General features: G+C 35.5%; 1 long non-coding RNA gene across 1 annotated transcript; it reads right to left on the reverse strand.

Annotated features, from left to right (window-relative positions):
- Positions 1-12,933: 12,933 nt before the first annotated feature.
- LOC129530149 (uncharacterized) lies at positions 12,934-92,064 on the reverse strand. The gene is made up of 3 exons (XR_008675694.1): positions 91,983-92,064; positions 19,474-19,564; positions 12,934-13,051 (listed from the first exon to the last, which is right to left on the reverse strand). It is a non-coding gene; the product is annotated as an uncharacterized lncRNA (long non-coding RNA).
- Positions 92,065-144,179: the final 52,115 nt, after the last annotated feature.

Here is a 144,179-nt window from a genome sequence, read left to right on the forward strand (position 1 = left end):
TTTGAAGTCAGGTAATGTGATGCCCTGGGTTTGTTTTTTGTTCAGGATTTCTCTGGCTATTGTGGGTCTTTGTGTGGTTTTATGTAAATTTAAAAATTGCATTTTCTGTTCCTGTGAAGAATGTTATTAATTTTTTATAGGTATTACTTTGAGTCTGTAGATTGCTTTGGCTAGTATGTACAGTTTAACAATATTGATTCTTCCAATTCATGTTTGCTGTTTACACATAGAAATGCTATTGATTTTCCTTTATTTTAGCTATACTAGAATGAGGCTAAAGAGAAACATTATTTGCACAGGAAAATGTTGAATTATGTTTTAAATTCAATATAAATTAATATTTTGTTTTGTAATATATTTTTTGCATTTCTTCATTGTAAAGGAATAATTCATTTATATGTTTTTATAAATTTTAACACTATTCATAACTCATAATTATGCATAATGCCATAAATACATTTTCTCCATTTTAGTATAGTTAAAAAAACAAAGAATACTTGGTTTTGATTGGTTGCTATTATGCAGAGGAGGGGCCTTTACACGTGTAGCTGATTCAATTGGTATCTCAAAGACTCTTCGCTAAGACACGCCCTGATTCTCTCACCTTATGTTTATGTCTGGCTTCTGCCATTAGGAACCTATTTCTTGCTGGATTCTAGATAGTCCCACTGGTTGGAAGTGTCTAGGGCTACAGTGAATTCTAATCGTTTTTTCATCTTTCCAGAAATAAAACTTTTATTTAAATAACAAACAAACAAGTATTTATGAGTTGCTACTAAACACTTAGCATTGTTCTCGTTATAAGACATAAAAAAAACGTTTTAAAATAAGGTCCTTGCTTTCAGAGGTCTTATAATCTACTTATTGAGGAAAAGATACACATATATGAAATAATAAGTTGACAACAAAGGAGGATAGGAAGTGCTTAAGTGTATGTAACGACTAAGAGCATTTACCCACAGTAATTACTTGATCTAGGCCAGAGTTCCTGTGGAGAAAGGAAGGTTTGATAACTGAAAGAATAGCAGGAAAGGTGTAGGTAGACAAAGAAAAGGAGACTGGCTTTATATCTCCCTCAACATTGAAGACCTAGAGGCTGTAGCATTTTCTGCCTGCTTCTTCCTTTTGCCTTCCACAATAATTTGTTTCAAGCTTCAATGTCATTAGACACTGCAGAGCTTCTGATTCAAATTAACTACTTTAAGTGATTAGGACAACTTGTAAGCAGGTACTCATTAAATCTTCTGGAAACTTGCCATAAAGCACTTAATTTTTTAAAATCTTCTGTATATGTGGAGTTTTTTTTATCTACATCCACCTTCCAGGACTGTCAGCTCCTGAAAGACAGTGACAATGACTTCTGTATGTCTCTATTTTACTCAGTAACTAGCATAAAATAGACAACAAATATTTATTGAAGATCTATTTTATTTATTAATTCATTTATCATTAGTATTAATTGTCTTATGTGTGCCTTTTAGAGAAAAGTTAGACTGGTAAAATATTTTGGGGGCTGGTGGGAATATTATTATTTGATAGCTTGATTAAAAATGCCTAGTAGCCCAAATTAAAGTACGAGGTACTATCCTAAAAAAATACAGAGGTACCACTCTTTTTTCATTATGAGAGCTTCGTTATACTTCAACACATTATATAGTAATGGGTGAAAGCAAAAAAAAATGATCTTTTGATGGTTGAATAATGGTCTAAATAGAAAGCTGTTCTCACTTTCTTTAACATCTTTGTTGTAATATCTTTTTTAAAACCTTCACTTTTATTATTTGGTTCTTAAGTGGCTTTCCTTAAAAAAATCACATTTATCTACTATAAAAATAGTTTTGTTAAAACAAAGCTTTTGAATTTCACAGTGAAAAGACAAAGGACTACAAATGAAAAAGGTCAACCAAAGGTGAGGGTCTGATGAATAAAAATACTCTGTTGTATATGACAAGCGTGGGGCACCATCTGATAGTGGAGGGAAAAGTAATGAAAAAGGTAGGAACAGCAGGTCTCATAAAGCATATGAGAATTATTACCAAATTAGAACACAGAACGTGCCAAATTATAAGAAGCAACATTTAACGTGGGCAGGCTTCATTTGTTTTGCGTGGAGAGCTACAGGAACCATGTCTGATTATCACTGGGGATTGACACAGACCTTTCTGACAAGTATTCTAAATAATAGATTCTAGTTCTAGCCATTACCAAGAAAGGTGAATAGTTATAACTTGATTTCAAAGCAATTTACTGTTGCACCATATAGAGTTTGTTGTATAAAGGGAAATCATAAGATACACAGACTGCATAAAATAGAACATGTGTCTTATATTTCATCATAGATTTTGTTGTGTTTTAGATATTTGTTTTTTCTTATAAAGTACAAACTTAGGGGGCTTAAGCAACTCTTGTTGTTAGACGGATATTAACAATTTATTTTTAATATGGAAAATAAACATATCTATATAGAATAATTTTTGTCCATTTTAATGAAGTGGCATTGTGTAATGGAAAGGCCATGAGCTCTGGAATCAGTCAGAGCTCAGTTCAAATCTCTGTTCTGCAACATACTAGTTGATTAATTTAGGCCCAGTTAGTATTTGCACTTCATTTATTATCATGAGGTTATAGTGAGGATTAAATGGAATAATATAAAAGTAATTTTAATATAGTAAACATTCAAATATCAGCAATTTCAAATGTTTTATTAGGAACATGCTATATTTAATAGTTAATAAATCAAAATACATTTTAATCTTGCTTTATCCCTAAATTTTACTTGAATATCTTTTCTTTACCTGACCTTGCCACTTTGACTAGCTGTTATTTCCCTAGCTAAAAGAAATGAATTAACCATATCTCTGGTTTTGCACAATTGATATTTCATCTTCACCTCTCTTAAACCTTTTTAAGGTGACATTTCTGCAAAAGAATTAGAGAATACTTGAGCTGTGGGAGACTTAAAACCACATGTACTTCATTTATCTTTCATCTGACAATTGTTATGAGACAGAAAATGTGTATGTCTGTACTTAAAAAAATAGAAAAATTACAATTGAATTTTAAAAATACATGCAAATTGTATTTCTAACTTCATATATATGATGTATATATCAAGTTAGAAATACAATATATATATCATATATATGACTATATATGATATATATAGTCATATATGGTATATATATAGTCATATATATCACACTGTCATCATATATCATATATATATATATATACTGTCAAGATGATGTCATGTCACCTTAGATCATAAAGTGATTGAGAACAGGAATCATGTCATGAGGGGAAATCATATAGGACCATAGTGATCAGTGATTAAAAACTGCAAACAAAGAACTATCCTGTGCTGAAAAACACCAGGCAACATGTAGTATTTCAGGAATTTCAGCAGTTGCTCAATGTGAAGCTTGCTCTCTGAGGATTTTATTATTCCATTTCTCTCAAACAATCACAAATTTACCCAAGAGAATGGATATTAGTAGTTGCTGAAATGCTTTATTCTTTCTGTTTGTTTTACAGAAGAGAAAATAAAAAATGAAGCCTGTATGATAACAGGTGGGAAAACAAGAAATTGATGGTAATTGTCAAGTCACCAAATGCCATTTATTAGAAGAGATTATTGAACATCATTAAACAATAAGGAAATGAATTCTCTGGAGATTAATTAGCACTTGACAATTCACTTAAGGCTTTTTATGCCCACATTATTTTTTGAATATTTTAATATTTTCCAGAAACTTTAAAAAATAAAAATAAATACATAAAATTTCACTGGCCAAATAAAAACATTATTTATGTGACACATTTGTAACAGGAACTCAGATTCCTTCTTCAAAATTTGCACACAGAACTACAACTGAACTCAAAAAATCTGTAACAGATTGAGAGCAGATTGTTGACTATCACATTTTTGGAAGACTGGTTGCTTACTAGTAGACCAAGCCTATCTACTTAAAGTAGTTGAGGCTAAAATGAAAATACTGCAATTAAAAACATTTTAAAAATATAGTCCTGGAACACTATCATCATGAAACTCTTCTAGCTTCTGGAAGAGATTCTAAACTATTTAGAGAACAAAGAAGCAACATCATAGTTGCTTGACAGGAGAGGCAGTACTTTAGGACTAAACTGATAAGAGAGAAAATGCAATTTAACAGATAAAATGACATACATTGGTAACAATGCCTGACTCTGAGTGTAACAAATACTTTGAAATAATATCTTCAAAAATTGAAACAATAACCAGAAAAAATCATTTTATAAACTGCTGTGAAACAAAAAGCTTCTTATATTGTCCTCTTGCTTCCAAAGAGAAATAGCCATAAATGTTTCTTAAAATAGTGGGAGGTAGGTTATACTGGACTGATGCCGAATGTCAGAAAATTTATGCACCCAGCTAATGAAAGAAAACATAAAACAGCAAGTCAGTAAGAAAATGTGACTCTAACTTTCAAGAAATGGAAAAGCAAAACATCATGTTGACTGAACATGTTATACTTGAAAAACATTAAACCATCATTCACACAAATGAAATACTTTGTGTTTATTTGAATTATATAAGTGTAACCACCCAGTGGGTTCACCTTGCCTGCTGCCTAGACAGAGCCGATTTATCAAGACAGCAGAATCGCAATAGAGAAAGAGTAATTCACGCAGAGCCGGCTGTGCGGGAGATGAGAGTTTTATTATTACTCAAATCAGTCTCTCCGAGCATTGGATCAGAGTTTTTAAGGACAGCTTGGTGGGTTGGGGGAAGCCAGCAAACCAGGAGTGCTGATTGGTTTGGTAGGCGATTAAATCATGGGGAATTGATGCTGTCCTCTTGTGCTGAGTCAGTTCCTGGGTGGGGGCCACAAGATCAGATGAGCCAGTTAATCGATCTGGGTGATGCCAGTTGATCTATCAAGTGCGGAGTCTGCAAAATAACTCAAGCACTGATTTAGAAGCAGTTTAGGGAGGGTCAGAATCTTGTACCCTCTAGCTGTATGACCCCTAAACAATAATTTCTAACCTTATGGCTAATTTGTTAGTCCTACAAAAGCATTCTAGTTCCCAGGCAAGAAGGAGGTTTGTTTTGGAAAAGGACTGTTACCATCTTTGTTTTATACTATGAACTATAAACTAAGTTTCTCCCAAAGTTACTTCAGCTTACACGCAGGAATGAAAAAGGACAGCTTAAAGTTTAGAAAGCAAGATGGAGCCAGCTAGGTTAGATCTTTTTCACTGGCTCAGTCATAATTTTGCAAAGGCAGTTTCATAAGCATGTGGGCCCTGGAGACAGCTCTTCTACTTCCTAGCCTTGTGACTTCAGCAAGTTATTTAATTTCCATGCCTTACTCATATGTAGCATGGAGGTAGTTAGATTGTCTATTACATAAAGGTGGATCTGAGATTTAATTGAAATAAAATAGATGAAACACTTAGAAAATATACTCATCAAAAAATAAGCACTTAACAAATTTAGCCATAATTTTATATAAATATGAATATGTATATTTTTTCCTCACCAGTCGGTTAAAAAAGAACAAGGACTAAGCTTATCAAATAGCGTTTTCAAATAATTGGCTGTCTCAAGTAAGTTTGCTTCTAACTGATTCCATGGGTTTAATTGGAGTGGAGCAATCCCAGACAGCCTACAGTAACTTTAGGGAAAAATGTCAACAGGTTATTACTGATATTAAAAAAGTTGAAGAGGAGTAATTTATTCCAAGAGACCCTTTGTGAGTCTGGGTTTAGCTAGAGCTAAAACTGGAAACTGTGTTTTTACTGATCACCGCTTTACCTTCTGCTTTGGGGTTTATGTATGGTAATTTTCTGGCCATTTTCAGGATATATTTCCAGGGTAGATTAGTTTAAGCTAAAGGTTAGCAACCTGGTTTTTATGTTCTGAGTGCCACATTCCAAGATTTAAAGTTGTTTGTTTATCCTGGGTTGGCTCTGGGCAAAACTGAGGATTAGACAACCCTGACTTATATCTTTAGTTTATACCTCAGATTCCTAGTTTAACATTCTTATCCTTCTGGCTTTTAATATGAGTCATTTTCTGGGAATTTCTCATTTTTAAAGGGTTATACTAGAGGTGGAAGAATATTTGTCTTTACTGTAGCTTCTGAAATGAGCGCAGTGAGGTGAGTTGCTATCACCCTTCCTCGCATCTTCAGTAGAGAATAATTTAAAAATAATTCAGTGTAAGAGGTGACAAATTGTTGCTCATCCCATGTACAGTATTCTCCCCATCTGTGCCTCTTTCTGCCCACCCACCGGAAATTAGAAAAATGTCTAAATATCTGAACCCTAAATGAATAAGAGCAGGAAGAAACCCTTGTAGACCAAAAGCCATTTTGGTGGATTGAAAGGTGCATTGAAATGTTATTAAGGGACTTTGGAAGGATTATTAGGAGGATAAAAACACAATTTTGAAAGTGTAGCAAATAGAATAAAACAGTAAAATTTCCCTGAACATGAAATATTACTTTTATTAATAATACTACAGTGCTTTAGAGGCAACAAGAATGTATTTCTCCTTCTTAGCACCTACCTCTTATTGATTTGCTGCCAACAAATGATTACAGTCTGTCGATGCAACCTTATTTAAGGTGGACAGATAAAACAAAGCAGACAAGTAATTCTCAGCCCACAAAAGGATGTAGAAACTGTCATTCACTTAGAAAACTAAACATTTAATAATCTTGAAAGTGTTATTGTATAAATTCTTGGAAAATGGCATGTTTTACATATGGAACAAAGTAAGGCACCATGAGTACCAGAAATCCAATTTAATCTTCAAGAATGTTAGTGTGATCACTTTTCCTTAAAGTTAAATGCAAATATTACTCTCACACATTCTTTTTTCTTCAGAATTATTACTTGTGCTATGAGCATGAAATGCTATGTGGAAGCTAACTTTTCTCAGAAGTACCATACTAATATCAAGTACTTTGTGAAGATGTGGATCAGTATTTGTTAGTCACATTCCTATTTTCATCTTCCTTGGTGTTTCTAGCACTGGAAATAACCATGAATGGAATTGACCTTACATTTGTTTCACTGTCATTTTTTGTCTTTTTTGAAGAGCATTAGGTATGGCAAATACTGTTGTTTGTGTAAAAATATGCCAGCTAAACTTAGGATTGCATCAGAAGCAAATAAATTAAAATTGCAATATACTATGTTTGCTTTACTTTTCATAGGCAGACTATGTTATGTTTCCATTTACGTAGGGAGTGTGTAATAGTAAGGTTAAGAAGCAGTCTCTGGAAACTGACTACCTAAATTCAAATCCTAGCTTCCCTTTTTAGCCTTATGGCTCTGAGAAAGTTACAGAATCACTCTAGGCCTTAGATTCCTCAACTGTAAAAGGAGAGTGGTAATAATCTTTCGAGAGTGGTAATCTGTAAAACAGATTCTTCTGCCAGCTATTGTGAGAATTACATGCAGATAATACAAACAGCTTAACACAGAGCCTGGTACATAGTAAGCTCAAAGTAAATGTTAGGTTTTTTGTTTGTTTGTTTGTTTGTGTTTTATTTCTACTACTGCTACTATTGCCACGACTTCTGCTGCTGCTGCTACTGTGACTACTACTACAAATACCAAAACTATTATAGTATAATAGAACAAATATATGGATGCTCCTAGTACTACTACCAAGAGTATCCAATACCACCATTATTGCTAAAATGAGAACTGAGCGGTTCCTGTCATTCTTCTTTTTCTGAGGCTTACATCTTCCCACTTCACCCTGACTTAGAAGGAGTAAAAATTACCACTGCCTTCAACACTATTGTTTCAACTTCCCATCCTAACACATACATGTATGCACCTTGATAATGTCTGCATGAGTGCTGTTGAAGTACTGACTGTATCTTGGGGAATGCTGACCCCAGCAGGAAAATACATACTGTCTGTGTCTTTTCTTCAAATCCTGCCCCAGGCTGAGTGACATATGGTGCCCCCAAACCAACCCTGCGATAAGACTTTATTGTTGGCTGCAGCTAAACCCTCTTCTCAGTCCAACCCGTACATTGAAAAAATGCCATTCATAATGAGGTGATATACACATATGTAGCACCTTTTTCATCCTGAAAGCATAACGGCTTCATTGCTAGTTAAATTGAGCTGTCTTTTTAATCTCACATTTTATAGGCTGAATAGGAATTCAGTTTATAGTTTATAATCTTTTCTTGACATTTACATTCTATTTCCCTCCTCCTTCACAAATGAACAGAGTCATTGCAGATTTTTCCTGGGAGACTATGAAACTTACTCTAGCAATACTGAGAGGCACATTAGAAAAAATACTTAGGATTTTACGAATGAATAATAAGGCAGTCCAGGGTATGCTTTATTATCCATTAACATGTGTTTAGGTTGGCCATTTATAGTAAAACCACCAGCTGAATGTCATACAAGTTCATAGAAGGCTGTATCTAGTTTATTCTGAGCCACTGGAAACTCTAAGCAGGATTGTAAAATGTTCTTTTTTCCTAAATACCGTTTAAAATAAAATCGGACAAAAAAATCTACTTTGTGTCTATATGCTATTATAGCTGACAGATAAGAAAAATGCCAGGGATAATTGAGGAGGTTTCTGTATAAAATGTTAACACCTAACAAGAGCAAGCTTTCAACATAAAGGCAAAGATTTCTATAGATTTATGTATAGGTTTATGTGAAAACTTAGGAGATAAAACAGATCCTGTTTCTAATGCCATTTTATTTCTAAACGGTAATGTGTAGATATTCACTGCCTGTGGCGTAAGGAGAGAAGAGGAAGAAATACCTATCATAATATAGTCCAGGGGTGCCTGCAACTTCATAAACCTGGCATTACAATTTAGCTTAATGCTGTGCCTAGATATGGTGGGGGGGTGGGGAGGGAGAGGTGAGCTGAGTACAGGCTGTACGAGGCCATGGTATTTTTTCCCTTTGGACTGGAGCCATATTAAATTATATTTTTGCAATTCTATTAAATTAGAAGGGTAGAGTCATTGGTGCATCAGAATATTCTCAATCCTTTTGGTTTGGAGACCTACATGGAATCAGCAGTAAGCAAAAATGAAAGGTCAGAATCCTGTCAATATTTGACTGGCTGAAACAAGACATACACCTAAGCTGACTAAATGTAACTTGATCAAAAGTGTGATGGCTGACTTGTCTGTTTAGCCCAAATTGTAATTTGGTCCCAAATTACAATTGTCACTAGCACTGAGTTCTGGTCATTTCAATACAGAATAAGGGTGATTGGAAATGTTATGTGTAGGCATTTGTTGGAACAACTTAAATGTTCAGAAATAGAGGAGTACTTAAAACAAACTACTAAAAATAATAATATAAACACAACAATATTTGGCTTTGGAAGGTTTTGTTCCAAAGTGTTAGCAATAGTTTTCTCCAGATGGACAGGACTGTGGGTGTTATGTTCTTCCATTGCATATTTGTATTTTTCTCTGAGAGAGCCCTCTGCTTTCCTCTACTTTTGTAGTAACAAAAAAGAGAATTAAAAGAGCTAAGGAGACCAAATGAATTTTTTTAAAAGGAAATGTAAAAATCTGGAATTTTGGGTGAATTTAGCTTATATTTGTTTTAAGACAGTTATACCTGTTAGAATAGTTTGACTATGTTTTCATTTTCTGGCACCATGCCAAATATTTAAATTGAATTAAAATGTTTTGAAAAATAGACACAAATTCTTAATCATCCACAAAGGGCTTCAGGACTATTCCTATGGCATTCCAAATGGACACATACTCAAAGAAAGAAAATATGTAATTTTACTCCACCCAAATAAAATTTTGGCTAAATTGTCTTTTGGACAGCTTACTTCAGTTCAAATTTTGTGTAAAGATTTCTATTTTCAGTCCACCCGTCAAGGGACCTTGCTTGATTTTTCTGGTCTTTAAGTAAATCATGTGATAAACATTCTCAATAAAATGTGCAAAACGTGATGCATATTGAAAGGAGAGAAAAAAGGAGTAGTGTATACTTCAAGTAGTATATAACTCATGACTAGGAGTGAGATCTGTGGGACAATGATTTAACTGGTGCCCTTCAAATTATATTGGTACATAACCAAATACTTCTATCTGGTTAAGGCCAGATTTTGAGATCATAGAAAACTGTGAGCAATAAAAAGCTTTAACAGAGACTTGGGTCTCAGAACTCTGGACCCTGGATGGCAAGAGAAAAAATCACTTTTCTTCCAAGCTTTGAAATATCTGGAAGTCTGAAAATCAACACAGGTCACATTACGTAGCTTTTAGTTCACTAGCTTGGGTCATCTTAGTGGTATTTATAAGACTGAAGAGAAATGCTACCTTTCGTTTGTGGAGATTGCTTTTGCAGAATATTCCATATTCCAGAGAATCCACATGAGACTAAAGAAGGGAATTACGCCGTTTTCATTCTTTTTTTTTTTTTTTTTTTTTTTTTTTTTTTTTTTTTGGAGATAGAGTCTCGCTCTGTCGCCCAGGATGGAGTGCAGTGACGCGATCTCGGCTCACTGCAACCTCCGCCTCCCAGATTCAAGCGATTCTCCTGCCTCAGCGTTTTCGTTCTTTAAAAAAGCCTGATAACAGAGGCAAACTCTTCCACCTCATACTCTGAGGACTCATAGCCCTTGCCTGACTCACAGTGTAGGCTGAAGCCTCCTGCTTCCTTCAAAGGCTCTGTAGATTCCTTCAGATTTCCTGTTCTGATACTGCATTGGTTCTTTTTATTTATTATTATCTTTTTCTTTGAGACGGAGTCTAGCTCTGTCGCTCAGGCTGGAGTGCAGTGGCACAATCTGGGCTGACTGCAACCTCCGCCTCCCGGGTTCACGGGATTCTCTTGGCTCAGCTTCCCGAGTAGCTGGGATTACAGGCGTGTGCCACCACACCCCGCTAATTTTTGTATTTTTTTTTTTTTTTAGTAGAGACGGGGTTCACCATGTTGATCAGGCTGGTCTCGAACTCCTGACCTCGTGATGCGCCCGCCTCGGCCTCCCAAAATGCTGGGATCACAGGCGTGAGCCACCGGGCCCGGCCTGCATCGGTTCTTGAAAAAAAGTTCACAATGTGAATCTTTACATACTATTTTGTCCTTCCAAGTGGGAAAGGTATGCTAGCAATGCTTCTAATCCCCATCTTGGGGGGGGGGGGGTGGGAAACCGGGAAAAAAATGATAACAATAAGAAGCAAAACTCAAAACACCACTAAAAAAACACAGCTATTTAAAGAAAACTCCTTGAAGGTAATTTTATGAATAAACTTTTAAAGGTTTAATTGGTTTAGGTTTTTAAATTATCACAAATCCTTAGAATTACAATCTAGTTTAATACTAATTTATTACAACACATTTATAATGCTTTTCCTTCTGTTGATTAATTACTAAGATCCTCTTCTTATTGGAAAATGTAGGCATTCTTGTGCTGACTTTCTTAATTAACAAATGTGATGTGAATTCAATCACCAGAAAGGACCCATTTATTATAGCCTATAGGGTACTGGGGGGAGCAATTTGCTTCTCCCTTGTTTTCCTGCTACCAGAGTTTTCCAGAAAGAAGCTCTTCATTGCAGCAAACATAGTCATAATCCTCTTTACTATTTTTTTTGTTTTAACAGATAAAGAAACTATTAAATAGTGAAATTTGAAATCTTCCACTTAGATGGAAACAAATGGGCCAACATTCTTTTTCAAGACCTTGAGATGGAGGTAGCTTAGTTTTAAGAGAGACAATCATAGTATCTGAAATAGCTTCTGCCATAACTCAAACTGGACATTTACAAAAGCTGAGATAGGATTTCCTTTTAAATCAATAGGCGAATAGGAGGAGGTGCCATTTACTCAAGTGGTTGACACCAATAGCTTCACAACAAATACTATATTTTAGCTACTTGAAAAGAAGGTTGGGATTGGAGGCAGAAGGGGATATAAATAAAATGCTTTTGGACTTTAATTGTAAGCCATTTATTCTCTTGGATTATTTCTTTGGCCTTTGCACGTTAACACTTGTCTTGAATTGTCAGATCCCTGCACCTCAGTTCTGTAAAGCTAGTTGACAGAATCTTGGAAAAAATTTCTAAAGATGTTGGGTAACTGAATGAGATGGTATTTGATATTTTGGCTGTAAATTTTAACTAGAATAATGGTGGATATTTGTGTGTGTGTGTGTGTGTGTGTGTGTGTGTGTGTGTGTCTGTGTGTGTGTGGTAGGGTAAGGCAAGTCAGGAGATATAAGTCTGGCAGACTTCCCTTAAAGCAAAATAATTATATCTCTAAATTGGATAATTTTTAGCTACTTTATTTTTTATTGTTTTTTTGTTAATGATTCTGATTAAGATTCGACATATATTTTTATTTCTTTTTAAAATGAGTGAATTATATTAAACCAGCCCAACATCAGTTTTTTTAAGTAAACATTAACTGACTTCACTTTAACGTATGTAAATTCAAAGTCATTTTGAAGTAATACTTTACTTAACTTACAATTCTCACGTCTTTTAAATTTTTATTGTCTCAGAAGATAATTTATCAATAACACTCATATCTTCTTTAATTTTATATATTGTCCAAGTATTCAAGTGTATTTTACTCCTAGAAACTTCATTATTTCACATTTAGATTTCTCCAGTTGTTTCACATGATGCTGTTATCCATTATAAGAGTTTGATCAGGCAGTTTAGGTGGGGCTTAGATGTTTCGGGTAGGTGGTGTGGGAGTTTTCGGATGATTTCAATCGAAGACAAATTGTACAAAAGGACCTCTTGTGTCATTCCAACACCATCTAGTGGTTAAAATATTTGCAGAAATTTTTGTTTTGTTTAAGACTGAAGACACACTGGCAAAAGGGTAAAATGTTGTGTTCTATTTATTGGAGATTGATTATCACGATGTGCTTCAGGCGGATGAGTGCCTGGCCCAGCATCAGTAGAACATGTCTTTCAAATTGTGTGTGTGTGTGTGATTCTGAAACTTAATCTTCTGAATTATTTTCTGTGATATAGCAGAGATCGCTTTGTAATAATTTAGCCATTCCTGGTTCCCTCGGTTCTTCCTAAGGAAGAAAGAGGACTGGAGTTGAAATCAGAAGACCTGGATTTTAATCACAACTTTATTCCTAACTATCTTTCTAACCTACATACGTCAACAATTATTCAGGGTCCTTATTTGTAGAAAAAGCATACAGACCTGTATTTCAGAGTTGTTTTGTTATAAAGATTAAACAGTAATATAAATTTTAAAGCACTTTATATCTGTATGGTGTTATTGTTACTGTTATTGTGAGTGAGTGCACTCAAGGAATTTATCTTCACGTTATCTTGACTTCTTTTCTACTTAACTACAGTCTAAATTCTGCCCTCACTGTTCCACCAAAACTATCCTTTGCTGAAGTATCTACTGTCTTTCATATTGACAAGTTAGGACACTTTCTTTTGGGGTCTTTTGGAGTTCCACAGGAATTTTAAGATTGATTTTTTTTGTATTTCTGTAAAAAATACCATATGTATTTTGATAGGTTTTGCATTCAACCATAGATTGCTTTCAGGTAGTATGGACGTTACAACATTTTTAATACTTCAAATCTATGAACACAGAAAATTTTTTTCGCTGATTTATGTATTCTTTTATTTCCTTAATCAATGTTATGTAGTTTTAAGTCTCAGATAATATATAACCTCTTCAGAGAAGCTTTCCCAGATCATTATATGTAAGTAAATTTCCACCTGCTTGTTTTTCCGTATCACTCTACCCTAGGTTGTTTATTTCCTTCATAGCATGTATCACTCCATCTCTCTCCTTCTCCCTCAATTATTCTTTACCTATTTTCTTCTCCACTTGTGTGATGTCTGTCTCTTGAATATAGGCCATATACATGGCTTATCCACCACTATATACTCAGTGTCTAATACAGTGTCTAGCTTCTATAAAATGTGTAATGAACATCTGTGAAATAAGCAAATAAATAATTAAATATTTAATATGATTAATATGCAATAAGGATATAAATTATGGACATACATAATAGTAGAGCCACAAAATACATATATATGTGTGTATATATCATACATATTATACATAACATGTTATGTATAATATTGTAATATTGTAATACAATATTATACATAACATATTATGTATAATATTATAATATTGTAATACAATATTATACATAACATGTTATGTATAATATGTAGATATACATTAAACTGTGGCTTTAATGTATACTTCATTTAACTAGATATGCTAGTTACCACATAGATTTGTTCATATGGAATAAACTTTTGTGTCTTGACGCCATTTTACATCATTAAATGGGCAGTGTATAATAGCACCAAAGGCATAAAGGGAATTGTATGAGATGTCACTGAGTCTTGTTGGTTTGACATCTTTGTGTTTAGAAGCATTAATTTTGACCTATCGTTCGTAGACTGAGTGAAATGAATTAAGGGAAGTAAAGATGGAAAGTAAAGTGAATTGGTTTAAAAATGGAAATAAGGAGTCAGCCTTTTAAAAGACCAGGTCATTAGCAGACCTCCTTGCAGTGGGAAGCTTTTTGCCCATGATAAGCATGGTTAAAAGGATGTGCTTCTATCACATGAAAGAATTGTATGATAATTTTTCAAATGTCAGAATGAATTTAGCAAAATCTCACAACTCAAATGTCACCTAAAAAGCAAGAATTATACAAAATTACTTACGGAAACCAAGTGAATAGGATGATCCCCTGACTGGGCAATTCAAATGCATTTACAAAAAATTGCATAGTTCCAAATTGGAAAGAAAGCTCTTGGGGCAAGATGCTCTTTTGGTGCATTTAAGAAAAAAAAATGGAGTCACAGTAAAACATTTCTGTCATTTCAGAGAATTGAAGAGCTGATTACGGGCTAGGGTGCCCTTAGTTTCTTTTTAAATTTCAAACTTAACAATGAAAGTTATTAGCTGCTTCCTTCCACATTTCTGAAACAAACTGAAAATAGCAGCTTTATAAGGACGCATTTTCTAAATGCTTTGAAAGCAGTTGGTTTTGTTGTCTATTTGCAGACATTTTTTTTTCATATAACACCTCAGGTTTTTTACCTAGACTGATAGATTTCCTCCTTAAAGCCCTTGTTCCCACATGTAAAGTCTAGGGCAAATTTCAACTCCTTCAATTAATTTTAATTCAATCATACTTTGATTTAGAAACCCAAAACAAAACAATATTTTGGACAATTTATAATTTTCCATTTTCTCTCTCTCTTCCTTTTCTCTCTTAAGCCCTTTCTTACTTTCTCTTCTCTCTGTCTACAGAAGATGAAGCAGCAAACATCACTCACCACTCATCCTTGCTGATAGTTTATTTAATGGTATTGTTAAGCATGCATTTAAAGTCTGCACAACTTGTATTCCACTTACTGTATAGCTACCTAAGTATACTCATGTATCCCTAAAATTAGGTATGAAATGAATTCAGACTATGTAGTCAGTTAATCTCTTTAATTAAGGATTTAAGAATAAATGTAAATTACATTGGGACTCTCAAAATGACATACAATGGTAGTCAAATTTCTTTAATAGTGAATTATGTTATATATAGAATGTATTACCCCTATCCTTCTCCTTGCTTTGAATTGAGAGCCTCTTCCCAAAAGAAAAGTCAGAGTCTGTGGATCAAGTCCGGTAGAAATAGCAGTTGTTTGGTAGACAGGAGCTGTTTGTACAACTTTTTCTCTCTCTCTTCTGATCTTATAAGGATAAGTGTAATTCAAATGAGCCTTTGAAACTGTGAACTAAGAGCCAGATTAGAAGATAAGTTTTACCTAGACTACGTAATTGCATGACACTGTGCTAAGATGCTTTCACATCTATTATTTCACTTTATTATTATGTTACTTAACATTGATGTATTCTATAAATATTTATTGAGCAACAACTATTTTCTGAGTAGCATGCATAGTGCTTGAAATATAGAAGTAGACAGAATAAACATTGACTTTGGTTTCTATAAGCTTATGACCTAATCAGTATAATTATTATAAAAATGTTAATGTTAAATGTAAGACTTCTGATACTTTGAATTTATCTCCTATCATTATTAATAGCAGACTAGGCAACATGCTCATTTTTGTAGATAATCAGGGAATTGGATAATCACATTTAAAAATATAGTAAAGGTGCCTCTCAGCACAAAAATTTGAGAAGACAATTTAAAATGCTATCCTCTCCCATTCCCAGAGAACACTAAAAATATAAAATATAGGATTTCTCCATATGTTAAGATGTTTTATTTTGACTTTGACTACTTTAGGAACATTTTTTGAATTTCACATATCATCTCATTTTTGAGTAGCTGTTATGATATAGTAGAAGAGCATGGATTTAGAATTAGACAATCTGAACTTGAGTCATCATTCTGTAAAACTTACTTCACTGGCATTAGAAAATTTCTTGTTTTTGGTTTTCTGATCCTCAGAATGAGGGGTGTTTAACGTTGTTTTGTGTTAGCACTGAGACTAGGTAATTTATAGACAATAGAAGTTTTTATTCAGCTTATAATTCTGACGGCAGGGAAGTCCAATAGCATGGCACTGGCATCCACTGAGGGCCTTTAGGCTGCATAATCTCATGGCAGAAGGCAGAAAAGAAAGTAAGAGTGAGAGAGATAGAGGTTCAAACTCAATTTACAAAACTTCACTCTTCTGATAGCAAACCCACTCCCACAATAATGACATTAGTTCATTCATAAGGGCAGAGCCCTCATGACCTAATCACCTCTTAATGGTTCTACCTCTTAATATCATCACAAGGGCAAATAAGTTTCAACATAACTTTTGGAGGAGACATTGAGACCATAGCAAGGGGCTTCTTAATGGGGTCAATATTGGCTTTCTGGGCAGGACAATTCTTTGTTGTTTAGCATTCCTGACCCCTGCCCACATTTAGTGGGCAGTAGTAGGCGCCATTGTGACAACACAAAAATGCCTCCCACCTAGTATTGCTCTCAGCAGCATTTCACATGAATCAGCCTCCTACCTTCTAGAAATATTATCTTTATTTGACAACCCACTTTCTTATTTTCCTCTTACCTCTCTGCTTCCTCTTTTGCTGTCTCTTTTGAAAGCTTATTCTCATTACTATATCACTAAATGTTGGAGTTCCTCAAGAATTAGCTCTAGATCCCTTCCTCTTTTCAATTTTTCCTCCCCCTGAAGACCTCACCCATATCCATACACAACTTTATTTACTGACTGTACACATATGACTTATAAATATATATCTCCAGGCCAAATATCTCCTCTGAGTTCTAGCATATATAGATAACCATTTCTTTGACATACTCACTTGTATATACCATAGGCATCTTACAGTTTTTATTTCTGAAAATGAAGTTTTGATTTTCCGTGCCAACTTGGTTCCTACCCTGAGTCTACCTCAGCTAGGTTAGTTTTACCACCTCCTACTCATTTGCTGAAATATGAAATCTTAGCATCATCTTTATACCTCTATCTCTGTCACACTGTCTTCCTCTATGTCAATTTGGTCACTAAGTCAATTTCTTCTATATCTCCTCCGCCATTATTCAGGCCCAATGTGTCACCATCTCTTACCTGGAATACTAAAATGGCCTCCTAAATATTTTTCTCATATTCATTATGGCTTATTTTCAACATATTTTAAAAACACTGCAGCTAGGGTGATCTTTTTGAAACAAATCTGATCAAGCCATTTCAGTTTTATTTTTTTGTATATTTCTGTTGGAGATAGTTGAATTTATTCATCCACATGTCATTAAAAAGTCAACAACTAAAAACAAAGGCTAAAATATGTACTTTCTTTACTGTTTACTAAGCATTAGTCTTAGTAAAAAGTAAATAAAAAAATAACATGACCTGTTAAGCTTTGTGCAGTCTAACCAGCCTATCTCTTCAGTTCTGTTAATAATATAATCCCCACGTACTCTACAACCTAGCCACAAAGGGATTTTAGTTGCTCTAATGTGTCATGCCTTCTCCTACCATAAAGCCTTACCAATCCTACTCCATCAGCCTAAAATGGTTTATTCCCCTTCATGTACTTAATGTCACTCATCCTTCAGATCTTAGCTCAAGTGTCACTTCCTTAGAGAAAACTTTACTTAAACTTCAATTTAAAATATATTGCTTTCTCATAAAATTGCTTTATTTCCTTCAGAACTCTTTTCTCAGTTTGTATTTATTTGCTTATTAATGTAATTATTTCACCAATAGCTACCTCCCCGAAACATTACACTGCACTGTAAGACTTATAAGCCTATGGACCCATTCGACTTTAGTTCCCCATTGTAACCCCAGTGCGTAATATAGAATCTGGCACGTAATACATGTTCAATAAATCTTGTGCCAAAACTTAATGAATGGCTATTAATATTGAATGTTTGCTTCTTTTGTCATCCTCCTTAAGACAAATTTAAAGTAACATACCAATAGGAGTGTAATCCCATTTTGATATATAATGAGTAATAAGGACAAAATGATGTGCCTGAGGAAATTGGAAGACATTAAAATGAAAATCCGTTATAGCACTTTGGCTCTGTGATTTAATTACTTCTGTTTTGAAACATAGTGGTAGACTTTTATCACCGATTTTATGTGACCTGGTGTTTTCATTTTATATATATGGTTTTTTTCCCACTGATCTGTGTGAGAAAAAAAATCACAGCACTTTCCTTTGGCATTAGTTTATGCTGAACAATCCCTTTGAATTTTAAGATAATTCTCATGGGTAGCGACTATCTGAGACGGGTGATGTGGGTGGTAAAGGAATTTACCCATACAGTTGTAGGTAAAGAAAGGGAGATTTATTAGAGAAAGTAGGAAAATATGTTGCAAGAAAGCAATGGGAAGACCATAAAGAAAGGAGCTGACTGCAAAGAGACAAAAGCTTGCTGGAGATTTTATAGAATGGTACTTGTGCCAGAGAGGGCTACATGCAGTAATGATAACGCCAAGGTGACAGTGAGCTAACTTGCATTTTTCTATCAGCCAAGGTGTCTGGTGATAGCTGGGTGCAGACAAATTGTGAATTATTTGTTCAGGAGGGCTGTGTGTCCTGGACCACGAAGAAAACCAGACTTACAGCTGATCTACTTTCTCTTTTTTCTGTCCTCTGCTCCCACCAGCCTGACTCCTTTTCCCTTATTAGGACTTCACAATAATGCTCTAAGTTCCATTCTGATCATTTCCAGATTAAAACACACAATACACACACACACACACACACACACACACACACACACACACCCCACACCAGGGACATATTTAAGTACTAATTTAGTAAGAAAGAGATGTGGTTTTTTGCTTTGTCATTTTGTATGGAATGACCGCCCATCCTCTCGTTCACTTACTAGATGTGAGAAGAAGAAGAGAGACCTCTCCAGCTGTTAGTGAACACATTCTCATTAGGGTAAGCTGTCTGTATATTATGTAGGTGATCTCATTGGCTAGAACTAATCCTTACCTGTTTGGTCGTACTATACTTGGGTTTTTCTCCTAATAAAAGGAGGCATAACTATGCAACTTCCAATAGGTATTTGTTATTTTGCATCCATCTGCAATTTGAAAAATTGAGAAACAAGTTTAGATCATGAGGGAGTAAGAACACCAAGAACCCGTATTCTAGCCTTTGCTCTATTACTATACAGCTTCCCATATTATCCTGGGGAAAACTTTTAACTTTTTTGTGGCTTTGATTTCCTAATCAGTAAATTAAAATGGTTGTTTACATGATCTCCAAGGGCCTATCTAGGTTGAACAGTCATGAATTATGAATGTTTTCACTTCAAATTTTTATTACAAATACTTTTGGTTTCTTTACTAATTCATAATTCTAGGTTACATTATTTCAGTAACTAAGTTTATTTTCCATTTGCTATTATAAAGCAATTGCTTATAAACTGACCTATGTGGCCAATATGTAATTGGAAATTTTTCTTGGGATATTTTAGTTCTTGGTGGAGCTTTTAATACCATCTCAGTCACTGAGGATTTATAAAGATTTCAACAGTTAAATTACAAAATATGCTCTTTGAAATAGGGTTTCAGAAGTACCCAGAATTGAAAGGAAAATGCCTTCTTTCTACATTAGAAACAAGGAGGGGCCATAGAAATTTGAAAGTAAAATTTATATCAGTTATTTTATCTTTTTATATAAATAGAATTTAAAATGTTGATTATAATATGTGGACTATTATTGAATATAACAACAAAATGTTAAACATAAACTATTAAGAGTGATTTTGACTCACTGATATTGGAAAAAAGTTGGGTATTTTAATCAAAGAATAGATGAGCACTCAAAGACTATTCTGCTTCTAACATCATTTTGGCACAGTCCATAATTTTCTGGGACACATTTTCAGTGCATATACTGGCTTTCTATTTGTAAAACATGTAAGTTTTAGTAATAATAATTTGTCTAAGACTGTGTACATATAAGCATGGCTAATGCAACTCTTTATATCCTTTTCCTCAAATATTAATATTTGATTGCTCAATTTGTAAAAAGAAATCTGTTGTTTTTATTATAATTGAATCACATCTTTAGGTTAATTAGAGGGAAATTCAGTTTTACTGTCCTATTGCTGCCATATGAAAACTGACTTTAATGATTGCATAATATATATAATATAATGCGTATATATAAATTATAAGAAATAATTTATTGAACAAATTTTTAGAACCAAATCAAACTTTATTTTTTCCAACATATTATTTTTTAAAATATCAAGCCTATAGAATTTCAAAAACAAGCTGGGCACTGTGGCTCATGCCTGTAATTCCAGCACTTTGGGAGGCTGAGATGAATGGATTACTCGAGGCCAGGAATTCGAGACCAGCATGACCAACATGGCGAAAACCCTCCTCTGTTAAAATACAAAAATTAGCCTGGCGTGGTGGTGCATGCCTGTAACACCAGCTACTCGGGAGGCTGAAGCAGGAGAGTCGCTTGAACCTGGGAGATGGAGGTTGCAGTGAGCCAAGATCGCATCACTGCACTCCAGCCTGGGTAACAGAGCGAGAGTCTTGTATATATGTATATATTATTGTCATTTGCTGAATTATTTGAGACTGAATTGCAGATATCCTGACTATTCACCCCTTAATATTTCTTAATCCATTAATATTTTCTAAAAAAAAGGCCATTCTAGTACATAATCACAATCTATCAAATGCACAAAGGTTAAATTGATAAAATGGTGTTAGCTAACATATTTTCATATTTTAAATTTTGCCAAATGTCCCCCAATTTTTAATAGTATTTTTCTCCTTATCCATGATCATGCAGTACATCCAGTTGTCATATTTTTAAATTACCTTTAATATAAAACTATTTTTCAGTTTTCATTGCCTTTTATGACACTGGCATTTTTGAAGAGTACATGCAAGTTGTTTTGGAGAAAATAACTCAAGTTGGATTTATTGATTGTTTCTTCATGAGTAGGTAAGTTATGCATCTTTTGTGATGTTATAACACATTAAAGTTTTAATGTTAATATTTGAAGCCCTTTGTCAATTTTTCCCTTTTCCCCACCCTTGGCCCGTATCTATCCAACCTTCTTTTGCATAAATCTCTTCTAAATTCCTTATTTTCTACCATACATTTTACTCATGCTCTTCATATTACACAAAATGACTTATTTTTACCATACATAACCCCATTTCATCAGGGCCTGCCTCACAGTGCACATTTTAATATTAGCCTTCTCTTACTCTACCTTTTCCTGCTTCTTTGCTAAATTTGCCTTTTCTTGTTGCACTTGTACATATACACGTGCCAAGTTTGAACTTGGTCTGTATCTACTTTTTGTCTTGCCTCTCCAGTTTGGTTCAAAGACAGAGAGCATGCCGTTTAATTGTTTTGTTTCTTCCATGGTACCAAGCCCAGATCTTCAGTAGATGAATAAATCCATCACATGATTCTGATTAATATGTACATTTGTAATTTTATATTTATCTATTTACTTTTGAGAAAGGGTCTGTTGCCCAGGCTGGAGTGCCGTGGTGCTATCACTACTCACTGCAGCCTCAAACTCCTGGGCTCATGCAATCCTCCCACCTCAGATTCCCCTGTAGCTGAGACTACAGGCATGCACCACCATTCTCAGCTAATTTTGTGAAAATTTTTTGTAGACACGGGGGTCTCATCATGTTGCCCAGGCTGGTCTCGAACTCCTGGGTTCAAGCCATCCTCCTGTCTCAGCCTTCCAAAGTGCTGGGATTATAGAAGTAAGCCACCATGCCAAGCCATTTTCAATTTTAAATAAAGCATTTCAAATGCTTATACTAGAGATACTGCAAATATCCTTACATACAGATGTAGATGCCTCTTCTTATGCCTACCCTGAAAAAAGCTTAAGATTAAAAAATAAGCAAGTCAGATGAAATCAACAATGTTGAAGATGCCGTCGATGGATCTTTTTATTTTATAGTAACTGACCAAGTTCCTCATATATGCTATATATTTAGACACATGTTTTGTTCTGTTGCAGTTCTTTGATCATTTGCTGGCTGGGATAGAAGATATATCAGGACACTGGGGACAATATTACTGGAAAGACAAGTGAGGATTTGCCAAAAGTATACCTGTGTATATGTATAGAAAAAAAATGAGTCTGTTTATTTTTCTGTATGTTTCTGTTGGCAATAGTTGAGCTTTATTCGTCCACATGACATTAAAAAGATGACAGCTAAAAACAAAGGCAGAAATCTTTCTTTTTCTTTCCCTCACCAGGAGAGACATGATTGATATAAAATCCAGACTCTAAAACTAAAACAGTGTGCCATAAAATTTCTGGCCATCCCTTTCTCTTGAGAATATTATGCACAGATACAGAGAAAGGGGGTTTACATCAAATCATATTGCTATCCTATGTAAACCTTCTAATATTTTGCCACTTAAAAATATCCAAACTTTTACCTTGGTTTAGAAAGCACTGCACCAACTGGCTATTACGCTTTCTTGCCTCATCTCATACTATTCTCCCTGTCATTTACTACACTTCAGCCATATTGGCATTCTGTCTGTTTCTTCAACACATTGAATACAGCCCATTTCTACCTTAAAGCCTTTGCATAATGTTCTCTTTGCCTGGGATGTTCTACATGATCCTTTAATGCCCAGAATTTTCTTGTCATTCAAGTTTTAGTTTAATTTTGTCTCCTCAGAGAGTTTTCCCCTCACTACTCAATCATTCTCTATATTAGTGGACTGTAATTCTCTGAAGAACACATAACTCTGATATTTTAATACTTAATCTTGCTTATTAAATAATATTTTTTATTTTTAATTTAAAAAACATTATAAAAATATATTGTTATTTTTATTGTATGTTTCTCTCCTACTAAAATATAAACTGCATGAAGTTAGAGATCTTTTTTTTTTTTTTTTTTTTCTTTTTTGAGGCGGAGTCTCGCTCTGTCGCCCAGGCTGGAGTGCAGTGGCGCGATCTCGGCTCACTGCAAGCTCCGCCTCCTGGGTTCACGCCATTCTCCTGCCTCAGCCTCCCGAGTAGCTGGGACTACAGGCGCCCGCCACCACGCCCGGCTAATTTTTAGTATTTTTAGTAGAGACGGGGTTTCACCGTGTTAGCCAGGATGGTCTCGATCTCCTGACCTCGTGATCCACCCGCCTCGGCCTCCCAAAGTGCTGGGATTACAGGCGTGAGCCACCGCGCCCGGCCTAGAGATCTTGTTTATCTTGTTAAATTACAGAGCAGGTACCTAATAAATATTTTTGAATGAATAAATGAGTGATGATAAATTATAAAAAGGGCATTTTTGTGTGCTGATACTAAATTCAGTCCTGTATTTAAATTCAAATGTTTAATTTATATTAAATTATAATTTATTTCTAAGTGCCCTGATAGCAATACATATCAAAATCTGCTGCTTCTGCCTACATTCCTGACAGGAACTGTACAAAATAAAAGATCTGGTTTTAGCAGCAAACATGAGGAACAAGTGCTAGGCTTGATAATTTGCAGGCATCCTTTCATGTCACCTTCTAGGAGAGGTGTCTTATAAGGTGAATTATAAAGTCAGAAAACCGAGAGAAATTAAGGTAATTGTCTTTCCCAAAGCAATTTTATTGTAAACTCTGATAAAGAATAGATTCCTCTACCCTAATTATGAATGCAAATAATCTAACAAAATAGACCTTTTCCAAGTGTGTGATTTTGATGCATATTTTTCATTATAAGGAAAGTATACACATCAAGAATGGGAGTATCTATAAGCATTATTTTGTCTTTCTTAAGTCAAACAGCAAAACGATTTTTAAAAATTTATCATACAGATTTTGGGCTAATGACTTCACTTTCTGTTTGAGTATGTTCCATGGGGTTTTATATGGTAAGACTTTTATTTGTGGTTAGCCACACAACCTTTGAAAACTTCATTGTTATACAACTTTGGGTTATCTCCTTTCCTTCCTCTTCCCCTTGCTCTCATTTTTCTACATAAATATGCTCCTCCCTTAAAATATAACCTCTATTAAGCCCTATAAATTTCTAGGTCCAGTGTGTTTTTTCCTCCACAGGTACAAATTGCTATGGTAATGTTCTACGCTGTTTTTTCATTTTTGTTTGTGTGTGTGTGTGTGTGTGTGTGTGTGTGTGTGTGTGTTTTCTGAGCCTAATGCTGTCACCTATTATCTTCCTAGCATATTTCAGGTTGACAGCTTGAGCTTAGAGTCTAAAAGTCATCAGATCTTTAGAGTATCAGAATATACCTTTTAATATGTAAAAATTTACAAAAGAAGTAAACCTCAATAAGGTCTTTTATATTACAGAGCATTCTTTTTTTAAAAAAAAAGAAAATATAAGTTATGGGTCATAAATCTATATTTAGTTGAACATTTTCACTCAAGTGTTATGAAGCTGTGCATTAACATGATTTCTCTTTAATTTTTTGAGTTTATTATGTAGTTTTAATTCAGGTTCCTTAAGGAAACCTTTAACAAAGGTATGCCATTTTCCCCCTATTCTTTGAAAGTAAATGTATGAAGTGCTCTCTTCTTTCATAGCTTTCTCTGAAATGTAGACCCTGCTTGGCCAATATTTCTGTCTTTGGTGCAAAGGTTTCTTCTCCATGGTCTGCTTTCTCTTCATCTGATTGGCTCTAGTGGGATAAACATAAATATTTAATTTCTTCTTAAGCACGTATTTGAAATTAAATTGGAATTTACTATGTGTATTTTCTCTCCCCACCGTAGATTAAATTTCAACGAAGTAAATTAGGAATAGGCAGCCTATGAACCAGGTCTGGGACCATCTGACTAGAATGTAAAAGTTCTAAAGATGGCAGTCAGTTGGTGGAATTTGTACTTTATTTGCTTCTTGAACAGATTGGAGTATTTCAACAGCAGATATCTGCAGATTTTGCTCAGAGAATATGACCATCCCACATCAAACATCAAAGAAGCACTGTGCTTGTTTGTGAAAAGCTTGAGAGAAAACATACCACTGAGTTGGCAGAAGCAGACCAGTTAATACACACACCGTCTAGTACATCTTTCCTGTAAGTGTGTGTGTGTGTGTGTGTGTGCATGTATGTGTTGTTTCAATCTGTCTAAAGAAGTATCACAGAAACATTGAAGAATAAAGTCCATTCCCTTTAAAGGGTAGTTTTCTTTCCCTTGCATTACCTCTTAGAAAAACATAAAAGAACTAAAATAAAACTGAAGTTATTTGTGTGAGTGCCACAGGCTGCATTGTTTAATATGGACTAGTGAACAGAGCTTAATGAAATAAATTTTGTCTATGAAACTATTAGCTTCTAAAAGTTTTTAAAATGTTATCTCTCAGGAAGTACATGTTTGCATTTTTATTTTCTTTAAAGACTCATGTTAAGTGCAATAATTTATCATTGGCTATTTATTGTTTATCAAGAACTGAATTTAGTGTTAAAAGGTATTTAGTTGGTTTTTGCTGGAGAGACTCAATAGAGAAAATAAATATAAATTGGGGGTTTGCTGGCTGTAAGTCTGTAAACAATTGTTAAAAGAGAGTAGAGAGATCTTGAAAAGGGAAAACATATAAAAGGAAAACTAATAGAGGAAGAAAATAATATTGTTATAAATAATTATTTACTATGTATTGTGTCTGAGTAGGAATTTTGTGTTTATCTGCATCATGAGTTTTTTTGGGGGAGGTTCCTTTTGATTAAATTTTACAGAATTTTAAATAAATTCTTCAAGCTTTGCTTATTTTAACTGGTATGAAGTAATTGTAGTTGCATATTTTGCCCAGGACAAAAGAATTAACTACAGTAACTGGTCATCTTTGTCAATCATTCAGTCCTTGATTTGACAGGAATAATACATTTCATCGATAGATTGCTCATTTCTCTGTTCAACATCCAGGAATCGAGGCCTAAAAGTTTAACTTTTCTTTAATAGTTCGTAATTGGCTAGAGTATTATAGTCCTTAAAGTCATGCAGATATGTGCAGTATATATAGATATGAAACTATATCTGTGGTACATTGTTGGGTGGGTTAAGTAGCTTGAATAATAGAACATATAGCTTGATCATTTTTGTAGAAAATATAATTTCAATACCTGTATCGGCATCTGTGCGTAGAAAATTCTGGCAACGCATACACCAAGAGTTAATTGCAGTTTTATCTAGGTGATAAGATTATTTGTCTTTTGTATTATTCTTCATAGTTTTCTATATTTTTAGTAGCATGTATGTGTTAATTTCATAGGCAGAAAAAATTATGAAGGCATTTAGAAAATGAAATGAAAGAGTTGAAAGTCAAACAGATTGTAAGTTTAAAATGAACAAATGAACAAAATATATCCCAAATACAAGATTGGGCATCTTTTGAAAGTTATAATTGATTGAATGTAAGAGATGCCTTTTCAAGAATAAGTTGTCAAATAAACTCTGAAGAAGGATATCAAAATATATTATAAAATTTTAAAGTGATTTTTAACTATAATAGAACTTTTAATTGTTGGGTTTTGACTTGCCTTTTAAAAGTGAACCGCACCTGAATTACTGAAGTGTTCTGCTATTAATTGTCTCAGCTGAATCTCCTACATTGGGGTGGGGGTGGGGCTAGCTATAGAGAAGAAAAGATAGGTGGATAATGTTTATAGGCTGTCTACTGTAAATCCTTGAATTGATTAGTCTGTGGATGTATTTAGTAAGGGTATCATCATTGATATATTTTATTTTTCCATCCAAACATATCCAATTAAAATGAATGCAAAGCTCAATATGAATTTGATGTATTTGAGAAGTATATATAGTAAACCTTATTAATCAACACTGTGAATGTGAATTTCCTTTTTTCTAAATTACACACATTGGCTCTCATTGTTGTCTGAAATGACAATATAATTATTATTTTCTTTTTATAATAATATAAATCTGGCATTAATATTATAAGAAATATATTAAATATTTAAGATTTGATATGCCTTTATTAATAATATCTTTCAAAATTTGCATGGGGAATTAAGCATTAGTTGCATGGTTATCATAAAAATATTGTTGTAAGTATATAGAAGAAAGGTCAATTCAATTAGAATTGCATGGTAGCACACTTAAGAAAAATCTCAAAGATCATTTGAAATACCAGTATGAAACAACATAAATCTGATGCCTGGTCTCAGTTTTCATAGTTAACTTGTTTGCCATTTTCCCTACACAATGAGCAAGTGATTTAAGTTAAATTTCAATAGTCATCCCTTCTATATCCTTATTAAAGCTATTTTTTGGAATATATTATCAAAACTATATATACTTTTTTGATTGTATACAGAGTATGCAGTAGTATGGATTATATATTTTTAGCATTCACAAATAGAATTATCCTCTGCAATATTTTTGCTTAGATATCCACTGGCCTGTATATATAAGTAAAATATTGAGATAACTGAGTTTTTAAGTAGAACTTTCCTGAATGTGTATATTACCTTAAAGCTCTGCTTTTCAATGTGCCTTTCCACACTCCTCACCTGATGCACTCACTTCGCTTTTCAAAGCATCTTGGGAATGGATTTCTTTATTGATACTTTAGCCTTCATGTATGTGTTTTTTAGCTTGTATATTTATGTATTGAACACCTATAAAGAGTTCAGATATTTTATTTGCAGCCACAGCCATGAAACAACCATCCCCAGTATCTCCAAATCAAGACCTTATGGATAATGTTCAAGTAATATTGACCAAAAACCTTTATAAAATCAGAAGAGTGGTTTGATTTTTTTCAGTATATGTCACTTTATTAGTCACATAAATGGAATAAATTTACTTTTCTTTTTATACTTCCAAACAAACCTTGGCTCCTACATATGTCAAAGGAATATCAGTAGAGTATAGGAAATGATGAATCAATGTTTAATTCGCATTCAGACTTGCTACACATAGGAAAGTGCTTTAACAATTTCCATTTAACTGCCAGTGCAGTGTCTTACACGATGCCCAAAGGTCTTGAAAAACTGTGGCATTTTCTTAAGTATGCATTTTTCTATGGTAAGCTCTATTCTATTTAGCATATTACAAAATTGACTGTTTTAGATGTTAAAATATATTTATGTTACTAGAGAGCTGCCAAATTCCAAAGTTTTAAATATTTAGACTATGATAAAATATACCTAATATAGATTGAACAATGGTAACATTTCTTTGATAATTCAGAAATCTGTAAATTCTTATGCACATCAGGATCCTATTATTGTTTCTTCTTCACCGAAAAAAAAATCTTGTCTGCGAGTAGGTGCACTCACATTTCTAAATTAAAAGGTTTTATGTTAGAAATAGATTGATTTAAACGTATCGTTTTTAGGTGATTGCTGTCAAGACAATTTTTGTGCATTTTGTAACTCTAGGTGCATTTTTGTGCATTTTGTAACTCTAGGTATTAATAAATATAATGGAAGTGGCATTTAACATAAATGTCAAAGAACACTGGTAGTGTGCTGGATAACAGAGGTACTGTGCAATGAAGAGGCTTAGAAAGGCTTAGAGAGTAGAGTTCAATAGATTTGAAAAGCATTTCGAGCTCATGAGAGAAAACCTGGAACATAATTACAGTAATAGATGCTTAACAATAATAAATGACTATTATTTTAATGATTTGTACATAATTGAAGTTACTTTCTCAAATTGGTGTAACAATGTAATATGTTTATTCCCTAAGTTTCTTACTTATAAATACTACTTCTTGCAGTAGGGTGTGAAGTAATTATAATGTACAAAGTATAAAGAAATACGTCTATATTCTGCACTGTCAGACCATTTTAAAATAATTGTGTATAGTTTTGTTTTATAAACTTAAATAATACGTGAGTTAGGGGAAGGCAGGGTCCAGAGGGAGAAACAGAGAAATTATCCAAGAGAGGTAAAATAGGTCCTATGGCATCTCTATAGTCTCTATTCCATGTGAATAATATAGTCTCTATTCCATGTGAATAATATAGTCTCTATTCCATTCCTCTTTCTGGAAACTTCACCTTTAAATTGTCTGAGGATACAAGATGATTTCTGAAGACTATATCCAGCTTGGAATTCTATGTATTAAAAGTGGTAATTTCAATAGTTTTCTCCTCTTTTAAAGTGGAGCCTGAGACTACAGATTAATAAAAGCAATTAACCTTTATTAGACATTTATTATGGTCATGCACCATGCTAACACTTCACATGGGTTATTTGTTATACCTCATAGTGCCTCTATGAAGTCAATACTTTCATTAAAAGTCATTATTTTCATTAAAATGCTAAGAAAATTGAGGTTTAGAAAGGTTATACAACCTTTTCAAGGTTGTACAGTTAGCAAGCAGGAAAGCCGGAATTTATACCTAGGTAACCTGAATCCACAGACGTTGTATTATGGCTTGCAAATTAATTCTCAACCAAGTTATTTTTCTACAGTTAAAATATTTCCATAGGCATATTATAGGTACTAGGCAATATGGCTTTCTATATTCTAAATAGGCTTATTAACCCAATGATTTATTAAAATTTATTATTTTAATTTTCAAACATAAAAGAACAGAATATATTATAATGAATCTTTACTTATCTATCACCTAGGTTAAAAATTATCAACACTTTGCAATTTTAGCTTCATCTATTCCCCATCCACACTTACTTTTTCTTCTAGAGTAATTAGAAAGCAAGTTCCAAACGTATTATTTCACCCAAAAATACTTCAGTGTGTTAACAGAAAAAAGATAAGCATAATTTTATTATTACATCCCCAAATTAACTATAATTCATTAATATCATCCAGTAAGCAGTACATGTTCAGTTTCTTCATTGTGTCTCAAAAAGTATAGTTTTACATTTGCTTTGTTTGAAGCAGAACTCAATAAAGTCACATATTTGTGTTAGGTTAAGATATCATTTCTAATCTCTGATAGGTTCACTTTACCCCTTTAAGAAGCCACATATTTGTTAAAGAATGTGGATAATTTATCCCGTAGAATTTCCCAGTCTCTAAATTTAGCTGATTGCATCCTTGTGGTGCAGTTTAACATGCTCCTTTAATTTCCCAGTTTATGTTGTCAATATATTTTTAGGTTTAATTAGATTCAATTTTGCTTATTTTAGCTAGAGTCCTTCATAGGTAGTGCTGTTTACTTCATATAGCGTCAAATCAGAGGAAATGTAATTTCCTAAAATTGATCATAGTTGTCAGCCTCGTACACTCATCATAAAGTTCCTCCAGCAACTGTGATGATTATTGCCGAGGTCTTTTATTTTGCTAGAGGTTGCAAGATGGTCATTTTGTAATTGTTATCAATCTGTCTGAATTTATTAGATTTAATTCTGTGAAGAGCTACTCATCAACTATTTGATAACCTTGAAGCTGTTTCCTTACAAAAAAGGCAGGATACATGCTTTATTTATTCACCTTATTTATACATTTTGGAGTAATGAGTTGTAGTACTGGCAACCTGCAAAGGTGACTAGTGCGTTATAAGTATCTTTATAAATGACTAGATTTTTTTGCATTTGAAGTATTTTTATATTTCATGTCTATTTAATGTGTTGCAGTTTTCAATATATTGATGCTCAAATAGTCCTAACTTTGCCCAGTGAGTGCTAGTCAAAATAGGCCTCTTTGTGTTTTTAACATTACCCCAGAAGTCCTAGATACCTTGCCAGCTGTCTGATATAATAAGGTGTACACAGATTATCTTACATGTTCCTTATTCAGACTTCAAAACAGCCATTTCTCCAAGGTTCTGGTTTCGTTTATTGGAAAAGGTCATTTACAGATCATAATCTGAACATTGTCGCCACTAGTATGACATTACTTCTAAAGGTTTTTAGTAGGCAGATCTAGGAAATTATACATAGGTGACACACACAGAGAGGAAAAAAATTCCTGAGATCATATAGATATTTCCAATTAATGTAAAATATTTCAGGAATTATATCTAGTTGTTTGATTTTATATTTGTATCTCTACAATATGATATTTTGAAGTTAAAGGTGAATAGTGTTACTTTCAATAAGACAACTAAATGCAATTCAATATTTCTTTATAATGTTTTAGTCTTTGTGATATATCCATTAGATACACACAATGAAACACTGTTTTCAAGTCACTTGAGATAATTTTTTTCTGCTGGTTATGTCCTTGACTTGATAAATACTTAGGATTTTTTCAGTTTGTTTTTTAAAACAAATTTATTAAAGTATAAATGACATACAATAAACCGCACATAAAGTGTACAATTTAATAAGATTTGACATACAGATACATTCAAGTAAGTACAGCACAGTTAAGATAATGAACACATCCTCCACTCCCTGGAATTTCATTGATCCCCTTTGTAATCCTTTCCTTTTGCTCCTCTCCACCCACCCTATCCAATGGCAACAAAATGATTTGACTTCTATTACTGTGCAATTCTACTTGTCATATAATTCTATGTAAAGGAAGTCACATTGTATATATCCTTTTATTGCCTGGCTTCTTTCACTCAGAATAATTGTTTTGAGATTCATTCACATTGTAGAATATGTGGATAGTTCATTTTTATGGTTACAATATTTTATTATATGTATATACCACAATTCACTTATTCGTTCATCTATTCGTGGACATTTGAGTTGTCTCCAGTTGTTAGCTATTACAAATAAAGCTGGTATAACATTAGAGTACAAGTATTTGTATGGATACAAGCATTTATTTCTCTTTGATAAATATCTCAGAGTGGAATTATATGGTAGGTATATGTTTCAGTTATTAAGAAACTGCTGAACTGTTTCTCAAAGTGGTTGTACCATATAACATTCCCACCAACTGTGTATTAAGCTTCCAGATAGTCTGTATCCTTGCCAGTGCTTGGTATGGTCAGTTCTTCAAAATTCTACCTCTTTTAATAGATGTTGAGTGATATCTCACTGTTGATTGAATTTGCATTTTCCTGATGACTAAAGAGATTGAGTGTCCTTTTTTTTTAACTTTTTTTCTTTTTCTGCTTATACTTTAGGTTCTGGAGGTACATGTGTAAGTTTCTTAGGTAGGTAAACTGCATGTTGCTAAGGCTTGATGTAGTGAGCATAGTACCCTATAAGTAGCCTTCCAACCCAAGCCCCCTTCCCCACCTCCGCTTTCAAGCAGTCCCCAGTGTCTAGTTTTCCCATTTTCGTGTCCACGTGTATTCAGTGTTTAGCTCCCACTTATAATTGACAACATGCAGTATTTGTTTTTCTCTTCCTACATTAGTTTGCTTAGGATAATGGCTTCTAGCTCAATCTATCTTCCTGCAAAGGACATAATTGTGTTTCTGTTATGGCTGCATAGTATGCCACGATGTGTATGTACCACATCTTCTTTATCTAATCCACTATTGATGGACATTTTGGCCAATTCCATGTCTTTAATATTGTGAATAGTGCTGCTATAAACATATGAATGCATGCATCTTTTTGGTAGAATGATGTATTTTCCTATGGGTATGTACCCAGTAATGGAATTCCTAGGAATGGTAGCTCTATTTTAAGTTCTTTGAGAAATCTCCACATTGCTTTCCACAGTTACTGAATTAATTTACATTCACACAAGGAGTGCATAAGCGCTTCCTTCTCTCCACAGCCTTGAAAGCATCTGTTGTTTTTTGACTTTTTAGTAATAGACATTCTGACTGGTGGATGGTAGTATTTCACTGTGGTTTTGATTTTCATTTATCTAGAGATTAGCAATGACAAGCGTTTTTTATGTATTGGTTGGCTCCTTGTGTGTCACCTTTTGAGAAGTGCTGTTCGTGTCTTCTGCTCATTTTTTAATGGTGTGATTTGATTTTTGTTTTTTGAATTCTTTAAGTTTCTTGTAGATTCTATTAGATCTTTGTCAGGTGTATAGTTTGTGAACATTTTCTCCCATTCTGTACGTTGTCTGCTTACTCAGTTAATAGTTTCTTTTGCTGTGCAAAGCTCTTTAATTATGTCCCATTTTAATTTTTGTTTTTGTAGCAATTGTTTTCAGGGACTTAGTCATAATTTCTTTGCTATGGCCAATGTCCAGAGAATGGTATTTTCTACTTTTTCTTCTAGGGTTTTTAATATTTAAAATCTTAAATTTAAATCTTTAATTCATCTTGAGTTGATTTTTGTATATGGTGAAAGGAAGAGATCCAGCTTCAATCTTCTGCATATGGCTAGCTAGATATACCTGCACCATTTATTGAATAGAAAGTCTGCTCCCCATTGTTTTTTATTGTTACCTTTGTTGAAGATTATGTGGTTGTAGGTGCGTGGCTTCATTTCTGGGTTCTCTATTCTGTTCCACTGGTCTATGTGTCTGTTTTTGTACCAGTATTATGCTGTTTGGGTTGCTATAGACTTGTAGTGTAGTTTGAAGTCGGGTAGTGTGATGCCTCTGGCTTTGTTCTTAATACTTAGGTTTGTTTTGGTGATTCAGACTCTTTTTTGGTTCCATAATAAATTTTAGATTTTTTTTCTAATTCTGTGGAAAATGACCTTGGTAGATTGATTGGAAAGGCATTAAATCTGTAAATTGTTTTGCACAGTATGGCCATTTTACCAATATTGATTTTTCCTCTTCATTAGCATGGAATGTTTTTCCATTTCTTTGTGTTGTCTTTGATTTCTTTCACCACTGTTTTGTAATTATTGTTATAGAAATCTTTCACCCTCTTGGTAAGCTATATTCCTAGGTATTTTATTCTTTTTGTGACTATCATAAATATGACTTCATTGTTGATTTACCTCTTAGCATGCAAGCTATTGGTAGAAACTGCTGATTTTTGTACATTAATTATCAGAACTAGAAGCCTTCTGGTAGAGTCTGTGAAGTTTTTAGGTATAGAATTATATTGTCTGTGAAGACAGATAGTTTGACTTCCTCTCTTCCTATTAGGATACTTTTTATTTCTTTATCTTGCTTGATTGCTCTGACTGAGATTTCTAGTACTATGTTGAATATGGGTAGTGAAAGTGGGCATCCTTGTCTTGTTCCACTTCTCAAGGGGAATACTTTCAGCTTTTGACTATTTAGTATGATGTTGGTTGTGGGTTTGTAATAGATGCCTCTTATTATTTTAAAGTATGTTTCTTCATAGCCTAATTTGCTAAGGGTTTTGAAACATTAAAGGATGTTGAATTTCATCAAAAGCCTTTTTTGTTTCTATTGAGATGATCATGAGCTCTTGTTCTTAATTCTGTTTTGTGATGAATCAAATTTATTGATTTGCATATATTCAAACAACCTTGCATCCCAATAATTAAACTTACTTGACTGTGGTGAATTAACTTTTTGATGTGCTGCTGGATTCAGTTTTCTAGTATTTTGTTGAGGGTATTTGCATGTATGTTAACCAGGGATATTGGCCTTAGGTTTTCTGTTTTGGTTGTGCCTTTGCTCGTTTTCTTTTTTTAAATCAAAATGATACTGATGTTATAAAACGTGTTAGGGAGGAGTCCCCCCTTCTTGATTTTTTTAAAAATAATTTTACTAGGATTTGCACTAGCTCTTCTTTGTATATCTGGAAGAATTTGGATTTTCTGTCTATGTTTCTTTATTAGTCTAGCTAGCAGTTTATGAATCTTGGTTAATCATTTGAAGCACCAGCTTTTGGTTTTGTTAATCTTTTTTATTGATTTCTGCATCTCAATTTCATTTAGTTCAGATCTGATTTTGATGATCTCTTTTCTTCTTTAGTTTTAGGGTTGTTTTGTTTTTGTTTTTCTTGTTTCTGTAGGTGTGAAATTACATTGTTAATCTGAGATTGTTATTCTCTGATTTATAATTCAAATTAGTCTTTGGTCCATTCGACCTAGAAGTTTTCTCCTTATATAAATTAAGTAGGAATGAAGTAGGCTTCCTAACAATTTCACTTCTAGGAACACCATGATTAATTAGCCAATTCCAGAGCTCTACACAAATGAGACTGTTCTGTTTGCTGCTTTGTCTTTGCTGTCCATTACGGTAGCTATGCCCACCTTGCCTTTGATGGTTGAGTGTGGTCACTTGGCCCCTGCCACCTTGAGATCCAATTACTCCCATTGTATTTAAATTTTTTTGTTGAATGACTGCAGTTCCCACTGTTAGATATAAGAGAAGAGCAATTACAGGGCTCTTCAAAGATGCAGGTGCTGCCCTCAGAAATCTATCTTGCAGAGCATTGTCAAGGGTATATTTTTTGGACTCTCCCAGCTGGGATGAGTAGGTCTAAAGTGACTAATCCATTCCAGTATCCCATTCTTCCTAAGCTTTTAGATCCCTTCCTCTACATTAAACTTAAGGAGATCAGGCATTTCCAGCTTGCTCACAGTGGAACATCATTTAATGCATATTTCAGATAACCAAGCAAATAAACGATTAGAACCTTTTTTTAAGTTCTCAAGCTGCAACACTAAAAGCAGAGTCCCTACTTATTGGTCCCAAATCAATAAATTCAGCCTGATCCAACTCTGTGTTCCTTCCACCAGTATCCCATGCCCTTAATATCCATTCATATTCCTGTCCTCCAAATTTCTGTTTATATAAATTAGAGAACTCAAAAAGGTCTTTTAGAGTGTAGTGTGCCTCCTCATGGGTCACACTCTCAACCTCACCTCTAGGGGCCTGCTGGGACTTTGGTCTAGTTACAAGTGTAGAAGCAAAAAAGGGTGTTCAGGTGGTTCCCCAGGAGAATCAACATTATTTTTCTTGGCAACTGCCACAGGGGAGGCCATCACTGTTACCGCAGGCAGCAGCACAGGATTTATCTCCTCAGACAAAGGAAGGAAGGCTGATGGCAGCATGGGTCAGGGAGGGGATGTTGCCACTACTGGTGATGGGTAAGCTGTTCCTTATGGCAAAAAAGATTCATCAGAGTTTAAAAAGTCAGGGTCCCCACCTTCACCCGGGTCCTCCCACACATCCCCATTCCAAGTTGCAGGGTCCCGTTCTTTTCCAATCAATGTCCTCACTTTAACAGTAGACACCTGGCAAGGCTGTGCGTGGATCTTTCATTGCAGTTCAGCCACTCACACGATAAGAGGTTGTGTCTGTTTTTCCACAGTTGCAGCTCTTTCTCTACAGGAGATAAGACTCTCACTCAGGGCAATCTTAGCATATTAGAGGCTCAGTATCTGCTTTTGAAGCCGAGAGACAGAATCCCTGAGTTCATTATTTTCTTTCATCACTTTGTCCACTGAACTTAGAAGCAACCAACCAGCTTCATTATGCTCCTTGGTTCTCTACATATGGTCAAATGTATTATGTATAGAGTCACTAAACTCCTTGCCTCTCATGAGCAGTGAATCAGGAGTGTCAAATGCATTTATTTTGCATAACTCTCTAAACAGTTCAGACCAAAAACTATCAGTGTTCTTCATACTAAAAGAAGTAGAGTCCTCAGCATTTCTGGATCTAATCATATTAAGCAGCCAAGTCCAGAAACTCCAAAACAAACAAAAGAACTCCATCCTTAATATTCTATTCCTCTAGAACCATGCCTGATACCAAAATCTCTATTAGTTAGGGTTCTCTAGAGAGACAGAACACACACACACACACACACACACACACACACACACACGGTAGTTTATTAAGTATTAACTTTTGTGATCACAGTGTCTCACAGTAGGCTGTCTACAAGCTTGAGGAGTAAGGAGAGCCAGTCCGAGTCTCAAAACTGAAGAACCTGGAGTCTGATGTTCGAGGGCAGGAAGCATCCAGCATGGGAGAAAGATGTAGGCTGGAAGGCTAGGCCACTCTCCCCTTTCACGTTTTTCTGCCTGCTTTATATTTGCTGGCTGCTGATTAGATTGTACCCACCAGATGCAGGGTGGGTCTGCCTTCCCCAGCCCACTGACTCAAGTATTAATCTCCTTTGGCAACACCCTCACAGACACACCCAGAATTAATACTTTGTATCCTTCAATCCAATCAAGTTGACACTCAGTATTAACCATCACACAAGGATTGCATTGAATCTGTAGATTTCTTTGGATAATATTGCCATCTTAACAACATTAAGTCTTCCTACCAATTAACATGGGATGGTTTTCCATTTATTTAGGTCTTTTAAAACATATTTCAACAATATTTTATAGATCAGTGTACAAATACTTCAGCTCCTTGATTACATTTAGTCCTAGGCATTTTATTATTTTAATTGCTATTGAAAATATATTCACTCTTTAAATTTTCTGTCCAGATGATTTATTGCTTGTGTGTAGAAACATAGCTGTAACATAGTGCCTTGTAACTTTATTAAATGTGCTTAAGTTCTAGTAGCTTCTTTTGTGGATCTATCAGGATTGTCTATACATTGTATGTCATCTGTGACCAGAGATTGTTTTCATTCTGCTTTTCTAATTTGAATGCCTTTGTTTATATTTCTTGCCTAATTGCTCTGATTAGAACGTTCAGTACAATTTTGAACAATAGTGATGAAAATAGGCAGCCTTGTCTTATTCTTTACCTTAGGAGAAAAGCTTTCAGTTTTCCCCATCGGCTATGATATTAGCTGTAGATTTTTCTTAAATGCTCTTTATCAAGTTGAGAAAGTTTTCTGAGTGTTTTTATCATGAAAAAAAACGGTTTCATTTTGTCAAAATCTTTTTATGCATCAATTGACATTATTATTTACAGTTTTCCTTTCTTCTACTATTGTGGTGTATTATATTGATTGATTTTCTTATGTTGACCTAGGCTTGCACTTCTGAAATAAGTCCCACTTAGTTATAATATATAACACTTTTAATGCATTCTTGGATTGGGTTTTCTATTTTTTGTTGAGGATTTTGACATCTGTGTTTATAGGAGTTATTGTTCTGTAGTTTTTTTTTTTCTCCTGATTTCTGTGTCTAGGTTTGGTATTAGGGTGATGCTGGCCTCACAGAATGAGTTAGCAAGTGTTTTCTCATCTTCCATTTTTTGGAAGAGTTTGAAATGATTGACTTTAAGTGTTCTTTAAGTGTTTGTAAAATTCACCAGTGAAGCCATGTGGCCTTGGACTCTTCTTTGATGAAAGATTTTTGATTATTGATTCATTCTGTTTACTTGTAAATTTGTATAAATTTTCTATTTCTTCTTGAGTCAGTTTTGGTAATTTTGTGTTTCTAGGAACTTTCCATTTCATTTAGATTATCCAAATTTTGAAGTATACTTACTCATATTATTCTCTCATAATCATTTTTTATTCTGTAAGGTTGTTAGTAACATCCACTTTTTAAATAGTTTCAATATTTATTTTAGATTCAGGGGGTACTTGTGAAGATTGTTTTATTGGGTATATTGCGTGATGCCATGGTTCAGTTTATGAATGATCTCATCAACCAGGTAGTGAGCACAGTACCCAACAGGGAGTTTTTCAACCCCTGCATCTTTCCTTCTCTTCTCACTCAGTAGTCTTCACTGTCTGATGTTCCCATCTTTGCGTTCATGTGTACCCAATGCTTAGTTCTCACTCGTAACTAAGAACATGTGGCATTTGGTTTTCTCTTCCTGCATTAACTCACTTGGGATAATATCCTCCGGCTGCATCCATGTTATTGCAAATAACATGATTTCATTATTTTTTATGGCTGTGTATTCCATGGTGTATATGTACCATATTTTCTTTACCCAATCCACTCTTGATGGGCACCTATTTTGATTCTATGTCTTTGATACTATAAACTGTGCTGTGAAACCTACTAGTGCATGTGTCTTTTTGGCTAACTGATTTGTTTTTCTTTGTGTATGTAACCAGTAATGGGATTCCTAGGTCAAATAGTAGTTCTATTTTAAGTTCCTTGAAAAATCTCCATATTGCTTTTCACAGTGGCTGAATTACTTTACATTCACACCAAAAATGTATAAGCATTTTTTTTTGTCCACAGCCTTGCCAGCAGCCTTTTTTTTTTTTTTACTTTTTACTTTTTAATAATAGTCATTGTGACTGGTATGAGGTGGTATCTCATTATGGTTTTGATTTGAATTTCTCTGATCATTAATTATGAGGTGCATTTGCTCATATGTGTTTTAGCTGCTTGTATGTCTTTTGAGAAGTGGCTGTTCATGTCCTTTGCCCACTTTTTAATGGGATTATTTGTGCTTTTGCTTGCTGAATTATTTAAGTTCCTTATTGATTCTGGATATTAGATCTTTGTTGGACTCATAGTTTGTGAATATTTTCCCCATTCTGTAGGTTGTATGTTTACTCTGCTGATAGTTTCTTTTGCTGTGTGGAAGATCTTTAGTTTAATTAGCTGTTACTTGTCAATTTTTGTTTTTGTTGCCACTGATTTTGAGGACTTAGTCATAAATTATTTGCCATGGCCAATGGTCAGAATGGTGTTTTCAAAGTTTCATTCTAGGATATTTGTAGTTCGAGGTCTTACATTTAAATCTATAATCTATCTTGAGGTAATTTTTGTACATGGTGCAATGTAGGAGTCTAGTTTCAATCTTCTGTATATGGGTAGCCAGCAATCCCAGCATCATTTATTTAATAGGGGGTCTTTTCCTATTGCAAATTTTTCTTTGCTTTGACAAATATCTGATGGTAGTAGGTGTATGGCTTTATTTCTGGTTCTCTAATCTGTTCCATTGCTGTATGTGTTTTTTTTTTGTAACTGTACGATGTTGTTTTGGTTACTGTAGCCTTATAGTACGGTTTGAAGTCAAGTAAAGTCATGCCTCTGGCTTTCTTCTTGTTGCTTAGGATTGTTTTGGCTATTCAGGGCCTTTTGGGGTTCTATATACATTTTAGAGTAGTTTTTTTCTACTCCTGTAAAAAATATCATTGGCAGTTTGATAAGTATAGTACTGAATCTGTAGATTGCTTTGGGTAGCATGGCCATTTTAATGATATTTGTTCTTTGTAACCAAGAATGTGAAATGTTTTTTCATTTGTTTGTGTCATCTGTGCTTTTCTTTCTTTCTTTCTTTTCTTTCATTCTTTCTTTCTTTCTCTCTTTCTTCTTTCTTTCCTTTTTTTTCTTTTTTTTTGATGGGGTCTCACTTTGTCTCCTAGGCTGGAGTGCAGTGGTGTAGTCATGGCTCAACACAGCCTTGACCATCTGGGCTCAAGCAATTCTTCCACCACAGCCCCCCAAGTCACTGGGACCACAAGTATGTGCCACCACACCTAGTTAATTTTTTAATTATTTGTAGAGATGGAATTGCTCTATGTTGCCCAGGCTGATCTTGAACTCCTGGGCTCAAACAATCCTCCTGTCTTGGCCTCCCAAAGTTCTGGGATTACAGGCATGAGCCACCATGCCTGGCCTTCTGATTTTTTTCATTAGTGTTTTGTAGTTCTCCTTATAGACATCTTTCACTTCCTTGGTTAGATATATTTCCAGGTATTTTATGTTATTTTTATGGCAACTGTAAATGGGATTGCATCATTGATTTTGCTCTCAGCTTGAATGTTATTGGTATGTATAAATGCTACTGACTTTTTACATTGATTTTGTATCCTGAAACTTTAATGAAGTTGTTTATCAGTTCTAGAGCCTTTTGATGGAGTCTTTATGTTTTTCTAAATATAAAATTATATTGTCAGTTAAGAGAGATAATTTGACATCTTGTTTTTCTATTTGGATGCCTTTTGTTTCTTTCTCATGCCTGATTGCTCTGGCTAGGACTGCCAGTACTATGTTGGACAGGAGAGGTGAGACCTTTCTGAAATTAGTTCTTTATATCTTCTTTTCTTTTCTAAGTCACTGTATCTAAATATTTGTCAAGTTTGCTCATTTAATAAAGCAACTTTTGAGTTCTATTTTTTCTATTTTCTCTTTCATTTTTTCTCCATTCTAATCTTCATTGTTTCCTTTCTTCTGTAGTTTTGTGTTTAGTTTGCTCTTTTTTTATTTTCTCAGATAAAAAGTTATATTATTAATTTGAGTTTTTTTATTTTTAATATAGATGTTTACAGCTCAAAATGTCTCTTAGCACTTTTTTCTCTGCATGCTGTAAATTTGTGTATTTTTCTATTTTTGTTATTTTTTCAAATTATTTTCTAATTTTTATTGTGATTTCTTTTTTTGATCCATTTGCTGTCTAATAATGTGTTGTTTAATTCCATTTTTGGATTTTCCAGTTTTTTTCAGTTATTGTTACCTTCATTCCATTATTGTCAGAAAATATTTTTATATGATTTCAATATTTTAAAATTTATTGAGACGTTTTTAGTGCCTAATATATAGTCTCTTATGGAAAATATTTTATTTTGTGCTCAGAAACATTGGCTGGAGCATTTTATATATGTCTCGTAGTTCTAATTTTTTAATAGTCATGTTCATGTCTAATTTTTTTACTGGTGTTCTGTGTGGATTTTCTATGCATTGTTGAAAGTGGAGTATTGAAATATCCATCTGTTATAGGATATCACCCTTTTTCATTTTAATTCTGTCAATGTTTGCTTCTTATACTTTGAAACTCTTTTGTTTGGTGCATATATGTTTATAATTTTATATCTTCTAGATGAATTGATTATTGATGGTAACAATTTTTGACACGAAGATCACTTTGATATTTAGTTACTATTTGAACAACATTATCTTTTTTTCGGAGTCTCGCTCTGTCGCCCAGGCTGGAGTGCAGTGGCGTAATCTCAGCTCACTGCAACCTCCGCCTCCTGGGTTAAAGTGATTCTCCTGCCTCAGCCTCCTGAGTAGCTGGGACTACAGGCGCCTGCCACCATGCCCGGCTAATGTTTTTTGTATTTTTAGTAGAGATGGGGTTTCACCGTGTTAGCCAGGATGGCCTCGATCTCCTGACCTCGTGATCCACCCGTCTCGGCCTCCCAAAGTGCTGGGATTACAGGCGTGAGCCACCGTGCCTGGCCGGTATTATCATTTTTAATACTTTCGTTTTCAATCTGTTTGTGTCTTCAGATCTAAAGTGAGTCACTCATAGACAGCATTATACAGTAATCCTTCAGTATCCACAGTGAATCGGTCCTAGGACATTTCACAATACTAAATTCAGTAGATGCTCAACCATCATATATAAAATAGCATAGTATTTGCACATAACCTACACATATATTTGCATATACTTGAAATCATCTATAGGTTACTTATAATACCTAATCAAAGATATGCTATGTAAATAGTGGTTATATTATATTTTTATTTCTTTTAAAATTTATTGTTACTTTTATTATACATTTTAAAAATATTTTCAATCTGCAGCTGGTTGAATCTGTAGATGCAGAACTAACAGAACCAAAGGGCTGACTACAGTAGGGTCAAGTGTGTTTATTTATTTTGCCTATGTATGCCTTTTGATTTGTGTACTTAATTTATTTACATTTAAATACTGACAAGAAAGGATTTATTCCATTTTATTATTTTTTAAATAGAGCTTAAACTTTTTTGAAATTTATTTTATCCATTACCACCTTCTTTTGTGTTTTTTTTTTCTTTTGGTAGTCTTTTTATTCGCTTTTAAAAATGCAGTTCAAAGATCTTTTCTCATTAATTAAATGGGGTTTACAATTAGCATCCTAAATTTATAACAGTCTATGTTGAATGGATAGCAAGTTAGCTTAAATAGTATACAAAATCTCCACTCTTATACCTCTCCACCGGCTTTATATTTTTATTTTTACGCACTAAATATTTATGCATGTATATTATATAAGATATTTATTAACATTGATTTATAATTATTGCTTTATGCCTTTGTCTTTTAAATCAAATAGAAAACAGAAAGAAGTGTTGTAAACCAAAAGTGTAATAATCCTTGCTTTATATTTACCTATGTAATTACCTTTACTGGAATTCTTGAATTCTTTCTTTCCTTCTTTGATTCAAGTTACTTTCTGATTTAAAAAAAAAATTAGTCTGAAACGCTCTCTTTACCATTTCTTGTAGGGCAGATCTACTAGCAATGAATTTTCTTTGTTTTTGTTTATCAGAGAATCTCTTAATTTTTCCTTCATTTTTGAAGAATAGTTTTTCTGGATGGATCTAGAAATTTTGCTTAATGTTGTTTTACTTTCAGCAGTTTAAATATGCCATTCCACTGACTCTTGCCTCCATGGTTTCTGATGATAAATCAATCAGCTGTTTCTCTTATTGAGGCTCTCTTTTACATGATGAGTCACCTCTCTCATGCTGCTTTATTTTTTTAAATTACATTTTTTTAATTTTTTACCTTTTATTTTTAAAAACTGTATACTTAAGGATAAAAAATGCAGATTTCTTAAATGCATATATTGCATATTGGTGAAGCCTGGGCTTTTAGTGTACCAATCACCTGAACAGTCAACACTGTACCCAATAGGTAATTTTTCAGACCTCACCTCCCTCCAATGCTCCCACCTTTTGTAGTCTGCAATGTCTATTATTCTACTTCATATGTCCATATATACCCATTGTTTAGCTCCCACTTATGAGTGAGAACAGGTGGTATTTCACTTTCTGAATTATTTCACTTAAGATTGTGACCTCCAGTTCCATCTGTGTTGCTGCAAAATACATGATTTTATTTTTTTATGACTGAGTAGTATTCCATGGTATATGTATACTACATTTTCTTTATCCAATCATCCATTGATAGACATTTAGGTTAATTCTATATCTTTGTTATTGTTAAGAGTACTGTGATATAACACAGGAATGCAGGTATCTTCTTCATATAATAATCTTGCAAAAGGTTTATTGATTTCACTGACTTCATAGAGCAAGGTTTTGGTTTTATTGATTTTCTTTACTACTTTTCTGTTTTCTACCTCATTGATTTCTACTCTGATCTTTATTTTTCTTTCTTGTACTGGTGATTTCAATTGATCATTATTTCTCTTTCTTTTAGGCAAAGGTTGAGGTTATTAATTTTTTACTATTTTTCTGGTAGAGGTGCATAGTGCCAGAAATTTCTTCCTAAATATAGATTTGTTAGCATCCCTAGAATTTTGATATGCTATGATTTAATTTTCATTCAGTTCAATGTAATTTCTAATTTTCCTTTGAATATATTCTTTGATCCATGTATTATTCAGAATTTGTTATTACATTTTCTAAATATTTGGTAATATTTCATATCTTTCTGTTTCTTATTTTGAGTTTAATTCTGTTACCTTCAGAAAACACACTGCGTGACTTGAATACATTTAATTTATTAATAGTTTGTTTATAGCTTATAGCTTATAATATAATGTATCTTGATAATTGTTCCCTGTGCCCTCTTAAAGAAAGTGTATTTTGCTTTTGTTGGATGAAGTAGCTTATATATGTCAATTCGATCAAGTTCACTCATAGTGCTACTCCAGTCTTCTCTATTTTTATTTATTTATTTATTTATTTATTTATTTATTTATTTATTTATTTATTGAGACGGATTCTCGCTCTGTCGCCCAGGCTGGAGTGCAGTGGCGCGATCTCGGCTCACTGCAAGCTCCACCTCCCGAGTTCACGCCATTCTCTTGCTTCAGTTTCCCTAGTAGCTGGGACTACAGGCGCCCGCCACCATGCACAGCTAATTTTTTTTTTGTATTATTAGTAAAGACGGGTTTTCACCGTGTTAGACAGGATGGTCTCCATCTCCTGACCTCGTGATCCACTCGTCTCGGCCTCCCAAAGTCCTGGGATTACTACAGGCGTGAGCACCGCACCCGGCCTGGTCTTCTCTATTTTTTATGAGTTTCTCTTTACTCATTCTATTAGATATTGAGAGAGGTTATTGCAATCTCTGACAGTATTTTGGATTTGTCTATTATTCCTTATAGATCTTTCGGTTTTTTACTTCATACACTTTGAGGCTTTGTTTTTAGATCCATAAATCTACTAAACTATTCTCATGTTATCTTAACTAATGTACCTTTTTTAATTCTAAAATGACCCATTCTTCCTCTGGCTTCTACTCTTTGCACCTCCATATGGGAACTCTCTCAAGTCAGTAAGGTGGGACAATTGAAGGTCTTACCTCCTTTGTTTCTCATTTTTCTGAGTTCACTCTCCTATCTTGCTTTTCAGATTTCTACAAACCATTGTTTTGTACATTTTGTTCATATTTTGGTTGTTTCAGGAGGGATATTAAATCTGTTCTATTACTGAGTCTTTGCTGGAACTCAGTTTGCTTTCAATTTTTTTCTTATTTTTAAGTCTTTTTTTATTATGTGAAACATTTATTTGGTTCCATAGTTAAAAGCATAGTACAAAATAATTAAAATAAGTCTAAATGCATTCCTATGTTCTCCCACCCTGTTTCTTTCTTCCACCTAAAGGTAATAAACTTTTAGTGTGTGGTTCATATTTTCATTTTTTTCTTTCTGAAAAGATAATCAAAACGATTTTTTTTTAGCAGGGATATAATTGGCCAACAAAATGTGTTTGTATACATAGTTTCAAAAGTATCAACCAAGACATTAAAGATACTATGTGCTTATAAAATAAAAATGATATATTTTAAATGTAGCTATTTTTTTCTGTTACATTTTAATAAATTCTTTAAACTGTAGAATATTAAATACTCGTGGCTTGAGAAATACGCATTATTTTTTACCCAAGTAGAGACATATAAAAGATAACATATCTATACATTTTTGAACATTTGAAGTATTCTTAATACCTTTCATCTGTTAATAGTTTATATCAATTTTACTTATGTTTAGGTGGATTTTAGATAATAATTATTTCAATGAATTGCCAATCAGAAAATCTTTGAATACGCCTATGTCCTGAAAGCCCCTTCTTCCAGTTGTCCCACCTTTCCAGACCAAAACAATGTATAGCTTACATGTATTGATTGATGTTTTATGTCTCCCTAAAATATATAAAACCAAGTTGTAGCCTGACCTCCTTGGACACATGTTTTCAGCATATTTTGAAGACTCTATTACCAGCCATTGGTCACTCATATTTGGCTCACAATAATTCTCTTCAACCATACTAAAGTTTGACTCTTTTTTGTCAACAAAAAATTAAGGATCCCTCTAAATTCTTAGTCCAAGAATAAAGAGTGGCATTGGCCATGATGGATGTAATGTTTTGAAAGATTAATCTAGTCTAAATGTGCAAGATGGATAGAGTAGGGGAATATTCTGGTGGCAGAAAAATCAATTTAGATGCTATCGAAACTGCCTTTGCAAAATTACGACCGAGACAGTGAACGAGATCTATCCTAACTGACATCATCTTGCTTCTAACCTTTAAGTCGTCCTCATTTATTCATGGGTATAGGCTGTGAACTAACTTTGGGAGGAACTTGGTTTATAGCTTATAGTTTAAAACAAAGATGATAACGGCTCTTTCCCAAAGCAAACCTCCCTCTTACCTGGGGACTAGACTGAATTTGTAGGACTAACAAATTACCCACCAGACTAAAAATTATGGTTTAGGAGTCATGCAGCTGGAGGCTACATGATTCTAACCCTTCCTAAACTGCTCCAAAGATCAGTGCTTGAGATATTTTGCAGACCCTGCACTTGATGAACCATGTGGCACCACCCAGATCAATTAACTGGCTCATGTGATCTTGTGGCCCCCACTCAGGAACTGATTTAGTGCAAGAAGACAGCTTCAACTTCTAATGATTTCATCTCTGACCTGACCTATCAGTACTCTCAACTCACTGGCCTTCCCCCACCCACCAAATTATCCCTAAAAACTCTGATCCCTTAATGCTCATGATCTGGGAGACTGATTTGAGTAATAATAAAACTCCCATCTCCTGCACAGCCAGCTGTGAGTGAATTACTCTTTCTTTATTGAAATTCCCCTGTCTTGATAAATTGGCTCTGTCTAGGTAGCAGGAAAGGTAAACCCACTGGATGGTTACACTGTTGTAGTGATCCTTTTATTGCCTTCAAATATTGAGAATTGCCAATTTTCTTTTCCGTATATAAGTATTAAAGTTTAAGTTGGTTGAAGTATTGCTTTCATTCTTCAGGAGATATTTGGATACAGAGTAATGCCATTTTTGAGACTTTGCTTTCATTTTTCAGGAGATGTTGAGATATAGAGTAATACCATTTTGAAGAGTTTAATCAAAGTTAGGAAAGAAAAAGTTGGTGTAATGGGAATATAGTTTAAAGCCATTTAGTCGTGGAGAAAGTAATGCCCTTTGGCTTTCAGGATGTGATATAATTCTGATTAGGATTCCTTTTAACATGAACAATTGAAATAGAATAGTAAATATTAAAGAGAATAATCCCTATTGTTTAGATATTTCCATTTTTAAGATTGTCAGTACCTAAAGAACAGATGCAAGATATGCATTGTTCATGTCAAATTAATGGTTTTAAAAATAAAATCATATAAAAATGGCAGTATTTATCATTAATAGATGTAATCTCTTCAGAATTGACATATACATTTTATATTTGCAAAATCGATGTCAACAGACAACTGGCAATATATTACAATTTTTGTGTTTTATTCTCTTCAAATCAAGAAGTTTCTCTGGAAATAAATGCTGAAAACCTTAATCACATTTTTAGAATTTAACACAAAAATACAGATGTAAGGGAAATTTTATCTGTACCTTAAATGAATGAGATTTACAGATATACAAAGTCATCTTCAAGAAGTCTGAAAGTAATCGTTGCATAATAGTTTTTTATTCCATGACATAACGCCTTATCAGATCTCTTTAGAAGATATGTCTAATAGTATCTACATTACAATTACTCTTCTGGGGAATATAATACCTGCTTACCTGGAAATGTAAAAGGAACAGTTTTTAATACACTTAAAAATTGCAGTATGGATAATTTATATCATCAGTATATTTACTGATTTTCTTGCTACATTTAAAGTTTGGAAAGTTATACTGTTGAACATAACATTTCAAAATTGTGTCTCAAAACAGAGAAGAAAATTGAGCTGGATTTGGAATAATAATTCTATTATTTTCTCAGCTCATCCAAATTGTCAGTGTAGGGGAACATTAGTACTATATCTTAGAAATAAAGTAAGGCATACTACAAATGTTCAAAATAGAGTGATGTTTCATCAATATAGTTTTAGTAGGAATAAAACTGAAATTGGCCATCTTTTTAAACATGAAGGTCTATTGAAGTATTTTTATAAGAAAACAATACACGTTTTGTCTTCACTCAGTTCTTTTGAACTATCCTAAAAGGGAACATTTCTTCCCTTATAGGGCTACTATTTTCAATGCCACTGACATTGATGGAAGAATTATTCTTCCGTGTCTTTTTCTTGTTATTTTTGGTGCTTAGAAAGTTGTGCAACTTTATTTTGCTAAATATAGTTTTTGTCCTTTAAAAAATACTGTGATATATATTTAAATAAGAAAGTGTGTTTGAAGAATAATAGTAAAAGGAGTAAGAAAATACCAACTATCTCACTTAAGAAATAGAATATTCTGCCAACAAGATGGCTGAATAGGAACAGCTTTAGTCTGCAGCTCCCAGCGAGATTGACGCAGAAGGTGGGTGGTTTCTACATTTCCAACTGAGATACCCAGTTCATCTCATTGGGACTGGTTGGACAGTGGGTGCAGCCCACAGAGGGCAAGCCAAAGCAAGGTGGGGCATTGCCTCAGCTGGGAAGCGTGAGGGGTAGGGGATTTCCCTCCCCTAGCCAAGGGAAGCTGTGAGGGGTGGTGCCATGAGGAACCGTGCACTCCAGCCTAGGTGCTGCGCTTTTCCCACAGTCTTTGGAACCTGCAGGCCAGGCTATTCCCTCTGGTGCCTACGCCACCAGGGTCCTGGGTTTCAAGCACAAAACTTAGCAGCTGTTTGGACAGACACCGACCTAGCTGCAGGAGTTTTTTCATACCCCAGTGGCACCTGCAATGCCAGTGAGACAGAATCTTTCACTCCCCTGGAAAGGGGGCTAAGCCCAAGGAGCCAAGTGGTCTGGCTCAGTGGGCCCCAACCCCACAGAGCCCAGCAAGCTAAGATCCACTGGCTTAAATCCTTGCTGCCAGCACAGCAGTCTGAAGTCAACCTGGGACACTTGAGCTTGGTGAGGGGAGGGGCATCCACCAATGCTGAGGCTTGAGTAGGCAGTTTTGTCCTCACAGTGTAAACAAAGCCACCGGAAAGTTCAAACAGGGCAGAGCCCACTGCAGCTCAACAAGGCCACTGCGGCCAGACTGCCTCTCTAGATTCCTTCCTCTCTGGGAGGGGCATCTCTGAAAAAAAGGCAGCAGCCCCAGTCAGGGACTTATAGACAAAGCCCCTATCTCCCTGGGACAGAGGACCTGGGAGAAGAGGCGGCTGTGGGTGCAGCTTCAGCAGACTTAAATGTCCCTGCCTGATGGCTCTGAAGAGAGCAGCGGATCTCCCAGCACAGCGTTTGAGCTCTGATAAGGGTCAGACCGTCATCTCAAGTGGGTCCCTGACACCCACGTATCCTGACTGGAGACACCTCCCAGTCGGGGTCAACAGGCACCTCATACAGGAGAGCTCTGGTGGACATCCAGCAGGAGGCCCTCTGGGATGAAGTTTCCAGAGTAAGGAACAGGCAGCAATCTTTGCTGTCCTGCAGCCTCCACTGGTGATACCCAGGCAAACAGGGTCTGGAGTGTACCTCCAGCAAACTCCAGCAGACCTGCACTAAAGGGGCCTGATTGATAGAAGGAAAACTAACAAACAGAAAGGAACAGCTTCAACATCAACAAAAAGGGCGTTCCTCAGAGACCCCCATCCGAAGGTCATCAACATCAAAGACCAAAGGTAGATAAGTCCACGAAGACAGTAAGAAACCAGTGCAAAAAGGCTGAAAATTCCAAAAACCAGAACACCTCTTCTCCTCCAAAGGATCACAACTCCTCACCAGCAAGGGAACAAAACTGGACAGAGAATGAGCTTGATGAATTGACAGAAGTAGGTTTCAGAAGGTGGATAATAACAAACTACTATGAGCTAAAGGACCATGTCCTAACCCAATGCTAAAAACCACGAAAAAAGGTTAGACAAATTGCTAACTAGAATAACCAGTTTAGAGAAGAACATAAATGACCTGATGGAGCTGAAAAACACAGCATGAGAACTTTGTGAAGCATGCACAAGTATCAAGCCAAATTGATCAAACAGAAGAAAGGATATCAGAGATTGAAGATCAACTTAATGAAATAAAGTGAGAAGAGAAGATTAGAGGAAAAGAATGAAAAGGAATGAACAAAGCCTCCAAGAAATATGGGACTATGTGCAAAGACCAAATCTACGTTTGATTGGTGTACCTGAAAGTGACGAGGAGAATGAAACCAAGTGGCAAAACACTCTTCAGGATATTATCCAGGAGAACTTCCCCAACCTAGAAAGACAGGTGAACATTCAAATTCAGGAAATACAGAGAACACCACAGAGATATTCCTCAAAAATAGCAACCCCAAGACACAATTATCAGATTCACAAAGGTTGAAAATGAAGGAAAAAATGTTAAGGGCAGCCAGAGAAAGGTTAAGTTACCCACAAAGGGAAGCCCATTAGACTAGCAGCGTATATCTCTGCAGAAACCCTACAAGCCAGAAGAGAGTGGTGGCCAATGTTCAACATTCTTAAAGAAGAGAATTTTCAACCCAGAATTTCATATCTAGCCAAATTAAGCTTCATAAGTGAAAGAGAAATAAAATCTTTCATAGACAAGCAAATGCTGAGAGATTTTGTCACCACCAGGCCTGCCTTAAAAGAGCTCCTGAAGGAAGCACTAAGCATGGAAAGGTAAAACTGGTACCAGCCACTGCAAAAACATACCAAATTGTAAAGACCATCAACACTATGAAGAAACTGTATCAACTAATGGGCAAAACAACCAGCTAACATCATAATGACAGGATCAAATTCACACATAACAATATTAACCTTAAATGTAAACGGGCTGAATGCCCCAATTAAAAGACACAGACTGGCAAATTGAATAGAGAGTCAAGACCCCTTTGTGTGCTGTATTCAGGAGACCCATCTCATGTGCAAAGACACACATAGGCTCAAAATAAAGGGACGGAGGAATATTTACCAAGCAAATGGAAAGCAGAAGAAAACAGTGATAGCAATCTTAGTTTCTGATAAAACAGACTTTAAACCAACAAAGAACAAAAGAGACAAAGAAGGGCATTATGTAACCATAAAGGGATCAATGCAACCAGAAGAGCTAACTATCCTAAATAGATATGCTCCAAATATAGGAGCACTCAGATTAATAAAGCAACTTCTTAGAGACCCACAAAGAGATTTAGACCCCACATAATAATAGTGGGAGATTTTAACACCCCACAATCAATATTAGACAGATCAATGAGACAGAAAATTAACAAGGATATTTAGGACTTGAATTCAACTCTGGACAAAGCAGACCTAATAGACATCTACAGAACTCTCCACCCCAAATCAACAGTATATACATTCTTCTCAGCACCACATCACACTTATCTAAAATTGACCACATAATTGGAAGTAAAACACTCCTCAGCAAATGCAAAAGAATGAAAATAGTAACAAACAGTCTCTCAGACTACAGTGCAATCAAATTAGATTAAGAAACTCACTCAAAACTGCACAACTACATGGAAACTGAGCAACCTGCTCCTAAATGACTACTGGGTAAATAATGAAATGAAGGCACAAATAAAGATGTTCTTTGAAACCAATGAGAACAAAGACACAACTGTATCAGAATCTCTGGGGCACATTTAAATCAGTGGTTAGAGGGAAATTTATAGCACTAAATGCCCACAAGAGAAAGCAGGAAAGATCTAAAATTGGCGCCCCAACATCACAATTAAAAGAACTAGAGAAGCAAGAGCAAATAAATTCAAAAGCTAGCAGAAGACAAGAAATAACTAAAAACAGAGCAGAACTGAAGGAGATAGAGACATGAAAAACCCTTCAAAAAATCAATGAATCCAGGAGCTGGTTTTTTTTGAAAAGGTCAACAAAATGGATAGACTGATAGCCAGACTAATAAAGAAGAAAAGAGAGAAGAATCAAATAGATGCAATAAAAAATGATAAAGGGGGTATCACCACTGATCTCACAGAAATAGAAATGACCACCAGAGGATACTATAAACACCTCTACACAAATGAACTAGAAAATCTAGAAGAAATGGATAAATTCTTGGACACATACACCATCCCAACTCTAAGCCAGGAAGAAGTTGAATCCCTGAATAGATCAGTAACAAGTTCTGAAATTGAGGCAGTAATTAATACCATAAAAAGCCCAGGACCAGACGGATTCACATCTGAATTCTACCAGAGGTAAAAAGAGGAGCTGGTACCATTGCTTCTGAAACTATTCTGAACAAAAGAAAAAGAGGGAATATTCCCTAACTCATTTTATGAGGCCAGAATCATTCTGATACTAAAATCTGGCAGAAACACAAGCAAAAAAGAAAATTTCAGGCCAATATCCCTGACGAACAACGATGTGAACATCCTCAATAAATTACTGGCAAACTGAATCCAGCAGCACATCAAAAAGGTTATCCACCATGATCAAACCTACTTCATCCCTAAGATGCAAGGCTGGTTTACCATACACAAATCAATAAACGTAATCCATTATATAAACAGAATCAATGACAAAAAAACACATGATTATCTCAATAGATGCAGAAAAGGCCTTCGACAACATTCAACAGCCCTTCATGCTAAAAACTCTCAACAAACTAGGTATTGATGGAACATATCTCAAAATAATAAGAGCTACTTATGACAAACCCACAGCCAATATCATACTGAATGGGCACAAACTGGAAGCATTCCCTTTGAAAACTGGCACAAGATAAGGATCCCCTCTCTCACTACTCCTATTCAACATAGTATTGGAAGTTCTGGCAAGGAAAATCAGGCAAGTGAAAGAAATAAAGGGTATTCAACTAGGAAAAGAAGAAGTAAAATTGTCTGTCTGCAGATGACATGTTTGTATATTTAGAAAACCCAATCTCTCAGTCCAAAATCTCCTTAATCTGATAAGCAACTTCAGCAAAGTCTCAGAACACAAAATCAATGTGCAAAAATCACAAGCATTGCCATACACCAATAACGGACAAACAGAGAGCCAAATCATGAATGAATTCCCATTCACAATTGCTACAAAGAGAATAAAATGCATAGAAATACAACTTACAAGGGAAGTGAAGGACGTCTTCAGGGAGAACTACAAACCACTGCTCAAGGAAATAAGAGAGGACAGAAACAAATGGAAAAACATTCCATGCTCGTGGATAGGGAGAATCAATATCATGAAAATGGCCATACCAGTCAAAGTAATTTATAGATTTAATGCTATCCCCATCAAGCTACCATTGACTTTCTTTGCAGAATTGGAAAACACTACTTTAAATTTCATATGGAACCAAGAGCCCGCATAGCCACAACAATTCTAAGCAAAAAGAACAAAGCTGGAGGCTTCTTGCTACCTGACTTCAAACTGTCCTACAAGGCTACAGTAACCAAAACAGCATGGTATTGGTACCAAAACAGATGCATATACCAATGGAACATAACAGAGTCCTCAGAAATAACACCACACATATACAACCATCTGATCTTTGACAAACCTGACAAAAAGAAGCAATGGGGAAAGAATTCCCTATTTGATAAATGGTGTTGGGAAAACTGACTAGCCATATGCAGAAAACTGAAACTGGATCCCTTCCTTACACCTTATAAAAAATTAACTCAAGATTGATTAAAGACTTAAATGTAAGACCTAAAACCGTAAAAACCCTAGAAGAAAACCTGGGCAATACCATTCAGGACATAGGCATGGGCAAAGACTTCATGACTAAAACACCAAAAGCAATGGCAACAAAAGCCAAAATAGACAAATCGTATCTAATTAAACTAAAGAGCTTCTGCACAGCAAAATAAACTGTCATCGGAGTGAACACGCAACCTACAGAATGAGAGAATTTTTTTATAATCTGTCTATCTGACAAAGGGCTAATATCCAGAATCTACAAAGAACTTAAACAAATTTATAAGAATAAAACAACCCCATCAAAAAGTGGGCAAAGGATATGAACAGACACTTCTCAAAAGAAGACATTAATGTAGCCAACAAATATGAAAAAAGCTCATAATCACTTGTCATTAGAAAAATGCAAATCAAAACCCTAATGAGATACCATATCACACCAGTTAGAATGGTGATCATTAAAAAGTCAGGAAACAACAGATGCTGGAGAGGATGTGGAGAAATAGTAACGCTTTTATACTGTTCGTTGGAATTTTATTTTTGGAAATTCTGTGTGGCCTCAATAGAAAATGAGTTATTCCTGAAGGATTTTCGCCTTTCTTAGACTATTGAATGGGGACACTACAAATCTGAGACAACTTTAAATTAAATTCTAGATCTGAGATTTTTCTGACTACACAGAAACACAAATGGGGGATCGCTATACTTATGAATTATCATTGGAAATTTTTTTCAGTTCTATGTATTTGATAATTACCATTATGATATTATCTTAAACCACAGTTATGTAGCAGAGAAGGTAGTTCGTGTGATATAGTATATTTATAATAACTGCTTTTAATATTTAATACAGAATAAATTTTCATAAAGTAGACTACTGTGAACTTTTCTCTGTTGGTGGGAGTGTAAATTACTTCAACCATTGTGGAAGACAGTGTGGCAATTCCTCAAGGATCTAGAACTAGAAATACCATTTGACCCAGCAATTCCATTACTGGGTGTATACCAAAAGGATTATAGATCATTCTACTATAAAGACACATGCACAAGTATGTTTATTGTGGCACTGTTCACAATAGCAAAGACTTGAACCAACCCAAATGTCCATCAATGATAGATTGGATAAAGAAAATGTGGCACATATACACCATGGAATACTATGCAGCCATAAAAAAGGATGAGTTCATGTCCTTTGCAAGGACATGGATGAAGCTGGAAACCATCATTTTCAGCAAACTAACACAAGAACAGAAAACCAAACACCACACGTTCTCACTCGTAAGTGGGATTTGAACAATGAGAACACGTGGACACAGGGAAGGGAACATCACACACCAGGGCCTGTTGGGGGTTGGGGAGCTAGGTGAGGGATAGCATTAGGAGAAATACCTAATGTAGATGACAGGTTGATGGGTGCAGCAAACCACCATGCCACATGTATTCCTATGTAACAAACCTGCACGTTCTGCCCATGTATCCCAGAACTTAAAGTATAATAATAAAAAAAGAAATGGAATATGAACAGTATTTAACAGTCTGTCATATGCCTCTATCTAATTGAATACCCTTCCCTCCATCTAATTGAATCCCCTTCCCTCCCAGGTGAAGAAAGCTCTCTGAATTTTGTAATAATATTTCTCTCTTGTTTTTCCATATATTTATAGCTCCTATGCAGTTTTCATTTAAAAATATCTTATTTAATTTTTTCTGCTTTTGAAATTCAGGTAAATGGAATTATAAATATTTTCCCATTTTATTTATTCAACATGATGTTGGTAAAAATTCATCTACATTGTTACATATAACTCAAATTATTTCATTTTATAGAAGAGTAATATTCCATTGAATGAATATGTAAGTAGCACACCTGTAAATCCAACTGGATGTGCTATTTTTCTAGTAGGCAAATTTTAAATTCCTGATTTGTTATTTTCAAGGTTAGTGGACTATTTAGGCTTTTTTGACAAATAGTAATTGTATACATTTTTGAGGCACAATGTAATGTTTTGATTCATGTATACATTTGTATTTCCTTGACTCAGTTTGGGAAAATTTTATTTTCCTACCATTTATGTATCTAAAACTAAGAACAAAGTAGATTATAATATTTGTTTAGTTTCAGTGAGATTTCTTGGGCTTCCTAGATCTGAGGATTTTTATTCTTCAACAAGTTTGAAATATGTGGCTTGACATGGTAGCTTCTGCCAGTAATCCGAGCACTTTGTAAGACTGAGGCAGGCAGGTAACTTAAGCTCATGAGTTCGAGACCAGCTTGGACAACGTTGCAAAACACTGTCTCTACAAAAAATACAAAGATTAGGTAGGCATGGTGGTGTGTGCCTGTAGTTACAGCTACTTGAGAGGCTGAAGTGGGAGGATGGCTTGAACCCAGGAGGCAGAGGTTGCAGTGAGCTAAGATAGGGCCACTGCACTTCAGCCTGGGTGATAGAGCCAGAATTTGTCTCAAAAAAGAAAATATTGAAATATTCTCAGTTATTATCTTTTTGTGTATTTTATTTCCTCATTAGCTCTCTGATGTCCTTTAAGCATTTGGATTAGATATATGTTACACTGTCTCACTTTATCCTCCATGTATTTGTATTTCTTTCATATTTTCCCCTTCTTTATATTTGTCAAATATATTTTAGATGATTTATTTGGATGTATTGTGTAGTTCTTTAATGCTTTTTGATGTGTGCAACTATTTGCTGTTTAATCCATTCACTAAATTTTAACGTTCAATGTCTATAGTTTTTATTTTTCGATATTGTGTTTGTTTCTTTTCAACTCGGTATGGTTATTTCTTACTCATATTTTCAAGTTTTTATTTTTATCTATTTAAACTTAGCAAACTTTTTTTTCTTTGTTTTAGACAGGGTCTTGCTCTGTTGTGCAGGCTGGAGTGCAGTGGTGCAGTCCCAACTCACTGCAACCTCCGCCTCCTGGATTCAGGAGATTCTCAGCCTCCCGAGTAGCAGGGACCACAGTGCAGCACCATGGACAACTAATTTTTGTATTAGTATGGGGAGTCTCCCCATATTGGACAGGCTAATCTCGAATTCCTGGCCTCAGGTGATCTGCCTGCCACAGCCTCCCAAAGTGCTGAGATTACAGGCATGAGTCACTGAGTCCAACCAAACATGTTTTTTTTTTTTAATATTCTTGTCTAATCAATTCAGTATCTGAAATCTTTATTGTTCTAAGTCTGTTATCTATTTTTTTCTGCTGTCTCTCACAGTGTCTTATTTACTTGTTTGTTTTAATATTTTAAAATATATGATTCTCATTTTCATTGGAATTTTATTTTTGGAAATTCTGTGTGGCCTAAATGGAAAATAAGTTATTCCTGAAAGATTTTCACTTTCATGACTTTTGAAAGGGGACACTACAAATCTGAGACAACTTTAAATTAATTTCTAGACCTGAGATTTTTTCTGACTACAGTGAAACACACGTGAGGGATGGCTATACTTACGAATTGTTAGTGGAAATTTTTTTCAGTTCTATGTGTTTGATAATTACCATTATGATATTATCTTAAACCACAATTACGTAGCAGAGAAGGTAGTTTGTATGATATAGTGTATTTATAATAACTGCTTTTAATATTTAATACAGAATAAATTTTCATAAAGTAGACTACTGTGAAACAGAACACTACCAAGCACCCAGAAGCACAGTTTGTTCTCTTTACCTTAATAACTACTAACCTAACATCATGTGTATTTTCAAATTTTTGTTTTTATTTTATTTTATTTTTTCTCAGACATTCGGGGGTGTATGTGCAGGTTTGTTACATGGGTAGATTATGTAATGGTGGGGTTTGGGCTTCTAGTGAATGCATCACCGAAGTAGTGAACATAGTGCCCAATAAGTAGTTTTTCAAACTTTTTTCTCCTCCCACCTTTCTTTTGGAGTTCTCTCTGTCTATTATTTTCATCTTTATGTCTATGTGTACTCATTGATTAGGCCGCACTTATAAAGTAAGGACGTGCGATGTTTCATTTTCTGTTTTGAAGTTATTTCACTTACGATAATGGCCTTCAGCTGCATCTATTTTGCTGCAAAATGCATGACTTCTTTTTCTAATGGCTTTGTAGTGCATGTACATGGTGTATATGTACCACATTTTCTTTTTCCAGTCTTCTATTGATGGACACTTAGTTTGATTCCATTACTTTGCTATTGTGAATAGTGCTGCAATAAACATATGAGTGCAGATGTCTTTTTGGTATATCTTTTCCTTTTGATAGATATCCAGTAGTGGAATTGCTGGGTCAAAAGGTAGTTTATTTTTTGAGAAATCTCTATACTGTTTTCCATAGGTGTCGAACTAGTTTATGTTTTCAACAGTAGTGGAATTGCTGGGTGAAAAGGTAGTTTTGTTTTTTATTCTTTGAAAAATCTCCGTATTGTTTTATATAGGGTTTAAAGTAGTTTACATTCCCAACAACAGTGCATAAGCATTTCCTTTTCTCTGCATTTGACTTTGTAGTAATAACCCTTCTGACTGGTGCGAGGTGGTATCTCACTGTGGTTCTAATTTGCATTTCCCTGATGCTAAGTGATGTTGACCATTTTTTTTATATATGCTGATTGCTTATATGTCTTCTGTTGAGAAATATCTGTTCCTGTCCTTTGCCCACTTTTTAATGAGAATATTGTTTTTTTCTTGTTGATATAATTTCCTTATAAAGTCTAAATATTATTCCTTTGTTTGATGCATAAGTTGCAAATATTTTTTTCCATTCTGTAGGTTGTCTGTTTACTCTGTCAATTGTTTCTTTTGCTGTGCAGAAGCTCTTTAGCTTAGTTAAGTCCTATTCTTCTATTTTTGTTTTCATTGCATTTGCTTTTGGGGTCTTAATCATAAATTATTTTCCTAGGCCAATGTTCAGAAGATTTTTCTTAGGTTTTTTTTTTCCTAGGATTTTTATAGTTTCAGTTCTTCCATTTATGTCTTTAATCCATCTTGAGTTAGTTTGGGTATGTGGTGGAAGACAGGAGTCCAGTTTCATTCTTCTGAATATGGCTAGCCAGTTTTCCCTGCATCATTTATTGAATAGGGTGTCCTTTCCTTACTGTCTATTTTTGTGGACTTTGTCAAAGATCACTTGGTTGTACTGATGTGGCCTTATTACTGGGTTCTCTGTTTCATTGACCTGTGTGTCCATTTTTGTACCGGTCATGCTATTTGGGTTACTATAGTCTTGTAGCATAGTTTGAAGTCAGGTAATGTGATGCCTCCAGCTTTGTTATTTTTGCTTAGAACTGCTTTAGCTATTCAGGCTCTTTCCTGGTGCTACAAGATATTTATTTTTATTTTTGAGACAGAGTCCAGCTCTGTCACCCAGGCTGGAATGCAGTGGTACAATCTTGGCTCACTGGGACCTCTGCCTCCAGGGCTCAAGAAATCTTCCCACCTCCGCTTGCTGAGTAGCTGGGCCTACAGGTGAATGCTAGTACGCCCAGCTATTTTTTCTATTTTTTTGTAGAAATGGGGTTTTGCCATGTTGTCAAGGCTGGTCTTGAACTCCTGGGCTCAATCTATCTGCCTGCCTTGCTCTCCCAAAGTGCTGAGATTACGAGTGTGAGCCACCATGCCCATCCCAATATGAATTTTAGAACTGTGTTTTCTAATTCTGTGGAAACTGATGTTGGTAATTTGATAGGAATTACATTGAATCTGTAGAGTGCTTTGGACAATATAGTCATTCTAACAATATTGATTCTTTTATTCATGAGCATTGGATGTTTTACTATTTGTATGTTAATATGATTCCGCTCTGTGTCCCCACCCAAATCTCATTTTGAATTGTAATCTCCACATGTAGAGGAAGGGATCTGGTGGGAGGTGATTGTATCATGGGGGCAGTTTCCCCCATGCTTTCATGTTCTCATGATAGTGAGGGAGTTTTCATGAGATCTCATGGTTTTAAAAGTGGCAGTTTTTCCTCTGTGCGTGCTCTCTCTCCTGCCTCCTTGTGAAGAAGGTGCCTACTCTCATTTGCCTTCCACCATGACTGTAAGCTTCCTAATAAGGTTGACTACTTATTTATAGGCTTAATGGCTATATTATTATTGTCTTTTGTAAAGTGTCTGTTCAAATATCTTGCCTATTTTTTCTACAGTGTCTTTTTCCTATTTACTTGTACAAATTATTTACATATTCTCAATATGATATCTTTATTATATTGTAAATATATTGTTTCCCTGTGGCTTTCCTTTTGATACTTTAATAAACTCATATTATTTAAAAAAGGTCTTATTTTTAATTTTTATTATTAATATTATTTTTGATTGATAAATTATAATTATATACATTTAAATGGTATAATGTGATACTAATACATATATGTGTATATATAATATAAAAAATTAATCTAATTAACATATCCATCACTTCACTCATCTTTTTTTTTTGGTGAGGCATTTAAACTCCTTTAGTTATTTTGAGATATACATTATTATTGAGTATAGTCACCCTGCTGTGCAATATATCTCAAAGCTTATTTCTTCAGTCTGTCTGAAACTTTGTACCCTTTGATAAAAAAATAGACACTCTGGGGAAAAATAGACAAGATATTTGAACGGATACTTCATAAAAGACAGTAATAATATAGCCATTAAACCTACAAATAAGTAGCCAACCTTATTAGTCATCAGGGTGATGAAAATTAAACCACAATAAAATACCACAAGAAACCCACCAGAAATTAAACTAACATGCTTCTACACAGCAAAGGAAACTATCAACAGAGTAAACACACAACCTAGGGAATGAAAGAATATGTTTGCAAACTATGCATCTGATGGAGGTCTGATATACACAATCTATAAGGAACTTAAATCGACAAGCAAGCAAAAAAACAAACTACTCTGTTTAAAAAAAATAGGCAAAGGACAAGAACAGACACTTTTCAAAAGAAGACATACATGCATCCGTCAAGCATATAAAAAAACCTCAACATCACTAATCATTAGAGAAATGCAAATCAAAACCTTAATGAGATACCAAGTCACAGCAGTTAGAACAGCTATTATTAAAAAGTCAAAAAATTACAAATGGTAGCAAGGTTTCAGAAAAAAGGGAATGGTTATACACTGTTGGTGTAAATGTAAATTAGTTTAGCCACTGTGGAAAGCAGTTTGGAGATTACTCAAATAACTTAATACAGAACTACCATTTTATCCAGCAATCCCATTACTTGATATACCCCCAAAGGAATATAAATTGTTCTACCATAAAGACACATGCACACATATGTTCATCACAGCACTGTTCACAATAGCAAAGACATAGAATCAACCTAGATGCCCATCAATGGTGAACTGGATAAGGAAAATATGGTACATACATGCCACGGAATACTATGCAGCCATAAAAAGAATGAAATCATGTCTTTTGCAGGAACATGAATGGAGCTGGAGGCCATTGCCTAAGCAAACTAATGCATGAACTGAAAACCAAATATAACTTGTTCTCACTTATAATTGGGGCTAAACATTGAGTACGCATGGACACAAAGAAGGGAATGATAGACACCAGTGCCTACTTGAGGGTGGAGAGTTGGGGAAGGGTAAGGACCAAAATACTACCTATTGGTATTAGGCTCACTACCTGTGTGATGAAGTAAACTGTCCACCAAATCCCAATGGCACACTATTTACTCATGTAACAAACCTGCACAGTATCCTCTGAACCTAATATAAAAGTTGAAAAAAATCCTCATAAAACAAATATCCAAACCATGGCATTGACTATTGGAAATAATTCTGAAATGAACATGGCAGTGCAGATATCCCTTAGTTGTACTGATTTCAGTTCCATTGGAAATATAGCCACCAGGGTGATTACTGAATCATATGGCTATTGTATTTTTAGTTTTTGAGGAATCACCATATTGTTTTCCATAATGGCTGTACTAATTTACTTTCCCACCAACAATGTACAAGTTTCTCCACATCCTCGCCAACACTTGTTTCCTTCCATCTTTTTGATCAATGACATATTAGCAGGTGTTAGGTGATATCTCATATTGGTTTTCATTTGCATTTTCCTAATGATTAGTGATGCTGAGCATTTTTTTCATATATTTATTGGTCATTTATATGTCTTCTTTTGCAAATTGTCTTTTCAGGCCCTTAGTCTATTTTTTATTTGATTTATTTGTTTTCTTGTTATTGCGTTGTTTGAGATCCTTATATATCTTGATTATTATTCCCTTATCAAATGTATAGTTTGCAGAAAGTATTTCACACACTGTAGGTTGCCTCTTTACTTTGTTTATTGTTTCTTTTGGTGTGCAGAAGTTATTTTAGTTTGATGGCATCCCATTTGCCAATTTTTGCTTTTATTGCCTGTGTTTTGGGGGTCATATCAAAAAAAGTTGTTGCCCAGTATACTTTTATAAAGCATTCCTCCTAAGTTTTCTTTTAGTCGTGTCATAGGTTCAGGTCTTAGATTTAAGTTTTAATCCATTTTGAGTTTATTTTTGTTTATGTTGAGAGATAGAGGGATCAGTTTCATTGTTTTTCATGTGGATACCCAGTTTTCCTCAGCACCATTCATTGAAAATACTTTTTCATAATTGTGTTTTCTTGACACATTTGTCAAAAATCAGTTGATCATACATTTGTGGGTTTATTTCCTGCTTTCTAATTCTGTTTCAAAAGTTGATATGTCTTTTTCTTTGTAATTAATCATGCTGTCTTGATTAAAATCGCTTCATTATATGTTTTGAAATTAGTGAGTGTGATACCTCCAGCTTTGTTATTTTTGCTAAAGATTGTTTTGGCTATTCAGAGTTTTTGTAGTTCCATACAAATTTAAGTTTTTTTTTTTTTAATTCTGTAAAAAACGACATTGGAATCCTGCCAAGATTTCCATTGAATCTGTAGATTGCCTTGGGTAGTATGAACATTTTTACAATGTTAATTTTCTAATCCCTGAATATGAAATATCATTCCATTTTTATTTTGTATTTTTTCAATGTTTTCTATGTTTTATTGTTTTCATTATACAGGTCTTTTACCTATTTGATTAAATTTACACATTAGGGTGTATTTTTTGTTGTTGTTAAAATATTTTTCTTGTTATCGTTCCAATTATTTGCTACTAGTGTATAGAAATGCTACTGATTTTTGTATGTTGATTTTGTATTCTGCAACTTTCCAGAATTAGTTTTTCAGTTCTAACAGTTTTTTGTGTGTGAAGTCTTTAGAGTTTCCATACATAAGATCGTGTCATCAGCAAACAGAGAAATTTTCACTTCTTCCTTTTCTATTAGAAAGTCTTTTATCGCTCTTTCTTGCCTAATTACTCTGGGTAGTACTTTCAATACTACATTGAAAAGACGTGGTCACAGTGGGCATTATTGTCCTGTCCATGATCTCAGACAAAAAGCTCTCTACTTTTCAACATCAAGAGTGATGTTAGCTATCTGTTTGTTATCTATGGTCTTTACTCTGTTGAGGTATATGTCTTCTATACCTAATATGTTGAGAGTTTTTATCATAAAAGTTGGATGAATTTTGTTATATTCTTTTTTTGCATCTATTGATATGATAATACAATTTTTAGTTTTCATTTTGTTAATGTGATGTATCACATATATTGATTTGTGAAGGTTGAATCATCCTTGCATGCCAGGGATAAATTCCACTTGAACATGGTGAATGATTCTTTTAATGTGTTGCTAAATTCAATTTCCAAATACTTTGTTGAGGATTTTTGCATCTATTTTCATCAGCAGTGACCTTTCAGCTTTGGTGTCAAGGTAATGCTGGCTTTGTAAAATTAGAAGTATTATTTTTTATTCCTATGGCATCTGTTGTAATGACTCTTACTTTTGATTTTACTTATTTAAGTCCTCTGTCTTTTTTTATTGGTCTAGTTAAAAATTTTCTGATTTTTAAAATCTATTCAAATTATTCTTCGTTTTGTTGGTTTTCTATTTTGTTATTCTCTATTTATTATTTCTATTCTTTATTATTTTCTTCTTCCTGCTAACGTTGGCCTTAGTTTATTCATTTATTTATTTACTTGAAATGTAAAGTTAGGGTTTTAATTTGAGATAATTCTTGTGTTTCAATGTGGACACTTATTACTATAAGCTATATTCTTAGTACTGCTTTAGCTGTATCCTTTACATTTTGGTATGTTGTGTTTTTGTTTTTGTTTGTCTTGAGATATTTTCTAATTTCCCTTTTGAATTCCATTTTGACCCAATGTTTGTTAAAGAGTGTCTTGTTTAATTTATTCATATTTAGAAATGTATCCTGCATTTCTGACTGATATTTTCTACATATTTCACTAGATTTATCTTGTTAATGGAATCATCTATATCTTTATGATTTGTTTAATCAATTACTGAGACTCATTAAAATTACTCTAATTGTGAATATCTACTTTTTTTAGTTCTGTCAGCTTTTGCCTCACATATATTGACATTATGATTAGATACACATCAATTTAGAGTGATATATTTGTTGTGAACTGATACTTTTATTATTTTGGAGCATCCTATTTTACTTACAGTAATATTTATTTTCTTGAATTCAATCTCATGTTATCAGTATAGCTATACAGCTATTCTTTTGTTCACATTTTTATGGGTCATCTTTTCCATGTTTTTACTTCCAAAAATAAAGAAAGTCATTTTTAATTGACACATAATAATTGTATGTATTTATGGGATGCAGGTAATATTTGATACATGCATACATTGTGTCATCAGGGTAACTGGGATACCCTTCACTTCCATCATTTATTTCTTTGTGTTGAGGACATTTGAAATCCTCTTTTAGCTATTTTGAAACATACAATAAATTATTGATGACTATGGTCACCCTACTGTGCTATTGGCAGAGGTTGGTTAATAGGTTCATAATTATAGTTATGTAGAAGGAATAAGTATTTTCAAACTTTCTAATCTCTATATTTAAAGTATATCTCATGTAGGCTACATGCACTTTTTTCCAACATGATAATCTTTGTCTTTAATTTGACCATTTGATCTATTATATTTTAAAATATTTAATCATCTGTTTGGTTTTAAACTAGTTATATTGTTATATGTTTTCTTTGTCACATCTGTTGTAGTTTATCTTTTTTCTCAACTTCTTTTGCATTACATTTGAATTGTTTGTTTGTGTGTGTGTTTTGTCGTTAACAGTTTCCCCCCCATTAGCTTGCTAGCTAAATACTTTTTCTAATATATTTTTCATCCCAGAGGTGACAATGTGAATTATCGACTTCTTAAAATATCGTATAAATTAATATATTTTCAATAGTCAGATAATTTAAGGTCTTCAGAATGGCACACTCGAGCCTTTTGTTTTATTACATTCTGTTAAGCATTACTTCAAATCTCTTAAATCTCAAAAAGCATTATTATCATTGTTCATAAAATCAATATTTACTCAAAGTTATTTAAATAATTTTACTTTTTATTGCTCTTTATTTCTGCATTTCATTTTTTTTCACCATCTGAGATCATTTTCCTTCTACTTAAAAAAAAATATATTTCTATTAGTTAGGGTTTTACGTTGGCTGGTCATAAATTCTCTCAAATTTTCTTTGCCTGAAATGTCTCATTTTGCCTCTACCTAAAAACATAAATTTATTGGCTGTTAAGTTTTTGGTTGGAAATTATTTCCTTTTAATATTTAAAGAATGTTATGTTATTGTTGTGTGGCTTTCCTTGATTCCACTTAGAGGTAGTGTGTTTTTCTCTCTGTGATTTTTAAGTTTTTCTCTTTGAATTTTATTTAAAGCACTTTTGCTATGAACATGCCTGGGTGTGATCTTATTTGTAGGCATATTCTTGAGATTTTTAGTACTTCTTGAATCTGTGGCTTGATGACATCTTTCTTTAGTTTAGAAAAATTCTTGGCAATTATCTATTATATTTTCTTTTAAAGTAATACTTCTGCCCCAATCTCTTCTTTCCGCATGGGACACCAATTGAAAATACATTATATCTTTCCATGATATCCTGTTTATAGCTTATTTCCTCTTTCTTGATCTCTCTCTGTTTACTTTCTCTCTGTCTCTGTTCCTCTCTCTCTCTTTATATTTTTCATCTCTTTCTCTTATCCTTCGGTCTGAATATTTTTCTATGACTTAGCTTCCATTTCAATAATCATGTTTTTCACTCTCCATTGGTAAGTACGTCTCCTAAATTCTTAATTTTAATTTTTCAGTTATAGAATTTACATTTGATTCTTTTTTATTGACTCTAGTTCTCTGATAAAATTCTTTATTTTGTTCACTATTTTTTGAGTGCATTTTCCACAGTTATTTTAAAGTCTCTTTCTGATAACTTCAATATCTGAAACTGGTGTGAATATGTTCTTTTGAGTATTTTTCTCTGATATTTTGGTCATTTAAAAAATCTGTATATCTTACAATTTTGTTCATGAATCTTGGACATTGTATAAAAAGTTGTAAATATAATTTTGGGCTCTTAATTGTGATATCTTCTTCTGGAGATGATTAACTTTTGTTTCTGGGAGGTAGTTATGGTAGAGTCAGACTATCTTAATACAGTCAATGATTAAACTGAACGAAGGTTGCTTTTAATCTTCTTGAGAGCTTATTTTTAATTTTACTCTTTGAGTGTATCTACTTGAGAATCTCAACTTAAAGCCAGGGGGTTATCCTCCACCTTGGTGGGCCCTGAGCTATAACTGTTGCTTCACCTGTTAATTGAGATATCCAAAGTCTCTGTTTAGCTTCCTGACCACTTGGCTATGATTTATGAATTGAAAAATGCCTTGTAATGTGAAGCAGTGTGAATGTGAGGCTCACCTATAAATGTTTTCTTTTTGTCCAGGATCATGTTCCTGATAATTCTTTGATTCCTTCATATAAAATTTTAAAAATTATTAGTCTTTTATTACTTGGTAGATGGGTGAGTTTGATAGACATTTAATCTCCATACGTAGAGGAGTAATTGCCATGTCCTGTATGCCATTTTTCATCTTCTGAGGAGCACATGGCAGGATAGGACTAGATGTGAATGAAATTTATTGGTAAAACATCCTTGAAAAATGAATGTTAAATATAAAAATAATGGAAGAGGAAGCATGAGTAGGCAAAGAGAGCTTTAAGATTGTGATTCAAGTATGATACCTGCCAAAGAAGAGAGGGAAGAAAGGATTGCATGAGAAAATCTCATGCCACAGCACAGTTCTGGTGAAGTTTCAGCAGGCTTATATAGAGCCCCTACGGGCAAGAATGAGCCAGCATTACTAGCCCACTGTATTTCTTCACTGACTTAGAGCAGCACTAGGTAAGTGTAGTTTCAGAATTCATTGGAGTAGCAGTGTAAACTATGATCTTTGCTTCAAATTCTATTGAAAGAGATCTGAGTGGTGCATCTCCACACTACTGTATATAATCTCTTGAGCTGCACATTTCTATTTCTCCGTATATGTTTATGGAGCATCTCATCCATGTTTCCTGTCAGCCTTTATTACTGCAGAGAAACACAGAAGGGAGAGCTAAACGGGACAATCTGCTGCTGTGATCTCTGTATTTAGTCTTAGGCCACAACTGCTATTTATCTCCCACTTCTATTATAAACTCAGCAGTTCTTGATGGATTGCCTGGTCATTGGACCCAACAATTTTTTCCTAAAATGACTGAGTCCTTGATAATCATTCCTTTCTCAGAGTTGTTGAATATGTCACAATAGGTATGGAAGTACTAAAAAGTGATAAAAAGCATTACCTAAGTGTCGCACATTTTATCTCTGACATCATTGTGTAAAAGGAGCCTATTCTCCTCCTGCTGATCAGGGTCAATAACCCACTGACAGTGTTGACTCCTCATCTTCTAGTCCCTGTATACAAGGAGTCTAAAGAATCCAGGTGGAAGCTGTAGCTTGCAGTTCAACATGACCATGTTTGTAATCCCAAAGAAAAGTAAATTCAGTGGGGATCCAGACATACAATCCTGAAGAGCCGAGAGTTGTGGAAACAGGCACACAAAGTACTCTAGTGGGTCCTTTGGAGTGTCGGTAAGTGGGGCCATCCTGCTTCTACTCCTTGGTTCCGAGAACAATGTTTCATTTCTATTGGGGACATTGTACCATATAGAAGTCTCTGCTATAATTCATATATTGCATCCTTAAAAATAGAATCCTATCCTTGTAGAGTGTTGCTGGCAAGCTGTCATTTCACCTGTGTCTTAAGCCGATCATTCCACAGTTCTGTCGTACTGGCTGATTCTAGATTATGTGGTGTGTGATATGACCAGTAGATCTCATACTCATAGACCCACTCTCAAACCTCACAAGTATTATGTAAGCTCCCATATAGTGATGCGGTTGAGTCTTCATGGACAGGAAAGGTAAACCCATATCTAGCGTAGACATTTCTCTCTAAAAGGTTGAACCATTGACTCTTCCAGGAGAAAAAGAGCCCAGTGCATTCCACTAACCATCAAGTGGCTGACTGCTCTCCTTGAAGAATAGTATATTATTAGGATTTAGTAATAATTTTGTTGCCTGCAGGTTGGACATAGACAGGCAGCAATAACTAGGTAGATCTTGATAAGATAGAGTCAATGCTGTTGAGCCTATGCCTAACCTCTATCTCTGCCACCTTGCTCATTCTATGCATGTGCCCATGATGCCAGCTCTGTGGTGGTCAAAATACAAAATTTAGCTAATGCCAGCTGGATTAGTCATTTTGTTGTATGTTTGTTCAGTGCATCTTCATGAAGATGATTTCTAATGGGTATTAATACATAATGCAAAAATCCTTCCACTTAATGCTCATTCACATGTATATATCAACATACCTCTACACAAAACTCCTTTGTCTTCCATCTTCCAGTTGTTTTCCTTTCAGACTTCTAATTATGTAGGTAGGCCTTTGACCACTGTTTAGAAATATGTATACATTCTTACTTTAGGCCATTTTTTTTTCCACTTAAAGTAGATGACCAGATGCCATTTCTTTCTTTCTTTCTTTTCTTTTCACAAGAGCACAATGTAAACTCAATTGTATTTCTATGTACTAGCAGTGAACAATCAGAAATTAAAATAAAACATATAATTCCATTTATAATAGCATCAAAAATATGAAATATTTAGAAATAAATCTGACATAACCTGTGCAAGACTTGTACACTGAAAACTATGAAACACTGCTAAGAAAAGTTAAAGATCCAAATAAGTGGAAAGATATACTATGTTTATTGTTCAGAAGACTCAATATTATTATTTTTGAAGTACTTTTTAAAAAATTTTTTTTATTATACTTTAAGTTCTGGGATACATGTGCAGAACGTGCAGGATTTTTACATAGGTGAACACGTGGCATGGTTGTTTGCTGCACCCACCAACCCGTCATCTACATTAGGTATTTCTCCTAATGCTATCCCTCCCCTAGCCACCCACCCCCTGACTGGCCCCAGTGTGTGATGTGTTCTCGTTGTTCAACTCCCAATTATGAGTGAGAACATGCCATGTTTGGTTTTCTGTTCTTCAGAAAATGATGGTTTTCAGCTTCATCCATGTCCCTGCAAAAGACATGAACTCATCCTTTTTTATGGCTGCATAGTATTCCATGGTGTATATGTGCCACATTTTCTTAATCCAGTCTATCACTGATGGGCATTTGGGTTGGTTCCAAGTCTTTGCTATTGTGAATAGTGCTGCAATAAACATACATCTGCATGTGTCTTTATAGCAGCATGATTTATAATCCTTTGGGTATATACCCAGTAATGGGATTGCTGGGTCAAATGGTAATTCTAGTTGTAGATCCTTGAGGAATCGCCACACTGTCTTCCACAATGGTTGAACCAATTTACACTCCCACCAACAGTGTAAAAGTGTTCCTATTTCTCCACATTCTCTCCAGCATCTGTTGTTTCCTGACTTAATGATTAAATGATTAAATCCATTAAACGATTGCCATTCTAACTGGTGTGAGATGGTATTTCATTATGGTTTTGCTTTGCATTTCTCTGATGACTGGTGATGATGAGCATTTTTTCATGTGTCTTTTGGTTGCATAAATGTCTTCTTTTAAGAAGTGTCTGTTCATATCTTTTGGCCACTTTTTGATGGGGTTGTTTGTCTTTTTCTTATAAATTTGTTTGAGTTCTTTGAAGATTCTGGATATTAGCCGTTTGTCAGATGGGTAGATTGGAAAACTTTCTCCCACTCTGTAGGTTGCCTGTTCACTCTGATGGTAGTTTCTTTTGCCATGCAGAAGCTCTTTAGTTTAATTAGTTGCCATTTGTCTATTTTGGCTTTTGTTGCCATTGCTTTTGGTGTTTTAGTCATGAAGTCCTTGCCCATGCCTATGTCCTGAATGGTATTGCCTAGGTTTTCTTCTAGGGTTTTTATGGTTTTAGGTCTAACATTTAAGTCTTTAATCCATCTTGAATTAATTTTTGTACAAGTTGTAAGAAAGGGATCCAGTTTCAGTTTTCTGCATATGGCTAGTCAGTTTTCCCAACACCATTTATTAAATAGGGAATTCTTTCCCCATTGCTTGTTTTTTCAGGTTTGTCAAAGATCAGATGGTTGTAGATATGTGGCACTATTTCTGAGGGCTCTGTTCTGTTCCATTGGTCTATATCTCTGTTTTGGTACCAGTACTATGCTGTTTTGGTTACTATAGCCTTGTAGTATAGTTTGAAGTCAGGTAGCATGATGCCTCCAGCTTTGTTCTTTTGGCTTAGGATTGCCTTGGCAATGCAGGCTCTTTTATGGTTCCATATGAACTTTAAAGTAGTTTTTTTCCAATTCTGTGAAGAAAGTCATTGGTAGCTTGATGGGGATGGCACTGAATCTATAAATTACTTTGGGCAGTATGGCCATTTTCACGATATTGATTCTTCCTATCCAGGAGCATGGAATATTCTTCCATATGTTTGTGTCCTCTTTTATTTCATTGAGCAGTGGTTTGTAGTTCTCCTTGAAGAGGTCCTTCACATCTCTTGTGAGTTGGATTCCTACATATTTTATTCTCTTTGTAGCAATTGTGGATGGGATTTCACTCATGATTTGGCTCTCTGTATATCTGTTAATTACATGTAGGAATGCTTGTGATTTTTGCACATTGACTTTGTATCCTGAGCCTTTGCTGAAGTTGTTTATCAGCTTAAGGAGATTTTGGGGTGAGACGATGGGGTTTTCTGAATATACAATCATGTCATCTGCAAACAGGGACAACTTTACTTCCTCTTTTCCTAATTGAATACCCTTTATTTCTTTCTCTTGCCTGATTTCCCTAGCCAGAACTTCCAACACTATGTTGAATTGGAGTGGTGAGAGAGGGCATCCCTGTCTTGTGCCAGTTTTCAAAGGGAATGCTTCTGGTTTTTGCCCATTCAGTATGATAATGGCTGTAGGTTTGTCATAAATAACTCTTATTATTTTGAGATATGTTCCACCAATGCCTAGTTTATTGAGAGATTTAGCATGAAGGGCTGTTGAATTTTGTCAAAGGCCTTTTCTGCATCTATTGAGATAATCATGTGGATTTTGTCATTGGTTCTGTTTATATGCTGGATTACATTTACTGATTTGCGTATGTTGAACCAGCCTTGCATCCCAGGGATGAAGCCCACTTGATCATGGTGGATAAGCTTTTTGATGTGCTGCTGGATTCAGTTTGCCAGTATTTTACTGAGGATTTTTGCATCGATGTTCATCAGGGATATTGGTCTAAAATTCTCTTTTCTTGTTGTGTCTCTGCCATGCGTTGCTATCAGGATGATGTTGGCCTCATTAAATGAATTAGGGAGGATTCCCTCTTTTTCTATTGATTGGAGTAGTTTCAGAAGGAATGGTACCAGCTCCTCTTTGTACGTCTGGTAGAATTCGGCTGTGAATCTGTCTGGTCCTGCATTTTTTTTGGCTGGTAGGCTACTAATTATTGCCTCAATTTCAGAGCCTGTTATTGATCTATTCAGAGATTCAAGTCTTTCTGGTTTAGTCTTGGGAGAGTGTATGTGTCCAGGAATTTACCCATTTTTTCTAGATTTTCTAGTTTATTTGTGTAGAGGTGTTTATAGTATTTTCTGATGATAGTTTGTGTTTCTGTGGGATCAGTGATGATATCCCCTTTATCATTTTTTATTGCATCTATTTGATTCTTCTGTCTTTTCTTCGTTATTAGCTTTGTTAGCGGTCTACCAATTTTGTTGATCTTTTCAAAAAACCAGCTCCTGGATTCATTGATGTTTTGAAGGGTTTTTTGTGTCTCTATGTTTTTCAGTTCTGCCGTGATCTTAGTTATTTCTAGCCTTCTGCTAGCTTTTGAATTTGTTTGCTCTTGCTTCTCTATTTCTTTTAATTGTGATATTAGAGTGTTGATTTTAGATGTTTCCTGCTTTCTCTTGTGGATATTTAGTGCTATAAACTTCCCCCTACACACTGCTTTAAATGTGTCCCAGATATTCTGGTACGTTGTGTCTTTGTTCTCATTGGTTTCAAAGAACATTTTTATTTCTGCCTTCATTTCGTTATTTTCCCAGTAGTCATTCAGGAGCAAGTTACTCAGTATCCGTGTAGTTGTGCAATTTTGAGTGAGTTTCTTAATCTTGAGTTCTAACTTGATTGCACTGTGGTTTGAGAGACAGTTTTGTTGTGATTCCTATTCTTTTACATTTGCTGAGGAGTGTTTTACTTCCAATTATGTGTTCAATTTTGGAATAAGTGCGATGTGGTGCTGAGAAGAGTGTATATACTGTTGATTTGGGATGGAGAGTTCTATTAGGTCCACTTGAAGCAGAGCTGAGTTCAAGTCCTGGATATCCTTGTTAAACTTCTGTCTCATTGATCTGTCTAATATTGACAGTGGGGTGTTAAAGTCTCCCATTAATGTGTGGGAGTCTACGTCTCTTTGTAGGTCTCTAAGGACTTGCTTTGTGAATCTGGGTCTTCCTGTATTGGGTGCATATATACTTAGGACAGTTAGCTCTTCTTGTTGAATTTATTCGTTTACCATTATGTAATGGCCTTCTTTGTCTCTTTTGATCTTTATAGGTTTAAAGTCTGTTTTGTCATAGAGTAGGGTTGCAACCCCTGCTTTTTTTTTGCTTTCCATTTGCTTGGTAGATCTTCCTCCATCCCTTTATTTTGAGCCTAGGTGCATCTTTGCACGTGAGAAGGGTCTCCTGAATAGAGCACACAAAGGGGTCTTGACTCTTTATCCAATTTGCCAGTCTGTGTCTTTTAATTGGGCCATTTAGCCCATTTACATTTAAGGTTAATATTGTTATGTGTGAATTTGTTCCTGTCATTATGATGCTAGCTGGTTGTTTTGCCCATAAGTTGATACAGTTTCTTCATAGTATTGATGGTCTTTACAATTTGGTATGTTTTTGCAGTGGCTAGTATCAGTTTTTCCTTTCCATGTTAAGTGCTTCCTTCAGGAGCTCTTCTAAGGCAGGCCTGGTGGTGACAAAATCTCTCAACATTTGCTTGTCTGTAAAGTATTTCATTTCTCTTTCTCTTATGAAGCTTAATTTGGCTAGATATGAAATTCTGGGTTGAAAATTCTCTTCTTTAAGAATGTTGAATATTGGCCGCCAATCTCTTCTGGCTTGTAGGGTTTCTGTCAAGAGATCCACTGTTAGTCTGATGGGCTTCCCTTTGTGGGTAACTCGACCTTTCTCTCTGGCTGCCCTTAACACTTTTTCCTTCATTTCAACCTTGGTGAATCTGACAATTATGTGTCTTGGGGTTGCTTTTCTCAAGGAGTATCTTTGTGTTGTTCTCTGTATTTCCTGAAGTTGAATGTTGGCCTGCCTTGCGAGGTTGTGGAAGTTCTCCTGCATAATATACTGAAGAGTGTTTTCCAACTTGGTTCCATTCTCCCCATCACTTTCAGGTACACCAATCAAATGTAGATTTGGTCTTTTCACATAGTCCCATATTTCTTGGAGGCTATGTTCGTTTCATTTTACTCTTTTTTCTCTAACCTTGTTTTCTCACTTTATTTCATTAATCTGATCTTCAATCACTGATATCCTTTCTTCCACTTGATCGAATCAGCTATTGAAGCTTGTGCATGTGTCACGTAGTTCTTATGCCATGGTTTTCAGCTCCATCAGGTCATTTAAGGTCTTCTCTACACTGTTTATTCTAGTTAGCCATTTGTCTAATCTTTTTTTCAAAGTTTTTAGCTTCCTTGCGATGGGTTCAAACATCCTCCTTTAGCTCGGAGAAGTTTGTTATTACCTATCTTCCGAAGCCTGCTTCTGTCAGCTCATCAAAGTCATTCTCCGTCCAGCTTTGTACCATTGCTGGCTAGGAGCTGCAATCCTTTGGAGGAGAAGAGATGCTTGGATTTTTAAAATTTTCAGCTTTTCTGCTCTGGTTTCTCCCCCTCTTTGTGGTTTTATCTACCTTTGGTCTTTGATGTTGGTGACCTACAGATGGCGTTTTGGTGAAGATGACCTTTTTGTTGATGTTGATGCTATTCCTTGCTGTTTGTTAGTTTTCCTTCTGACTGGTCCCTCAGCTGCAGGTCTGTTGGAGTTTGCTGGAGTTCTACTCCAGACCCTGTTCGCCTGGGTATCACCAGTGGAGGCTGCAGAACAGCAAATATTGCTCCCTGATCCTTCCTCTGGAAGCTTCTTCCCAGAGGGGCAGCCGCCTATATGAGGTGTCTGTCAGCCCCTACTCAGAGGTGTCTCCCAGTTAGGCTACATGGGGCCAGGGACCCACTTGAGGGGGCAGTCTGTCCTTTCTCAGAGCTCAAATGCTGTGCTGGGAGAACCACTGCTCTCTTCACAGCTGTCAGACAGGGACGTTTAAGTCTGCGGAAGTTGTCTGCTGCCTTTTGTTCAGCTATTCCCTGCCCATAGAGGTGGAGGCTAGAGGCAGTAGGCCTTGTTGCGCTGTGGTGGGCTTCGCCCATTTTGAGCTTCCTGGCCTACTCAAGCCTCAGCAATGGCGCATGCCCCTCCCCCAGCCAGGCTGCCGACTCACAGATGGATCTCAGACTGCTGCACTATCAGTGAGCAATGCTCCATGGGTGTGGGACCTGCGGATCCAGGCATGGGGAGAGAATCACCTTGTCTTCAGATTGCTAATACCTTCAGAAAAGCACAGTATTTGGGTGGGGAGTGTCCCATTTTTCCAGGTAGTCTGCCAAGGCTTCCCTTGGCTAGGAAAGGGAAATGCCTCGGCCCCTTGTGCTTCCAGGGTGAAAAGATGCCCCGCCCTGCTTCAGCTAGCCTTCCGTGGGCTGCACCCACTGTCCAACCAGTCCCAGTGAGATGAACCAGGTACCTCAGTTGGAAATGCAGAAATCACCCATCTTCTGTGTCGATCACGCTGGGAGCTGCAGACCGGAGCTGTTCCTATTCGGCCATCTTGGAAGGTATTTGTGTATCATCTTTTTAATCCCCTTTTTATATTCCTTAAGGATTTTCTTCTGTCCTGCATAATGGGTGAATTCCTCAATACTATCTTCCAGTTTTATAATTCTCTCTTTAAGGTCTAGTCAAATGTTTACCTGTACATTGATACTCGTATTATAATTACTAAAATTTTTCTTTCTAATATTTATAATAGATTAATATTCATATCCTCCTCGTTTTGTTTCTGCCTCCTTGTTTTGTTATTCTTACTATAAATTTTAATTATTCATTTATCTCTAGGAGTCTCCTAAACACACATATTTTAAAGTCTTTTAAGACTTCAATTATTATTATTATTTTTTAGCTTTTTGAATTGGAGATACTTTTTCTCTTTCTTTCTTCTCTATACCTCTCCCTTTCTAGCAGTTAGAGAGAGGTATAGAGTTACTTACCTTTACTTGGCTCCCTGGTATCTTCAGTCTATAACAGTATGTCTTAGTTTGTACTTTTCCAGAATCAAAATTTAAAGCAAAGATTCCAGGTTAAATTGTTTATTTTGGAAGTAATATTTAAAAAATATTGCAAAGGGAAGGAAAAAGTGAGGTAGAGAAGGGAAAGTAGCCAAAAGGGTTTATTATTAAGCAAATTATCACTTCACTGCAGGTTAATAAAACATAATTCTTCTGAGGAATACTAAAACCTAGTGTAAAATATGGACCTCAGATTTAAACCCCTGAAGAATTAAGGGAGCTGAAGTATTTATTCACCAGTTTCTGTCATACATTCATTGAGGGATACCCTGAAAAAAGTTAATTCCTTCACATTTCTGGCTTACTGCATGGGTGACAAATAGGGTTTAAAATGCCAGAGAAAACCTGCAAGCAGGTAAACTATATATATATACACACACGCACATATATATGTGTGTATATATATATGTATGTATGTGTACATATAGTATATATATGTGTGTGTGTATATATATAGTATATACACATGAGTATGTACATATATGTATATATGTAAAGTGTAGCTTCCCTGTGGGAGACTAATTTTTAAATCCACTTCCTGATTTTGAGTTCAGAGAGCAGCAGGTCATTGCTTTAGCTTTACTTATTGGTGTTTCTTTCTCTTTATTGATGATCCATAGAGAATATTTTCTTGTTTTTTTGGCCTTAATGTGCCTTTTATTCTCATAATTTCTATTTTTATCTAACATTATTATGCATTTGATGCAGAGTTTGCCCCAAGGATAAACTTTAAATGCCTTCTCAATTGGAGGTCTAAACCCTCCGTTCTGCCTTCTAAATCCAATTCTACCAATTATGAGTTGCTGTTTGGGGTGAAAAGTTTTGGAATAGATGGTAATGATGGTTTCACAGTGTTATGAAGGTAATTAGTGCCACTGAACTGTACATTGAAATATGGTTAAAATGGTTTTATCTTCAAGATGGTTTATTGGGGGTTGTATTAATGTGCCTCATCCACTTAGAGTAAAATAGAGTGTGAAGATTCACACTGTAAAATTTCATCGGAGAAAAAACACAGGTGCCTAACACAAAAAATGAAAGAAACTTCAGACACATTGCATGGAGAGGTGCGCAGCAATCTCTGCCTTGAGAGAGGCAGAAAACTGTGTTTCTAGAGCGTGAAAGGGGGAGAAACTATCTGCATGATACTTATTCTCACTGGGGAGCTGGGAAATCCAGGCAATGAGGGAGTGAGTGCCTTAACTCTACCCAGTGTTGAAGGTTATTTGGTGAGTAGTGAGGACTACATGAGAAGGAGAGGCATCAAGAAGTGTTTTGTGTGCACGCTCATAGCCCAGCAAAGACAGAGAGAAGATATTCCTGATCTGACTCATAGGGGACCTCATAGAATTCTGCCAACTAACTCAAGTGGTGGTCACAGGTTAGCAGCAGCTTCCGACTGAGATGTGCAATCTAATCTAGAGTGGGATGGATTCCTTTAAACAGAATTGAAGGTGAGCAGGAAGCATGCTCTTTCCATGGGTGTGCGTGCTGGGTGCACCTGTTTTGTGGGTAAATGGGAGGGGCGTGGCCTGAAAGCTGTGGCCTTTTTCCCAGGTGGGAAGGCTTGTGGCCTAGGGAAGTTTTACATTGTAAGCCCAGAACTGCCCAAGACCCAGCTAGCTGTTGCCAGGAGAAGTCTATGGGCGTGAGATCCACCATATGAAGGACAGGGGAGCAGGGCACGCCTCACTGCTGCTTGTTACACCCCTCTCTCATGCCAATTCTTTTGCGCAGCAGAGGCAGTTTAACTCCTCCCTGGAACACTACTTCAGTACACAGGAAACTGCCTTCCAATCCCCATTGGCTTGTGTCCACATGTGGGTAGCCAGAATGTGGACTTTCCTCACTCATCTAACATTGCCCCTCAACTGGCCTTTGTAGCATAACACAATAAAAAGGACTATTGGGAGGCTCACGGCCCCACCCATCACCTGGAAGATCTGAGTACTTGGCCTGGGTAGCATAAGCCAAGCATAAATTCCACAGCCGCCACTGCCTGGCCCTCTTCGGCAAGCACCATCTCTTGGCCAGAGGTCACCTCACACAGCCCAGTACAACATCTGCTGACACAGTAACACAGCACTCAGGAATGAAAAATATTTTGTGCAACCTCAGCTAACACCATTGCCCACACCATCCTGGCTACTCAGGGCCTTAAGCCTATTTATGCATCTAGTACATTACTACTACAGCTAGTAATTGAGAAAGCCACCGCATTAAGGGTATTTACAACTAATGGCATCTTATAGAGTTTATGCCACTCTCCTGCACCACTCATCTGAGGAGATGTATGCACCTGCTACTGGGAGACCAGAGGACAGGTCATCCCAGTGTAGCTCCACACTATATTATCCTCTTCTGGAGCTAAGAACAGAGCTCAAGCCACTACAAGTCCCCCAGACCTGTCCATAGCCTGAGGCATTGGATAGCTTATCCAGGTGACTAACTAGAGACATTGGTGACTAATTATCCTCAGAAGGAAGAATCTATACTAGAAGTGAATAATCATAGCCCAAGCAGAGTGCTAAGGGGAGAGTGCTGGAACCTATAAGAAAGTTAATTGGAAGGATCTATGATACACACAAAAAGAAAGTAAGAAGAAGCTGGCAAAGATCAAACCCTGAGAGACTTCGTATTCTGTGGAAAAGGTAAGTGGGAAAGATTTCAGCCTCTCTAGCCCTTGACTGCTGGTATCCAAACTCAAAAAGAGCTTCTTTGCCCCCACAAGGCCAAGTACAGGAGTAGGCTGTGATTTGGGGACTTCTCGAGGGGGTTACCTTGCACGTGCAAGTTTCTTTCCCTTTCCTCCTGGACCCAAGCTGTATTAGTGGGCACTGTACTGGGTGTGCATGCATCATGGGACTTTGTTCTGCTCAGAGACCTCCACCCCTTGTGTCTTCTCATTACTGGATCCCTTGCAGACATTCACCAGCACCAGCTTAGATTGCAGCATCCCCAGAGGGCAGCTAGACCCAGAGGAGCAGCAGAATTCACAGTAGTCTGGCCCTTGGGAGATTGGTACTCCTAGGGGAAGAGGGAGTATACCACAACAAGGAAGCACCCCATGGAACAAAAGAAACAAGAGTGCAGGCTTTTCTGTGTTCCAGAACTTCCTGCTTGTGGGAAGTTTTTTCAGCAGAGGCACAGCCACAGTGTTGAGCTCAGTGGGTAAAAGCATCAGTTCTGCCCCAGTAGTCAAGCAGCTCCAGTGCTCAGGAAGGGACTTGGAGCAGGAGACTTCTCCTCCCTCTCACTTACCACTGCAGTCACAGCTGGGGCTTCCCCATGGGAGATCAGCATGGTTGCACCTGTTGGCTGCCTTTCTGGGGGCACTTTGAGGTAACTGCGTCTTCATGGGAGAAGTGCCCTCTGGGCTCAGGCTTGCATGAAGGGTAGAGAGTCTTACTGCCTCTTTACACAGAATGTTAGCATTTCTGCAGATGGACAAAGGTGCCTGTCTGATTGGAATATCCAGATCACTGGGATAGAAACATGATAGGGAGGCAGATTGCTTTCCTGCTTGCCTGGTAGCAGAGCTGAGGTGGCTCCCTCACTCCACCCTGCGAAGACCACAGTGTATTCCACTGGAAGCCCCCACAGCCACTTCTGTCAAAAATGGGACTTTTGTCCACCATTGTGTTATTGCATGTACCCACGTGCTTCAGCTGCAGCTGGTTTTCATCCATAGATACCTCCTAATGGGCGGAAGACTAAACTGTTCAACCTAGTGCAAAAAAGCACTGGGAAAAGAAAGTGCGCACCATTGGGAAACATTGTAAGCTTCATGACACCTCTGCAATTCTGGCCTCACAGGAGAGAGTGAACCTGCTCACAACAAGTACATAACTACTACTATCATCATCTGAGAATGTCATCACACAAAGGTTCTCTGTAATTAAGGATTCACACAGTCTTTTCTACTGAAGGCAAACAGAACCAAAGATAGGTGACCGTGAACTAAACATATTGAAGTCACATTCTCAAAAAGGAAAGATCTAGTGAAATAAAAAATAAATTCAATAATAATAAGAATAAATAATCTACCCAGATGAGAAGGAATGAGAAAAAATAATTCTGGCAATATGAAAAAAAACAAGAATTTTATAACACCCTGAAAAGATCACACTAACTCTCTACCAATAGATTCAAACTAAAATGAAATAATTGAAATACCAGACAAATAATTCAAAATGTGAATCATAAAGCTATTCAATGGGATCCAAGAGAAAACTGAAAACCAACATAAAAAAGTTAAAAATAATTCATATAACCAAAATTAGAGCTGAACTGAAAGAAATTGAGACAAGAAAAACCATTCAAAAGATCAAGAAATACAAGAATTTTTTTTGACAATATTAATAAAATAGATAGACCACTAGCTAGACCAACAAAGAAGAAAAGAGAGACCAAATAAACATAATTAGAAATTACAAAGGGGATGTTACCACTGACTTCACAGAAATACCAATAACCATTAGAGAATATTATGAACAGCTCTATGCACATAAAAATAGAAAATCTAAAAGAAATGGATGAATTCCTGGACAAATACAACCTCCCATGATTGAGATAGGAAGAAATTGAATTGTGGAAAAGACCAGTAATGAGCTCCAAAATTGAATCAGTAATACTATACCAACCAAAACCCAACCAAACAAAAAAAAAGCCCATGACAAGATGAATTACAAATCAACATCCACAGCCAAATTCTACCAAATGTACAAAGAAAATCTGGCACCATTTTCTACTGAAACAATTCCAAAAAATTGAAAAGGAAGGACTCCTCCCTAACTCCTTCTATGAGGCCAGCATAATTCTGATACCAAAACCTGGCAGAGACACAACAAATTAAAAAAAAAAAACTTCAGGCCAATATTTTTGATGACTATTGACGCAAAAATCCTCAAGAAAATAGTGGCAAACTGAAACCGGCAGCACATCAAAAAGTTAGTCCAACACAATCAGGTAGTCTTTGTTCCTGAGATGAGAGGTTGGTTCAACATATTCAAATCAATAAATGTAAGTCATCACATAAACAGAACTAAATACAAAAGTACATGATTATCTCAATTGACACAGAAAGGGCTTTCAATAAAATTCAAGAGCTCTTCAGGTTCAGAATTCTCAATAAACTAGGTACTAAAGAAACACACCTCAAAATAATAAGAGCCATCTATGATAAACCCACAACCAACGTCATACTGAATGAGCAAAAGCCAGAAGCATTCCCCTTGAAAACTGGCATAAGACAAGGATGCCCTCCCTCACCACTCTTATTAAACATTGTACTGGATGTCCTGGCCAGGAAAATTAGGCAAGAGAAAGAAATAAAGGACATTCAAATAGGATGAGAGGAAGTCAAACTATTCTTGTTTTCAGATGACATAATCCAATATCTACAAAACCCCATAATCTCAGCCCAAAAGCTCCTTAAGCTGATAAACAACTTCAGCAAAGTCTCAGGATACAAAATTAACGTGCAAAAGTCACTAGCATTTCTATACACTAACAACAGTCAAGCCAAGAGCCAAATCAGGGAAGCAATTCCATTCACAATTGCCACAAAAATAATAAAATACCTAGGAGTATAGCTAACGATGGAGGTGAAGGATCTCTACAAAGAGAACTACAAAGCACTGATCAGGACCGGGCACAGTGGCTTATGCCTGTAATCCCAGCACTTTGTGAGGCTAAGGTGGGCAAAGCACTTGAGGTCAGGAGGTCGTGACCAGCCTGGCCAACATGATGAAACCCCATCTCTACTAAAAATACAAAAATTAGCTGGGCATGGTGTTGCACGCTTGTAGTCCCAGCTACTCAAGAGACTGAGGCAGAAGAATTGCTTGATTGCAGGAGGTGGAGGTTGTAGTGAGCTGAGATCACGCCACTGCACTCCAGCCTGGGCAACAAGGTGAGACTGCATCTCAAACAAACAAGCAAACAAACAAACACTGCTCAAAGAAATCAGAGATGACAAAAAATGGAAAAATATTGCATGCTTATGGATAGGAAGAATCAGTACTATTAAAATGGCCGTAGTGCCTGGGAATGGTGGCTCATGCCTGTAATCCCAGAACTTTGGGAGGCCAAGGTGGGCGGATCATGAGATCAGGAGTTTGAGACCAGCCTGACCAATATGGTGAAACCCCATCTCTACTAAAAATACAAAACAACAAAAAAAAAATTAGCTTCGCATGATGGCATGTGTCTCTAGTCCCAGGTACTGGGGAGGCTGAGGCAAAAAAATCACTTGAACCTGGGAGACGGAGGTTGCAGTGAGCCGAGATTGTACCACTGCCCTCCAGCCTGGGCGACAGAGGGAGACTCTGTCTGAAAAAAAAAAAATTACCATAGTGCCCAAAGCAACTTCCACATTCAATGCAATTGCTATTAAACTACTAATGACATTCCTCACAGAACTAGAAAAAAAAAAGAGCTATATTAACATTCACACAGGACCAAAAAAAGAGTCTGAATAGTGATGAAAATTTTAAGCAAAAAGAGCAAAGTTGAAGATATTATGCTACTATTATGCTACTCCGCTTCATGCTGTCCTATGGTAACCCAAGCAGCATGGTATTGGAAAAAAAAAAAAAAAAAGGCACACAGACCAGTGGAAAATAATAGAGAGCCGAAAAACAAGGCTGTAAACCTACAACTATCTGCTCTTTCACAAAGCTGACAGAAACCAGCAATGGGGAAAGGACTCCCTAAACTATAAATGGTGCTGGGATAACTGGCTAGCCATATACAGAAGATTGAAATGGTGCCACTTCCTCACACCATATACAAAAATTAACTTAAGATGGAGTAAATACTTAAATGTAAAACTTAACACTATAAAAACCTAGACAATACCATTCTGAACATAAGAAAGAGCAAAGATTTTATGACAAAGACAACAAAAGCAATTGCAACAATAACAAAAATTGACAAATGGGATCTAATTAAATTAAAGAGCTCCTGGACAGCAAGAGAAACAATCAATAGAATAAACAGACAACCTACGTAATATGAGAAAATATTTGCCAATTATGCATCTGACAAAGGTCTATTATCCAGCATCTATAAGGAACGTAAGCAGATTTACTACAATAAAAAAGAAACAACCCTATTAAAATGGGCAAAGGACATGAACAGACAATTTTTTAAACAAGACACACATGTGGCCAACATGCATACAAAAACAAAGCTCAACATCTCTGATCATTGGAGAAACGCAAATCAAAAGTGCAATGAGATACCTTCTCTCACCAGTTAGAATGGCTATTATTAAAAAGTCAAAAAATAACATGCTGACAAGGTTGTGAAATAAAAGAAATACTTATACACTGTTGGTGGGAATGTAAATTAGTTTAATAATTGTGGAAAAGAGTGTGGGAATTCCTCAAAGACCTAAAAACAGAAATACCATTCAACCCAGCAGTCCCATTACTGGGTATATACCCAAGGGAATATAAATTGTTCTATCATGAAGACACATGCATGCATATTTTCATTGCAGAACTATTCAAAATAACAAAGACATGAAATCAGTCTCAATGTCCATCAAAGGTAGAGTAGATAAAGAAAATGTGGTACATACACAATGGAATACTATACAGTCATAAGAAGAGATTATATTATTTGCAGAAACATGGATGGAGCTGGAGGTCATTATTCTTAGCAAACTAATGCAGGACTAGAAAACCAAATACCACATGTGCTCACTTATAAGTAGGAGCTAAATAATGAGAATACATGGACACATAGAGGGAAATAGCTGACACCGAGGCCTGTTGGAGGGTTAGAGGACGGAGAGGGTCATATAAAGAACTGAGTACTAGGCTTAATAGCTGGGTGATGAAATAATCTGAACAACAAACCTCCATGACATAAGTTTACATATAAACAAACTTGCACATGTACCCCTGAACTTAAAAGTTAAATAAAAAAGATTTAAATATATAAAGATTTCACATACAAATGTAGATTTCTGCATAAAAAATAAAAAAGTAATTTGTAATATGAATGAAAAATGTTCTTGAGTTAGACATTTTAAGAAAAACAAACAGAACTCTGGAAATGAAAGACTCGGTTATAGAACTACAAAATGTAATGGAAAGTTTTAACAATACACTAGACCAAGTAGAAGAAAGAATTTCAGAGCATGAAGACAAGGCTTTTGAATCAGACAAAAATAAAGAAAAAAGAATGAAAAGAAGTGAATAGTCTCCAAGAAATATGGGGTTATGTAAAACATCCAAACCTAAGAATCATAGGTGCTTCGGAGGGGGAAAAAAGCTTGGAAAACATATTTGAATGAATAATTAAGGAAAATGTTCATGGCCTTGCTAGAGACTTGATATGCAAATACAAGAAGCTGAAATAACTCCTGGGAGATTCATAGCAAAAAGAACATCATCAAGGCATATTGTCATCAGATTATCTAAAGACAACATGAAGGAAATAATTCTAACAGCAATGAGACAGAATAATCAAATAATTTACAAAAGAAAACCTATCAGACTAACATCAGACTTCTCGGCAGAAATCTTACAAGCCAGAAGGGCTTGGGATCCTATATTTAGTCTCCTCCAATAGAATAACTGTCAGCCAATAATTCCATATTCAGCCGTATTAAGTTTTGTAAATGAAAGAGAAATAAAATATTTCCCAGTAAAGCAAATGCTTAAGCAATATGTCACTGCTAGGCCAGCCCTGTAAGAAATGCTCAAAGGTGTTCTAAACATCAACCTCAAAGGTTGATACACACGTGTATATAAATAAATGAATTTCAAATTTGAAAACAAAGCTGTTCTTTTATGAATTAAGTACAAATTAATCACTTCATCTAGCCATTTCCATGATACCTGCAGATTCATCATTTCTCTGGATCAAGGCCTGAGTCTCAGCCTGAAGGACATTATGTTAAGCAAAATAAGTCAGTTACAGAAAGATAAATACCACATGTTCTCACTCACATGGGAACTGAAAACATTATTTTTGAGTTCACAGAAGTAGAGAATAGAACTGTGGGTATAGAGGCTGGGAAGAGTAAGGAAGAAGGGAGCTTGGGGAGATGTTGGTTATTGAATACAAAATTACAGCTAGATGGGAGAAATGCACTCTGATATTCTGCCAAACTGTAGGACAAATGTGGTTAGTTATAAATTACTCCATATTTTCAAAAAGCTAAGAGAGGATTCGGAGATTTCCCATTACAAAGAAATAATAAATGTTAGAGGTGATGGATGTGCTAATTACCCTGATATGATCATTATACATTGTATTCATGTATCAAAATGCATGAATAAAATACTACTCTGTATGCCATAAATATGTACAATTATTACATGTCAACTGAAAGTAAAGAGTAAAAGGAATAAATCAACCAAAAATAAAAATGCCTGCAAGTATGAAACTCTCAGGGCTTATGTAACAGCAGCACAATGAAGAAAATAAAGCAACTAGGTAACAATTAACATGATGACTGGAACAGTACCTCACCTCTCAATATTTTCTTTGAATATAAATGATTTAAGTGCCCCACTTAGAAGATATAGATTGGCAGAATGGATTAAACACACTCACACACACACACAAACCAAACATCTGTTGCCATCAAGCAACCCACCTAACACGTAAAGTTTCTTTTAGATTAAAGGTAAAGAAGTGGGGAAAAAAAATTCTGTGCAAATGGAAAATAAAAGTGAGTAGGAGTAGCTGTTCTCGTATCAGGCAAAACAAACTTTAAATCAACAGCAGACAAAGAAGACAAAGAAGGCAATTATAAAATAATATAAAGTCAAATAATGTCATTATATGATGATAAAGGGATCTATTTCAGAAGAAGATATAACAATCCTAAATATATATGCACCTAATACCAGAGCTCACAGATTCATAAAACAAATACCATTAGACCTTAAAAAAGATATAGGCAGCAATACAATAATAATGAAGGAGTTCAGCATTCCATTAACTGCACTAGAGAGATCATTGAGGCAGAAAGTTAACAAATAAATACTGGACTTAAACTGGACTCTAGAACAAATGGACCTATCAGGAATTTACATAATATTCTACCCAAAACCTGAAAAAGATACATTTTTCTTATCAGCACATGGAATATTCTCCAAGATAGGCCATATGATAGGCCACAAAACAAGTCTCAATACATTTTAAGAAAATCAAAATTATGTAAAGTATCTTATCAGACCACAGTGAAATAAAACTAGAAATCAATTCCAGAAGGAACTGTCAAAACTACGCAAATACATGGAAATTAATCTGCTCCTGAATACTCTTTTGGTCAATAATAAAATCAAGATGGAAATTTACACAATTTCCATAATTTATGATAACAGTAACACAGGTTATAAAAATCCCTGGGATAGAGCAATAACAGTGCTAAGAGGAACATTTATACTGCTAAATTCCTACATCAAAGAAACAGAAAGATCACAAATTGACAAGGTAATGTTGCACCACAAGGAACTAGAGAAACTACGACAAACCAAACCCAAAGCTAGCAGAAAAGAAATAGCAAAGATCAGAACAGAAATAAATGAAATTGAAGAGAAAATTACAAAGGATCAATGAAATAAAAAGTTGTTTTTTTGAAAAGGTAAAATTACCAGATTACTATGTAGATTAAGCAAGAGGAGAGAAGATTCAAATAAGATCAATGAGAAATGCAAATGGAAACATTACAATGGATATCGCAGAAATATGAAAGATCATCTGAAACTACTATGAACACTTCTATATAAAGAAACTATAAAATCTAGAGGGAATGAATACATTCCTTGAAATAAACATCCTCACAAGCTTGAATCAGGAATAGACAGAAATCCTGAAAAGACTAACAACAGAAAGCATAGCGATTAACTCTGTAATAAAAAATCTCCCAACAAATAAAAGCCCAGTACCAGACACATGCATAATTGAATTCTACCACACATTTAAAGAACTTACACACAAAAGCTATATGATCAATTTAATAGATGCAGAAAAAGCATTTGACAAAATCCAAAGTTCCTTCATGATAAAAACCTTCAACAGACTAGGCATAGAAGGAACATATCTCAAATTAATAAAAGCCATATATGACAAACCATCAGCCAACATCATACTGAATGGGGAAAAGTTGAAAGTATTCTTCCTATGATCTGGAATAAGGCAAAGATGCTCACTTTCACCACTTCTGTTTAGCATAGTAATAGAAGTCCTAGGCAGAGCAATCAAACAAGAGAAAAAAATAAAGGGCATCCAAATTGGAAAAGAGAAAGCTAACCTATCTCTGCTTGTTGATGATATGATCTTATACCTGGAAAACCCTAAAGACTCCTCCAAAAAACTCTTAGATGTGATAAATGAATTCACTAAGGTCTCAGGTTAAAAATATATGTATACAAATCTGTAGCACTGCTATAGACCAATAATGACTAAGATGAAAATCAATTCAAGAACTCAATTCCATTTACACTAGCTGCGAAAAAAAAAAAAAAAACCTAGTATACGTAACCAAGGAAGTGAAAGCTCTCTACAAGGAGAAGTACAAAAACACTGCTGAAAGAAATCAAAGATGTTACAAACAAATGAAAAAACATTCCATATTCATGGATTGGGATAATCAACATTGTTAAAATGACCATACCGCTCAAAGAAATACACACATTTTATGAGATTTCTATTGAAACTTCAATGTCATTTTTCAGAGAATTAGGAAAAAATAAGTTCTAAGATTCGTATGGAACTACAAAAGAGCCCAAGTAGCTAAAGCAATTCTAAGTAAAAAAAACAAAGCTGGAGGTATTCCATGACCCAAATCAAAATTATATTATGTTTATAGTAACCAAATATGCATGGTACTAGTATAAAAGTAGATACATAGACCCATGGAAACGAATAGAGAACCTAGAAATAAAGCCCAACATGTATAGCAACTGATCTTTGACAAAACAGACAGAAATGTACACTGGGAAAATAACTATTCAATAAATGGTGCTCAGAAAATTGAATAGTCAGTGGCAGAAGAATGTAACTGGTTCCCTATCTCTTACCATATACAAAAACTAACTCAAGATGGATTAAAAACTTAAATCTAAGACCTGAAGCTATAACAAACTGAGAAGGTAACAGGAAAAGCTTTTCTGGATATTGGATTAGGCAAATAATTTATGACTAAGACCCCAAAAGCAAATGCAATAAAAATAAAGAATAAAGAAGCGGGAATTAACTAAACTAAAAAGCTTCTGCACAGCAAAAGAAATAACAAGAAAATAAATAGACAACCTACAAAATGGGAGGAAATATTTGCAGTCCATATATCCAACAAATAACTAATATCTAAAATCTATAAGGAACTCAAATCAGCAAGAAATAAATGAATAATGTTATTAAATAATAGGCAAATGTCATGAATAGAAATTTCTCAAAAGAAGATATACCAATGATGAACAAACATATGAAAAAATGTTCAACATCACTAATGATAAGGGAAATGCAAATTAAACCACAGTGAGATAAGACCTTACCCCAGCCAGAGTGACTATTATTAAAAAGTCAACAATAGATCTTGGTGTGGATTTGCTAAAAGGGAAACGCTTATACACTGTTAGTGGAGTGTAAATCAGTACAACCTCTATGGAAAACAGCATGGAGATTTCTCAAAGAACTAAAAGTAGATCTACCACTCAACCCAGCAATCCCACTGCTCGGTGTCTACCCAAAGGAAAATAAGTCGTTATATACAAAAGACACCTGCATATGTATGTTTATTGCAGCACCATTTACAGATGCAAAGAGTTGGAACAAACTTAAATGCCCAATAACCTATGAGTGGATAAAGTGTGCGATATATATACACACACATACACATGCACACACACATATATATACATATATACACATATATACATATGCACACATATATATACATATATATGATGAAATATTACTTAGTCATAAAACAGAATGAAGAAATAATATGTTTTGCAGCAACGTAGATGGAACTCGAGGCCATTAACCTAAATGAAGTAACTCAGGAATAGAAAACCGAATACCACACGTTCTCACTTAAAAATGGGAGCTAAGCTATGGGTACATGAAGGTATACAGAGTGGTACAATGGACACTGGAGACTGAGAAGTGGGGAGTTTGGGAGGGGGGTGAGGGATGAAAAATTACCTGTTGGTTACAATATACACTATTCTGGTGATGGGTACACCAAAAGCCCAGACTTCACCACTAAACAATCCACCCATGTAATGAAAAATCACTTGTACCCCTAAAAATATTTAAATAAATTTTAAATAAATTATTTTAAATAAATTTTAAATAATTTTAAATAAATTTAAAAAATTTTTTTAAAAATTTTAAGATGTGCAAAGGAAAAAATGTAATCAAAGTGGCAAAGTTTATGTAATATATATTTTACTACAAGAAAGAAATCACCTGTGAAATTTTCTACACCTTTTTGTTTTGTTTTGTTTTTGGCCAAAGTCTACCTATTGCTCATCTCTAATATCATCCCTGGATAATTAATCTCTGTTTAGCTCTAAGTTTGACTCTTAATATTTCCCTTAGTTCCCTTTTTTCCTGATCTCAGTGTTGAGCCCTCGCCATTCTGCCTCCAGGGTAATTATGACACTTGGCTTTCTTCTCACATAATTGTAGCTTAGCATTCTAACCAAAGCCCTGAAGAATCAAACAAACAGTACTATTTCCTACCTAACATTCCCAAGAGGTAAAAGGAATCAGACACTTACTTTGTGCCACTACTGCTTGTTACGAAAATCATTCCTTTTTGTATCAATAACACTATCTTGAAATATCTGCTCCTGTGCCTTTATTCCCTATTAGCTATTAAGTTCTTGAGGACAGGGAAAATAAATCCAAACATTTCATAAATAACTAAGTTTATACATTTTGATTTTTTTCACAGTGGGCTTTATTTTAGATCTTTTTATAAACAAGAAAATAAAATGAAATACTTAGAACCTCTTCTGATTTTCTGATTTTCACCACAAGAGGGAACCATCAGAATTTATATCACAGAGGACAAAAAAAAAAAAAAAAAAATTGAAACCAAGGTTGTGAGAATTGATACAATTTTCAATAGTACTCAAGTAAATAAATACTGAATAAAAATTTATTATGTATTGCTTGGAACAGAAAAAGGGACTTGAACTTTCGGTTTTCTAGGCCTGTATCTCCTGTTTTAAATTAACACCATGTATGTTTTCCAGGGGATATTTTGTGGGATAGATCAATATAGTTTGATATAAAATGTTTAAAGTAAATATTGAGTGTTTCAAAAAGTAAAACACACTTATTGTCAGTCTCACTAGAAGGATCTTCATAGTTACTGTTTTTAAACTTTTTTTTATTATTCTGACATCTAAAACAGAAAATCCTTAAAACTTTCTCACAAAATGGGACCCTATGAATTATCACCAATTTTCTTAGTTTAGGAAAATCCAGAAAAGCTAAAAAGCTGCCTCTTCCAAATGTTTAGAAAGTGAAATGCCTTTTTATAACTTTAATGAAGGCATTATTAATTTGAATGGTCCAATCAGTTCATATCAACTGATGTTTATTTCTTTCCTTTTTTTAACCATTGAACAAGTAATTATTGAATGCTTATCAATTGCAAGGCACTACTTTTAAAAGACACAGAAAGATAAATACCAGATGATCTCATATATGTAATCTTAAAAAGTTAATCTCAGGGAAGTACGGTAGAATGCTGGTTACAGAGGCTAGGGTGGTTAGGAGGAAGGGGAGGTAGGGGAGATGTTGGTCGGAAGATAGGAAGAACATATTCAAGAGATCTATTGTACAACGAGGCGACTATATTTAACCATAATATACTGTATTCTTGACAAACGCTAAGGGAGTACATGTTAAGTGTTCTCATCACAAAAATGAGAGCAATGTGAGGTAATACATTAGTAGCTAGATTTAACCATTAGTCAACATATGTAAACTTCAAAACATCATGTTGTACATGATAAATATATACAGTTTTATCAAAAGGAAAAAATGAATTAAATAATATAAAGGCACAAAGAAATAACTTACCATTCTAGAATTCCTTGGATTCCTGACCTTCTGCTAGTTCTGCTTTGCCATTCCTCATCTTTGGGAAATACTCATTTTGTGCATATATACCTGGGCCTCTCAAAGTTGCTCAAAAATGTCACAAAGCTTATATCTTTGTTCCATTACAAACACATGCCATTTAAAATATAATAGCATTTTTTGCAAAGAAATAAGACTTTTTAATAATAAAGTCCATAAGCTGATGACATGAGGGCCAGATTTGACCTACAGACTTTCAAATTTTGGATTTTTTGCCTAACAGTCCGAATGTTCTAGTTTTCCTAAAAAAGAAAATTCTGGCAGCACTGAGTTTCTAATTAATTAATGACAACAGTTGGCAGGAGTTGAAAAGTCATTGTAACCTTTAGATAGAACATTGTCTTTCTAATATTTCAGTTCCAAGAAATATCTGCTGGATGATACTTGAGTCACTTAGCTTATTTTTATGACTATTCTGGCCATTGTAAGCTGTTTACTGTTCTCTAGTTTATATGTTGTCTCAGTATACCATCAGTGGCCAGTCCTCTCAAGATGATAACTCAGCACTCTTAACCAATGACCAATATCTTTTTTAGGAAATGAAGGTGAGATATCTAAAACAGGCAAATTCATAGAGACAGACAGTAGATTAGAGGTCACCAGGGGCTGGGGGTAGATGATGGTAGTGAGGAGTTACTACGTAATGGTTATGAGTTTCTGTTTTGGGTGGAATAAATGTTTTGGAAACAGATAGTAGTTATGGTTGCAAAATGCTGTGAAGGTAATTAATGCCAAAAACTGTACAATTAAATATGGTTAAATTGGCAAAGTTTATGTCATGTATATTTAAATACAATAAAGAAATCATCTCTGACCAACAGCAAAAGAAAACTAGGTATGAGCTCATATTGCTTCTTTCTTGTGCACCTCTGTGTTCAATTGTCCTTTTCTCTTTTTTGTCCATTTTACAGATAGTGTGGCAGATCTTACCAAAACTAGAGGCTGCTCAAATTGTGGTAGATCCCATCCATACAAGTATCCTCCTTGCTGCTCCCATGTAACCTAAAGGCAGCTCTCACCAACCTAAGGGGTGGCACAGGCAAGAACAGAAACACATATCAAAGTCAGAACAGGTTAAACCTGCAATCCTTTGTTAGTTCTCTCATCAATAATAGACTTCTTAAGATCAGTAAGTTCTACCTGTGATTGAACTTCTGTTACCCTTAATGGCCAGCTAAAAGATAATGCCTCTCTAAAACTATTTCCTCTGTATTATTAACTCCCTATGACACTGCACACACCCTTACCTCAGCTCTTTTCAACACTACCACTGGCCTTCATCCCTACCATTCTACTGTTCCTTTGTGAACAAATCTCTTTACATTCTAAATTCTTATCACAGAATAATTTCTCTTCCTTTGCTTTAAAAAACATTGTTCTTTCACAGGATAAATAAAAATATTCCCTAGTGGATGCTATCTTTAATTTCACCATTCATATGGAATTGGACTGTGATGTGGAGATGGGATTCTCTTCACATGTTTCAATAATTATTCTTTCCCTTTTATGTAAGAAACATCTCTTATCTTGATGTTTATACCATTTGATGATGTCAGTGCTATGCCCCTTTTTATAGTGGCTTGTTTCGAATGTAGAGGGTGGGGTAAAAGGAGATGTTAAAGATAAACTCTTCTATTTACTTTATCTTAAAGAATGGGTTACCATTATTTATCTAACCACTCACTTATGAAGATCTGATGTGATACCTTCTTTTCCCTTACTTTTATGTAATTCAATTAATTGCAAAGTAAAGGTTTTTTTTTTACCACTAAAGGTACATGTTGAATCCTATGACTTTTTCTATCATATCAGGAAATTTGTAATAATGCCACCATGATGCATTGCTTCTAATACAGAGTCCTTATATTTTTATCAATGTCTCTAATCTCAATTTATTCTATTTAACTCTTTATCTACTGTATTCTTTCTCTTTAACTCAAAATATGTTTAACTCTATTCTAACTTTAGCATTATTTCACTTCATCCTTATGTTGTCTTTTTATTCACAGATTCAACAGATATTATTGATCATCAACTATAATCTAGGCACGGTGACAAAAACTAAGCTTGATATCTTTATCTCTTTTCTTGTTTTTCTTATCTGATACCTAGATTGGTATTTTATTCATTTTTTAACCTTTCATTTTTACACATATTGTCTTATTAATACACTCATTTGTTTCAATTATTGTCTTTAGGTATGTGACTCCATATCTATACGCAACTCTTCTCTTGAGTTTCATGCTGTCATTTCAAAGTCCCTGCTTAGTAACCTGCTTGGATAGTCTCAGAGAAACTTCAAGTAAAATATGTAGTCTGAATCAGGTTGATTGCCTGATAAAACAAACAATAATTTCCTAGATTCCTAATAATTTTAAAATGTTGGAACTATCAGACCAAAACTTGTATTTATTTATTGATTGATTTATTTATTTGCAGATTGACGAGGTAGACATTTATTTCTAGCAATTATCTGAGAATGTATAGGGTAGTGACAAGATATTCATTTACTTGTAACAATTACCCTACATTTGTTGGCTGAAACAACTTTATATACTTAAAATTTTTTTCTCTGTTTATTGTTCTTAAAAATTGCATTGAATTTAACTAACTGGAATGTCAAATTGTTGATGATACACCTCAGAGGATAAGCATTGTTGAGGTTGGAATAGGCATGAATCAAGAATTAATTCTAGTCCTTAATTTCCATGCAGCATAGAACTTATAGTTCATTGAATTCATTATAAATTAGTTTCAGTTTCTCCTAACGCTGTTGATTTTATTTTGTGATGGAACTCTTATAATATGTAAATTATTATCATGATTTTGAGTATATTTTCTTTATGAAACTTTTATTTATTTCTACTTTTATTTTCTTCTACTTTTATTTTGGGTTCTAGGGGGTACATGTGCAGGTTCGTTACATGGGTAAATTTTGCGTTGCTGAGGCTTAGTGTATGAATGATCCTGTTACCTAGATAGTAAGCATAGTATATAATACGTTGCCTTCCAGCCCACACTCTTCTCCCACTCTCCCCTCTCAAGCAGTCTCCAGTGTCTATTGTTCCTATCTTTGTGTCCATGTGTATTGTGGTATTTGGTTTTCTCTCCCTGCATTAGTTCACTTAAGATAATGGCCTTCAGTTGCATTTTTGTTTACGCAAAGGGCATGATTTCATTTTTTGTGATTGTGTAGTATCCCATGGTGTATATGTGCCACATTTTCTTTAACCAGTCCACTGTTGATGGGCATCTTGGTTGATTTTATTGCTGTTGTGAATGGGGCTGTGATAAACATATTAGTGCATATGTCTTTTTGATATAATTATGTATTTTCTTTTGGGCATATATCCGCCAGAGGGATAGCTGCTTGGAATGGTAGTTTTGTTTTAAGTTCTCTGAGAAATCTCAAAACTGCCTTCCACAGTGGATGACCTAGTTTACATTTTCACCAGCAGGATATAAGTGCTCCTTTTTCTCTCCAACCTTGCCAGCATATGTTGTTTTTTGACTTTTTAGTAATAGCCATCTTACTAGTGTGATATTCTATCTCATTGTGATTTTGATTTGCATTTGTTGAAATATGATTGACACACAAATGCCATACATATTTAATGTATATACAACTTGATAAGTTTGGAGATAAGGATACACTTGTGAAGTCATCACCACAATCTATGTCATAAACTTATCACCTCCAAAAACCTCCTCCTGCTGTTGTTACTTATTATTATTATCACTACTATTATTATTGAAAATATAAGAATACTTCACATAAGATCTAAACTCTTTGCAAATTTTTAAGTAAGCAATACAATATTGCTAACTATAGGCACTATGCTATACAGTTAATCTCTGTAATTTATTTATCTTGTGTAACCAAAACTTAGTACCCTGTAACATAACAGCTATTCTAACTGTGTTCCATGAGGTAGAGGTAAACATACTTTCCATAAATAGAAAGATAGACGTTATCAGAGAAAATATAAAATATAATACAAGAACAAAATGGAATATTTAGAACAAAAAGTTCAATATCAACAATTTTAAAAATTGACATAGGAAAGAATCAGGGAAACTAAAAAGAAAATTACTAGATCACCAGAAATTATCCAAATTGTAAAAGAGAGAATAATAAAAATTGAAAAAATGAGCAATGGGACTTGTGGAACACTATCCAAAAGTAATTAGAATTCTAGAAGAAGAGAAGGAGATTGAAGTGGAAAATTTATCTGAAGACATAATGACCAAAAACCTCTCAAATGTAGGGAAAAGCATACATTCACAGATTTAAGAAGTTCAACAGTCTTCAAATAGAATAAATTCAGAAGAGGCTATGTCTATACACATCACAATTAAACTGCTGAAAACCAAAGCTAAAGAAAAAAACCTTTAAATCTTCCCCCCAAAATAATAAATTACACACAGTCGAACAAGAGTTCAAACATTGTAGAAGTCTCATCAGAAACTATGAAGTCCAGAAAACAATGGAACAAAATCTTTGAAGTTAAAAAGAAAAAAAATGTCAACCGTGCATTCTATTTTCCTAGCACGTCAGGAATAAACAATGGCATTTTCAGATGAAGGAAAACTAAGAGATTTCATCACGAATAGAGCTACTCTACAAGAAATACTAAAGTTATTTGTGAATATCAAAGAGAAGCTTGAATCTTCTGGAAGGAAGGAAGAACAACTGAAATGGTATTTATCTACCAAACTATAAGAGACTATTTTCTCTTAAGTTCTTAAAATATACACAATTTTGGAAAGTAAATATAACATAGTCTGGTGTGGTTTTCTGTGTATGAAAACATAGTTTTTTGACAATTGTAACAATAACATCAATAAAGAGAAACTAGTTGCAAGATTTCTACATTTGGGGTTAAATGGCACAATATTAACTTTAAGTAGACTGTGAATTGTTAAGTATGTTTATTGCAAATCATCAATCACCCACTGAAAAACTACACACAGGGTTATAGTAAACAGGTTCATATAAAAATAAAAATAAAAGTATCCAAATATTTTAAATATTTAAAAAGAAAATAGAGAAGGAAAAATAGAGGAATAAATAAACATAAGAGACAAAGAGAAAATAAATAATACAATGGTTAGCATGTTCTCACTTATAAGTGGGAGCTGAACAATAAGAACACATGGACACAGGGAGGTGAACAACACCTACTGGCCTTTGTGGGGGGCAGGGGGAGGGAGAGCATCAGGGAAAATAGCTAATGCATGTGGGGCTTAATACCTAAGTGATGGCTTGAGAGGTGCAGCAAACCACCATGGCACACGTTTCCCTATGTAACAAACCTGCACGTCTTCCACATGTATCCCTGAACTTAAAGTAAAATACAAATTTTTAAAAAAGATTTATAGTTGAAACCTCTGTTAAGCCTTGTAGTTAAGCAAGGCTGATAATCCCAGCAGTCAAAGGGACAGACTGTTTTGTCTATTTGGTTTATTCCTGTATTCCCAGAGCCTATGGGAATATGATATATTCAATGTTAAATAAATGTTGACTAAAAGACATTTTTGTTACTCCAATAATAATAATAATAATAATAATAATAATAATAATAATAACACAATGGTTAACCTAAAGTAAAAATATTACTATTTAGATTACATTTTAACGGTCTAAACCACGTGTGTTCAACATTTTTTCCCTGGGCCACATTGGAAGAATTGTCTTGGGCCACACATAAAATACACTAATGCTAACAATAGCCGATGAGCTTAAAAAAAAATCTTGCATAAGTTTAGTTGTATCTATCACCACAGGTAAGCAAAAAAAAATCTTGCATTCAAAGGGTTGGACACCCGTGCAAACACTTAATTAAAAGGTTGCCATTGACAGAGTGGAAAAGAGCAGTACTCTACTATATCTGTCTCTAAGAAACACACTTTCAATATAAGTATACAAATAGATTAAAGGTAAATATAGAGAAATGATGTCTTACAAATATTAAGCATAAGAAAGCTAGAGTGATATTTTAGCGTCAGACAAAATATATTTCAAGACAAAGCAGGTTACCAGAGATAAAGAGAGACACTTCATAATGATAAATATGATGATGTATTAGGAAGCCATACAATTATAAATGTGTATGTGCATGCTGAAAACAGAGCACACTAAGATAGAATATTTGCATCGCAGATATTAGACACAAGACTTGTGTATGCAATATGTAAATATATCTTTCTGCTCAATAAGAATACAAACCATTCAAAAAGGAAATGGACAAAATATTTGAATACACGATGCAATCATGAGCCACGTAAAAAATTTCAGCCAAAAATAGACCACATACATGACAGTGGTTCCATAAGACTATAATAGAGCTGAAAATGTTCTTATTACCTAGTGACATCCTAACCATTGTAACATCATAGCACAATGTATTACTCATGTGTTTGTGGTGATGCTAGTGTAAACAAATCTACTGCACTGCCATTGATATAAAAGCATAATATAAAAGTTATGTATATATATAACACCTGATAATGATAACAAATGACTGTTACTGGTTTATGCATTTATTATACTTTTTTTTGTATTTTAAAGTGTACTCCTTCTATTAATACTTATAAAATAAATTAACTGTGAACCTTCTCAGACAGATTCTTCAGTGATATTCCAGAAGAAGGCATTATTATTATAGAAGAAGAAAGCTCCACAAATGTGATTACCCCTGAAGATCTTCTTGTGGGACAAGATGTGAAGAGGGAAGGCAGTTATACTGAATATCTTAAACCTGTATAGGCCTAAACTACTATGTGTGCTTGTGTCTTGTTTCTAATAATAAAAGTTAAAAGGTTTAAAAAAAGAAAAATTAAAAATAGCAAACAAATCTTATAGAATAAGGGTATAAGTAAAGATATTTTTGTGCAACTGTACAATGTGTTTGTGTTTTCAGCTAAGTGTTATTACAAAAGAGTCAAAAGTTAAAAAAATAAAAAGTTTATAAAGTAAAAAAGTTGCAGTAAGTTAAGGTTAAGTTATTATTGAAGACAGAAACTTTTAAAATTTAGTCTGGTCTACGTGTACAGTGTTTATAAAGTCTACAATAGTGTACAGTAATGTCCTAGGCCTTCACATTCATTTACCACTTACCAATTGACTCATAGCTACTCCCAGTCCTATAAGCTCTATTCACGATGGTAAGTGCTTCATGCAGGTGTATCGTTTTTGCACCTTTTATACCATATTTTCATTGTATTTCTTCTATGTATAGATACATAAATATTTACCATTGTGTTAAAATTGCCTACAGTATTTAGTACAGCAACGTGCCATGTATGTTTGTATTCCAGGAGCAATAGGCTATATTATGTAGCCTGGGTGTGTGGTAGGCTAAACTATCAAAGTTTGTTTAAGTACACTGTATGATGTTCACACAATGAAAAAATAGCCTAAGGATACATTTTTCACAATGTATCCCTATTGTTTAATGACACATGATTTATACATAAAAATATATATAAATAGCCAATAAACACAAGAAAAGATGCTTAAAATCATTAGTCATTAGGGAAATGTAAACCAAAATCACAATAAAATACCATTACCTGTCCATTAGAATGTCCAAATTTTTCTTTTAAAGATCATTCCAAATTCTGTCAAGGATGAAAAGGAACACTGATACACCGTTGATAAAAATGTAAACTGGTACAGTGACTTTGGAAAACAGTTTGGCATGTCCACATGTTGTTAAAAATACATTTACCATATGATCTAGTGATACCATTGGCCAGTATTTACTAAAGAGAAAAGAAAGCATATTTTCATATTTGTATATGAATATTAATAGCAACTTAATCTGTAATAGCAAAAAACTGGCAACTATCTAAATGTCCATTAACAGGTGAATACGTAAACAAATTGTGGTATTCTCACAATGAAATACTACTCAAAAAGAAAAAAAATATTGATATACATGACAATATGAATAAATATTAAAAGATTTGATTCATACTAAATTATAGAAAATGCAAACTAATCTCTAATGAGAGAAAACACATTAGTACTTGTCTTACAAAAAATGGATGTTATGTGTCTAAAATGTACTAACTCAGTTCTAGGTTCTACATGTCCATCAGTGAACAGTACAAATGAGCTCCATACAATCCTGGAACTTAGTGCACTAAGCAGTGGAAGAGGCAGAAAATAAACAAATAAGCAAAAGTAAGCAAAAAATTACAAATTGTGGTATACTACTGTGAAAGAAAATAAAAAAATGAAGAATAGATAATACTGTGGGATGCCAGGACTTACTTTAAATCTGGTGGTCAGGGATACATTTTCTGAGCAACTAGCAGTAAACTGAGACCTGAAGGATGAGAAGGGGCTGGCCATGCAAAAGGTGGAGGGAAAAGGCATTCAGTAGACGAAAGAACATATTCAAAATTCTGAGTTGGGAAAGAACTTCTCTTACAGAATTTAAATAAAGGCCACTGTATCTGAATTCAGACATTAATGTGTGCAATGAGGCAGAGAGGTAGTTCTAGGCAAGATCATGTAGGAATTTGTAGATGTAAATTCTATTTCCAATGCAATGGTAAATAATGAGAGCTTCAAGCAGGGTGATGACATGATCATATCCCAGCTTTAGAAGATTAATTTCTCACTCTTTGGATGACTGTAGGGAAGCAAAAAATTGTAATCAAGGAGAATAGTTACTCTTAAAGTACACATTTTTTTTTTTACAGAAACACAAGGAACTCTTGACAATGTTTGCCTTTGAGTGATAGAATGAGGAAGAGGCAGATGAAAAGAAGGATATAGATGCTTTTTATTTAATATCTTTATGTATTGTTTGGACTGGTAAAAAGTGTTTTATTTATTGGTACTGGGTATGAGAAGCAAGTTTTATGTGTCTTTGTAAGAGGAAAGTAAAATGAGAAATAAAAGGTCAAATTAATATTTTACTTGTAAAAATGTTTGACAAATGTCTTTCTTGAAATAGTCTTTTTTTTAGCTTATCTGATACTACTCCTATGATATTATCCTAAGCAAATTAATGCAGCAACAGAACAAAAAACACCGCATGCTACCACTTGTAAGTCAGAGCTAATCATTGAGTACACATGGACACAAAGAAGAGAACAATAGACACTGGGGCCCACTTGAGGATAGAGGTTGGGAGGAGGGTGAGGATTAAAAAACTACCTATCAGTTATTATACTAATTACCTGGGTGGCAAAGATCTTGTTTCTCTCTAATTAATTTTCAAGTAATCTATCTTCAAATTCACATATTCATTCTTCTGCTTCATCAATTCTTCTGTTTTTGCTTTCTATTGCTTTTTCATTTTATTCATTGTGTTCTTCAGCTGCAGAATTCCTTTTTAATGATTTCAGTATATCTCCGTTATATTTTTATTTTGTTTATTGTTTTTCTAATTTCATTAAATTGTATTCCCATATTTTCTAGTTCACGGAGCTTCCTTATAACAATTATTTTAAACTTTTTGTCAGGGCGTTTTTGTATCTCCATTACTTGTGGGTCTTGGTTATTTCCTTTCTTCTGCTGGGTGTGGGTTGGGTTTGTTCTTCTTTCTCTAGTTCCTTGAGGTGTGACCATAGAATGTCAGCTTGTGCTCTTTCAGTCTTTTCGATGTAGGTGTTTAGGGCTATGAACTTTATTCTTAGCATCATCTTTACTGTATCCCAGAGGTTTTGATAGGTTGCATCATTGTTGTTCAGTTTGAAGAATTTTTTAATTTTCATTTTGATTTCCTTTTTGACCCAATAATCATTCAGGGGAAGGTTATTTAGTTTCTATGTATTTGTATGGTTTTGAAGGTTCCTTTTGGAGTTGACTTTCTGTCTTGATGACCCATTTCTAGTGTTCTCAGTGGAGTATTGAAGTCCCCCACTTTTATTGTGTTGCTATCTATCTCATTTCTTAGGTCTATTAGTAATTGCTTTATAAATTTGGGAGCTCCAGTGTTAGCTGCATATATGTTTAGGATTGTGATATTCTCCTGTTGGACAAGGCCTTTTGTCATTATAAAATGTCCCCCTTTGTCTTTTTTGACGACTGTTGCTTTAAAGTTTGTTTTGTCTGATGTAAGAATAGCTACTCTGCTAGTTTTGGTGTCCATTTGCATGAAATGCCTTCTTCCACCACTTTATGTGAATCCTTATGTGTTAAGTGAGTCTCTTGAAGGCAGCAGGTAGTTGGTTGGTGAGTTCTAATCTATTCTGCAGTGCAGTATCTTTTAGGTGGAGCATTTAGGTCATTTACATTCAATGTTAGTATTGAGATGTGAGATACCCTTCCATTCATCATGCTATTCATTTCCTATGTATTTTGGTTTTTGTTTTTTGCCTTTTAAATTGTATTTTTGTTTTATAAGTCCTGTGTGATTTATGCTTTATAGAGGTTCTGTTTTGATATGTTTCTAAGATTTGTTTCAAGATTTAGAGATCCTTTTAGCAGTTTTTGTAGTGGTGGCTTGGTAGTGGCAAATTCTCTCAGTATTTGTTTGTCTGAGAAAGACTATATCTTTCCTTCACATATGATACTTAATTTCACTGGATACAAAATTCTTGGCTCATAATTGTTTTGTTTAAGGAGGCTGAAGATAGGGCCCTAATTCCTTCTAGCTTGTAGGGTTTTTGCTGAGAAACCTGTTGTTAATCTGAGAGGTTTTTTTATTATAGGTTAACTAGTGCTTCTGTCTCATAGCACTAGTTAAGATTCTTTCCTTTGTCTTTACTTTAGATAACCTGATGACAATGTGCTTTGGAGATGATCTTTTTGCAATAAATTTTCCAGGTGTTCTTTGTGCTTCTTGTATTTGGATGTCTAGGTCTGTAGCAAGACTGAGAAAGTTTTCCTCAATTATTTCCCCAAATATGTTTTCCAAACTTTTAGATTTCTCTTATTACTAAGGATCACTGACTATTTTTAGGTTTGGTCATTTAATGTAATCTGAGACTTCTTGGAGGCTTTGTTCATATTTTCTTATCTTTTTTCTTTGTCTTTGTTTGATTGGGTTAATTCGAAGACCTTGTCTTTGAGCTCTGAATTTCTTTCTTCTGTTTGTTCAATTGTATTGCTGAGACTTTCCAGAACATTTTGCATTTCTATAAGTGTGTCCAATGTTTGCTGAAGTTTTGACTGTTTTTTGTTTATGCTATCTATTTCCTTGAATATTTCTCCCTTCACTTCTTGTACCTTTTTTTTTGGATTTCCTTTCACTGGGCTTTGCATTTCTCTGGTGCCTCACTGATTAACTTAATAACTAACCTCCTGAATTCTTTTTTTCAGGTAAATCAGGGATTTCTTCTTAGTTTGGATCCATTGCTGGAGAGCTAGTGTGATTTTTTGGGAGTGTCAAAGAGCCTTGTTTTGTCATATTACCATAGTTGGTTTTCTAGTTCCTTCTCATTTGGGTAGCTTCTGTCAGAGGTAAAGACTAGGGCTGAAGGCTTTTGTTCAGATTCTTTTGTCCCATGGGGTATTCCCTTGATGTAGTACTCTCCCCTTTTTCCTATTGATGTGGCTTCCTGGAAGTTGAGCTGTCATGATTGTTCTTAAGAAATTGAAATAATATTAAGTGTCTTTTCCAATCATAATTGTATGAAACCATAAATCAATAAAAGAAGAAAATTTGAAAAATTCACAAATATGTAAAAATTAAACAACATGCTACTGAACTACCAATGCGTGAAAGAAGAAATTAGTAAACATTTAAAAAATCTTGAGACAACAGAAATTGGAAAACAAAACATACTAAAATTTATGAAATGCAGCCAAAACATTCCTAAGAGGAAAATTTACAGCAATACACACCTACATCAAAAAAGAGGAAAGATTTAAAATAAACAGTCTAATGTTATACATCAAGAAACTAGAAACAGAACAAACTAATCCCAAAATTAACTGAAGGGAGGAAATAATAAAGATAAGGGAAGGCATAAATGAAATACAGAATAGAAAAATGATAGAAAAAATCAACAAAGTAAAAACTGTTTTTTTGAAAGGGTAACATCAACAAACCTTTAGTTAGACTAACAAAGAAAAAAAGAGAAGACTCAAATAAATAAAGTCAGAAATAAAAGAGACATTATGACAGTTGCCATAGAAATGCATGGAATCATGAGCCTACTATGAACAATTACATGTCAACTTTTGGATAATCTAAAAAAATGGATAAATTCCTGGAAACATGCAACCTATGCAGACTAAATTATAAAGAAACAGAAGATCTGAACAGACCAGTAACAAGTCAGGAGATTAAATCAGTAGCTAAATGTATCCCAAAAAAGAAAAGCCCAGAACCTAATGGCTTAACTGCTGAATTTTATCAAACATTTAAAGATGCCATTGTTTCCCAAATTATTCCAAAAAACTGAAGATAAAAGAATACTTCCAAATGAATTTTGTAAGTCTATCATTACTCAGATACTAAAGCCAGATAAGGACTTTTCAAGAAAAGAAAATTACAAGCCAATATCCCTGAGGAACATAGATGCAAGAATACTCAATAAAATATTGTAAGCCCTGGCCATGTGCGGTGGCTCACAACTGTAATTCCAGCACCTTGGGAGGCTGAGGCAGGCAGATCATTTGAGGTCAGGAGTTTCAGATGAGCCTGGACAACATGGTGAAACCCTGTCTCTAAAAATACAAAAATTAGCCAGGCATGGTGGTGTGCACCTGTTAATTTCAGCAGCTTGGGGGGCTGAGGCAGGAGAATCGCTTGAACCTGGAAGCCAGAGGTTGCAGTGAGCTGAGATCATGCCACTGCACTCCAGCCTGGGCGACAGAGGGAGACTCCATATCAAAACATTAAAAAAAAATAATATTAGTAAGCCCAAATCAGCAGCACATTAAAATTATCATTCACGACTATCAAGCAGAATTTATTCTTGAGAAGAAAGGATGGTTAAACATATGCAAATAAATAAATGTGGTACACCACATTAACAGAATGAAGGACAAGAACCATATGATTATCACAACAGTTGTAGTAAAAACATTTGACATAATTCAACATCCTTTCATTATAAAAACTCTCTACTAATGAGTTTTTCAGGAATGTACTGCTACACCATAAAGGCCATATATGAGAGGCCCACAGCTAATGTTATACTCAACAGTGAAATGTTGAAATATTTTTTTTCCCTCTATGTTAGGAACAAGAAAAGGTGCTCATTTTCTCCACTTGTATTTATCATAGTATTGGAAGTCCTAAGCAGAGCAGTTAGGCAAAAAGAAGAAATAAAATGTTTCTGAATTGGAAAGGGTAAAGCTAAATCGTCTCTGTTTGCAAATGGTATGATCTTACATGTAAAAAAAGAGAAAAACCTCAAAAGACTTACACAAAATAACTGTTGAAAATAATAGTAAATGTCAGTAAAGTTAGAAGATACAAAATGAACATATAAAATCTGTAACGTTTTTGTACACTAATGAAAAACTATATAAAAATAAGTCAAAAATACCACTTACAAAAGCTACAAAAAATCCCAAAGTACTTGGAAAAATTTAACCAAGGAGATGAAAAATTTGTAAACTGAAAATCATACAATACTGATAAAAGAAATTGTAGAAGACACAAATAAATGGAAATATGTTCTATGTTCATGGATTTGAATGATTAATATTGTTAAAATGTCCATAATACTCAAAGCAATCTACAGATTCAGTGCAATCCCTATCAAAATTTCAAGGATATTTTTTACAGAAATAGAAAAATAATTTTGACATTTATGTGGAACCAGAAAAGAACCCAAATAGCTAAAGCAATCTTGAGCAGAAAAGAACAAAGCTGAAGGTGTTACACTATGTGATTTGAAAATCTCCTACAGATGATAGCAATAAAAACAGCCTATTACTGGCATAAAAAACTGACACATTGACCAAGGGAACAGAATAGAAAGTCCAGAAATAAATCCAAATATCTATGGTCAATTGATTTTTGACAAAGATGTCAAGAACACACAATGGGGGAAACACAGTCTTTTCAATAAGATGTTGATAAAACTGCATATCCACATGCAGAAGAAAAAGAAATTAGACCCTCATCTCACATCAGATGAAAAATCAACTCGAAATAAATTAAAGAGTTAAATGTAAAACCTACAACTGTGAAACTACTAGAAGAAGCATAAAGGAAAACCTCCACAACATTGGTCTGGGCAATAATTTTTATATATGACACCAAAAGCACAAGCATTAGAAGCAAAAATAGACAAATGGAATTACATCACACTAAAAAGCGTATACACAAAAAAGAAAACAATAAACAGAATGAATTGATAACCTATGAAATGGGAGAGAGTATTTCCAGGACATACATCTGATAATGGGTTAATATCCAAGATACAAAAGGAACTCAAGCAACTCAATATTAAGAAAATATATAATGCATTTCAATGGGTATACGATCTGAACAAACATTTTTCAAAAACAGTCAAACAAATTCGTAACATTTATATTTTAAAATACTAAATGTTACTAATCATCAGAAAAATGCAAATTAAGACTACAATAATATATCACTTCACATCTGTTCATCTGGCTATTATCAAAAAGTCAAAAGATAAGCGTTGGTGAAAATATGAAGAAAAGGGAACATGTGTGTACTATGGGTGGGAGTGCAAATTATTAGAGTCATTATGAAAACCACTGTGGAGGTTTTTCAAAAAATTAAAAAAAAAGTACACTGCCATATGATCCAGCAATCTCACTAGTGGGTATATATCCAAAGAAAATTAAATCAGTATGTTGATGAGATATTTATACTCCCATGTTCATTTCAACATTATTTTTTACAATAGCAAACATAAGGAATCAACCTAATTGGACATCAATGAATGAACAGATAAAGAAATGTGGTTTTTATACACAACAGAATACTATTCTGTCTTTATAAAGGAGGAAATTCTGTAATTTGTGATGATATGTATGAACCTAGAAGACATTATGATAAGTGAAATATGCCAGGCATGGAAACACAAGTACTGCATGATCTCATACGTATACAGAATCTAAAACAATTGAACTCATAGAAGCAGAGAGTAGAATGTCAGTTATCAGAGCCTGGGAGTGAGGGGGATTGGGGAGCTATTGGTCAAAGAATATATAATTTCAGTTAGATAATAATTTCAAGAGACTTATTTTACATCATAGTGACTGTAGTTAATAACAATAAATTATACAATTGAACATTGCTAAGAGAGTATAAGCATTCTCATCCCACAAAATGGTGACTTTGTTGGGCAATACATATGATATTAATTAGCGTGGTTTAGCCATTTCATCATGTATACACATATCAAAACATATTATACACTTAAATGTATAAAATTTTTGTCAAGTAGAAGGAAAAAGGAGGTGGAGAAGAAAAAAATGAAATAAAAGCAATTAGAAATAGAATAAAGAGCCCAATATTAAACCCTTGCATATAGGGTCAACCAAGTCTACTGAATGTGGAAAGTATGGTTTCTTCAACAAATAACCATGTGTAAACTTGATATCCACATGTGAAAGAATAAAGTTGGACCTTTAACTTATACCATATGCAAATATTAACTCAAATTGGATGAAAGACTTAAACATAAGAGAAAAAAACTATAAAATTCTTAAAATAAAGCATAGAGGGAAAGGTTTATACATTAGGTTTGGCAATGATATTTTTGATATGATACTAAAAGCACAGGAAACAAAATCAAAACCAAACAAGATGGCCTGCATTTAAAAACACACTCAACATAATAAAAAGAAAACCAAAAAATGGGTGAAAATATTTGCAAATTATGTGTCTGATGGGGGTCAATATCCAGAATACACAAAGAACTCTTACAACTCAACAACAAAAGAAAACCCAAATGACTCAATTAAAAAAATGGACAAAGACTTGAATAAACATTCCTCTAAAGAAGATATACAAATAGCCAACAAGCATATAAAAAGATGCTCAAAATCTCTAATGATTAGGGAAATGCAAATAAAAACCACAATGAGTGTCATCTCATACCAATTACAATGTCTAGTATAAGAAAGAGAAAATAAAAAGTGTTGTGAGAGAATGTAAAGAAATCAGAACTCTTGTACATACATAGTTTGGTGGCTTTTCAAAAAGTTAAAAATAGTATTACCACATCATCTAGCAATCTCATTTCTGGGTATATTTGCAAATAATTCCAAGCAGTGTATTGAAGAGATAATCGCACACTCATGTCTAAGCATTATTCAAAATAGACAAAAGTAAAAGAAATCCAAGTGATCAACGGATAAATGGATAAATAAAATGTAATATATATACAGGCAATGTAATATCATTCAGCCTAAATAGAATACAAATTCTGACACACACTACAACATGGATGAACCTTGAAGACATTAAGCTAAGTAAAATAAGTCAGTAACAAAAAGACAAATGCTGTATTATTTAACTTACATGAGGTATCTAGAGTATCATTTTCATAGAAATAGAAAGTAGAATGGTGGTTTCCAGGGGTTGGAAATAGGGGAAAATTGGGAGTTTTTGTTAAATGATTATAAAGTTTCAATTTTGCAAGATGAAAAACTTCCAGAGATTGGCTGCACAGTGATATGAATATAGTTAACATGAATGAACTGTATACCTAAATTAAAAATGTTAAAGATGGTAAACTTTATTCTATGCACTCTTTATAGCATGACTGTTATAAATGACAAGCATATTAATATGGTTTTGTCAGTCACACATGGTATTTAAAAATAAAACTATCAAGTTTGTCAAAGATCAGATGGTTGTAGATGTGTGGCATTATTTCTGAGGCCTCTGTTCTATTCCATTGGTATATACATCTGTTTTGGTACCAGTACCATGCTGTTTTGGTTACTGTAGCCTTGTAGTATAGTTTGAAGTCAGGTAGTGTGATGGCTCCAGCTTTGTTCTTTTTGCTTACGATTGTCTTGGCTATACGGTCTGTTTTTTGGTTCCATATGAAATTCAAAGTAATTTTTTCTAATTCTGTGAAGAAAGTCGATGGTAGTTTGATGGAGGTAGCATTGAGTTTATAAATTACTTTGGGCAGTATGGCCATTTTCACGATATTGATTCTTCCTATCCATGGGCGTGGAATCTTTTTCCATTTGTTTGTGTCCTCTCTTATTTCCCTGAGCAGTGGTTTGTAGTTCTCCTTGAAGAGGTCCTTCACATCCCTTGTAAGTTGTATTTCTAGGTATTTTATTCTCTTTGAAGCAATTGTGAATGGGAGTTCACTCATGATTTGGCTCTCAGTTTGTCTATTATTGCTGTATAGGAATGCTTGTGATTTTCACACATTGATTTTGTATCCTGAGACTTTGCTGAAGTTGCTTATCCGCTTAAGGAGGTTTTGGGCTGAGACGATGGGGTTTGGGGGAAGGATACCCTATTTAATAAATGGTGTTGGGAAAATTGGCTAGCCATTTTTCTGGTTTCAAGGTGAAACTGGACCCCTTCCTTACTCCTTATACAAAAATTAACTCAAGATGGATTAAAGACTTAAACGTTAGACCTAAAACCATAAAAACAGTAGAAGAAAACCTAGGCAATACCATTCATGACATAGGCATGAGCAAAGACTTCATGACTAAACACCAAAAGCAATGGCAACAAAAGCCAAAATTGACAAATGGGATCTAATTAAACTAAAGAGCTTCACACAGCAAAAGAAACTACCATCAGAGTGAACAGGCAACCTACAGAATGGGAGAAAATACTTGCGATCTACTCATCTGACAAAGGGCTAATATCTAGAATTTACAAAGAACTTAAACAAATTTACAAGATAAAAACAAACAGCCTCATCAAAATGTGGGTGAAGGTTATGAATAGACACTTCTCAAAAGAAGACATTTATGTGGTCAACAAACATGAAAAAAAGCTCATCACTGGTCATTAGAGAAATGCAAATCAAAAGCACAATGAGGGCTGGGCGCAGTGGCTCACGCCTGTAATCCCAGCACTTTGGGAAGCCGAGGTGGGTGGATCACAAGGTCAGGAGATCGAGACCATCCTGACTAACACGATGAAACCCCATCTCTACTAAAAATACAAAAAAAATTAGCTGGGCATGGTGGTGGGCACCTGTAGTCCCAGCTACTTGGGAGGCTGAGGCAGGAGAATGGCGTGAATCTGGGAGGCGGAGCTTGCAATGAGCCGAGATCATTCCACTGCACTCCAGCCTGGGCAACAGAGCAAGACTCCATCAAAAAAAAAAAAAAAAAGCACGATGAAATACCATCTCACACCTGTTAGAATGAATGGTGATTATTAAAGTCAGGAAACAACAGACGCTGGAGAGGATGTGGAGAAATAGGAATGCTTTTACGCTGTTGGTGGGAGTGTAAATTAGTTCAACCACTGTGGAAGACAGTGTGGCAATTCCTCAAGATCTAAAACTAGAAATACCATTTTACCATTTGACCCAGCAATCCCATTACTGGGTATATACCCAAAGGATTATAAGTCATTCTACTATAAAGACATATGCACACGTATGTATGTTGCAGCATTATTCACAATAGCAAAGACTTGGAACCAACCCAAATGTCCATCAGTGATAGACTGGATAAAGAAAATGTGGCACATATGTACCATGGAATACTATGCAGCCATAAAAAAGGATGAGTTCATGTTCTTTGCAGGAACGTAGATGAAGCTGGAAACCATCATTCTCAGCAAACTAACACAGGAACAGAAAACCAAACACCTCATGTTCTCACTCATAAGTGAGAGTTGAACAATGAGAACACATGGACACAGGGAGGGGAACATCACACACTGGGGCCTGTTGGGGGTGGGGGACTAGGGGAGGTTCAGCATTAGGAGAAATACCTAATGTAGATCACGGGTTGATGGATGCAGCAAACCACCATGGCACGTGTACACCTACGTAACAAATCTGCACATTCTGCATATGTATCCCAGAACTGGAAGTATAATAAAAAAAAATTGAAGAATAAATAAAATGGTGTGAATTCTGAATCTACTGTAGGCAAGTTTACCTGTAGGCTTACATTGGAGTGTTGTGAATTTTTAAATTCTGAATTCATGTCTTTCTGAATTTTGTGAGACAAAATATCAGGTTAGTAAAATTTGACCCAGAACTTTTTATAATCTTCCTAAGAGTTAATTCCAACAAAATAAAGGCAAATTTTAACTCATAAGGAGTTCTAAATTTCAAGAGTGAGCCATGATCACACCACTGAACTTTAGCCTGGTTGACATATCAGACCCTGTCTCAAGAAACAAAAAGAAAAAAAGAAAGAAAAAAAAGGTGCTCATTATATATATCACTTTAATGTAAAAGTGAAATACCATTCTACAGAATATTTTCATAATTAATTAAATGTCAATAGGTTATTACCCTGGGACTCTAGTTACTTTTTTCCAAATATTTTAAGTGGTCGGATATCAGGTGCATCATTATTTTTTCTCAGTGAAGGCTACATAAAATTCACCAGACAGATGTTTCTATGGCTTGCTTTACTTTTTTTGATAGCATCTATTCCACAAAGAAAATAATGGGGTAATCGAAGAAAAATAAAATTAGAAGAAATCTTCTACTCTCGAAAAAGTAGTATTTTTTGTTTTGTACTTTCTTGTCAATTCATAAATACGAAATGACAAATGTCAGTGAAATACATATTTGTCTTAGTAAATTATAAACAGCACATGGTCATTCTGAAATAAAGGCTAAGTAGTACCTATCATTAACTGGTAAGTTTGTAATACTATAACTACAGATACTGTTTTTCTCCAGTGTTTTTACCATGACAACAATGACTACTTATTTTTATCACATATTATATGTGGTGTGTTTTAGGGCATGTTTATACTTCCTGGAAGCTACTTCAATAGTTAAACATTTTGTTAATAATGTAATCCTCACAAGTACTATGCCAAATTAGTTGATGAAGTCTCATTGCCATTTTTTTTACAATGGAATGATTCAAGGTGGTTTATGTAAAAATTAAAAGTCAATTTTCAGAGATCTCTCTTGGCACATTTGTAAATTTATATATGCATATATCAGTATTGTAGGTAAGATGGAAGCAGTGGTTTTTGGTTTTTGTTTGTTTTAGTAATTCTACTGATACTTAGCAGGACTTCATCATATTTATATAATAAAAATGTTAACTGCAAGTTGCTTCCCCCAATAGTGATTTGACAAAGACAATTAAATTCATTAACTTTCTACAGCTTTAGTGATGATAAATGAGCACCGGTCTTGCTATCAGTGGTTTTACTTTTCTTTCTTCTATGTTTAACTTAATCGTTTTTGTCATGTGTGTGTCAGTCCATTATAATGTAGTTGAGAAATATACCATGTTCAACTAATTTATCTACTTATTGGGTTAGCTCAATCAGTAAAATTAACAGAATCAAAATCATAGGCTTAGTGCCATGTGAATCTTTTAGTTTCACTCTCATCATTTCTTGAAAATTGTATCCTGATTTTCCAGTGAAACAAGATGGCATAAGAGAAGGCTCCACTGATTGCCCCCCACCAGAAGGACACCACTTTAACAACTATCTACACACACACAAAAATCACCTTCATAATAACAAAAAATCAGGTGAGCACTCACAGCAAGTGATTTTAACTTCATATAACTGAAAGGCACTGAACAGGAAGAAAAAGCAGTCTTGAATCACACACGTGGCCTCTTCCCATCATCCCTCACACCTCATCACCTGCAAGTTTGTGGGAAAGAGAGAGGTCACAGCATTTGTGAGGCATTGAACCCAGTGCTGCCTTATTGTAGCAGGAAAAAAAACTGGACCAAACTTAGCTGATGCCCACACATGGAGGGAGTACTGAATCCAGCCCTAGCAAGAAGAGAATCACAGATCCCAGTGTTCTGAACTTGAGTTCCCACTAGCCTAGCCACAACTGGCTGAAGTCCTCTGGGGCTTTAAATAAACCTGAAAGGCAGTCTAGTCTACAAGGATTGCAAATCCTAGCCATGTTCTAGTGCTGAACTGAGCCTAGAGACAGTGGATTGGGAGGGGCCATGTGGAGCTAAAGGAGTACTGGCCTCACCTCTCCCGTAACTCCAGGATGTACAACTCTTGACTCCAAAATAGACCCCGACTCTACACTCCAGAAGAGAAGAGGAAAGAGTGGGAAGGACTTTGTCTTACATCTTGGATACCAGTTCAGCTAGAGCAGAATTGGGCACTGGTCAGAGGCTTGAGGCCCACTCTTCAGGCACTAGCTCCTGAACTACATCTCTAGACATACCCTGGGCCAGAAAGGAACCTGTTTCCTTGAAGGGAAGAACTCAGTCTTGAAAGTGTCCATTACCTTCTAACTGAAGAGCCTTTTGAGCAGCAATATCCAGGCACTACACTGAGGGGCTTGGGTGAGATCTTGAGACTCACTAGCTTTAGGTAACACTCAACACATTCCCAGCTGTGGTGACAATGGGGCAAGAGTCCTTCCATTTAAGAAAAACCTAGGGAAAAGCAAAGGTATCTTCATCTTGCATCTTAGGTACCAGCTCAGCCACAGGGGGATATAGCACCAAGAGTGTTCTTGGCGTCCCTGATTGCAGGAGTTGGCTCTTAGATGACATTTCTGGACCTGCCTTGGGCCAGAAGGGAGCCCACAGTCCTGAAAGGTGAGTTCCAAGTCAGACAGCATTCACCATAAGCTGAATGAAGAGCCCTTGGGACTTAAGGAAATATTGGTGGTAGACTGGTAGTACTTCCTATGGGCCTGTGGTGGCTGTGGCTGTGGGACAAGGATTCTCTGCCTTTCGAAAGGGGAAGGAAAAGTAGGAAGAACTGCATCTTATGGCTTACGTGCCAGCTCAGCTGCAGTACAATAGAACTCACCATCTTGAAGGAAAGGACAGAGACCTTGTTGGCTTAGCCACCTGCAGATTGTAGAGCCCTAAGGCCTTGAGTGAACATATGCCACAGTCTGGGGGTGATTTAGCAGAACTTGGGTGAGACCCACTACTTTGCAGGTTTCAGGTCTGACTGAGCACTGTCATAGTGGTGGTAGCCACAGAGGTGATAGTGAAATACCACCCCAAGCTCCAGGTGGCTGAGAACAGAGACAGACTGTTCATTTCATAGAAAGTAAGGGAAGAGAAAAAGTATCTCTACCTGGTAATCCAGAGAATTCTTCCAGATCTTGTCCAAGACCATCAAGGTGGCACCTCAGTGAGTCTGCAAGAACCACAGTGTTACTCGGATTGGGGTGCCTTATAAGCAAATAGAGCTTAGACCACAGCACTGAAGTCCTTTCAAATATCTGGAAAGCCTTCCAAAGAAGAACAGTACAAAGAAGTCTAGGCTGAGAAGACTAAAATATATACCTAACTCTTCTGTGCCCAGACACAGATGAACATCTACAGTATCAAAATCATTCAGAAAAACATGATCTTATCAAATAAAGTAAATAAGCAGCAGAGACCAATACTGGAGAAACAGAAATGTGTGACCTTTCAGAGAGAGAATTCAGAATAGTTGTATTGAGGAAACTCAAAGAAATTCAAGATGACACAGAGAAGGGATATCAGATAAATTTAACAAAGAGATAGAAACAACCATAAAGAACTAAGCAGAAATCCTGGAGTTGAAAAATACAATTGGCATACTGAAGAATGCATCAGTCTCTTAACAGCAGAACTGAGAAGCAGAATAGAGTTAGTGAGCTCGAAGACAGGCTATTTGAATATACATGGTCAGAGGAGACAAAATAAAAAATAATAAAGAACAATGAAGTACATCTACTGAATGTAGAAAATAGCCTCAAAAGGACAAACCAGAGAGTTTTTTTAGCATAAAGAGGAAGTAGAGAAAGAGATAGGGGAAGAAAGTTTATTAAAGGGGACAATAAAAGAGAAATTCCCAAACCTAGAGAAAGATATCAATATCTAAGTACAAGAAGGTTATACAACACCAAGCAGACTTTTCTCAAAGAAGAGTACCTAAATGCCTTTAATGATTAAACTCATAAAGAACAAGGATAAAGAAAGGATCCTAAAAGCAGTGAGAGAACAGAAACAAAATAACAAACAATGGAGCTCCAATATGTCTGGCAGTAGATTTTTCACTGGAAATCTTACAAGCCAGGGGAAAGTGGCACGACATGTTTATTTGCTGAAAGAAAAAAAAGAAAAAAAAACTTCTACCACAGGATAATATATCTGGCAAAAATCTTCAAACATGAAGAAGAAATAAAGATTTTCCTATACAACCAAAAACTGAGGGATTTCATCAACATCAGACCTGTTCTACAAGAAATGCTGAAGGGAGTACTTTGATAACAAAGCAAAAGATATAAATGAACAATGAGAAATCATCTGAATGTACAAAACTCACTGGTAATAGTAAGTACACAGAAAAACAGAATATATAACACTGTAACTGTGGTGTGTAAACTACTCCTATCTTAAGCAGAAAGACAATAAATCATCTAAAAATTGTGACTATAGTAACTTTTCAATACATAGTACAATAAGATATATAGAGAAAGGACAAAAAGTTAAAAAGCAGGGAGAAGAAGTTAAGGGTTACAGTCTTCATTAGTTTTCTTTTTGCTTGTTTGCTTATTCAAAAAGTATAAAGTTTTTATTAGCTTAAATTAATGAATTATAAGAAACTTGTTGAATGGCTTTGCCCAAAATGCTGATAGCGACACGGACAATAAAGTCCAGGCTGAGGTGGTCTCAGATGGAAGTGAGAAACTTGTTGGGAACTGGAGCAAAGGTGATTTTTGTTATGTTTTAGCAAAGAGACTCCTAGCATTTTGTTCCTGCCCTAGAGATTTGAGGAACTTTGATAGTGAGAGAGATGATTTAGGGTATCTGGCAGAAGAAATTTCTAAGCAGCACAGCATTCAAGAAGTGACTTGGGTGCTGTTAAAGTCATTCAGTTTTAAAAGGGAAACAGCATAAAAGTTTGAAAAATTTGCAGCCTGACAATGCAATAGAAAAGAAAATTCAATTTTCGAGGATAAATTCAAGCTGGCTGCAGAAATTTGCATAAGTAACAAAGAGGTGAAAGTTAATTCTCAAGACAATGGGGAAAATATCTCCAGGGCATGTCAAAAATCTTCACGGCAGCCCCTCCCATCACAGGCCCAGAGGCCTACGAGAAAAAAGTGGTTTTGCGGGCCAGGCCCAGGGTCCCTGTGCTGTGTGCAGCCTAGGGACTTGATACCCTGTGTTCCAGCTGCTCCAGCCTTGGCTGAAAGTGGCCAAAGTAGAGCTTGGGCCATGACTTCAGAGGGTGGAAGCCTCAGGCCTTGGCAGCTTCCACGTGGTGTTGAGCCTGTGAATGCACAGAAGTCAAGAACTGAGGTTTGGGAACCTCCACCTAGTTTTTAGAAGACGTATGGAAATGCTTGGATGTCCAGGCAGAAGTTTGCTGTAGGGCAGGGTCCTTATGGAGAACTTCTGCTAGGGCAGTGCAGAAGGGAAATATGGGGTGGGAACCCCATACAGAGGTACTGGGGTACTGCCTTACTGGGGTACTGCATCCTCCAGACCCCAGAAAGATAGATCCACTTACAGCCTGCACTGTATTCCTGGAAAAGCCACAGACAATCAATGCCAGCCTGTGAAGGAAGCCAGGAAGGAGGCTGTACCCTGCAAAGCCACAGGGACAGAGCTGCCCAATACTATGGGAATCTACCTCTTGCATCAGCATGGCCTGGATGGGAGACATGGAGTCAAAGGAGATTATTTTGGTGCTTTAAAATTTGACTGCCACACTGGATTTCAGACTTGCATGGGGCCTGTAGTCCTTTTGTTTTGGCCAATTTCTTCCATTTGGAATGCTTGTATTTACCCAATGCCTGTACCTCCATTGTATCTAGGAAGTAACTAAATCGCTTTTAATTTTACAGGCTCATAGGCAGAAGTAACTTGCCTTGTCTTGAATGAGACTTTGGACTTTGGACTTTTGAGTTAATGCTGAAATGAGTTCAGATTTTGGGGGATTGTTGGGAAGGCATGACTGGTTTTGAAATGTGAAGATACGAGATTTGGGAGGTGCCATGGGTGGAATGATAAGGTTTGGCTCTGTGTCTCCACCCAAATCTCACCTTGTAGCTCCCATAATTCCTACACGTTGTGGGAGGGACCCAGTGGGAGATGATTGAATCATAGGGGTGGGTCTTTCCCATGCTGTTCTCAGGATAGTGAGTGGGCCTCACAAGATCTGATGGTTTTAAAAACGGGAACTTCTCTGTACAAGCTCTTTTTTTTTGCCTCCCACCATCCATGTAAGATGTGACTTGCTCCTCCTTGCCTTCTGCCATGATTATGAGGCCTCTCTAGCCATGTGGAACTGTAAGTCCAATTAAACCTCTTTTTTTTTTGTAAATTGTCCATTCTCAGTCTCAGGTATGTCTTTATCAGCAGTGTGTAAATGGACTAATACACCTTGTTTGCAGATGATATAATCTTTTATTTGGAATAACCAAAAGACTCCACAAAAAAACTACTAGAATTGATAAATTCAGTAAAGTTGCAGGATACAAAATCAACATAAAAAGTGGGATTTCTATATGCCAAAAGTTAACAATCTGAAATGGAAATCAAAAAAGTAATTCCATTTACAGTAGCCACACATAAAATTAAATACCTAGCAATTAACTAAACACAAGAAGTGAAAGTTCTCTATAATAAAAATTATAAAGCACTGGTGAAAGAAATTGAAGAGGAAAAAAAGAAAAAATATTCCACATTTATGGATTGAAAGAATCAATATTTTAAAAATGCCCATACTACTCAAAGCAATCTACAGATTAAATGAAATCCCTATCAAAATAGAAATAACATTCTTCACAGAAATAGAGAAAAACAACTCTACAATTTATATTGAACCATAAAGACCCAGAATAGTCAAAGCCATCCTCAACAAAAAGGCTAAAACTGGAGAAATCATATTACCTGACTTCAAATTATACTACAAAGCTATAGTAACCAAAGGTGGAAGGTACTGACATAAAAACAGACACACGACCAATGGAAAAGAATAGAGAACCCAGAAACAAGTTCACACATTTACAGCAAATTCATTTATGACAAAGGTGCCAAGAACATGCATTGGGGAAAAGACAGTCTCTTCAATAAATGTTCCTGGGAAAACTGGATATCCATATGCAGAAGAATGAAACTAGACCCCTATCGCTCAGCATATAAAAATCAAATCAAAATGAATGAAAAATTTAAATCTAAGACCCTGGCTAATAAATTACCACAAGAAAACATCTGGGAAAATCTCCAGGACATAAGTCTGGGCAAACATTTTTTAAGTAATACCCCACAAGCACAGGCAACCAAAGCAAAAATGTACAAATAAGATTACATCAAGTTAAAAAGTTTCTGCACAGTGAAGGAAATAACCAACAAAGTGAAGATGCAACCCACATAATGGGAAAAAACGTCTTCAAACTAACCATCTACCAAGGGATTAATTACCACAACATATAAGGAGCTCAAACAACTCTACAGAAACTATTTAATAATCCAATCAAAAATGGGCAAAATATTTGAATAGATATTTTTCAGAAGAAGACATACAAATGGCAAACAGGCATATAACAAGGAGGTTAACATTATTGATTATCAGAGAAATGCAAATCAAAACTACAGTGAGCTATCATCTCACACCAGTTAAAAAGGCTTGTATCAGAAAGTCAGGAAATAACAAAAGCTGAGGAGGATGTGAAGAAAAGGGAACCATCATGCGCTGCTGGTGGGAATGTAAGTTAGTATAGCCACTATGGAGAACAGTTTGGAAGTTCCTCAAAAATACTAAAAATAGAGCTACCATATGATACAGCAATCACACTACTGGGGATATACTCAGAAGTAGGGAAATTAGTATATCAAGGAGATATCTGCACTCCCATGTTTGTTGCAGCATTGCTCACCATAGCCCAAATTTGGAAGCAACCTATGTGTCCACCAACAGATGAATGGATAAAAGAAATGTGGTACTAATACAAAATAGAGTATGGTTCAGCCATAAAAAAGAATGATATCTTGTCATTTACTACAACATTAATAGAACTTGAGGTCATTATGGGCTAAGTGAAACAAGCCAGGCAGAGAACACAAACATCACATGTTCTCACTTATTTGTGGAATTAAAAAGTCAAAACAATTGAACTCATGGAGATAGAGAGTAGAAGGATGGCCACCAGAGGGTGGGAAGGGTGATGGGAAGGTGGAGGACTGTGCAGGGGGGAGCATGGGGATGCTTAATTGGTATAAAAAACAGAAAAAAATAAATAAGATCTAATATTTGATAGCACAACTGGGTGACTATAGTCATGAACAATTTAATTGTACATTTAAAAATAACTAAAAGGGTATAATTGGACTGTTTGTAACAAAAAGGATAAATGGTTGAGGGGATGGGTACCCCATTTTACATGATGTGATTTTTATGCATTGTCTGTATCAAATCATCCCATGTACCCCATAAATACATACACCTGCTATGTACCTACAAAAATTAAAATAAAAAATATTTGAAAAATAAAATAAAACTATATCCTGAAATATGGTCAGCTGTCTCACGCCATAGTGACTCCAAAAACATAAAAAGGTAAAATGTGATTATATTTAATTGTTAGGTTTTCAATCGTATAACTAAAAATATTGTTGTAGGCCACTGATTACAAGGAAAATTGGGTAGGAAGTTTTAAATAAATCAGTGCAAAACTAACAGTATTGAGGATGCCTCATTAGAGTGCCTTTGTGTATAAAGGAGACAATGACATTTTTATGTCATTTTTTGAACATTTTTATGAACATGGGTGAAAGGAAACAAATTAAGTTACCTATAATATTTGTATTTCAACAGTAAGTGTGCTGACAACATATATATTATTTTGCCTGGTTTGAGTTATATTTTTATCAATAGCCTTTGCTTTGGACATGTTTACCTTTCAAAGTGTGGGTAATATAGTTAATGAAATATGACTTGCCTAAAATAGTGACACAGAAATTATGTGAACCTGGCTTCATTATTATGAAGGATTTGGGAATAAATTGAAAATCCTTCTCTGTTCCCTGTAACATTAGTCACTTCCTCAAAGATGCAGAGAGTTTGCCATTTCCTCTATGTTTGAGAGAAGTCTGAGACATAGGATGGATTTGTGTTCTCTGATATTGTGATGGTTTTTGTACAATTCTAGAGAACCTTTTTTTTTCCTCTTGATTGTGTTTATACTTATATTGTTTCTTCCCAAACAGAGAAAACATAACAAAGTGCATAGGTTGATAGATATTTTACCTTGTTCAATCAGATGGTTTTTTCTTTGGATTGCTTTCATCTTTTTTTTTTTTTATTTTTTTTTTGAGATGGAGTCTCGCTCTGTCGCCCAGGCTGGAGTGCAGTGGCGCAATCTCGGCAAGCTAGGCCTCGCGGGTTCACACCATTCTCCTGCCTCAGCCTCCCCAGCAGCTGGTACTACAGGCGTCCGCCACCACGCCCAGCTAATTTTTGTGTTTTTAGTAGAGACGGGGTTTCACTGTGTTAGCCAGGATGGTCTCGATCTCCTGACCTTGTGATCCGCCCTCCTCGGCCTCCCAAAGTGCTGGGATTACAGGCGTGAGCCACCGTGCCCTGCCTGCTTTTATCTTTCTTTCTTGCTATGTGGTCACTTAAACAGCTGTAGATCTGTTGCTTTTATATTAGAAATCTCAGACTCATGGGTGAATTTGACAACAAATGATTTGTTATATTCAGTATTCTTTTTCTTTTCAAACTATTCAACAAATAATAGAGGGGGAAAAAGCAAATTGTGACACATTATCTTGTCCTCCTCAAACTCTGTATGAGGAGACTCAGGAGGTATTACCTTGTCAGCTGATTTTTTAATTTCTCCCTCTTCACATATCATCTGAATATTCTCTCCTGGTTATTATTTTGAGATTGAAAAGGACCCTGACAGCAACAAAAATACAGAATTAGATGTTCTAACGCTTTGCAGAAGCTCTTCTATTTCTAACATTTGAAAGAAAAATTTTGGAAGTTTTACGTATCGAATGACAAGATTTTCACCTGAATTCTGGGCTGTAAATAATTTACAATCTCTGGAGAAATTAATGGAGATGTAATGGGTGGCAGATAAAGGGTGTGTTGTTTCTTTTATATCCTTAAAAAGGGAAGGGGTTATAATCTAATTTAGGCTGTCAGGACCTTCTCTTATTATATATAAGCATACAATAGCTTATTATCCACGTCACATTATGTTGTGAAAGAAAGAATCAATGAGTGTCCATAGTATGGTAGATGATGGTTTTCTAATATGCAGCTTTTCCTGGTTGCCAAGGAACTTCAGCAAAGCAATTAGCAATTCCCTAAGAATAGTGTATTTTGGTTCTTACAAAAAGCACTGACATTAAAAAGCCCAGATACACTAACTTTTTTTTTTTTCTGGATTGTTATCGCCTGGCTATTTAAAAAGCATTTTTCAATACTCTGAATTTCATTTCATGACAAATGTGATTGTTCTGTTTGGATCTTAAATTACCTTTTAATCATTTTCTCATTATCTCTACTATGTACCATTCTAGAGGAAGGGAAGAGGTGTAGGTGGATGTCTGTGAAGTATGGCTGAACAGAGAGAAAAAATTCTTCTTCTATTGATGCACAGGGTTGGTGTGGGCTTTTCTTTGAATTTGTAATTTGATTTTTAACTTAAATTTATTTTCCCATTCTTAATTTTCCTGACTCTATTTATGTACACATGGATAAAATTAGATAACAGTGTCTGAGGTTTTTGGATAACCAAACATAACTCAAAACTTTTCTCCATTGTTTTCTTTCAGTTATGCTCTTATTCTAAATAATTCTGATAATCTTGATTGTTTTTAACTTTTCTCCGCTTCCCACCAGGTGATTCCATAGCTCCTTATGATGTGAAACACAATCACTCCACTTCAGAATGTTATATTATTTCTCTGAAGGCCAGCAGTGTGGAATAGGTAAATGAAGATAAAATAGATCAAGGCAAAAAATTGAAAAGAGCCTAATATTGCCATTTGTTGCTGTCTCATGAAACTGCCAGTAATTTAATTATTCATTCAATAAATATTTACCCAGTCTATTATTCACTGGGCACTCTGCTGGGTATTGGATGTGTAACAGGAATGAGGTTATAGTAATGAGTGATATTATATTGCAAGATGAACTATAAAAAATAATAAGTCTAATTTTACATATTGGCTATATTATTTTAAAAATTAAGAGCTGAATACAATTTTCACACACAAAAGGAAAGTACCAAATATAAAGACATCCCACCTAGTCCCAAAATAAGATTTTTTATTCTACTCACCATTTGTTGAGACTTTATAACACTTGTAAACCCTTTAATCTTCACAGCTAAAATATAATCCAATAATGGAAACCAAATGTGATAATCAAAATAATTAAATGTTTATAAAATAAAGCCCAAGAGACATTGTTGGCAGAATTGAGCACATTTTGAGAAAAAAATATTTAATTTGGGAGAATAGTACAACAATATAGAGACAATTATTCTCATTAGTCTATGAAGGCAGAGGAAGTATTTAAATATGTAAATTATAATCTTAGAGAAAATGTAGAACTTTAAAAAATCATGACAGTGAAAATTATTGCCAAGGGAATCTGTACATAACTGGAGATGGTTGAGTTAACTGTTCCTAGATAAAATTTGCTCTAAAAATGGTGACTAAAATTTTGGAATACATCAAAGGTAAATTTTCTCTCTGAGGCTTGGCCATTTTTTTCTATATTTATTGTAATATTAATTTTAAACATCTGTGTTTAAACATCAGTCAGATACTTTCAAAATAAGTATCATAATCATTAAAAAACAAAATCGGATGATAGAAACTTTATCTCCTTTACTTCATTTCTGTATGTTGTTTGTTGTTTTGATGGAACATTTCATATTTTGCCCAGCTCCATTTTGTCTTCAGTAGACAGATTTCTGTAACTGTCTTTACAGAATCATGACAACTATATGTATCCAAACCTCAGCATTTCTAAAGCTATGTCTATCTTTAAAATATAGGTAGATAAAATATATTTTAAATTTGTAAGTCATGAAAATGGAAAATTATGTAAAGTAAAATATATAGATTAATTGCCTTCCATATTGATAATAACAAAGAAAGGATTCACCTTCTTTTTAATATTAGGAAAGACATGAAACCTCTAAATAAAAAAAGGGTGCCAAAGCAATGTTCTCATCTTTATTCCATCTTTATCCTTTCTAGCCTGTATTCCTGTCACTCTTTCTCCAGTGATTTATATTTACATTCTTCCAGTCCATTAGAAATATCCACATTTGATTTTAGACAGACTTCATTTTTTTTTTTGCCACTGAGGATGATGGATAATTTTCCTTTTAATGGAGTATGCCTTACTAATGTAAACATTTTTACTTTAATTTAAGTGTAATGTTTCACTGCACATAATGTCAAAGGGGTTACAGATTAACTGTATTTATTTAATAAGATACTCTCTGAGTTGCTTTTCTTTAAATAAACCTAAGTTGTACAATAGGATCCATTAAAGTCAATTTCTGTGTAAGACAGCGCATCTGGCTGCTTTATGTGAACAGTTTGCAACATAAAATATGTATTTATATTATATGATTGCATATACTACTACTGTAATTCTACAACACAAATACTTGTACTGATGTTCAAAGCTGTATATTTTTAGTTTACATTTCTTCTTTAGTTGATGTCTAAATCTTGGATTTTGAAGTGAAAAAAAATCACCTTTATTGTATAAAAGGTTGAATGGCATAATTGAGATTTGGAGTTTTAGTAAATTCTCACAGAGGTGCAAAATAATAGAAATAACTTAAAAGTAGAGAGGTTATGCGAAGTTTAAGAATTTAGACACAATAGGCAGTATTAGTTTTATAGTGAGTATGTTTTTTCTTCTTATGTGTTTAGCTCTATAACACTGATAATTGACAAATAAAATATTTTGTATCATAGGATGCTTCTATCCAGGCATTTGTTTTTCAGATTGTAAGACACTTTTCCTCCATTGGAATAAATTGTTTTCTAACTCACACACCAATAGTTTCACTTTGAAGGGTTCTCACTTTTTAAGAAATATGTTGAAGAAAATGATCTGGATGATTAAGTAGAAAGAGGTTGATGAATAACCAAGTAAAAATAGCACCTGTAGCCATGTAAATTCACAGGGCATTTACAGGAATATAACTGAAAATAATTGCAAAATCAAGAAATTGATCTTCATGCAGCACATTCTATGGCCTAAAGAAACTAGTAAGCCATTCTGCTTGTCAAGACTATTTTCTGAATTCTTATGGATGACATATATGTTATGGGGATATGTGGTAAGTGTCTTCTGTCCTTAACAAAACTATTGAGGCCCATAAGAAGAATATTAAGCTAATAATAAAGTATTTTAAACATTATTTTAATGTGACCTCAGAGGAATACGTCTGAGATTTTTTTTAATTTCAGCTTTTATTTTAGATTCCGAAAGTACATATGTAAGGTTGTTACAAGGGTATATTTGACCCAGGTGGTGAGCATAGTACCCAGTAGGTAGTTTTTAAACCTATGCTTCCCTCCCTTCCTCCCTCCTTTAGCAGTCTGCAGCATTTTCCCCCCACCATGTTTATGTGTATACTTTCTCAATGTTTAGCTCCCACTTATAATAAAAAAAGCATGCAGTATTTGTTTTTCTGTTCCTGTGTTAATTCGCTTAAGATAATGTCCTCCAGCTCCATCCATGCTGCTTCAAAGGACATGATCTCATTCATTTTTGGGACGGTGTACTATTCCACAATGTATATGTACTATATTTTATTTATCCAGTCCACTGTTGATGGGCACCTAGGCTGATATCATGTCTTTGCTATTGTGAATAGCACTGCAATGAACATGAGTGCATATTGTTGGTATAATGATCTATATTCCTTTGGGTATATACCCAGTGTATTACTTCATTCTCACATTGCTATAAAGAACTACCTGAGTCTGGGTAATCTATAGGAAAGAGGTTTAACTGTATTACAGTTCCACAGGCTGTACAGGAAGCATGGCTGCGGAGGCCTCAAGAAAATTACAGTTACGGCAGAAGGTGAAGGAGAAGCAGGCACATCTTACATGGCTGGAGAAGGAGGAAAAGAGTGAATGGGAAGGTGTCACACACTTTTAAACAACCAGGTCTTGTGAGAACTCACTGTCACTAGAACAGCAAGGGGGAAATCCACCCCCCATGTTTCAATTACCTCCCACCAGGCTCCTCCTCCAACATTTGGGTTCACAATTCGACATGAGATTTGGGCGGGGACACAATCCAAACCCTATCACCCAGTAATGGTTTAATGAGTTTAATGGTGGCTGTGTTTTAAGATCTTTGAGAAATATCAAACTACTTTCCACAGTGGCTAAACTAATTTACATTCCCACAGGCAGTGTATAAGCATTCTCTTTTCTCTGCAGCCTCACCAGCAACTGTTGTTTTTTGACTTTTTATTAATAGCCATTCTGACCAGTGTGAGGTAGTATTTCACTGGGTTGATTTGCATTTCTCTAAGGGTTAGTGATAATAAGCATTTTTCATATATTTGTTGGCCACATGTGTGTCTTCTTTTGAAAAGTGTTCATGTCCTCTGCTCATTGTTTAATGGGGTGATTTGATTTTTCTTTGTTGAATTCTTGCAGTTTATTGTAGATCCTACATATTAGACTTTTGTTAGGTGTGTAATAGTTTGTGATTATTTTCTCCCGTTCTGTATCCTGTCTGTTTACTCTGTTAATTGTTTCTTTTGCTGTGCAGAAGCTCTTTTGTTTAATTAGGTCTTGCTTCATTTTTTATTTTTATTGAAATTGCTTTTGGGAACTTGGCCATAAATTCTTTGCCTAAGCCTATACTGAGAAAGGTATTTTCTAGGTTTTCTTCTAGGATTTTTATGGTTTGATGTGTTACATTTAAATTTTTAATGCAATTTGAGTTTGATTTTGTACATGATGAAAGGCAGGCATCTAGTTTCATTCTTCCACATATGGCTAGCCAGTTATCCCAGCAACATCTATTGATGAGGGAGTTTTTTTCCCCATTGCTTGTTTTTGTTGGTCTTGTTGAAGATCCGATGGTTGTAGATGTGCAGCTTCATTCCTGAGGTTTTTTTTTTTGTTCCATTGATCTCTGTGTCTGCTTTCATATCAGTATCACCTTAGAGCATAGTTTCAAGTCAGGTTATGTGATGCCTCTGGCTTTCTTCTTTTTGCTTATTATTTGGGCTCTTCTTCTGGTTCCATATGAATTTTCAAATAGTTTTTTCTAATTCTGTGAAAATTGTCATTGGTAGTTTGATAGGAATTGAATATAATCTGTAGATTACTTTGCCGTTTTAATGATATTGATTCTTCCAATGCATGAGCAGTGGAATGTTTTTTCATTTATTTGTGTCATCTCTGATTTCGTTCAGTAGTGTTTTGTAGTTCTCCTTGTAGAAATTGTTTACCTCTTTGGTTAGCTGTAGTTTTATGTATTTCATTTGGTCTACGGCTATTGTAAATGTGATTGTGTTGTTAATTTGACTCTCAGCCTGGACATTATTGGTTTACAGAAATGCTACTGATTTATATGACATTGATATGTATCTCGATGTCTTGCTAAAATCATTTATCAGTTCTAGTAGCCTTTTGGCAGAGTCTTTAGGTTTTCTAAGTACAGAATTGTATCCTCAGTGAAGACAGAGAGTTTGACTTTCTTTCTAATTTGGATGCCTATTATTTATTTTTCTAGCCTGATTGCCCTGTTTAGGACTTCCAGTTACTATGTTGAATGGGAGGGGTGAGAGTGAAAATCCTTCCCTTGTTTCAGTTTTCCAGGGGAATGTTTCCAGCTTTTGCCCATTCAGTATGATGTTGGCTATAGGATTGCCATAGATGGCTCTTATTATTTTGAGGTATGTTCCTTTGTTTCCTAGTCTGTTGAAATTTTTAATTATGAAGGGATGTTGGATTTTATCAAAAGCTTTTTCTGCATCTACTGAGATGATCATTTTTTTTAATTTTAATTTTGTTTATGTGGTGAATCACATTTTGACTTGCATATACTGAACCAACCTTGGATCTCAGGAATAAAACCTACTAGATCATGGGAAATTAGCTTTTTAATGTGGTTCTGGATTCAATTTACTAGTATTATGTTGTGCATTTTTGCATGTATGTACACCAGAGATATTGGTCTGAAGTCTTCTTTATTTATTGTGTCTCTGCCAGGTTTTGATATTAAGCTGATGCTGGCTTCATAGGAGTTTGGGAGGAGCTCCTCCTCATCCATTTCTTGGAATAGTTTCGGTAGGATTTGGACCAGTTTTTCTTTGTATGCCTGTTAGAATTTTGCTGTGAATCCATCTGTTCCAGGGCTTCTTTGCGTTAGTAGGTTTTTATTATTACTGATTCAACTTCAGAGCTCAATATTTGTCTATTCAGTGTTTCAGTTTCTTCCTGATTCAATCTGGACAGACTGTGTTTCGGGAATTTATCCCTTTCTCATGGATTTTTTAATTACTATGCACAAGTTTGTTAATAGTTTTCCAGAAGGATCTTTTGTATATCTGTGGGATTAGTTGTCCCGCCATTTTTGTCATTTCTGATTGTACTTTTTGAGTCTTCTCTCTTTTTTTCTTTGTTAATCTAGCTAGACATATATCATCAATCTTATTCATGTTTTAAAGAACCCACTCTTGGTTTCATTGGTCTTTCGTAGGGATTTTTTCATCTCAACAGCATTCAGTTCTCTAATTATAGTTATTTCTTTTCCTCTGCTAGCTTTGAGGTTGACTTGTTCTTTTATTTCTGTTTCTTTAGGTGCAAGGGTAGCTTGTTAATTTGAGATCTTTCTAACTCCTTGATGAAAGTGTTTATAGCTATAAACTTTCAAATTAACCCTGCTTTTGCTGTATCCTCAAGATTTAGGTAACTTATGATCACATGTTCATCATTGTCACATATATATTTTGTTACTTCTACCTTAATTTGATGTTCACCAAGGAGTTACTCTGGAACATGTTGTTTAATTCCCATGTATGTCTGTAGTTTTGGTATATCTTCTTGACATTGATCTCTATTTTAATTGCATTGTGGTCTGAGGATATGCGTGGTATGATTTCAATTTCTTTGAACTTATTGAGTTTAAAAAAACTTTATGACTGAGCATGTGGTCAATTTTAAAATAAGTTCCATATGCAGTTGAGAGGAATGTATATTTTTTGGTTGTTTGATAGAGTGTTCTGTAGATGTCTATTCGGTCCAATTGGTCAAGTGTTGACTTTAAATCTAGAGTTTCTTTTGCCTCAATGATCTGTCTAATGCTATCAGTGGGGTGTTGAAGTCTCCCACTATTATTGTGGTTCTTTAATTCCTTTTGTAGGCCAAGAAGTTGTTTTGTAAATCTGGATGCTCCAATGTTGGATGTTTATATATTCAGAGTAGTTGGGGCTTCTTGTTAGATTGTACCCTTTTTTATTATGTAATGCTCTGCTTTATCTGTATTATTTTTTATTGGTTTAAAGCCTACTTTATCTTATATAATAAAAACTTCTGCTCTTTTTTTTTTTTCCATTTGCATGGTAGATCTTTTTCCATCCTTTTACTTTTAGCCTGTGGGTGTCATTAAAAGTGAGATGGGTCTCTTGAAAATAACAGATGGTTGGGTCTTTTCTTTTTTTCCAGCCTGCCACTCTATGTTTTTCAAGCAGGGCATTCAGCCCATTTACATTTAAGGTTAGTATTGATATGTGTGATTTTAATCCTGTCATCATGTTGTTAGCTGGTTGTTATGTAGACTTGATTGCATAGTTACTTTATAGTGCCTGTGAGCTATGTGCTTAAGCGTGCTTTTGTGGTAGCAGGTGTCATTATTTTTGTTCCCTGTTTAGCACTCTCTTAAGAACCTCTTGTAAGGCTGGTCTAGTTGAAACATATTCCCTCAGCATTTGCTTTTGTGAAAAGAGCTTTATTTCTCCCTTACTTATGAAAATTAGTTTGGCAGGATATGAAACTCTTAGTTGGAATTTATTTTCTTTAAGGACACTGAAAATTGATCTTTAATCTCTTCTGGCTTGTAAGGTTTCTGCTGAAAAGTTTGCTCCTAGCCTGGTGGCACTCCCTTTTTATGTGACCTGGCCCTTTCTCTAGCTGCCTTTAAGACTTTTATTTGTTTTTTTGCATTCTCTTTCATGAAGCTGATGATTATGTGCTTTGTGGATGGTCATCCTACATAGTGTCTAGCCAGGGTTCTCCCTATTAGTTGGATTTGCATGTCAAACTCTATGAAGATTAGAAAAATATTCATGAACTATGTCCTCAAACATTTTCAAGTTGGTAATTTTTTTTTCCTCCCTCAGAAATGCTGATGAGTCATAGATTTGGTCTCTTTATGTAATCTCATACATCTCAGAGGTTTTGTTTCTTTTTTTATTTCATTGCAACTATTGTTTTAGATTTAACTGGTCCATGAGCAGGTTTGTTACATGGGTAAATTGCATGTCATGGGGTTTTGGTGTACAGAAAATATTGTCACCCAGGTGATCAGCATAGTGCCCCATAGGTAGTTTCTCAATCCTCACCCTTTTTCCACCGTCAACCATCAAGTAGGCCCCAGTGTCTATTGTTCCCTTTGAGTCCATGTAAATTCAGTGTTTAGCTCCTACTTATAAGTGAGAACATGCAGTATTTGGTTTTCTGTTTTTGGGTTAATTTGCTTAGATGAATGGCTTCCAGCTCCATTGTTGCTGCAAATGACACAATTTCATTCTTTTTTATGAATCTGTAGTATTCCATTGTGTATATGTACCACATTTTCTTTATTCAGTCCACGGTTGATAAGCATCTAGGTTGATTCCATGTCTTTGCTGTTACGAATAGTGCTGTGATGAACATATATGTTTATGTGTCTTTAGTAGAATGATTTGTATTTCTTTGGGTATGTAGCTAGCAGTGGAATTGCTGGGTCTAATGGTAGTTCACTTTTAAGTTCTCTGAGAAATCTATTTTTCACAGTGGCTGAAGTAATTTATATTCCCACTGGCAGTGTATAAATATTCCTTTTTATCTGTAACCTTACTATCATCTTTTATTTTTTGACATCTTAATAATAGCTATACTGACTGGTGTGAGGCTACATATTTTTGTGATTTTGTGTTTAGTGATGTTGCATATTATTTTATAGGCTTGTTGGCTACGTGAATGTCTTCTTTTGAGAAATGTCTGTTCATGTCCTTGACCCATTAGTAATTTTTCTTTTTTCTTTTTTCTTTTTTTTTTTTTTTTTTTTTTGCTTGTTGATTTGCTTAAGTTACTTATAGATTCTGGATATCTGGATATTAGATGTTTTTCAGATGTATAACTTGCAAATGTATTCTCAAATTCTGTAGGTTGTCTTTTTACCCTGTGTATAATTTCTTTTGCTTTGCAGAAGCTCTTTAGTTTAATTTTGTCTTCTCAATTTTGGTTTTTGTTGCAATTGCTTTTGTAGTCTTTGTCATGAGGTCTTTGCCAGGGCTGATATCCAGAGTGGTCTTTCTTAGGTTTTCCTCTAGGGTTTTTATAGTTTTAGGTTTTACATTTAAGTCTTTAATCCATCTTGAGTTGATTTTGTATATGATGAAATGTAAGCGTTCAGTTTCAATCTTTTGTATATGGCTAGCCAGTTATTCCATCACCATTTATTGAATAGGGATTCATTTTCCCATTGCTTGTTATTGTCAACTTTGTTAAAGATCAGATGGTTATAGGTGTGTGGCTTAAGTTCTGAGTTCTCTAACCTGTTCCATAATTCTATGTGTCTGTTTTTTATCAGTAGTAAGCTGTTTTAGTTACTGTATTCTTGTAGTATAGTTTGAAGCTGGGTAGTGTGATACCTCCAGCTTTGTTCTATTTGCTTAGGATTGCTTTGGCTATTTGGGCTCTTTTTGGGTTTCAAATAAATTTTAGAATTTTTTTTCTAATTCTGTGAATAACGTTATTGGTAGTTTGATAGGAGAAGCATTGAATCTGTAAATTGCTTTTGGCTGTATGATCACTTTTACAACATTGATTTTTCCTATCAATGAGCTTGAAATATTTTTCCAGCTGTGTGTGTCATTTCTGATTTCTTTCAGCAGTGTTGCTTTGTCATTTTTCTTTAAGAGATCTTTAACATCTCAATTTAACTGTATTTCTAGGCATTTTATTCTTTTTATGTCTATTGTGAATGGGATTGCATTCTTGATTTGGCTCTGAGCTTGGACATCATTGGTGTATAGAAACGCTACTGACTTTGTTTTGTTTTGAGGTGGAGTTTCCCTCTTGTTGACCAGACTGGAGTGCAATGGGGTGACCTCGGCTCACCACAACCTCTGCCTCCTAGGTTCAAGCGATTCTCCTGCCTCAGCCTCCCGAGTAGCTGGGATTACAGGCATGCACCACCATGCCCGGCTAATTTTGTATTTTAGTAGAGACGGGGTTTCTCCATGTTGGTCAGGCTGGTCTCAAACTCCAAACTTCAGGTGATCCACCTGCCTTGGCCTCCCAAAATGCTGGGATTACAGGCATGAGCCACCATGACCGGCCTGATTTTTTACATGCATTTTGTATATTGAAACTTTGCTGAAGTTGTTTATCAGATCTAGGAGTCTTTGGGAAAAGACTATGGAGTTTTCTAGATATAGAATTATATGCTATGAGAGACAGTTCAACTTTTTCTCTTTCTATTTGGATGCTTTTGCTTTCTTTCTCTTGCCTGATTGTTCTGGCTAGGGCTGTCAGTACTATGTTTAAGAGGAATGGTGAGAGTGGGGACTTTTGTCTTGTTTCACTTCTCCAAGGGAATGCTTACAGCTTTCATCTATTCAGTATAATGTTGGCTGTGGGTTTTTCATAGATGGCTCCTATTGTTTTGAGGTATGTACCTTCAATGCCTAGGATTTTCCATTTTTAATATGAACGGACGTTGAATTTTATGGAAAGCCTTTTCTAATCTAATCTATTGAGATTATCATGTTGCTTTCTTTTTTTTAAGTTTTGTTTCTGTGATGAATCACATTTATTGATTTGGGTATGTCCAAACAACCTTACACTCCAGAGATAAGGCCTACTTGATCATGGTGGATTAGCTTTTTGATGTGTTGCTGGATTCAGTTTGCTTGTATTTTCTTGAGGACTTTTGCATATATTTTTATCAAGGATATTGACCTGAATTTTTTTTCATTATGACTCTGCCAGTTTTTTGGTGTCAGAATGATTCTGGCCTCATAGAATGAGTCAGGGAAGATTCCCTCATTCTCAATTTTTTGGAATAGTTTCAACAGGGTTGGTACCAGGTCTTTATTTGTCTGGTAGAGTTTGGCTGTGAATCTGTCTGGTCCATTGCCTTTTCTGGTTGGTAGGATTTTTTATTACAGATTCAATTTCAAAACTAATTAGTGGTGTGTTCCTGGTTTCAATATCTTCCTGCTTCATTATTGGGAGGTTGTGTGTTCACAGAAATTTATACATTTCTTCTAGGTTTACTAATTAGAGTGCATAGAGGTGTTCATAATAGTCTCTGAGTGTATTTTGTATTTCTGTGGGGTCAGTAGTGATGTCCCCTATTTCATTTCTGATTGTGTTTATTTGGATATTCTCTTTTTTCTCTTTATTTGTGTAGCTAGAATTCTAGCAATCTTTTTTTTCAATAAAACCACAATTTTTGGTTTTGTTGATCTTTTGTACCACATCTCAGTTTTGTTCAGTTTAGCTCTGATTTTAGTTTTTTCATTTATCCTGCTTGCTTTGAGGTTAGATTGCTCTTGTTTTTCCAACTCCTTTAGGTGTGATGTTAGATTGTTAATTTGAGGTATTTGTAAATTTCGTATGTGGGCATTTAGTACTTTAAACTTTATTTTTAACAGTGTTTTAAGTGTGTCCCATATATTCTGGAATGTTTTATGTTTTTTATCATCTGTTTTACAGAATTTTTAGATTTCTGCCTTAATTTTATTGTTTACCCAAAAGTCATTTAGGAACAGTTTGTTTGATTTCCATTTAATTGTATGATTTTGAGAGATCTTGGTATTTATTTCTTTTTTTATTGAGCTGAGAGTGTGGTTTGTATGATTTTGGTCTGAGAGTGTGGTTTCTATGATTTCATTTTTTTTAATTTGTAGAAAGGTGTTTTGTGAAAACAATGATATCATGTCCTTTGCAGGGATATAGATGGAGCTGGTGGCTATTATTCTTAGTAAACTAACACAGGAACAGAACACCAAATACTGCATGTTCTCACTTGTAAGTGAGAGCTAAATAATGAGAACACATGGACACAGAGGGGAACAACACACACTGCTGCCTTTTGGAGGGAGAAGGTTGGGAGGAGGAAGAGAATTAAAAAAAAAAACTAATGGGTACTAGGCTTAATACCTGAGTTATAAAGTAATCTATACAACAAACCCTCATGGCACAAGTTTACCTATGTAACAAACCTACACTTGTAACCCTGAACTTGAAGTAAAAGTTAAAAAAACTGCTCGATGGCTCAGTGTGAGTTTGATTTTAGAGTCTGTGCTATGTGCAGATGAGAATAATGTATATTCTGTTGTTTTGGGCTGGAGATTTCTGTAGATGTCTATTAGGTCTATTTGGTTAAGTGTTAACCTTAAGTCCCACATATTTTTGTTAGTTTTCTGTATCGATCATCCGTCTAATACTGTCAGTGGGGTGTTAGAGTCTCTCACTGTTATTGCACGACTAAGTCTCTTCATACGTCTCAAAAAACTTGGAATCTGGGTGCTCCTATGCTGGATGCATATATAGTTAGAATATTTAAGTCACCTTGTTGCATTGAACTGTTTATCATTAAGTAATGCATTTCTTTATCCTTTTTGATTCTTGTGGTTTAATGCTTGTTTTCTCTCAAATTAGAATAGCAACCTATGCACTTTTATGTTTTATGTTTGCTTGATAAATCTTTTCTCATCCCTTTACTTTGAGTCTATGGTTGTTCTTTCATGTGAGATGGGTATCTTAAAGACCGTGTACAGTTGGGTCTTGCTTCTTTACTCAATGTTCCACTCTGTGCCTTTTCAGAGAGGTGGTTAGCCTGTTTTTATTCAAGGTTAATATTAATATTTGCAGATTTGATTCTGTCCTCATGTTGTTAGCTGATTGTTACGTGTCTTGTTTGTGTATTTGCTTTATAGTGTCAATCGTCTATGTACTTGAGTGTGTTTTTAGGGGTGGACAGTAATGGTCTTTTTTTTCTTCATACTTAGCACACCCTTAAGGAACTGTTGTAAGATAGGTCTGTCAGTATCAAATTCCCTCAGCATTTGCTTGTGTGAAAAAACTTTATTTCTTTTTGGTTTATAAAGCTTAGTTTCAATGGATATGAAATTCTTGGTTGGAATTTCTTTGCCTTAGGGATGCTGAATATAGGCCCTCAATCTTTTCTGGCTTGTGGGATTGAGGTCTGCTGTTATACTGATGGGGCTCCCTTTGTAGGTGACCTGCCCCTTCTCTCTAGCTGCCTTTAATGTTTTCTCTTTTACTTTGACATTGGAGAATCTGATGACTATGGGTCTTTGTGCGTTTTGGGTGGTTGTCTTGTTTAGTATCTCCCAGGGTTTCTCTAAATTTTCTGAATTTGGGTGCAATCCTCTCTAGTGAGGTTGTAAACATTTTTATGGACAATGTGCTCAAATATTTGTTCCAAGTTGCTTTCATGCTCTCTCTCCCTCTGCTCTGCTTTCTCTCTCTTGGACCTCTACGAGTGACAGATTCGGTCTCTACATAATCCAATATTTCTCAGACATTTTGTTCATTTTTTTCAAATTATATTTTCCCTGTTTTTATCTGACTGAGTTAATGCAAAAAAGTGGTATTTGAACTCTGAGATTATTTCCTCAGTTGGTCTATTCTGTTGCTAGTGCTATAAATTGTGTTATGAAATTACTGTAGTGTGTTTTTCAGTTTCATGAGCTCAAATCTGGTTATTTCCTAAAATAATCATTTTGTTTTTCATCTCTTGAATCATTTTATTGGATTCCTTAAATTTCTTTGGAATGGGTTGCAACTTACTTCTGGATATCAATTATCTTTGTTGTCATCCAGGTTCTGAATTCTATGTCTGTAATATCTGCCATTTCATTCTGGTTGAGAAGCATTGCTGTGGATCTAGTGGAGTTGTTTGGAGGTAAGGATACACACTGGCTTTTAGTTGCCAGAATTCTTGCCCTGGTTGTTTCTCATCTGTGTGGGCTGATGTTCTTTTAACTGTGATGTAATTTGATTATACTCAGTTGGCTTCATTTCTGGATGTTTTCAGAGGGCTGAGGCTTTGTGTAGGCTCTTTATTTGTGGCTGAATTCTTCCCCTTGGTCTGACAGGGAGGATGTCTTAACATAGTATTTTCATTATTGAAGTTTGAGCTGCTACCTAGTAGCTGGCACTTAAGTGTAATTCCTGATAGATAGGTTCTTACTCAGTCATGTGACTCCTTGTTACTTCTTCATGTTGCATCCCTGCACCCTCTCAGTGCTCTGAGTATGTAGGCTCCTCTCCCTGTCAAGTGCTGGCCACACATCTTGGCTTGGCACTCCCAGGCTGCACATTTCAGCCCTGGGTCAGGCTCAGGCTTTTTATTCACTTACCATCTTAAGGGTTGCATGGTTGGGGACCTTGTCAGTGGCAATGACAGAGACCCTTTCACTTGACTCTTGTCTCTCTCCGATGAGAATATATATTCTGTTTTCGTTGGGTAGAGTGTTCTTTAGATGGATGTTGAATCCATTTTGTCAGGTATCAAGTTCAGGTCTAGAATATCTTTCTTAGTATTCTTCCTCAATGATCATTCAATATTGTCAGTGGGCTGTTGAAGTCTCCCACTATTATTGTGTGGTTATCTAAGTCTCTTCATAAATCTCTAAGAGCCTGTTTTATGACTCTGGGTACTCCAGCGTTGAGTGCACATTGGCTTAACGCCAGAGAAATGCAAAACTGCTGCAAATTAGAATAATCAGCCTGGGGTGGGGTGTCTGCATTGCTTGCCCAAGATCGGGGACTCTGCCTGGTGAAAAGAATGTGGGGTGGTGGACTCATGGGGAAGACAGTCTGGCCTCTTCTCTATAGGATGGCTGTGGCATACGGATTTTGAGTAAAGAACTCAGGCTCTTTGTCGCTTCCGCAGCCTGGAGGCAGAAAGGGTGGATACTGCTGCAGCATCAGTGACAGAGGGGCTGTCAGTTATCTCTGGGAACTCCATCCCAGGGAGATGTGAAGCCACTACTAATGCAAATGTTCAGCTGAAGGATCTGAGCATCTGCACTGCTGACCCAAGCCAGGGGACCTGCCTAATGAAGAGCAGGGGTTCAGAGGCTCAGAGAGAAGAGAGACTGGCCTCCAGTATGGGAGCTGTGGCATGCTGTCAGTGCAATCAAAGCCATCAGGCTCATTGTTCCTTCCCCATCCCGAGGATAGCAAGGGCAGTACCAGTGCAGTGGCGATGGCAGAGTCTGTAGATTGTCTCTGGGATTTCCTCCCATAGAAATGCAGAGGTGCCACTGACTGAAGTGATAAGCTCGATGCAGGGCTGCTATGTTGTGGGCCCATGTCAGAAGGTCCTGCCCATTGAGGAGCAGACGGGAGCAGGAACCCGCATGGAAAATAGTCTGGCTACTTTTTCATATTGCAGCTGTGGTGTGCTAGAGGCCCATGATAGTTCTTGGGTTCTTCACTCTCTTCCCAGCTTGAAGGCAGTAAGTGTGGGGCTGTGGCAGTGGCAAAAATGGCAGACCAGTTGGTGACTTCTGGGAGTTCTGTCCCAGAGAAATGCAGAGCTGCTACTGGCTCAAGTATTCTGATGAGAGTGTGGTGGCTATGCTGGGGTTTCAGGACAGTGGGCTTTGCCTGGCAATATGTAGCAGAGACAAGGCCTGTAGTCTGTCTTCTTCTTAGTACTGTGGATGCAGCTCCTATCCTTGGACCGTGCAAGAGGCCTGGCCTCCCTTGTCAGAGAAGCTATGGTAGCGGATGCCAGAATACTTAAGAGTCCAAGGCCCTTGGGATTTTATGTGGGCCTGAGTGGTGACCTTTCCCAGACTCCACACAGTTTTCCATGTTAGTCTGGATGTCCCAGGGAAAGGGGGTCAGGGGAGATCTCCTGTTTCCAAGATTGCAAAGGTCTATGGCAGAAGTGTGAGTCTCTTGGGTCTCTTGCTCACTCAGCATTTCCCCATGGTTAGGAGCCTCCCTGGGCTCCATGTCATTCCTGGGTAGGCAGCTATCCAGTCTTCATCCTCCCTGATCTCTGTGAGTCATGATACTGCCTTGATGAATCCCAATGTGTCCTCCTGGATGATCCCATTGAAAAGCTAATGTTTACTGGCCACCCTATCTCCTCTGCATGAGAATAGTGCACATTGGCTCCTTCTAGTCAGCCATCTTGACCTTAACCCATTTGTTCATTAATTTTTTTTTCTTCATTTTTGTCTGACTGAGTTGATTCAGAGAACTGGCCTTTGAGCTCTGAGATTCTTTCCTCAGCCTGGTCTATTCCACTATTAGTACTTCTGATTATATTATAAAATTCTTGTAGTGACTTTTTTAGATCTAATATTTCAGTTTAGTTCTTTCTCAAAATGACTATTTTATCTTTCAGATTTTGGATCATTTTAGTTGATTTTTTGGATTCCTTGGATTGGGTTTCAATTTTTTCTTGAATCTCGATGAGCTTCCTTGCTTTCCATATTCTGAATTCTCTTTCATTTCAGTCATTTTAGACTGGTTAAGAACCACTGCTGGGAAGCTAGTGGCTCGTTTTGAGGTAAGTGGACACTCTGGCTTGTTGGCTTGCCAGTGTTCTTGCACTGATTCTCAATTGGAAAGATTGATGTTCCTTTAATGGTAGCACAAATTGAGTATAGTCATTTGGCTTCATTTCTGGATGCTTTCAGGGAACAAGGGCTCTGTACAGAATATGTGTGGGTGAATACTTGTGCTTGTTTTTCTCAGGTGTATATTTTAGTAGGATAAATTTCTGGTGCTATAGTTTGGTCTGTGACCCAGTAGATGGCACTTAAGAGTAATGGCTAGTATCTAGGCTAATACCCAACCATGGGGCTGTTTTCATTAGGTGTTCAAGGCGCAGGTCCCCCTTGGGTAGAGGCTGCGGCTGGGAAATATGCCACACTTTTTGTGGACTGGACTGGCCATGTGGAAGGAAGTATGCCCTGCTCCCACCCAGTTCAGGAGCCAGTGTGTCTCATCCCTCTCAGTGCTATAAGGGTGACGTTCCTCCCATGCCCAAGTGCTGGCTACAGATTTCGGCTCCATACTCCTGAGTTTTTTGCTGCAGCCCTGGGGGTACTGGATGTCTCACAGCTTGGGTTGAGTTCATACTGCTATGGTGTAATCTGATTTATTCCTGGGTCACCAAGAAAGTACTCAGGTACAGCAGTGCACTCAGTCTGTGCTGTGGAAGCTGAGCTGTGCACCCACTCCTGCAAGGCAGCCAGGCATGGAACCTCGGAGGGGCTGGTGAGCAACAGGACTTGCAGAACAGATGTGCCACAGTCCCACAGGGAAACCAGCTCCACTCTCACTGGCTCGAGGGTCAGCTGGGCCCTGTGCCTCTTGGAGGTAGACAGGAAGCCCTGGGTATGTATGTCTATGGCTGCTCTCCAATGAAGCTTATCAGTGCACAAAAGCTCCCTTACTCCATGCCATCTGAAGGCCTGTCTCTGCCAGATCATGTGTCCCTGGGGACACAGGGTCCATTGTGACTAGGATCTCAGAGGTCCATAGTGAAAGCCAGCTTTCCCTCAGTTCTCTCACTCACCACTTTCCCAAGGTTTACTCAGGGCCAGGAACTAGCCCTGCCATTTGGGTATCCTGCCCAGGGATCCCAGCTTCCCCCTCCTTCAGCCTGGGCTTCACCATTGCCTTTTTGTTCATTCTCAGTGATATTTTTCTCTGAAGGTCTGCTCAAAGTATGGTGATTTACTTGATAATGTGGGCTCTCTCAGTGGGAGCAGTGCTTTCTGACTGTATTTTGTCAGCCATCTTATCTCCTCAAGTCTGATATTTTAAAAAACAAATGTTTGGTAGGAGATGGAGCAAGACAGCTGAATAGAAGCCTCCAACAATCATTCTCCCCATAGGAACACCAAATTTAACAACTATCCACACAAAAAAGCACCTATATATGAACCCAAAATTAAGTGAGTGATCACTGTACCTGATTTTAACTTCATATTACTAAAAGAAGCACTGAAGAGGGTAGGAAAGACAGTCTTAAATTGCTAATGCCACCCCTGATCCCATCCCCTGGTAGCAACCATATGGTGCTGAGAGAGAAGCTCTGTGCTTGGGGGAGAGAAAATGAAGTGATTGTGGGACTTCACATTGGAACTTGGTGCTGCCCTGACACAGAGAAAAGCAACACAGGGCAGAATTTAGACAGCACCCATAGATAGTGCATTTAGACCAGCCCTAATCAAAAAGGAATTTCATAGTTTGCTTTGGAACCTGAGTTCTGGCAAGGCTCGCTGCTGCAGGCTAATGTGCCCTGGTGTTCTAAATACACTTGAAAGGCCGTCAAGACCACAAAGACTGCAATTCCTGGTCAAGTTCTAGTGGTGTGCTGAGCTCAAAGCCAGTGTACTTGAGGTGCATGCAACCTAGTGAGACACCAGCCAGGGAGACCAAGGGAGTGCTTGTGCCACACTTCTCCCAACCCTAGGCACCACAGCTTATAGCTCCATGACAGAATCCTTCCTTCTACTTGAGGAGAGGGGAGACTAAAGAGGACTTTGTCTTGCTACTTGAATACCGGCTCAGCCACAGTAGGATAGGGCAACAGGCAGAGCCCTGAGGCCCTCCTTTTAGTCCCTGGCTTCTGGATGCCATTTCTAGACACACTGGGCCAGAAAGAAACCCACTGCCTGCAAGAAAAGACCCAGTCTTGGCATGATTAATCAGCTGTTGACTAAAGAGGCCTTAGGCCTTGAACAATTAGCAATAGTATTCGCGTAGTACTCACCATGGGCCTTGGATGAAATTCAGAGATGTGCTGGCTTCAGGTATGACCCAGTATATACCCAGTTGTGATGGCTATGAGGAGAGTCTCTTCCTGCTTGAGAAAAAAGAGGAAAGAGTAAAGGGGACTTAGTCTTGCAGCATAGGTACCAGCTCGGCTACTGTGGCATAGAGCGCCAAGTGGGCTCTTTGAGTTTCTGATTTCAAATCTTGGCTCTTTGATGGCATTTCTGGATCTACCCTAGGCCAGAGGGGAGAAAGCCCACTGCCTTGAAGGGAGAGTCCCAGGCCTGGCAGCATTTATCACAAGTTGAATGAAAAGCCCTTGGTTTTTGAATGAACATCAGTGGTATTCAGGCAGTACTCACCACAGGCCTGGAGTGGTGGCAGCCATGGACAGACTCCTCTACTTGTGGAAAGTGGACAGAACAATGGGAATGACTTTCTTTTGTGGCTGGAGTGCCAGCTTAGCTGCACCAAGGTAGATTCCTCAGGCTTTTGTCTCCATGCCCTGGCTCCTGTATGGCATCTCTGGACCCACCTGGGACTAGGGGAACTGGCTGCCCTGAAAGGAAGGACGCAAGGCTGGCTGGCCTTGCCACCGCCTCATTGTAGAACCCTAGAGCCTTGAGCAAACATACAAACCAGGCAGTAGTTAGTATGGGTCTTGGATGAGATTGAGTGGTGGGCTGCCTTTTGGCGTGACCTAGCACAGTCCCAGGAGTGGTGGCCCCTCCTCCTCTAGCTCCAGGCAGCTCAGCACAGGGAGAGAGAGATTCTGTTTTACTGGAAGAAAGTAAGAGAAGAAAAAAAGAGTCTCTGTTTGGTAATCCAGATAATTCTTGCACATCTTATCCAAGACTACCAAGGTAGTACCTCTGTGTGTCTGCAAGAGCCACAGAGTTACTGAGCTTGTGATGCCCCTTAATGCATACATGGGTGAAGATATCAAAAACTTAGATCATCACACCCAGTTCCCTTCAAATACCTGGAAATCCTTCCCAGGAAGGACAAGAATAAACAAGCCCAGACTGCAATGAGTAAAGCAAATACCTTCAATGCCTAGACACCAGTAATAATCCGCAAGCATCAAGGCTATCCAGGAAAATACGACCTCACCAAATGAACTAAATTACCAGGGAGAAATCCTGGAGAGATAGAGTTACGTGACTTTTCATGTTAATGGGTACAAAAATAGAGAGAATGGATAAGATCTAGTATTTGATAAGACAACAGGGTGACTAGAGCTAAAAATAATTTGGTGAACATTTAAAAATAACTAAATAGTATAATTGGATTTTTTCTAACATGAAGAAAGAATAAGTTCTTGAAGTAATGAATACCTCATTTACCCTTATGTGATTATAATGCATTGCATGCCTGTATCAAAATATCTCATGTACCGCATAAATAGATACACTTCCTATATACCCACAAAATAAAAATAAAAATAAATTAAATTAAAAAATATTTATAGATCATATAATATATGCAAAGATTGTACTGATCGCTGAGGGTTATCTGAATGATTAATAAACTATCATGCTGCTCATAGTCCATTGGGAAATATGAATATATGTAAATTACTCTAATCCAATGCAAACTATGAATGTCATAAAAGTAATATGGGCATTGTGCCAAGGATCTAATAAATTACTGATATATATTTGAAATAAAAATTTTGCCAGAAATAATGACTTCCAGTTTTACTTTAAGGGAACAGATGTAGTGTAACAGACACTTGATATTTTAGCATGAGGGTGGGGTATGCAGTGCAGTAAAACAAAGGCTTGGGGGTGAGAAAAAAGAATAGGTCAAATTTTAAGGGATGAAAGGGAACATGCTTGGATTAGATGGTGTGTTGGTGTGTGTTTTCCTTCAGTGCATTATTTAATTGTTTGCCATATCCACATCAGCAGCTGCCAATTTAAACCACAGGTCATGGCATTTGACGTATAGTTTTCATAATATTGGCTTAAAAGAATTACTGCATAACAAATTTTCTTGAGTGGGAGTCACCAGTGTTCTGTTTTCTCATACTTGTTAGAGAAACAGAGAAGCAATAGAACACTGAACTAGAAGTCAAGAGAACTATATCATAAAGCTTTTCCAATTGCTTGTTTTCTGCCATTGGCTAAGTCAATTTATCTTCCTGAGCCACAATTTTTGCCTATTTATTAAGGATTTAAAGAGAAAATCAGATAATGAAAAAACATTCTAAAGTCTGAAACAAAATATATACATATTTATGTAATATACAATTTATAAATTATATTGAAATTATAAGAAATCTCTCAGTGTTTAAACTGTAAGTAACATTTCAGTAAAATGAACTCTAAGGAACTGCTCAAATTACTTGATTTTCTCAGAGTTTTATTATGACCTAGAATATGTGAGACCTTCCTTAAATAAGGCTTATAATATTTTGTTAAATTGGTCTTTGGTATTATTTTGCCAATTTGTAGGTTTTTTTCAAAGTTTTATTTTCAATTAAATAATAGTTATACATATTTATGAGGCAAAATGTGATAGTTTGATACATATATACATTGTGAAATGATCAAATTAGACTAATTAGCACATGTATAATCTCAAATACTTATCATTTCTTTGTGGTGAGAATATTTGAAATCCATTTTTACCTATTTTGAAATGTACAATACATTATTAACTATAGTCACCATGCTATGTAGTATACAAGTTTTGTTAGATTTTGAATATATTAATGCATCTATCAAATTTTGCTACCCATGTTATTTCAAAATATTTTATTGTTTTTCACAAAACTGTTACCTGTACACACACACACACACACACAAACACACACGCACACACACACACACACGTTTACTCTGCATTTTCTCAGAATATCTCCAAGGTATTAATGTTAAATCTATAAAACAGATATTTTTTTCTGGAAAGTTTTTCAATGGTTTATTTTGCCCTAAATTTAACCTTTCAAAAGCTATAATTGACAGAAGAACAAACAAATTTTTTGGAGGGAGGAATGTACTGCAGCTAGGCCAACTAACAAATGTTCTCACCACAAAGAAATGATCAGTGTTTGAGATTATAGATGTGTTAAATAGCCTGCCATAGTGATGCAGACAACAACAACAAAGAAAGTACTTGTAGGAAGCTTAAGTTATTTTACAGAGGGAATTGAGGGACAATGTGATAGATTGATCACTGGTCAAAACCATCCTTTACGTAACTTTGCAAGTTCAGTACTCCTAACATTTTCATTCCAGTGGTGCCCTTCCAAAATTGGTATATTAACAAAATTATTTAGATGATGCAATTAGAAATGTCAAGGAGGAGAGAGAACACAAAAGCATGAAAAACAGAATGAAAGTAAAACTTGGGCCATAGGCAAAATTGTATTTAGAGAATATGAAATAAAAAAGAATGTTGCTTCTGGGGAATTTGAATTAATTTTTTTCTATCAGTTTGTTTCAGGTAATAAATTATTTTGAACACTGTTTTCTGTTCTCTTTGTTTCTTCAGTGATCTTCATTGAAATGATCATTTCCTTTAAAAAACCAAAAATGTCTGTGATCTAAGTCCATATGAATCCTAGAAAGAAGGCACCATGCACTCATATAATTCTGGAGAAAAATGAAGAGCTGAGAAATTGAGTGAAGTTTTCAGCAGCTTCTGTACCATACTCTACATTTAAATTGTACTAGGTTTCCCTAATGTATATGTTATGTCATATAAATATTTAGTACTTTGGAAGGGACAGTGGGTCAGGGGGACTATTTAGTGAATTATTGTGACTCTGCATGGAATGTTTGTCATATGACTAAAAAGAAAAGGACTTAGCTCCTTTACAGTAAGAAGTAAATCACTGACATCTTGTTTGGAAAATTTATTTGTGTTTCAAATGAACATACTGTGTGCCTATTTAAAAAAATAATCTCCAGGAATTTGTCTAATCATTAGCTTTAGAACTAGAGTAAAGAATATGTTCCATTTTCTCCTTAACATAAACTACATAGCACATTGCCATGTTAATCATCAAATTTTCAGTTAGAGATTCATTTAACTTTCAACAGTGGTTTAATTGTTGCGGGAAGTCAGGGACCTCGGACAGAGGGACTGGCTGGAGCCGTGGCAGAGGAACATAAATTGTGAAGATTTCATGGACATTTATCAATTCCCAAATAATACTCTTATAATTTTTATGCCTGTCTTACTTTAATCTCCTAATCCTGTTATATTCATAAGCTAAGGATGTACATCACCTCAGGACCACTATTGTGTTAACTGTACAAATTGATGGTAAAACATGTGTGTTTGAACAATATGAAATCAGTGCACCTTGAAAAAGAACAGAATAACAGCAATTTTCAGGGAACAAGGGAAGACAACCATAAGGTCTGACTGCCTGTGGGGTCAGGAAAAAGAGAGCCATATTTTTCTTCTTGCAGACAGCCTATAAACAGACGTGCAAGTAGGGATTATACCGCTAAATTCTTTTCCTAGCAAGAAATATTAATAATTAATACCCTGGGGAAGGAATGCATTCCTTGGGGGAGGTCTATAAACAGCTGCTCTGGGAGTGTCTGTCTTATGCGGTTGAGATAAGGACTGAAATACAACCTGGTCTCCTGCAGTACCCTCAGGCTTACTAGGGTAGGGAAAAACCCCACCCTGGTAAATTTGAGGTCAGACTGGTTCTCTGCTCTCGAATCCTGTTTTCTGTTGTTTAAGATGTTTATCAAGACAATATGTGCACCGCTGAACATAGACCCTTAACAGTAATTCAGCTTTTGCCCTTTGCCTTGTGATCTTTGCTTTTGTCCTTTGTCTTGTGATCTTTGTTCTCCCTTTTGCCCTTTGAAGCATGTGATCTTGTGACCTACTCCCTGTTCTTGCACACCCTCTTCTTTTAAAATCCTTAATAAAAACTTGCTGGTTTTGCAGCTCAGGTGGGCATCATGGTCCTACCGAAATGTGATGTCACCCCTGGAGGCCCAGCTGTAAAATTCCTCCTTTTGTACTCTTTCTCTTTATTTCTCAGCCAGCTGACACTTATGAAAAATAGAAAAAAACCTATGTTGAAATATTGGGGGCTGGTTCCCCTGATAGTT

This window comes from Gorilla gorilla, chromosome X (genome assembly GCF_029281585.2).
Source record: "Gorilla gorilla gorilla isolate KB3781 chromosome X, NHGRI_mGorGor1-v2.1_pri, whole genome shotgun sequence".
In the NCBI taxonomy this organism is placed as follows: Eukaryota; Metazoa; Chordata; class Mammalia; order Primates; family Hominidae; genus Gorilla; species Gorilla gorilla.